This window comes from Saccoglossus kowalevskii, chromosome 12 (assembly GCF_978046115.1).
Source record: "Saccoglossus kowalevskii chromosome 12, keSacKowa6.1, whole genome shotgun sequence".
Taxonomy (NCBI): Eukaryota; Metazoa; Hemichordata; class Enteropneusta; family Harrimaniidae; genus Saccoglossus; species Saccoglossus kowalevskii.
Genome location: NC_140652.1, coordinates 19,216,122 through 19,360,300, shown reverse-complemented (window position 1 = coordinate 19,360,300; position 144,179 = coordinate 19,216,122). Strand labels below are relative to the sequence as shown.

The window sequence follows — 144,179 nt, the reverse complement described above, 5'->3', positions numbered from 1 at the left end:
ACTAGCATTGTACCTAGGCATTAGTGAAGTGATGTATTGTGGGAACAATCAGATTGTAGGTTGTATTTATTCAGACATTGAAATATTACTAGCATTGTACCTAGGCATTAGTGGAGTGATGTATTGTGGGAACAATCAGATTGTACCGTAGGTTGTATTTATTCAAACATTAAAATATTATTAGCATTGTACCTAGGCATTATTGAAGTGATGTATTGTGGGAACAATAAGATTGTAGGTTGTATGTATTCAGACATTGAAATATTACTAGCATTGTACCTAGGCATTAGTGAAGTGATGTATTGTGGGAACAATCAGATTGTAGGTTGTATGTATTCAGACATTGAAATATCACTAGCATTGTACCTAGGCATTAGTGGAGTGATGTATTGTGGGAACAATCAGATTGTACCGTAGGTTGTATTTATTCAAACATTGAAATATTATTAGCATTGTACCTAGGCATTAGTGAAGTGATGTATTGTGGGAACATTCACATTGTAGGTTGTATGTATTCAGACATTAAAATATTACTAGCATTGAAATATTACTAGCATTGTACCTAGGCATTAGTGAAGTGATGTGATGTTCAGTGAGTGAAACTCTGCATAAATACTGAGCAACTTTTAAATTATTCAGAAAAAGAAATTTTTCTGGTGCCACAGCCTAGCATCAGTGGAGTGGTGTATAGCATTTGGAATGCTCATAGACTGTAGGTTACTGTAGAATACTTTATTTTTGCTTGGAATTTATTTTTGCTGAAGGAATGATTCAGTGAAAATAAAATCCAGCCAATATACCTTTTTTCTTATGTTTTACATTAAATTTGTCAAAAATTAGTGAAAATAAATTCCACACAGTCTTTTCAGCGAAAATTAATTCCAGCTAAAATAAAGTATTTTACAGTATATGTATTTGGACATTCTTGAGAGAAAAACTAGCATTGTATCTAGGCTGAGTGTTGTAGTGTATAGTGAGTGGAACATAGCATCGATTCTATGTTTTATTGTCATAGTAACTTGCATGGATTTTTAACAAAACAAGCAGTTTCCTGTAATTTGCATATTCATCACTTTCCAATAACAATGTTTTTTTTTAGTATGCTGCTGGATTATTGCAATGCAGCAAGAAGTTTGAGTTTTAAAAATGTAACCAATGACAAAATGGCTTCTGTTTGAATCCTGACTAAATTTTAGTGTACATTGTACAAAACTTGACTGAAAATTGTAAGTGTAAATTTCTCCATTTGCAATATGTGCTGTGCACAGCTTTAAATCCATGAAAGACAAATTGTTGTTAGTCTGTAAATTTTTGCTGTGAAAATTCATAGCAGTAACAATCTTTTCTGGGGTTCTATGACAGGGTGTCAAAGACTTTTTTTCAATTTTATCTTCACAGAACGCCAACAAATTCTTTAAATCCCAAAGTGGAACATTCTAATACCAATTCTGTTTTTGTTTTTTCATTTAACCATTAGTGTATTTTAGTCTATATATTGTAAATTACATAAATGCAAAAAAAAACTATTTTTGTATTTGCTAATTTTATCCTTTTACTCTATCATTGGGTTTACCCTGAATTTTCCACTGGTTACCCACAATGCAATGTCTGAATTTCCTGCTATTATTTTGCTCATTAAAGCATGGGTTTGTACATAAGATTCATTTTCAGTTTTTCTTACTACCGGTAGATTAAAAGGACTATAGGAAACAGAAGCTAGATTAGTTGATTAAACAACAAAACAATGGTATTCCATGATCTGTTTTTGCCGAATCCAAATGTTGCACTACTGAATGTCACTGCACAATGCATTATGGGGGATAATCTCTAATTTAATATAATGGAAATGTTGCATCACCGTGGAAACTTGGTATATTGTATATTTCTTATTTTTGAAGTGATTTCAGAATGTTAGATTTCCTATCAATAATAATAAATATCTTTTTCATACAATAAAACTGAGCAAAATTTTGAGATATGAATAAATATGTATAATCTTACCGAAAAAAATCAGTGTAAAAATGACAATTTTCACCATTTTCCATGATATATTGTATCCCAAAAAAATTTCCGGGACAACAATTTTTTCTGATTTTTGGTATTCTGGTGGTTTGAACACGTAATAATGAAAACATGGCATATAATCTTCAATTTAGTTCATTCCTCCTTAACCAAAATTTTATTTGAAATTGAAGTCTTTGACACAAGTAATATTTGTTCCATGTAACACTTGCAATATTCACAAAATATTCACCTTGTCAGTAACCAAATATTTCAGTAACTTTGGTTGTACGGTCAATGTGTTAGCATCTTGGGGTGTCAAGTCATCAAATCTGTTAAGACAATCAAGTATGGATTAAATTGCAAAACCAATATTTAATGTAATCATATGTAATATGAACAAAAACATGTTTATTTCAGTATTGCTTGATGCTGTAGATCAAATCAGATTATGATTTATCATTAAGGCCAGACTTTTATTATCCCTTGTTTCGCGAACCCGTCGTATGAACAGGAGCCGAAAATAAAATAAAAATAAAATTTTATTTCAGCGTAATTTCTCACGCCCGCCGACTTGTAAGCGCAAAAAACTGCTAAAAAAATATTATTTTTATCTTCATTTTTTTTTACCGCCCGCCGCATAACAAACCCAAGTTGAATTTCATGGGAGTATCATGATCAAAGTACCGAAGTCTCGCGCAGATGAGAAACAAGGTTATACATAGAATACAATTTTATTTCATTTCTTCTCTCTGATCAATGATCTCACTTACAATTCTTTGAGAAGCACACAAATCTAATGGAAAGAAAGAATTAATATTTTTTTTTTTCGCTCTCCTCAAAAAAATTTCCTTATAAAAACTTGAGAAACAAGGAATAAAAAAAGTCTGGCCTAAATGAAAATGTAGCTTTGCAGAACACACAGTAGCTTGACATGTAGGTGTGAGTGTCATCCCCGTCGGCCGAAAGGCATCAGACCCACTAACTGTAGGGTTTGGAGCACTGCAGAGGGCGCAACTCACGCGACCTTGTCAGGCTAGACCAACAGCAGTATTCATTATGTCAAAAAACAAAACCACTAAAACTCGTGTGTAGTGATTGTTATAAGTCGTATTGGCAACTGGGGCATATGTGTGTTAGAGATTTTCATTGTTTTCATTAAGTGAATATTCAGATGTGTGCTAGAAAACGGCGTTTTCTTGTCATGATAAATCATAGTCTGGTAAATTTATAAACTTTCAATATTAAAAATGACATGTTTTTGTCCATATTGCATATTTAAGATTACTAGTAGCCTCAGATGAACAGACTCAGACTCCTGAGTTGTTTCTTGTTTAGCCATTAGGTGCCTCCCTTTTGAATTTACAGGTTGGCTTTTCATCCTTCCACTGCATCTGAGTGAAGGTCTGACATCAAACTTCATGTACATTCTAAATTGTGTTTAACACACTCCCGAAGCAGGATTCAAAGAAAAAGGCATGACTGTATTTATTGTACAGAAGACAATAACTGTCAACAAATAACGCAGTGCATCAGGTATTGATCAGTATCTGACAGGCTGAAATTCGGAAGTTCGTTGTCACCATGGAATGATTTTGCCAGGATTTTTGATGGAACAACAAAATTTGATTTGCTTTGTAGTAGATCATTATTCAGTTATTTTTTGTTTGTTTAATGATTTGTCATACATACAGAGCTATAACTCTGTTGTCTATGGATGGATTTTGTTCAATCTTGGTACAAATGTTATGTGGGGGGAATTGAGAGTAGGGTTTCACTTATCTCAACCCTAACGAGCGTAAAGTTCAAGGCGCGTAAAACAAGGGACGGTCGATCAAAAGAACAGGAAACAAATACACGATATGAAGAGACTGCTTTTATTAAGTCGTCACTAGAAAAGGTTACATGTACTCGCGCGCTAAAACAAGTATTCAGGCCTTTTATAGGCTCGGTAGGATCAGCCACCGTAACAAATTTTAGCGGGCTTGGTGCTGATTGGTTCATAGTGCTATGACCTATGATTGGCTAATAAGAGAATAGCATTTGAAATGGCGTCTGTTATCGTTATTTGTGCTAGTTCTCTTCGAGTTAAACATGTAATAAAGACGATTGAATCACAATAACAATATAAGAAAATACTGTAACACAATTGAATAATATTGAATCAATAATACAAACGAATATCACAGTAATAATTAGGGAAATAATAGTGGATTATTCTCCCTCTCATTGACATGTTATACATAGTGGAATTTTGAAGCACATAATTGTGTTTTTTAGACTGGATTCAAAATAACTGTCGTACATATCCCCATATATTTGCTTGATCAGATGCATTCAATATGGCCGAATGATGGTAATTTTTATGTTAAAATTCATCAAAATCAAGCATTTCTTCCATTCGCAACCCAGATCTTGGGGATACATGGACAGCTACTGTCCATCTTTGTACACACAATGAACATTCATTTTTTGATGATACCTTCAAATTTAAAGAAATATTTTTGTAAAAAAAAATAATGCTATTTTTGAATTCTTGAAAACAGCAAGCCGAATTGCTTCAATGTTTTATGCATAGAAATCTTAATTGGACCCTTTTGCAATTTTAAGTAAAATTAATTAATTAGTAATTGTTATTTTCAACAGTTTAGAGCAGAGCTATATCAGCCGTAAGGCTGCTGGTTAAGCGTATGAAGTTTAAGGTTGTGAAAAAAAATTGCAGTAAATTGTCACCACTTATAGATGAAAAAAAACAACATAAAATAATTTACTATAGTTACTACAGAGTATGTAAGTATAACAATTAACTTGATTAAATATGTATGAACGGTGACACTAAAATAAAACGGTAAACCTGTCAAAATTTTCCTGTGATTCTGCATAGAACATTGCATTATTATAAAAGTAAAAAATGAGATTCTTTCTGTCGTAACAGAATGATCCAGTACTGCGCAGGTTTTCTAATTAACGCAATCACCCACCTGCTTACTGTCAATACATTTGGAGGTGGTGAAAATGTAGTTTTTATTTTTCTACAGGTAAAATGAAGACAAAATCTCTAAAATTACTTGAATATTTAGTTATATATGTGTTATTAACTTATCGAAACTCAGAGAGAATACATAATAAACTACATGTTATGTGAATGTGCTCATATCAGTGGCAAAATTGTGAAAACTTCTTCTTACCTTCTTCTTACCTAAATAATAGTTGTCAAGGAGACCGCCACAATTGAAAAGTATGAATGGAATATTATGCAAATGAACGATTAATGCTCAGATTGGTATTTTGTAATTTTCCCAAATTTGCAAACATTTATTTAAATTTTTATTAAATTCATATATGTTACACACGTAGGGCTAATCTTGTTACACTGTTCAGGGGACTCTCAACAACCATCGCAAAGTACCGTTTTCTGCGAGTTTTTGATCTTTGTTTTCACCGCGAGGGTTGCCAGGCGGTAGAAAATGCCCGGATGTCCGCCCCGAGGATACCTAACACTCCGTTTTTCGAAATCTGATCCTGATGTTTATGGATTTTTTCCCGAACAAGAAGTTGACACACATATTAACTGGAATACAGCTACAACAATCACGAAGCGTACATGTCATTGTAACTAAACATAACTATCCCACAATACACTATCATTTTGAATTGCGATATGGTCTCACGAGAGTACTAATTCTCCTTCCCAGACTTCCTTGCGGCCAGAACACCGAAAGTATAGAACTCTAGCCTGGGAGATTGGAGAATACTCCCACGGTAGGACCCTAATCCTAACAACTTCTGGATAGGAATGCGCGCATGTGGAGCAATGTACTCAATCATGTACTGATGAATTACCGGTACTCATAACATTGTTCTCGTGGGAAATTTGACGATGTTTTACGTTGCAAACGTACACTTTTATCCACGAGTCTGCAAATATCCGATGACGCCTAGTGACGTCGGTATCCCATTGTTTCCAACATTCACTGTTCCAGGACCAACAGTTCCCGCCGTTATCCCGATTACGTAAACGCTTTGCAACACTATGGTAACGCGGACATAAATAACATAAATAAGGGTTCAAGTACTTGACAAAACTAGATTTCTATAGACGGCTCCCTCTGGAGACCTGGACGCAACCTCACAGCCACCTTTTTTACAGCATCGGTATACTGAGTGTATATAGTCACGGAGGCTATGCTCTCAGTGTCTACAATTCAGCGATGGTCGTCACAAATTGGCACTAATAAACCTGCATTGGGGAATGTTAATATATATAATGTTAAGTTATGTGCATCATAAGACAAACTCTCGGGATCATGATCGAATTCTGAATATTGATATTGAACTAAATCCCTAACAAGCACGTCTATTGCATTGACTGTTGCTATATGTTTAGACTGGCCGGAAACACCATAAGAAGCAATGCAGTAGTTTTGTCTGCTTTATTTGTACTTAATAAATTATACCTTAGTAAAGGTCCCGTATTCAAAGTGTACAGAAAATAATAATTTCAACAACAATATACATGGACAGAGTACCTGTACAAACGTACAAAGTCAGTTATTAGTATGCACACATAAATACTAGTACTGTACTAGCCAGTCAGAATGCCAGGAATGCAATCTACTATATTGAGATGATAGTGTAAGACAAGTCAATTCGTAGACTTTTGTTTGACAATAGGCACAATGATTTTTTTATGGATGATCTTGAATCAGAATGCTGTAATATTACGTTGCTGAAATGTACGTGACGAGTGCATTTTCCGAAGACGTGTACCACATATAACGGTTTTATACCAACTTACTAGACTGCGTGATACTAATTGCCCCCTCTACAAACACATCATATTTAAAGGTCAGTGGTCGTCACACAACGCATGCGCGAGATATGGGTTCAATATAAAAAAGATGGCGATTTTGACTGTTGCGCTCACCCAAAATGGCTTTATTTGGTCTTCGTTCAATGACGACAGGAAACTCGTTATAAGCTCAAAACAAATCAGTTTTTTTTTCTAGTTTGTTCCCCATTCGCTATCACAGTAACGTACATGTGTTATATCCACATATATTGCGCCCAATAGCCAGACAAATGTATGACTATATATTATAGCTCTGTGTTCTCGAAAAACTTGCTGTATGCATTCGCTTTTTGTGAACCTAATATTTGTAAGGTAGCTTACATTTCACAACAATTACCCACTCAGTCGTTTCATTTTAAATAACGTTGGGTTCCTGAATAAGTTTTAATATGCGATAAATGTTGGATTAACCAAATTAGACTTGCGACATTAGTTTTACAGAGCATAACGTATTTCAACATCAGACCGTGTTTGGTAACGCACATTTCAATTAACTTTAGGGCAGAGAAATTTCTATAATTTGAAAAAAAATATTTTGCAATGTCATATTAAATTGATTTGATAAATTGAAAGTTAATGTCTTCGTCATCATTTTATATCAAAATGACATATTTAGATTTCCGCTGTATTTGAAATGTATTTTAGAACAGCATTGAGTCAGTAACATACATGTCATTTTTGTTTTGTTTAAAGTTCAATTTTAGTAACTCGAATTTTCATTATCAGTTAAACGAACTTCAAATAATGGTACTTATACGTTAAATGAAACAAAAAATGATATGTTGTCCGTAACTCGAAATTCTGTTAACTGAACATCGAGTTACAATTTGAGCGTGGTTTCGCAAAAGTGGGCGTGGTTTCTGAAATAGGGGCGTGGTCATTTTTATAACTTGACCAATTCAGCATCTCATCAATGTTGGGATCATTACGTAATACATGGCTTATTTAATGGAATACGGGTTTGATGAAACTTTAGTTTTTTTTATCATAGCCAGCAACGTATACGAGAATTCCCCTCTCAAATTTAAGATGGCTGCCTGAGACACCATTTGAAACTTTGTTTTGGTGTATGTAAAAATAGTAGAATTTAATGAGCTTGATAAAGAGATTATAAATACCATAGACACATACACACAGTTCAAATTGAATGTTATTTTTTATTTGGTTGAACGAAATCGGTGTATCAAGCAATATGAATTACAGATTGCAGTGAACGGTACAGTGTTAATTACTCAACTTGTCGATCCCCGGCACCGGCCACCAGCACCGATTCCCGCGGCGGTCGACCACGAACAAAATACTTACTAAGCAACACGGCGACAAATAGTAAATGAAAAGCAATATTTTGCTTTGTTCAAATACACACAAATAGTAATGAAATACTTACAGTCCTTTAATAATAGAGTACATAGTTCCGTGGAAACATTTTTACTAATTGTTGCCCAGTTCATGTAGCTGCAAGTGACGCAAGTGTTCGTCCCTCACACATCACAGTAAATATGCGGAACGAATTCAAGCATTCGTTTTTTCTCAAAATATACAGTTGCAGAAGTAAATTACAATACTACAGGGCTAATTGGAAAAAAAAAATTATAAATAACCCAGTCCCGAGTGTATAAAGCATTCAAATGCACCAACGTACCGTTTGGTAACGACGAAACTGTTAACAGTTTGCAAGTTCGCATTATTGCGGAAAATGTATGCAAGACGTCTGTGAAGTAAAACAGGTCTAGCAACGAAACGCTGCCCTAAACAATTTTTTGATATTGAACGCAGTAAATCTCTCGATACAAACTAGCACGTTGCACGACCCACGGGGAAAGCGCGCAAAGAACTATGGTACAGTCTACAGTCTTTCACTCGTTGACGTCACCAAATCGAATTCTCACTAAAGGTCAAGGCGTACACGAAAGAATCACTAAATCGTTTTGTTTTTAAGCGACAACTGGAATACTTAAAGCGGGAGGGTCGTCACCTGCGCTTGCGCGGGAATTGAGTCCCAAGCGACGATAACAACACACGCTAAAAACGCAAAGGTAGACGCTTGTTTGTAAACAATGACGCGCTATGGACATCTGACGCATTATGCATTGCGCTGGTGACGACTGTCCCGTTTTAACCGTCACCCAGAAAAGTACCGTGACATTTCACAACAACCTGCTTGAAAAATAAATAATTATGAATAAAATTATTCATCAAGTAAATTAAAAAAACAAACATTGCAAAATAAAAATTGAAATAATTAATAAATAATATTTTTGACACTTGAATCCAGTAATTTAATACTGTAAAATAATAAAGTTGAAGGTAAAATAACGTTAATCGAGATAATTAATAAAAACGAAAAATAAATTACAAAATTACGTACAACAACATACATATTTAGCGAATTATCTAGGCACTAGTTTAATCAAAAGTGTTGAGAAACCACGTGCCTTTCAGTAGCGCCCTCGTGAGTGATATTAAAATGATGTAGTTGGGTAAAACCAATTACGTTCATATAGACAGTTTTTTTTTTTCATGTAGTCGTTTGTTACATGCTGTGGACGCGTGAATGAAAGGAACATCCCCTGTAATTACCTACATCCTCAGCAAATTTGCTAACGAATTCCCTGTGTTGATGTCTGGAGATCGTTATCAATTTGAAACAATTTGGGCAACCTCATTCTCAAAAGGAGACAGTGGTATTTACTGAGAGGGGCGCACTGTCAAGTCGTTACTTTATGCTATATTTTCGCATGTTTTCTAGTTTTGCGCAATTTTATATGTAATAAATTATAAAGTACAATTACAACGATAAAAATTAATATGGAAAATTCATATACCGATCATACCCCTCTCTAAAAATATCTTGGTCTCCTATTGAAAATGGGATGGCCTAATCTGACAACGATCTCCAGACGCCAGCACAGGCGATTCGATAGCAAGTTTGCTGACGATGGTAATTAGGCGTTCCTTTCATTCACGCACACACAGTAAAATGCAATACAGACAACCACATATCAAAACCATATCTAAGTTTACCCATACGTCGTAAACACACTCGACACCAGAGGGCGCATATAACAAATGCATCGTCATAACTGTAAAATCATGTTTCTGAATACAAGTTGCTTCGAATGTGCATACATTGCAATATCTAACCACGTTTTCAATCTAATTTTGGGTTAATCGAATCTTACTAAATACAACAATCTAAAATCTTTAAATCTGTCAAAATACCTGTCGTTAAATGTTTCGTTTTTTTTAATGTGTCACTCGACGTGATAGTCATCACAAATAGTTGAACAATTTATAGTATGAATGAACAGGACGTTGAACACGTACAATCATTCGCAAACGTCTGCGGAATGGATAAACCTGATTATCAATAAAAAAAACCAACCATACTTGAAACTACCGTGGGATATGTGAAGAATCTCAACAAAACAACTGTTCCTAAAAGTCACGCCCTCTAGCGTCAAAATGCCTCCGTGACGTAATTGACGAAAAAGACGCCATTGACGACGTGGGAAATGTTTTAATCAGTAACCCGTCAATAGAGATTAAAATGACGAACGGCAAACCAACCAAACAGATACAGTTGTTTATTTGATTGCTTTACAACCATATACGTCATTTTTACGTCACGGAAACGCTTCCTTATAGAATAAAAAAGTGTATTATATTTTTTTTTCGGTCAAGAAATGTTTTAAAAGTCCTTGTCTTCACCAAACATAATTCGGAAGGCATTGCTAAAAATCGTAATCAAAATATAACGAGAAGAATAATATATTCACGGATGAATACTGTCATAACGTAAAATCGGGATGGGGCTTTGTAAATCACTTTGATATGTAATATTGGCGTTATATTGTTCTCTTGAAGTTTAAAGGTATTTCACGGTTTTTGATTTCCTGTGACTGAATCGCAAATGGAATCTACTTTTGTGCCCTTTTCCCTCAGACGCTCGGATGCCATTATTATTTGAATTTTTCAAAATTGAAACAGAGGGCATGCTACCCCGTCTGAAGTCCCGCTGAAATTTAGACAGGTCGGGCAATTCGGATGTACTCCTTTTTCTGCGCGGGATTTGCTTAGGCGTCGATACGGAACATACGTGTCCTCTGTCATCGAGACTGAACCCAGTCTCGATCATCTCATCTTCTTCTTCGCTCTCTTCTGTCAATGTATTTCTGGACAACGGAAGAATTGGGACACTCCCTCGACGAATGTTCATACGTCGCATTCCATCCACATTGTAATTGTCATTCGCATTATCGTTTCCGTTCCCGTTCCCACTGCACGTGTCGTCATTTCCGTTTTCACTCGTGCCTTCCGAGTCGGTACTGTCACCTGGTATGCTGAATACAACTTTTCCATTGGAACCGGGAGACTTCGCCGACTCGACTGAATCCGTACGCCTCAAATTACTAGGTTTATTGTTGTTACTTTCTATTAAAAAAAAGAAAAAGATAGAATGTAATTACGTCAGAATTCATATAATCGAGTTGTTGGTCGTTCACTGAATTTTCTGTGACGTGTCGTCGGATGTCGTGCTATTGTTCTTTTACACTCTTGTTAACGGAATGCGTTAAATCTTATACTTCTATATAGGCCTGATGAATACTCTTTCCCTGAAAACCCATGTAACTATTGGTAAGACTTCCACCACGCTGATATTTGCAAGACTACGAAACTATGAAAATATACTCGATATATAGGGAAGGAATGTGTTAACTCCATATTGGATCTTGCAAAGGATTGTGGGATAGAAAATTGAAAATTGGACTAGAGAGGGCGTTGTGGGGTGGGGGAGACTCGCATCTTTTCCATAAAGCCCTAATCAAGATGGCTGACTACATAATACTGATATAAAGTTGAATATCTAGAGAATGAAAAGATATATTAAAAAAAAAACTGTAAATTGCATTTGTGGAGCTTTTTCTTTGGGGACATTATGTTGTTTGGATTGATGTTTCCTTTAAAATCAGCTTTTACCTCTCCTGTTCTGGGTGTACAAATCGGCGTAACAAAAATAAAATTCCCTTATATCGACTATCAACAAACTGACATGTTTGTATTTTCCGCCATGACAAAGCAGGAGCATTTTTGCAATCCAGTTTTGCTACTTCCGGGATACTTTCAATGGAGTTGAGGTAGCGGGACTATTATTTACATACTTGTTTTCTTCTTCTAATTGGGACCAAACGACTACAAATAGACCCAGGAAAGTATATATTTTTGGAATCGCCAGACTTCAAGCTTTTCAAAAGTGTGTTTGTCATGCCCGTATCTGCATTCTACGGTGCGTTACTTAATCAAAAGTGAAAAATTACTTTTTTTGTAAAAAAAAATAATTACGCATTTATGCTGGTGATAAGAAGTTTTGTTTTCACTTTTCCTAGTTGTTCAATAGTCTGGTAAATTGAATGTGTCTGGACAGTTTTATTCAAGTAACACGTTTTGAAAAATAGTGTCCTGAATTTTAATTTCTGTTTTAGTCGCATTGACTCCAACTCAAACCACAACACATTGGTAAATAATCCATGAAATAGTTTGTCTGGACACATTCAAGTTCCTCTCATTGTCACCTTAAAGCTGTGAAAATTTGGTGTTAATCTGACGACAATAAGTATACGTTATTTTTGTTAAAGACCTTGTATTTTGACAAACATAACCTCCTAGAAAACGTCGATGAAGTCACAGCAAAGATTTTCAAGCTTGTTTATCTGCACAAGCGATTCGTTTTCCCATCAAGGCCTGTTTTAACATGTGTAGGGGCATCCGAATGTGTAAGGCTATTGAAAACCAAAACAAAATAAAGGAATGGGATAGCTATAGTTCGATAAAATCGACAGATGAAAACACTAAAATCAATGATTTTTTTTCAGTGGCTGTGTGACCTTGTGTCTGACACATTCATATGCAAATGACTAATCTGTGAAATAAACAGGTGCGGAGACAAACCACTCAAATGTTTGGAAACACTCATTGTGTGTCAGATAGCTACTGATAACACATCCTAACATTGCTTTGTCTTAATCTTTGAAACTTATAGGCACACAAATTAAACCTGTGTTGTTGATTATAGAAAACACTACTGAAGCTGCCTTGCTTCCCTTCAGAAAATCTACATTTTAACCAACTTACATGACATTTTAGGTTACGTTGACTTTGTCAGATGAAAGTTTATCGTGCATTTCATCAATTAATAAATAAATGTGAAAATCGTAATTTTCAACACAAATAATAGTCTCGCTACCTTAACACATTTCTTCCCTTCCTTCTTTCTAGCTCGCCTATTAAATTGCGCCACCTAGTGACGAAGCGCTTAAGTGACGTACAGGGGAAATTAGTTCAGTTCGAATTGGGACACAGTTTGTATTTTCAATTAAATGAGCCGAAATGGAGTAGTGTCTAGATATATCACACACTGACTCGATGAATATTACACTAGCAATAAATATTACTGTTGACGTTCCAATTACTCTAAACGCAAGATTTCACACTAGTCGTCTCCCTCCCTGATTTTTGCTCTAAGTCGTCGACACGGAAGCCGTTCAAAGTGTTCAGCCACCAGAGGGCGCGATTTATAGGAATGGCATATATGTTTACTAAAACATGATCTTTGCTGCAAACCACCGTTCGCATTTGTTTTTTCAGATCGTTTCCTTACAATCAACACTCCATGGCACATGAAAGTACATTCCAGGCTACATGCATTACAAGTACAGGTAATGTAGCCGCTGCAGCCCCGATCGAATCTCACCTGTGAACGAGTAGCTCCATTGTAACAGAGTAGGTCTTGTCACGGTAGAAATCTTTCTGTTAACTTTCAGTCTACCGCCAATGTAGAGACCACGTGTTCCGATATAGGGATCGATTATTCTGGAAACCATCTCTTCCAATTTCAGATAGTTTTCAGACGGAGGCTTGGTGTCCTGTACGTGTTGAAGCACCAGCATCATCTGTTTGACCTCGGGGGTTATCACGACGTTTTCCTCAAGAAGAGCATCTTTAAAACAAATACAATTCATTGCCATACAAGTTATTGTGATTGAGATTTTTAAAAATTAATGATGCAAAATAAATCAATACGTAAAGTACAGTAATCAATTCGCTGCGCGGATACTCTGTTGTTCCCACTAGATTATTTACGGCTGTGTCACATGGTATTAGCCGAGTATGTCACAAGAGTATTCAATCTTGTTCGTAGCCACTTATGAAGTAATTATTGAAATAGTCTTGCAGATGTGTATTTTTACCAAATCCACTACTTTGGGAAACCATAACATTTGACTAAATGCGCAGTGCGATATTTTGTGAACTATATCTATTGGCAGGTAGAGACGAGCATGACTATAGAAAAACTGCGAACGAGCCTACAAGTGACGTAATCGATCTGAATATCACGCGCAGACTCAGTAATGAGATCAAGGATGAATCAAATATGAACAAAGGCTTGTTCTCGGCCAGATAAAAAAAAATCAATGTTTGAAAATAATATATTTAAAGAAAAATACAATAGTAATTACATTGTATACGGAAGTGATTTAAACAATGGCATCGACGGAAGTAGAAATTACCACACGCGGTTCTCGTAGAATTTACTTCCCCATATAGATAAGATCAAACAATACTGTAAAATACTTTATTTTAGCTGGAATTAATTATCGCTGAAAGGAATTTTGGGCGTTTTGTATAGAATTTATTTGCACTGATTGTTGACGATTTGTATGTAAAACATAGGAAAAAAAGGTATTTTACATGCAATTACTGAGTTTCAACGAATACATGCTGTTTATACTATATCAGGACAGACTCAGATTGCTTCGAAATAAACAATGTGTGTCACTTTTAATCTCAAATGTAATTTGGTAAGTTATAGTGAAGCCTCCCGGGAATGAGAACATCCGGGTATTTACTGCTAACTCCAGGCAAAATCGAACGCTGAGAAAAAGAAATGCAGTTGACAATACCGACCTTCGACCTTCACGTTGAGAACAACATAATCTCTGAATCCAACCAACGTCATCTGCCGTATCGTAAGATCAGTTGTCTGAAATAAGAAGATGTATGTTTTTATGACCAATATGTTTTTGTTTTGTTTTGTTTTTTTAAATTACATCCTACCATTAAAAGAGTCACAAATGAAAGAATATCTTAGTTTTTTTTTTTTCAGATCGTGCCTGCGCTTCTACTCAACTGTATTCCCATATTGTAATGTATGCAGAACATATCTCAGTGTTTATTGTGATCTCCGTTAAAACTGCCGAAAATCAAATAGAACATTGAAAGCGGGCAATCGTTGAATGTCAGAGAGTTTAATCACCAAATCTAATAATACTGTTCATTGATCACCCAAGGCCACTTTACCTCATTTTATAAAATTCGATTCCAGGGTGCCGTTGGATACGATTTCTCGTGAACTGTACACAATCCAAACCCTTAATGACAAGTGAGAGGTTTTATACAGATCATACTTAAAGGGACACTTCCAGTTAAGCCTAATCACAAAACAAATTTACTTTCTGGATTAAAATTACAATGGATAACAAAAGATAGACTAACTTTGTAAACAACATAAACAATAGTGTCCCATGATTATTTGGTGTAATCCCTGGGATTGAGCGGTTCCCCTGGGAATGTCTTGTTTTAAGTTTGTCTCTTCAGACATGGGACGATTAATCTTAATCTTGTCAGCCATGTTTACTTTACATTGACTATGCCAAATAAGGATTACGAGTGAAAATAAATACTACAGTAGTGTAGAAAATGACGACACGAAGATGTCAGTTACGGAATAAAGCATTCGTATGACGTCGTATTGTCGATTTTTGCATGATAGTACATTACTTTGGAAGACGTTGCAAATTCAGCTGCAACGACTCATACCAGTTAGCAAATCTTCACTAAGTAACTTGAGAAGATAATACTACTTTAAACATAATCGATATTTGTCTACAAAGAAATTACTCATTAAATTCCATCGCAGATTTCTGTACAACTCTACCATCACCCTTTTAAGAAGAACTTCTCTTATGTTTCCCCGCAAGACGAAAATCATTAAATACGGACGTCATCATCGGGCAAAGTTCGTTCTCCTCAAACGTCATACAACTGTGGGTCTTTTTTTTTTGATGGCACAGTGTTTTGGAATACGTATGCTTAATTCAATGTACACGCGCATGCGCGCGTCAACTGTATCGTCGAATTACTCCAATTTATGTATTGCAAATAATTTAGTCTGTGATTTTTATCAAGATGATATTTCGAACAAAGAATGGTTAAACAAACTATTCATTCATTTATTTATTCATCATTTCACCAGATATTGTCTAAAACGTTAGATTACAAATATTCCGGTCCGTGTATCGAAAACAAAATAGCTGTCAAGAGCACAAGCTTCTTTTCTTACCTGTACTGGGTTAAAAATTGCTTGCAACTGTGGTAATATCGTAGAATAGAACTCGGTCCAAAGTTGAGACAAGGCAGTAATGATTCCATTTTTCTTCTCGACTGTAATAGTTAAAAGATCCTATTGGTTAGTCTGTGTCCAGAAAACGATGCCAATGAAAGAAGGGCGCCAACACTGCAGGGGCAGTCAATGAAACTGTTCATCGAAAAAATCTGTTTCAAGGAAATTTGTTTGAGGATAGAGAACAAATGTCTGATTTGATGGATGATTTGCAAGGAAAAAAATCGCGATTTTTCAGGTGGGATGGGCATTGTATCACTTTTGCGAGTGGGAATAGATTACTCCCAAAATTTCGTTAAAAGGACACATGTTTTGGTTAGAGGGTACAGCTTTCATGAAATGCTAGCATTGGAAGGGGAAAATAGGGAACCAGCCCTCCCGAAAGATGTGGGTTGTGAGGGAAAAATCTGGAGGAGACTTGAGAAATTCTCTAGCGAGAGGTCATATTTTTCAACTTCATTTTTTTTTGTATAAAAAATCGATCCAATTTTCACGACCTGTAAAATGTATTTCGCCATGAATAGACAAAAAAAATTGTTAAGATTTACCATTGGCTTCACCCGACTTGTACTGTGTGGTGTCGCCCTACTAATGGATTTAGCGGCTAATGAAAATAGACTAATCACATGATTGTATACATTACCTGTTTTGTTAACCTCGTCTCTAAGAATAATCATTCCTTTCTTTATCAGATGCGTCTGCAAAATAAAACAGACATTAGCGAGGCACATACACACACACACACGCCATCGCGACGACCACGAGACCTTTTGAGATTTAGCATCATAACTCACCTTGTAATACTCTCCTAGGAATGTACTGATTTCTGATTTTAGCACCACTTGTATTTTCTTGTGTAGCCCAAACAGATCAGCTGGCTCTACTTTCTTGCGTGTGAATATGGCAGTGATTGCAGACAAAAGACTGTAAAATAGCATCAAATAATCATCCGTCATAAATTGAGACAGCATGCTCCGAACAAACACTTTCATTAACACACATAATTCTTTCACTCCCAAACGTTCGCCAGATGCTAGAATGATTAAAGCGGGGGAGTCGTGACCTGCGCATGCGTTAGATGGCCATAGTATGTCATTGTCTACAAACAAGCGTCTACCCATGATCCTTTGCGTTTTAGCTTGTTGTTATCGTCGCTTGGGACTCAATTCCCGCGCGTGCGCAGGTGACGACCCTCCTGCTCTAAACTCCGAAAAAATCATCGCGCTGTGCAAACAATGTCGTTGTATACGTCGTGTGGGACCCGTATAGAACACGAAAGTTATCCGGGCAAAGTAAACAATAATAATTTGAATATATTTCAATTTTAAACAAGCAGCCTGTCATCTGAGATAGCTCCGCTGTTAGCATTGCACATTTCAATTAAGAACTGAAGATATCATTAGAAAATGAACAATATGTATAGTATCAAAGCAATCAGACTTGTGGTTTTCAACAAGAAGTCGAAAATATCACTTTTCACCAAAAACGACAAAAATATTCATCAAAATTAGAGAATTAAAGATATCATCACGAAATCAAAAAAACCTGAGAGAGGTCCACATGTAGTACCTATATATGTAATATCAAAGCAATTGGACTTGCGGTTTTCAACAAGAAGTCGAAAATATCACTTTTTACCTAAAATGACAAAAATGTTCACTAAAATTAGAGAATTGAAGATATCATCATGAAATGAACAAATCTAAGAGAGGTCTACCCAAGGTGCATATGCACCAAGTATCAAAGCATTCAGGCTTGTAGTTTTCAAGTCGAAAAAGTAAAAAATTGACACGGACGATGGATATATGATAATGGTATGATAAGCTCTGCTCGACAAAGACTACAGCGGAGGTAAAGATATTCATTAAAATTAGATAATTGAAGATATCACCACGAAATGAACAAATCTGACAGAGGTCCACATGTAATACCTATATATTTAATATCAAAGCAATTGGACTTGTGGTTTTTAAAAAAAGTCGAAAATATCACTTTTTACCAAAAATATTCATCAAAATTAGAGAATTGAAGATATCACCATGAAATGAACAAATCTGAGAGAAGTCCACCTATATAGTACCTATATATGCAATATCAAAGTAATCGGACTTGCGGTTTTTCACAAGAAGTCGAAAATATCACTTTTACCAAAAATGACAAAAATATTCACCAAAAATAGAGAATTTGATATTTTGACATGAAATGAACAAATCTGAGAAAGAACCATCCAAGGTACTTGCATATCAAATTTGAAAACATTCTGACTTGCGGTTTGAAAGAAGAAGTTGAAATTGTAAAGTTGACGACGACGACGACGGACAAACAGTAATATGAACAGCCCCGCTGTGTCGATAGCGGAGCTGAAAAGTCGTCATCGAAATATCGAGACAACACTAACATTACATATATACGTTATATTGCATTTGTTTTCAGTAATATTAAATTTCTCCCTACTGAAATGTACAATCAGAAAGCAAAAGGTCACGCAAGGTTTATATGCATACGATGTGTACAATGTAGACACGGGACTCAGTTCACCGACGCTTATAGCCTCGTGATTGTGTTACGCTGCAGTTTCATACATGTCTGTTTGGCGTCACATAATTATATAATAATATAATTTGAATGCCATTGTGGCAAGAGGGCAGAAACATATCGGCAACCAGTGCTCTACAATTACTTTGCGTTGACCCACATACATATATAATTACTTATTTATATAATGTGCAATATGGTTTGCAATCCGAACGTCACACTCGCACATACAGACGTCGGCTTATATATTGAATAAATTCAATTTGTATCTGGAGCACAACTAGTCCATAAAGGTCATTGTTCGGAATGATGTCAATTTACTGGGGTCATTAGAAAATATTGCCTACTCCACACATTTATCGATCCGAGCGGCTTTTATTTAGTTTAGTTTTTATTTGTATGGATATGTTTCAAATACATAAAAAGGAAACGAGTATGCATCAACGTAAATTCATTAAGCCTCTGTCTGCGCAGAATGGTAATTAGTAATTGAATTGGTAAAGGAGGGAAGATTATATGTCATCTTCTTCATGAGTCACCGAACAAGGTTTTCGAGAATCAATCGACCAAAATGTCAAGAAAACATGGAAACGTTTTGGCACTTGTTTCTTTAGTGAAATACTTTCTTCATATCGCAATGAGATACATAAAAGTCATATTAACCTTGAAATTATTGTTAAACCATTTCAAACAAATGTATTGAACAAGAGTGAAGTAACATTTTCAGTATTAAAACATGTTAACAGGGACCAGTACCTTCCTTAATAGGTTGTTGTGGTCGGTGGCTTACACAATGCAGTGTGTTAAAAGGGCACCTTCCAGTTAAGCCTTATCTCACAACAAATTTACTTTCTGGATTAAAATAACAATGGATAACAAAAGATAGATTAACGTTGTAAACAACATAAACAATAGTGTCCCATGATTCTTCGGTGCAATCCATGGGATTGAGCGGTTCCCCTTTAACAAAACTAGTTGCAAGTTGATAAACAAAATATTTGCCGTTATGTTTTTTTTTTCTTAGTAGCGACCGCCGCACATGTTTACGTTTGTGCGCATGCGTGTACAAATGATTATTTGGAAAGAACAGGTCGTTCGCACCCGAAGATAAAATAACGGATGTTCGCAGCTGTGTGATCACAGCATATTGCGAGCTCGTGCTGATCAGTGTGCGACAATTGTTATCGGATATTCGCGCGCTGGTTGGCAGAAATATCAACTTTGCAGTATACAACTAGAACTATAAGTGGTAGACAGTTAGCAGAAAATGTCCACGCCTTCTACGTGACGATTCGAGGCGCACGACTGTGCATGCCACGAATTTACGATTCACGATTCGACAATCAACACGCGTACGTGTACTAGTTTTACACGCGTTGTATACGTCGTTAGGGGTACCATGTGGAACACAGAGAGGTGCGATGACGACCACTGCGAATAAACACTGAATAAACACTGAATAAAGTAGGATATGAACTTTGACAAACTACTGTTTAAACTACTTTAAACACACCACAGTGTTGCATAGTTTAGTAACCAGTCTAACCGACTTTACTAACAAATCTGTTCGACACATGTCAATTAATGTGGCCATTTACTCAATCCAAATAGTATAAAGGTTTTCCACATCTTATATCAAAATAAAACCAGGTATGGTAAAGGGCGTATCGCCATACAGCGGAGGACAGAATAGTGCAATTATTGTTGTTGACTGCCGGCGGAACGAACTTTATGCGCACACACCCTGGGTATGCTGTTTCATGCGTTAACTGTGGTATATGCAATGCTCTGTAATTCCTGCAAGGTGAAGGGAATTAGATAGCTCTGCCACCAAAATAAGCCATGACGGTAAATACCGAAACGCAAAGAGAGTATTACACGAGTCTCTGGACTCGAAATACACACGTTATTAAGTCCTTTGTTGTACGCTTAAGGTAGCGGGACTATTATTTGCATACTTGCTTTCATCTTCTAATTGTGACCAAATGACTACAAATAGGCCCAGGAAAGTATATATTTTTGGAATCGCCAGACTTCAAGCTTTTCAAAAATACTTTTTTTGTGAAAAAAAATAATTACACAGTTATGCTGGTGATAAGAAGTTTTTTTTTATCACTTTTCCTAGTTGTTCAATAGTCTGGTAAAGTGAATGTGTCTGGTCAGTTTTATTCAAGCAACGCTTTTTAAAAAGTGGTGTGCTGAATTTTAATTTCTGTTTTAGTCGCATTGCCCCCAACTCAAAGCACAACACATTGGTAAATAATCCATGAAATAGTTTGTCTGGACACATTCAAGTTCCCCTCACTGGCATCTTAAAGCAGTGAAAATTTGATGTTAATCTGACGACAATAAGTATACGTTATTTGTTATTAAAGACCTTGTATTTTGAAAAATATAAACTCCTAGAACATGTCCATGAAGTCACAGCAATGATTTTCAAGCTTGTTTATCTGCACAAGCAATTTGTTTCCCCATCAAGGTCTGCTTTAACATGTGTAGGGGCATCCAAATGTGTAAGGCTATTGGAAACTAAAAAAATAAAGGAATAGGATAGCTATAATTCGATAAAATCGGCAGATGAAAACACCAAAATCAGTGATTTTTTTTAGTGGCTGTGTGACCTTGTGTCTGACAGGGGTGGGGACAAACCACTCACATGTTTGGAAACACTCATTGTGTGTCAGATAGCTACTGATAACATATCCTAACATTGCTTTGTCTTGAGTCTATCTTTGAAACTTATAGGCACACAGATTAAACCTGTGTTGTTGATTTTGCAAAACACTACGGAGGCTGCCTTGCTTACCTTCAGAAAATCTACATTTTAACCAACTTACATGACATTCTATGGTATGTTGAATTTATCATATGAAAGTTTATAGTGCATTTAATCAATTAATAAATACATGTTCAAAATCGTAATTTTCAACACAAATAATAGTCTCGCTACCTTAAATTCTTATAATTGTACCCTACCACGACTAAGTAAACCAAATATGAAACCAAAAACCAAGCATTCTCTTCTGCCTTCGGTTAACTGGTCATCATGCAGCTCATTTTGTAACTCATCAACCTGCCACGAATCCTTTTAACATTTCGTGTCTTGTCATAGTATTATCAGATACCTAGATCTGAGCGCGTATCAGCATGGCTCATCGTCGTCACTCAAATACATCAGTATTACCGTGACATTTTCACTGACGCCTCAGATAATTCATTTGACGATAGATTAATTTTCAGATACAATACAATGGAATTATGTAAGGCTGGCATGAAATGTTATACAAACCACGACCTTTAAATACTGGGATGACCGTTTTCTGCTAATAAGCAATCATTTTTATATCCAGTTATGGGATTATTGCGGATACTAATGGCATGCTGTGATCGTGCACGGTGTCACATGGGCGTAATGACAGCGGGGTGGGGGTAAATACCACTAACACATTGTGTTGTGAAGATTTAGTCGCATCAACATTCCAGGTAAGATAGAAATAAAAACTGAACACAAGTTTCCATTTATTCTTTGTTTGGACTTCGTTAAATGTAAATATAACGCAATTGTCCAGTCATATTTGCACGTGACAGACGGTCATAGCGTGTCGTTGTTTACAAATCTACCGTCTACCCGTGAATCTTTGCGTTTTTAGCGTGCGCTGTTATCGTCACCTAATTCCTCCGCTCTAGCTATTATGTGTATATATGTACAAAATATGTGCAACTATTATTGCACACTTATAGTATGACATGCTGTTGATCATGTAGACTTAAATTTCCCGCACTGAACACGGCATAGTGCAAACAATTCACTAAAAATATGACGTGTAATTGCCACTGAGTATGTAGCTGCATACAATACACGCGTCGAAGAAGGACACAGGAAATTGGTCGTTTTTGATTCGGGCATGTTCGACAAACGGTCACACATTTTGTAAATTACAAGACAAAATGCCAACAAAGCCTTTTATTGCATTATATCAAACACGATTGGGTCACGCAGTTGAACCGAAATTGAATACAACCTTCGACATTACGAAAAATGGATGCGTTTGAATGATTTCGCTTCCGAGTTTATTCGCTCGACACGACTACGAGACCTCGCCTATTTCCACAAATTCACGCAAATGTCAAAGTATCAGAGATCAACTCTTGGGGAGGGGGCGAGATAATTGTATTCTCGCGCAAAAGCTTTTAAACAATTTAATGTCGCTTGAGCCGTAATTGAAAGGCGCAGACTTCGTGTTACATGATACCACAAAGTCTAGGTGTAACGAGAAGTTTAAGGTATACCATAAACTTGATTTGTAAAATCCTTACTTTGGTTACGTTGTTATAATTGAACACTGACTCGTAAAAAACAGTAATAGGTCTCTAAATTACAAAATAAATAGATATTGGATACCGAAGGGATTGCACTTGATGAAAAAGAGCTGGATTTATTATAGACACTTGGCTTAGCATGATTTAGCTCTTCCAATTTGCAATGGTACAATGGTCCTCCTAATCATCAGGTATCCACATCTGACATTACTCCTCACCCGCCATGCAGGGTGTGAAGGTTGCGGGACAATGAGAATGTTGCCACCAAGGCTTCGAGTAATTTTTGATAACGTGTTCATATCAATCCATATGTTAATTAAATGGTGGTGGTGGTCATCGCGCAGCAATACTTTATCAAATACATAAACCATATCACACGGCATAATCACTTGTTTTCGTATTTGATGAAAAAAGTGCGATTATGTAGCTATCCTCGGGGGCGGACATCCGGGCATTTTCACCGCCTGGCAACCCGCGGCGGTGAAAACAAAGGCCCAAAACTCGCAGAAAACGGTACTTTGGGATGATTGTGGAGACTCCTCTGAACAGTGCAACAAGATTAGCCCTACGTGTGTAACATATATAAATTTGGTTGTTCGGAATTACTTCAAAGTTGAGTTTGTGTTGTTTTCTCGAATTTTCACCGGCTCGACCGGCGTTTCACAGCAGCGCGCACAGACTCGGAGCCCATAGAAATGCATGGTACAGTGGTGCGCGTCTTAGCAACGTGGAACGTCTGTGACGTAGCTCCGCCCCCGAGGATAGACAGTATGTTTCCAGTAAAAAGAATATATATGCACATTTCATGTTATTTTGTTTTAATCAGTAAAAGTGCAATCATGCAATATTGGAATCGGGTCGAGACACAATGAGCTAAAAGTGAGTATTTACAAGGTAATAGCGACTGTACATGTAATTCTTGCAGAAATTGTGTTATAAAATAGTGGCAAGTTTAAGAAACAATCGAGTTCCACATTTGAATCCGTTTGGAAACTATCGTATCGATCTCCGTTCTATAAGTGAACGAACCGTTCTCCTATCAGTCTGTAGGAGAGGAATAAATTATACGCCGTGTTGTAAAAAAAGAGTTGAATGTCCGTCGCGAATAAATCTGATTAAAATCACAGGTGGGAGGGGGCATTGTATATGCTTCTCCATGCAGGCGATTGAGCGATATGGCGAGACAAGAAAGACCTACGATTTATTGACATTATATTGTGATAGGAGTGACCTTTTTTGTTCAAATGTCATCATTCAAATTGAAAAGTTTTAGTAACAAAAATAAAATCCAGTTCAATCAAAAAATTAATGAATATTTTGTAGGCGACTTATCAACAAATAAATCACACTGCCCTAAAGGGACTTGCGCGTCACAGCGATGGCGCGACACGATATTGTCGCGGGTCGGTTTAGATTTCCATCTGAATGAATATATACATGTAATTACGACAAATTACAAACATAAATTTTAAATCGTTAACACGATTCTAACTCCCGAGCACAAAAAAAGACACGCACTCCCTAGACCACACTAACAGAGCACTGCTTGAAATCACGAGCAACATCGTGAAAGGAAAGCGAATATACAACAGGCCAAAACTTTGACGTCACGTCACGTCACGTCATGTCACACGTTTTAACCATTTACGATTGCCCTCCGGTCAAATACATGTGCATGTAGCGAGCTACTCTCGAGATACACCATAGCAACCGTGCAATCAAATATTAAATGAGAAAGCGTTCCTTTGTGCCGTCGACTCGGACGGAGATCAACTTTCCTTGTCGAGGTATGTAATTAGCAGCAATCAACGGGGGGTAGTTGACCACCGTGAAAGTAAACGGCAAGAAACACTTTACTCACCAAATCCAAAAAATAAGTGTACTTGATGTACACAACTTTGAACGACCCTTTTCACCGCACTGCAGCACTCATACGCAGTAAGCTACCATATCTGAAAAAGTTGATTCGAGGCATGGTAGCGAAAAATTGTACTCTCTAGGTACTTTCCTTGTACGATTTAAAAACAAAATCTCACCAATTACTGTTGTGATACCTGCTAATCACTCATCTATTGTTTTTTGAAATGTACATGCAAACAAACGCAGGATTCAAAGTCACGATCGCGGTAATCGTTTTAGCATAGCTCACACTACCCACCGTGACCATGCCACACTCACAAAATGCCGTGTAGTGAACACCGACAACGGCAACCAGTTGGTAACGCGCAAGCAGAGTCTCAGACATCACAAACAACGCATATATCTAATGAGTTTCCAAATATTGAAGCACAACAAACACAACTTGTATAATGGAAAATTGAATGACGAATTTTCCAATGTCACAGATGATTCGCAATTCATTATTTTTTTCTTCAGAGAAGCCACTATTTTCATTATTTTCCGTCGCCACCTGGGGTCTGCAGCTAGCTCAGTTCAGATTGAATATTTAGTTACCCTAGTTCTCTCCACAAATCTTGAAAATCTTTTAATAAAAGAATAAAACGTGCGCCACAGTTTGACGGAAATGATGATGGCGTGAAATCATTTTCGTGACACATTTCTCCTGCGGTTATTGATATAACCTTAGAGCACAAATGCATTTATGTGTCCAATAAGCCATTAATAGGTCACTTGTATTCACGTCAAAGTAATACGATCATGAAAAATGAAACAAGATCTATAATTTGTCTGAAAAATTTAAGCTAAATTATATCAAATCCAATATCCAATGCGTATCGAATAGTCCTTAAGGTTTATTTTTAACATAATATTTTGGCTGAACCTTGAGGCATGTTGCCCAAAGTAGCCTCGTTTACGAACAGACTCTCATCGTTCCCACAATAATTAAGTCGATGTGATTGAAATAATCTTCAAGTTCTATTAATATCCAGACAGATCGGATTAATATACACATTGGAAAGTAGTTTTGCAATGTTGTTTTAAATTAAAAAAAAAAAATAATTGGTCTAGTCTCTGTTGGAAAATTTGATACAATTAAATGAAAACATTTCGCTAAATGTTATGAGAATACATGCCCAAAAGAACGTGAGGTCACGTAGCAACGGTACTGGTATTCCATAATAGAGCAGATGGAGGAAACCGCATGGTATACACACTAAACTGTACGAATAGTAGAATAATTTTGTATGTAATTGAAATGCAAGCAGATTTATTTAGGTCGTTATTTAGGTGAGAATCAAATGCCCGTCATAAATTATCAGTTTATTAGAGATTATAGAAAATATGAATATTATTTTGCGGGTCACAAATATGATCTTTAAAATAGGTTGCTAATTTTCACGTGACGACGTCGTGACACCGCTACGATACCTTTAAATTACCAATTCGTGACTGGGCAATTTTATTGAGAATTCAACATGGCCGCCAACTCTGATATCAGGCAATAACATTCGAAATACGGATTTTCGTAAGGGGTTACCATGGGTATTCAAGAGGACCTCCCCCAATCTAAAAGCTCGTCAAATCACAATCGCAGTGTGCATTTTATTTTTACTATATTTTTTAATTATTTTGTGCTGTTTTTAATACGTACACTATCTATGATCGCAATCGTGAGTTTTTGCGATCATTACAAAAACTTTGAAAAAAAATAGGATCTTATTCTATTCATATAGATCACTACCAATAAATGCAATGAATGTAAATGAATAAACAGTATTCATTCTTCAAAGTAATCCATAATCACGCAGATGAAACGATCCCGCCGACTGCTCGGACTAAAGAAAAAATAAATAGTAACTAGTTTAACACACCAGTGGCGGATCCAGCAAAATGTATGGGGGGTGTCCAAGCTTCGCTTAAGATATACAGAGCGTAAATCGCAGAGAAGCTATGCGTAATCCAGATCATATGAATCGTCATAAAATTAGTTGTTTTTCTTTCTGTTATGTCATTTTTAACATTTTTTGAAACCAAAGATTATACCACGATTGAGACATGTCACATTTTAATGGCGCGACATTTTGAGATATGACGAAATATCGAGGTACAAAACAGTCGCTGACTAATTTCTAAATTTACTTGATTACAAGCAATGTCATTCAATGTCAATGTCATTTATTCTCGTTAACGATCTTGTATTTAATTTGGGTCTATTAATCATGGGGGGGGGGCAGATAATGTATCCACACGTTATACGTCAGAAAACGCATATATTACTCTTGAATGTATCGACATCAATAATATTAAATATCCATGGGAAACATGAAAACATCTTTAATTGGAAGAATCGTTTCCATAGAAACGCCACGGAGCATGTGATACGGATTCACTTCTAATGCAATCATTATTGTAAAGAAGGAAATCGATATATCTTTGTGATTGCATATATATATAGTTCCTATGAAGTCGACGCGGAAATAAATCCTTTCAACAAACTACTCAAGCGCGTTATCGACTGTGCAATGTCACTCGAATGTCACATATCTGATGCTGGTTTCCAGTCACACTTGGGTGGGGGAATAATTACCGTTCAAATTAACAAATTGTTTATATATCCTGATCACGTGGTTTGTACACGAATGCATAGTGTTTACATTGCTGGATAGTAGTGTTCAGCGGCCTACCACACGACGCGGCGTGATTATAGACAATCGACCAATTTTTTTTGTTTTTTGTTTTTTTAACTTTTATATAGAAACTCATCTTTAAACATAAGGCACATCAAGGAAATTGGCATCGACATTACGCAATCGCATTACGGCATTTTTTTGAATCATAGAGTTAAAAATAAATAAAGCCAGTGGAACTGTCGATAGTCTACGCGATTATAGTAAAAGGGGGACATGCCAATGGCATTAATTGCATATACATTTCATTCCGAGGACACTAAAACGTAATGCTTTGAATATGTGTTCTGGCAAACAAATCAACCTAAGAAAAACTGGGCCATGATCCACAGTACATTGATCGATTTAATCGTTATGTATTCATTTTGTGAAGCCATGCAATGCCAGCTGCTGATCACAAAACGATTTGAGAAATACATGTGCATGCACATGGCTGGAATGAACATATTTTACCCAATGACGTCATTCTGTAGACATTTCTATATATTAAACTGTTCAGTGTTACGCAGCACGTTCGAATTTAGCGAAAACAATGCATTTTACATCGCGTTGGTTAGTCTTCGATTTATATTCAAGTCAATGCGATTAGAGTGTTTCCATCCAATCATTTTCAATACAAAATATTGCAAGTGTATTCTGATAATTGCGATTGATGCGGGTAAAAAGAGTAAAATTATGCAAATTTAATCAAAATTGGAATTGAATGTGTATAATTGATTAAAAAAAATTCCTGGGATAATCGTGTTGATGTAGCGATAGTGGGGAATAGTTTTAATTTACAATATTGCATGAAGATTCATATTTAGGTTTTATCTCATTCTATATACAACAATATTCCCTGTCGTAGAGAATGGTTCGCAAAAGAGATTGGTCGGTTCAAAAGCGGAAAGAAGAGCCGAGAAGCCTTATACACAGTTATATATAGGGTGTCACCATCGGCTGGACCTTCCTTTCGGATCGTGGACTTGATTTCAGAGATCGTATTGTAATATTCATTACATGCAAATTATTTTTATAATTAATCATTGCCATGGAGATAAGTTGTTTGCAAATCGGACTGAACAAACGCATTTCATAATTCATACTTTTACCAAGGGTGTGAGAGTGTATATATAGCGGCATTTCCATCCACACTATACACATGCTTCATCGCAGTTTCCTTATTCTTTTGAAATTGCCAGTCGGCCATTTTTGTTCGAATCTCAAAAACAAATTGACGAGCACCTGTAACGCAATATGTATGACCATGATACAAAGTTTGAATGAAATCGACCTACCCATTTCCGAGAACCAGTTCCGGACAGGTTTACAGACTGTGATTTAACCGTGGCGATTTTAGACAAAATGGCCGTAAATTTGATTGAAGCTCAAAATAACAAAATTAACAGTACTATCTGTGAGGATAGTACTTGTGTGCAAACATTAATCTGAATCAGCGATATATTAGTCTGGAATCAGCACAGACATGAATAAAAGCAAAATGGCTGCCAGTCGGTCATTTGTGTTCGAATCTCAAAAACAAATTAACGAGCACCTGTAACCCAATATGCATGTTCATAATACAAAGTTTAAATGAAATCGACCTATCTATCTTAGAGAAACACTACCGGAGACGTTGAAATATCGGAATTTAGCAAATGTTAGGAGGTTCAAAATGGCCACTAGCCGGCCATATTTTATCAAATTGTCATAAAAATTGATATGGATATGTAAATCATCATACATTATCTGTATAAGTTAAGTTTGAACGTGTTTGGTCACAGCATGACTGAGAAATAGCTCCGGAAGTGCGGATGGACACAAAATTAATAGTCCCCGATTTAGGACCTCGTCCGTAATGGGGACTAATGAAAAAGTACAATAAGGACAGAAATATATGGCCAATTGAGAATTTCCTTATCCACGCATTATCTACATGGCGCTACTTGCGTCCACGTAACTTCAAGAGTTTCCATTTGTTCTATTAGCACATCTACTTACTGGAGACAAACGAATACATGAGATTGATAGCACGGGTATGTGACCAATGCATGCATGGGAATTGCATCACATGTCAGCTGATAACGCTGCGACAAGATAAGTACTTGAAAGATAGCACCCTAAAGGCCATCGCGATAAGTAGCATCAATGACACCGAGAGATGGTAGCCACACGGAAAGTATGTGCGATGCTGAGGGAATAAAGGACAACGCGCTGCCCGTAATTACGTGCTCACAGGGCAAGGACGGGGATGTGTGCAATGCTGGGCGAGATCTTTAAGCGAACATCTCTGTCAGAGACCAATTAACACGAACTATTTGGCAGTACGGAGAGACATTTATTTCACCCATAATACCATAATACCATAACAAAGTGAATATACGTGCAATGCTAGAATGAGAATGGCGTGGTCAATATAACAGCAACTTCCTTCGAAACATGACGATATACATTCAAGGCATCACGCCACTACGGCAGTGTAAACTTTTCAAATCAGACACATCAATATTTTAACAATTTAAACAAAGTGGTATCTCTAGTTTCTGTAATCGAGTAGTAAATAGTATCATGACAGTACTCAAGTGTCCCCAAATCGAGGCTGAATTGGCTCGCACAATTTTTTGAATCGGCTTTCGATGTTTTATTAAAACACAATGTTAAAATGTTAAATGTTAAAACACAATGTAGTTTGACTCTTACAGTCACGGTCGCGACCCTTTCTTTGCTAAAATCTTGTAATATAATCCTTGCACCATTTTTATAAAAAAATATCTCAGTAACAGAAACAATTATATTTTTAGTCTAAAACAGTCAATTTGTGTAAAACAAATTAACGTGATCCCCCATCCACATATAAATACGACAGCGTTACTTTTTAGTTGCCTTGAGGGATCGCTTAAGACTTGATTGCAAGAGGTTTACTACTTCGCATGCCTGTACGTGAGTAACTGTTTATTGTTCAGGATATATACACCGCCCCCTACGATTTGGGTCAAAAATCTTATCTTCACGTGATCATTAGCGCTATTATCTAGTAAACATGTTTAGTTTAACAGCACCACAAATTCTTGTTGTTAGGCTAAGACAAATTTTCCATCAAATAAATTACAAAAAACAAAATAAAATGTCGAGGTGCACGAACAGGTACCATGAAACAAGCAGCCTGTCGGCTGAGATAGCTCCGCTGTTAGCAATGCACATTGCAAATGAAGAACTGAAGCTATCATCAGTAAATGAACAATATGTATAGTATGAAAGCAATCGGACTTGCTGTTTTCAACAAGAATTTGAAAATATCACTTTTCACCAAACATGACAAAAATATTCATAAAAATTAAATAATTGAAGATATCATCACGAAATGAACAAATCTGAAAGAGGTCCACATGTAGTACCTATATATGTAATATCAAAGCAATTGGACTTGCGGTTTTTAACAAGAAGTCGAAAATATCACTTTTTACCAAAAATATTCACCAAAATTAGAGAATTGAAGATATCGGACGTCGACGGACAATCACTCATATGATAAGCTCCGCGTGACAAAGTCGACAACGGAGCTAAAAACTGACTTTGTAATTTCCCCCATGGCTGTCATTTTAATGCCATTATTCAATACCAGTATATCACATTTTCTGAAGATCCTATATTAGCCATGGTGTCAGTTTGTATGGCAAATAATGCTGTTGACCTGGATAGAGGGTGGGATGATGAAACATGTTTTTGTTTCAACTCACCGCTCATGGTAAACATCGCCGTGAAGGAGGCATCATCGTACTTTGCTCAGCACAGTTAACAATTGTGTTACTGCGTCATTTACGGTATGCGTGATTCCAACATGATTTATCACTGTAATATTAATCTAATAGCCCGAGTAACGTGTTCTCACTAGAAAAACTTACATCGACGTAAGTTGCGCCCGGCTGACCATATATTTCTGTCTTTTGTGTATTTGTATTTGTTTTCATTCGATCAGTAATAGGTCTATGTGAAATGTCATAATATATATACATTATATATAAACTGGTTAGAACATGGAGATAGTCTCGTTTTAGCTCTAATGTTGGAACCAGTCGGCATATTTCTAGTTTTACATCGTCAATATAACAACCTAAACTGACACACATTGCGAGTCTGTCTACTTTAAAATACGATACACTTGAATATAATTGACCGAGCATTGAAATTCAGTATGGGGGAAACACTATTCGGGGAATGGCCTATTCCCCGAGACAAATGCCCATAGGAAAACAAACCTAACCCTGAAAACGTGATATTTCGAAGATGATAGCACACAACTGATATACGTATAGAACCGTGTGTATTGTATGAACGCATAAGTATGCGGCGAAATTTAAAATTTGACAGATGTATAGACCATTTGGGATACCTTTCTAACCAGTCACACCTATACTACGAGCTAACTCCTCCAGATGGTGATACCACACCAATGTTCACTATGCACTGCAAGTTACACAGCACAATTAGAAAATGGACGAAAGGTCGGGTAAAGAATCATTGCCGGAGAATGTCACAAGCACTTGCGTTATTATTAAACAATACCAGAATAAACGGCATGACTGGGAACGTGAGTGTTATGTAGTACATTTTATTTACACCGTTTTTGCTGTTGCAATGTGTGGGCACAATATTCAATGTTGTGCTTATGTCGTAGTCTATTTTCAATGCGCGTGCGCATTATGTTGCTGTCTACTTTCAATGCGCATGCGCATTGACATTATGTACATCAAAGCAAACAGAATTAAACAGAATGAGCCCTATATTTTCTTGTACTTAATTAAAAACAAGTATAAAAAACAATTATTGTTATTCCGTGTGATCGTCAAAACACTTCTATGTGTTGTTTTTTTTCAAGTTCCTTGAACAATGGTAATGGATAGTGTTCACACGCATTAATCAATTATATTATGAGAATGACTTCATCAATCACGTGCTAATACCATAGTGACAAACAACTGAACAAGTTTACGAGTGTTGAGAAGACGAAATGTGTTCATTGTTTTTCCCTAAAATGTCCCGTCTACAATGCCAATACGTTATTTGAACACGATTATCGATTTTACAATTAAATGTGCAAGATTGTTTTCCTAGGATGTTCTGCTATATACTTGTCCCAGCAGGACTTGTATAGCGCGTTCGATACACATTGTTTTCATAGATAAATTGTTTATTCCAGAAGCCAATAGTTCTAATAACAGGTAATAGGTGATAGCAATAGGTACATACACGAACTATATACACCGATTTATTTGCCCCGATGCACTCCCTGTAGCATCGGAAGCACATTTATTTATTATTTTCGCGCATGCGCAGGTGAGGAAACCTCGGCTTTAAAACAAGGGTAGAAATAAATGTGTTTTGATGTTGCAATAAAGCAAAGAGGGACTGCGAAAATATCTCTAAGGATCATGAAAGAAAATACGAGAGAAAAGCAAAGAACTCATGCACCACAGCCGACACCAGTGCGTGGAAAAATCAATATCAAATCAAAATCAATAATAGCTCTTCTTTTATAAAGTGATGTCACCGGAAACTGCAGTAGATGCCATCGTACCACAACAGATTGAAAGATAAATGTGCTTAATAACACATATCTAATATAACTGTTTCAAGGCAGTCAGCGAGGTATTGATAACTCGCATTTCTCACAGGTAAACAATATTCAAAAGCGGGGGGGGGGGGGTCGTCACCTGCGCATGCGTCGGATGGCCAGAGCGTGTCATTGTTTACAAACAAGCGTCTACTCATGAGCCTTTGCGTTTTAGCGTGTGTTGTTTCGTCGCTTGGGACTCAATTCCCGCGCGTGCTTAGGTGACAAAGACATTGTTGATAATATGAATTTTAAAATTCATAATATAAAATGTTAGCTACAGCGTGTTATTAATAAGACCTTTTTTTACAAATGGCCGCTGAGATCTCGTTGATAGCGAGACTCACATGACCTTAGTATTCTAGTTCCCAAATAGTTTAACATTTTATACCCTCATCTCGACCACGTCAAAACAACATGGTCACGTATATCCGTTGGACACTTTGGTGCTGCCGCTGGTTGGAGGAGGGGGGGGGGGCAAGTCGCGTGATTCTCTCGATCTCGGCGACTATTTGCTATCAGTATGTGGAATTCACGCGAATGCAAATATATTGATATGGATCACGTAATAGAAATAGTGGTATTACAACTCAAAGAATACACGATCATCATAGACAACAGGGTCTACAGCACACTAACAGATAGTTCACTGACGTCATAGTCAAACTATTTGGGAGAAAGATACATGAAACATATTCTTGTATTATAATTAGATTATAATTATATTCAAAGCGGATGGGTCGTCACCTGCGCATGCGCGGGAATTGAGTCTCAAGCGACGATAACAACGTACGCTAAAAACGCAAAGGCTCATGGGTAGGCGTTTGTTTGTAAACAATGACACGCTCTAGCGTTTGCCGCATGCGCAGGTGACGAATCCCCCGCTTTAAACAAGATTATGATTTATTTTTTTTCAGAATCCGTTTCACTAGATTTTTTTGCCGCGTCGAGTGTATAAGGTAAATGCGCTAATTATTTTCTGGGTTTTAGTCATAATGTTATCTTCGCTGACAAGTGAAATCCACTAAAATTTTAGAATTGCAATCGTTTCACTATTAGGCTAAAAATTATTGAAATTAATGGTTTTACAGTATCACAGTCGACGTTGTGAGAATTTTGATGTAATGAAAACCAAGAACGCATTGAAATCCAATAGCATCATATGATTCCGACATGTACGTGCCTCGTGTCAGGATCCTTGTCTCCTCGGGCATTTTGCAAAAAGTACTCCGTACGTTTCATTACAGCATTTGGCATGCAAAGATGCATATTCCGTTTGCGAAACGCGATTCTAAAACTGAACTGTAAACCGATGATGGTGGACAGCGTGTCAATAATGACCTATATTATGGGCGGAGATGGATGGGGGGTGGGGTATTTTCACCATATTATGAATTCTTCTCCTAGGATGTATCAATGAATGAATGGATGTTTAAGTCAGGAAAGTTCATCCTCCAATTGTCTTGTTTTACTTCACTAAGGTTAAAGGAGATCCATTATTCTGACCGGGCCTTGGGTGTTGTCACGTTTTCAAATGACAAACAATATCAGGCATTCATAAACACACAAATAAGTGCAACAACATTCAGGCACCCCTTGATGCTCAATGATTCACCCCTACCTCCCCCTAGATTCATAATGGTTTACTCCTACACCCCTGTGATGACCAAATTGTCAGCCCCTTAACTAGTGTCCTTCAGGCGACTCAGTGAGGCGAATCTGATTTAAGTTTAAAATAGATTTAAAAAAAAACGATATATAATGTTAATATCATTCGATAAAGTGAATGAACCGAGATACAATGCGACACACAACCACATGTTTAGGGTACTCGATACCAACGGAGATCTCAGTGGTATAGTTTTCGACGGCAGCTGCAGGGCACTCAAACAATTCGACACAGAATAATAACACTGATGCGTGCAACAGAACAAAACATTTATACGGCCATGCGATTCTAACCGGGAACGATTATGGCACTACTAGAAATGGCGAGGTCGCCAGCAGTGTACCTGAGGCCACAGACTTCGGCTGATTGAACGCAACTGTTATGGGGCAGTTGACTTCTGGAGAAGGTCGAACACAAGCCAAGCTACCCATAAGTCCATACAGCACTGGGTCAAACGTCAGCATTATTAGCGTAACTGTCGATAATAAATGTTTTATCTGTTTCGGAAACTCGTTCAGGAGGCTGTTAAAATGTTAAAATATTGGGTGGGTGCCTAATAACGAACTGTGCTACGTGCAGGTGTCTTTATCTCGAGGTCTCCGCCGAGCGAATGTGTGTTGGCGGAACACTGCTATGGCAATAACAATCGGATTGAAACCGGATTCACAAATATAAGATTTAGGAACTGTTGATGAAATATTACTGCTGGCAAATCGATCATCTAAGGATGATAGACACATTTATAAGCACGCGAACTGATAGATTGAGAAGATGGCTTCTATGACATGTCATATTATACAAAATCAGAAAATGGAATGAATATGGCAGTTTATCGTTAATTATTCATGCCTGAAAAGAGCATTTTTAGTTTTAAAAATAGCATGAACACTTTTAAGCCGATTTTGTTCAAACATGAATATAATATTTTGATGCTTCCCACAAATTACACTATTATATACAAATACGGACACTGTTTTAATGACGAACACGCGCTATTACAAATAGAATTTCTTGTTGATGCGCAGATATTTGCTAATTTGCATAATCATCTTATTTGTGCCAGAATTGTCATTCTATGTTCAAACGGCCCCTATGGAATTTACTTTTCAATGTCAAGTAAAGCATACGTAACGTAGACAGTATTCCTCGCGTAGATTATATAAGAATATGTAAAAGTAAACAAAAATCAATAAAAAAAGTATTTTCGACCATTGTTTATATGTGCTCACATTAAGAGCTCATATTTTACTGCATAACATGTGTATTCTTCAAAACGTAAATAAAAATGAATCTTAATCGAAGGGTGTCTAAAAGATGCATCTCGACTTTAATCATATTATATTTCTGCAACGCGAGTCAAAATAAGTAACCCGAGCCAAATACGTATATGCAATTATCTAATTAGGCGGAGAACATACACAAGGAGAAAGATAACACGGGTTGTGATGAGACGTGAACACGGAGCTAAAACACAATGCATAGCGTAAAGGTTATTTTTAAAACAAACATCGGGTAACAATATTTTGATTGTCGACTACTCACCTGTGCCATTCATCGTCGCTCAGACCGTGTATTCGAACGGATTTCTGGCTGTGTGAAGAAAACAATGACACACCGCTCTCAAGGCCGGGAATCCACGACCTTCGACGGCCTGGGTCAAAATTATGGGGAAGGGTGGTTGAATGTCCGTGTCTGGAGCGTCTTGCTGGCCTCGGTGAGTCGAAGTCAGACGTGGAGTCCAGCACGTTGTTCTGCCGATGATGTCCCTGTTGCAACATACTGTCAAGTTCTCATCAAACGGAGTCGTGGTGCGTGGTGGAATTCTCAGCGATCAGTTTCAGCGATGTCACGACAACGTACCGAACCAAAATAATAATGCTATCAACGTGGACTCGGACATTTTTGTCGCACTGAACTCTATACAACTGTACTATACCCGCCCCATTTCCGTCTGATGACCAACTACTACACACAGGGTGACAGTCAGTCGATCAACCACCGTGACTGTTTTACAATGTACCTGGTCAGTGACTGGAGGTTTACTGGACTGAACCATTTCGAGCACAGGGTTGTCTATGTCCTCGTGATGATGGGAATCTTATATACCAATGGGGCTCGGGTTTATATTGAACATGCCAAGTTTCATTTATATGAAAATGTAGACAAATTAATGATTTTTGAAATGTTGGCCCTATTTTTTAAATTAATGCTGAATGTTGATCACGGATTTACTTTGGCTAAATATATAATATATACATACCAGAATATATATTACCTGGAAATATGTCCCGTTGTTATTTCGAGGTCTTTGACCTACGCTCCGCGTCGCAGTTGTGATCCTTTGTTGAAATTAGACTCAAAGCGCGGTGGTCGTCGCGCAGCGCGTGTTCGAATTTCATGTAAATAAACAATGTATTTTACACGTCGCCATTTAAATCTACATCTTCGTGTGTCTGCTTTGTTGGGTGAGAGGGGTGGGGATGTCATATCTCGACAAACAATATCCATATAACTCCCGGTAAGTTGTATAATAAATTACTTTGTACTTTATGGTTTAACATGCATCCTCGATTTAGCTTGACCTTTGCTCCTTTACGATGCTCCCGCAGGCCTATTATGCCTCACGATAAACTGTCCATGACCCGTTCATACACATTGAATTGGGGACAAATGTACAAGGCTATGCCGTGGCCTTTAACGGTCAATGCTAACTCCCCCGAGACAAAATAATGACACCGGCGTCTTTTAGACGTGAGAACGTAACTATTGGCTTATTTCCAATCTAGTTAATTTATTTGTGTGTGTGTGTGTGTGTGTGTGTGTGTACAATCACAACATCGGCTGGCGAGTTGGACATTGCCTGTAGAGCATTGTTCTCAATAGTTTGTTGGACACCTATATCAATATTTGCACACTTTATTGCGATAAATACCTTGTGTTATCGGTTGTTGGTTGCACACTATTGTGACGAAATGAATTACACCTGTGACATTTAAATGTTCAAAATTCGCCGTTTGTATCATACTACCATTCTTTTGTATATTTTTTCAACACAGGATGTACATTTGTGGTCAGCGCCACTGTGTGCATGGAATAAAATGATAGGAATTCAAGGCCAAACCGGAAGTGAAATTAATGAGCTACAACCGTAAACAGAATACCGTGTTCGTTTCTCGTGCGTGCTGGCTTTGGGGGCGCCTGATATGTTCGCGTCAATGATACTACACTTGCTACTTTCACGCACAGTCCCCTTCCACACCCGGTTGGGAAACGCTAATACCTTTTTATCTCAATGCATGTTTCGCGTTCGTCAAATTTGTTATTCGTTAATCACGTGAACGCAAGCCTACTTTGCTCTTAACATAGAATTAGCATATGGTATGACACTACGCATGCGTATACACTTTGTTTTGATTTTTGCTACAACGCAACTGAAATGTGGAAAAACGAATTTTGTAGATTTCGACGACAGAGATATCGATTGGAATTAATTTTAGTAAAATAATAGTTCAAGTCGGAAAGTGTGTTTTAGGGGGGGCGTTAAGATCAGATACTCTCGCTATAACATCGACTATGGTCGTTCGAATCGCCATCTTGATATAACAAGAAGACATTTTGTATTCTCTAAATTCACAGTGATTTTCTGACGTGAATATCGGAATCCAACCACACCAAAATGATTCAGTTATTTCTAAGATATAAATCAACGGTTCTTCATGATTGGAGTCGTCAATATTAACGAACGATACTCGACGACCATGTTGTCTCGTCTTGCATACAAATATTTATGGGGGCAAAACTAACAATAAAATGAAATGAACACTTTAGTTCTGCTTCTACATTTTGGCACTATTATAATGCTTTTACCATAGGCTCCTATGGCAGAGATATTGTGCAATATCTTAAAATCTCATAACCTGGTGACAAAGGAAAACGATACACATATGATGATAATAATAATTGCTATATTGAAATTATATCCATTTGTTGTTATAGTATTTATTACAAGTCATTGTGCACCTGAACGGCAAAGAAGATAAAAAAAAAAACAATTATTTTTTCACCTCGATGTAAGCACATAAATATGCGTCGACGACAACGTTCTGCATTTATTTAATTATTTACTACATCGCCCGACCATATATAGCTGCACTTCCCCATCGTCATTTCACACTCGTATGAATCAGTATATGTTCTCTTAAATTCACCACCGAGGGCGTGATTTCGGCTCGTGCCGAGCGTTCAGGCAGTAAATCTCGGCACATGCTGATGAGTTTCGGTCTCGATCATCTATCGGGACCGAGATCGATTTTTTTTTTCGTCGCGTGCCGAGATCTCTAACGTGAACGCCACTACCTTTTATCGACGCCGCGTTCCCATGCTCTCCGCTGTATTTAGAAGTCTGCCTCCTTTGAAACCGGTAGTGTGACCAATCAAATTGCGTACATTCATTTGCTAGAAAAAAATATTTTTATGAAGAAAATTTCTTTTTTTACTCAAGCTCCGCCGACTCAATATTTGTATCAACACGTTTGACAAAACAATCGTTTTGATTATATTGCAAACCAAGATGAAGACAACCCCAACAACGTCTGCCACGCAGCAAAAAATATTAGAATTAAAAACGAGATATAAATGATCAAAATCAGTGTTGTGTTGGTATCAATTCCGATTTGAACACAAAATAGGGTCTTCCGAATCAAATGAAAATCCGAACACGGAACTTAGTCTTCCAACTCGATATAAATAAAACAGAATGTGAAACTCTATACTATACAAGTAACCTGTAGAATGCTGTGTGGGTAATATTTTTATATTGATTTTTGTTGCATTTGCAGCAAATAGTTACCAAACAATGAGAAATCTATAGGATTGGATATACCTCTCAGCTGGCTTCACATGCATAGTTCAAGACTGCCTAACCGGTGCTTATACCAGGATTTAGTTGCAGCACTGTGGTCTGTGGTTACAGCTTCATTTTCCTAGTAATCACAAGAAATTGACATTACAATAGAAAATAAAAGACTGGCACTCCCATACAATTAATAGCAAGTGAAATTCCTGGAATTGGAACATAGATTTTGAAGTCACTGGTGTAGGCATTGAATAACTTCAAGTTGGCATAAAGACGAGGTAGTTTATTTAATCAGTGCTGAACTAGAGGTTGAAATTATAATTAAGTTCGTTGTCATGTAATTTGTTTATTTAAATTTCTCCTGAATTCAAATAGAATACACTGGTGAAAGGATGTTTTTGAGGTGTGGTTACATTGTGTATGGAGTGGTAGGGTTGGGTGTCATATATTTTTTTCATTTTCAACTCTCATGAAATCACACAGAATTTCACTTAATTTATTTTCGATGAAAAGTTTTCAAGCATACGGTGTGAATCAAATTTTCACTGTGATGTGTCAAGTATCAATAGAGTGTGAGGGAAATGGCATTTTCACTGGAATTTATTTTAGCGGAAAAATGTTCACAGTGAAAGGAAGTATTCCACATTATTACATATATACTACAGTTTATTTTGATTCGTCCCTGAAATCAAAATCGGTACTTCCACACCCCATATGCAAATGAGGTCTGAGAGCGAATAAAGTAGTCCGTTCAAGAGTAGCGTTTTTCGAAACATAGCAGAAATAAACAATATTTAGAAGTACGATACTTTACGTTTGGGTACATGAATATATTTGCCGAGTGAAATGAAATTTGAACAACAGTAATGGTACTTCTAAGCAGTAACTTTTTTTGACTAAAACTAATTTGCATATCACCCATGCAATGATGTTTTTGGTATTTTCACGGTCAATATGCAAATGAACATGGTATTGGCGATTCGCTCCACTTGGATTGCCCTTAAAATCACTTTAATTTTGTGTATCTGTGTGTGTGTGATTTCTAGTGTTTTCACGTATTAATTCTGCTGTGATTTGTTTGGCTTGGCCGATTTCGCTCAAACTTAGCAGGTAGGTCACACCTTCACGCTAGTATGAAATGTATCTCCTACAAATGTTGGATACAACACCTCAGACATAGCTCATTTTGCTCAGCTTGAGTGTGGGCACAAAGTTACTATTGGTAAAATCTGAAAACAAATTCTGACCACCATTTCCATGGAAACAGCCAACAACTGAATTTTTTAATACCTTCACGCCAAATGTATCACACCCTACATTTCTACGAATAAAAAGCATGGACGTAGCTCATTCTAATCCGCTTGAGTGTGGGCAACAATTTACTGAGATTTTTTTTGGCTTGGCTAATTTTGTTTATAATTGACAGGCAGGTCGTACCGTCACTAATTGGCAAAACAATCCTGGTCCACAGCTACCATGGCAACAGCCAAAAACTGTTTTTTGAATACTTTGGACCCCAAATTTATTACCTCCCACTAGTCTTGTATTCATTCCTTTTATTTTGGCTACGTTGCACACCGGTAAGAGATCACCGACGCCGACATTGTTACACTGTATCAACGTAATCCCGACGCAACTTTGAACTTTGAATGAACTGTAAATGCTGCCTGCAATCCAGAAAATACTATGGTTGGAAATAATAAATTTAAGGGATTGTTCAGTTACTCTGGCCTGGGGGGGGGGGGGGTCGGCAGATTCCATTTTGTCAGCTGTAAATCTCAGTTGACCCACCCCTATCAACAACAAAAAGTGGGCGACCCCCTAACATTATATTTTAAAACATGCTGACCCCCCCGAAAAAACAAAGAAACATTAACAGTTTTGGCTCTGACATGATTACAAAATGTATGATGTGCATTTAAAATATCGTGGTTTGCCGTAATTTTTAGTGTTTGCATTTAATAGACCAGTCACCTTAGGAGGGGAGGGGAAGCATACAGCCAAAAAACGACTACAGAAAAGGCTGCAGTAGGGAAATCTATGCTGCTAAAGATAGTAAATAAAAACAAAGCTGTGGAGTACTCACTTGATAAACGCCCTTATAAGATAGGAAAAGAGGATTTGAATCTAGGCGGTTTGAAAACTAATTTGGATTTAACATATCTTTCATATCTTATAGACCAGGAAAGCTTTACACCTGAAGCACAGTCTGTGCTTATGAAAACAAAGGACACTTTGATTTTTGTATAAATTTGTGTTGGATTTTGGTATTTTACAGAGCAAAATATGCATATTTAAAAGTTAAAAAAACAAAAAAACTATTTATTTATATACATGAATCCATTTAACTTTTTTGATTTGCTGAACAAAAACTGTCACTGCTCTTTGTACTAATTGCTGGGTTTTTCCGTCTCCAGCTACAATTGGATAAATCCAGTAAATATCTTATACAATGGTGACTTCAGACTTTAAATAAAATAATCTGATATCACATGGACTTGGGATGTGTTCAAAACTTAACTGTATAATTGCATGGGGCTCTGCCGCATTGCATAATCTGTTAGTTATTTGTCAACTTCAACCCCAAAATATTTAGCCTATAACATTTTTTGCATCAACAAATTTATAGGCAATATGGTAATAGTTATTATTAAGAACACATTTGTACGATTAACTTTTTAATCTATTGTTCTGAAATAAAATTTAAAAAAATATATGCATAAGCGCGTGTGTGAATTGTGGAAAACAGGGTGACCCCCCTCCCCCATTCGCAAAATCAAAAACAGGGTACCCCCCCCCCCTACTGATCCACCCCCAGGCCGAAGTAACTGACCAATCCCTAACAACAGCATACGTCCTAGCAATAAAATAAAATGACTTCTAAGGACTGAATGTTTTTTTGCGAACTTTGTATACGGTGCCCGGTTTTAGTTATAAACCGACGTTAGCTTCACGTTCATGTCCTACCATGGCAACAGCCGAAAACATATTGCTAGTTTTTTTTTTAGTGGAGTGGATCGCCAACCGGCTTGTTTTCATTGGCAAAATCGTTCAGCAACATGTTTGGCATATTAGGTGTACATCACATGGACTACTACGATTGAGAGAACTTGATGTATGTTGAATGAGTTTTATAAACCCCGAAGGGCTCTTGGAAGATCCACCCGCAGTAAAATTAGCGATTGCCATGGAGGCGCAACCATCAACATCAAAATCCCAGGAGGTTTCTGCTGGCGACGTTACCCAGTTCCAAATAAAGATCACCAACGCCAAATAAGCAACATTTTAACCGGTAATCAAGATTAATTCAATCCACGGCAAACAAGCAGCATCACAAGTGAAGTTGTAGCGTGAAGCTACGCGACTACTGCTGACAACGTAAGTCATGCTTGCGTGCCTTCACCATTGTATTCAAACGAATCACGTGGTGTGCCATTCTCTTTCAAACCCAGGATTCGATCAATAGGGGAGTTTCAGTAAAAAAAAAACACATTGCAAATCATGCAAATTCAACATTTTCAAACCAGTATACTAAAACAGAAATTCTCAGCGATGCAAAAGAAGGATAGATGTTACTTTTCATTATACACATTTCTGTTGATACAATCCCTCACATATTCTATTCCCAGTTATACCTGCGTAAATGGACTAGCCTCTTTTGATGTTGACATACAGACTAAAATCACGTGACAGGCTGTTAAAATTGGCTGTTGCATACACTTTCGCCGGTCTGGAAAATGTGTTTAGTTAGCTCTCATTCAAGTAACAATGCAGATTTCCCAGTGGGAGTGAAACTATTCGACTCTGCCATTACAAAATAGGGGTGTTTTGAGCAAAAAAACGAATAACCCTGGAGTGCACACAACACACTGAATTTTGGAACAAATCTTGCATATTTACAGCAGCAGAATACCACAGAAATATCAGACGAAACATGGAAACACTATATATATGTATTTCGGCCTGAACCCTCTCTATTGCAATTCCAGGAATTACCCCCCATATGTGCAACCATTTTCCACCTTGGTACCACCCAAGCCTGAAAACAAAATCTTAATACCACGCTGAAGCGTTTGGTAATGATGACGTCAAAGCTGGTTGTCATCTCAGATCATAATAAAACCATAAAGTCTCCTGGTATAACATGACAGATTGTAAAGTGAGAAACTTACGCTTTACCATAAATCCTATAAATATTTAAACCGGATATGTTTCATCTCGTATTACAGTGGAACACGTACTAGGCTATGCTGCGTATCTATTTCAAGGGAAGTTCTCGGTAGGTATTGGGAGGGTAAACTTTACCTTGTAATGTATTGTTTTACCAAAGAATGTATTAGTTATTTAATATTTTATTGTGGTCTCGGCCAGTAAACACAATTACAACGGTCAGCAGGTTGTGTTTAAATTGAAACTGAGTAATAACATCCGGTAATAACTTTATATATGCACTAATCTCCTTGAACATTTGGAGTATTTAGAATAGAGCGCCACCCATGGCAAATGTTGTTGAACCATTTGTTTTTATCTGACTAACACAGGACATATAATGAGCTGTGTACACAGACCAAGTTTCGTAACAATGCTACAGCCACTGAGTTGTTGTGAACATTGGTGACTATTTCCTAGTTTACCCATGATATTTCAATGCGACAGACTCTCGTTGGGCAATGAGTTCTTTGTATGCTAAGTTGGTCAATGAATTTGAATTTGGTCTGCCACTGCAAAACACCATGATGGCCAAGCCAGGGACATAAGCTAAACATGAACCATGCTATATTTTACTGAACATCGGGCTAGTGTTAACTTATCAGTCGTGCTGTTTTCTGCTCTGAAAGACTGTAAAAATCAAGGATATGGATTCGAGACAGGTGATCGGCGCATGAGATTTTAGTTTTAGAATGAGCACATTCACTTTGACAAACACTGCCCCGCTCACTTTCATAGACACTGTCTCGCTCACTTTCACAAACACTGTCCCGCTCACTTTCACAAACACTGTCCCACTTACTTTCACAAACACTGTCCCACCCACTCACAGACACTGTCCCACTCATTTTCACAAACACTCCCCCGCTCATTTTCACAAACACTGTCTCACTCACTTTCACAAACACTGTCCCGCTATTTTTCACAAACACTGTCTCACTCACTTTCACAAACACTGTCCCACCCACTCACAGACACTGTCCCGCTCACTTTCACAAACACTGTCCCGCTATTTTTCACAAACACTGTCTCACTCACTTTCACAAACACTGTCCCACCCACTCACAGACAATGTCTCACTCACTTTCACAAACACTGTCTCACTCACTTTCACAAACACTGTCTCACTCACTCTCACAGACACTGTCTCACTCACTTTCACAAACACTGTCTCACTCACTTTCACAAACACTGTCTCACCCACTCACAGACACTGTCTCACTCACTTTCACAGACACTGTCTCACTCACTTTCACAAACACTGTCTCACTCACTTTCACAAACACTGTCTCACCCACTCACAGACACTGTCTCACTCACTCTCACAGACACTGTCTCACTCACTTTCACAAACACTGTCTCACTCACTTTCACAAACACTGTCTCACCCACTCACAGACACTGTCTCACTCACTCTCACAGACACTGTCTCACTCACTTTCACAAACACTGTCTCACTCACTTTCACAAACACTGTCTCACTCACTCTCACAGACACTGTCTCACTCACTTTCACAAACACTGTCTCACTCACTTTCACAAACACTGTCCCACCCACTCACAGACACTGTCTCACTCACTTTCACAAACACTGTCTCACTCACTTTCACAAACACTGTCTCACTCACTCTCACAAACACTGTCTCACTCACTTTCACAAACACTGTCTCACTCACTTTCACAAACACTGTCTCACTCACTCTCACAAACACTGTCTCACTCACTTTCACAAACACTGTCTCACTCACTTTCACAAACACTGTCTCACTCACTCTCACAAACACTGTCTCACTCACTCTCACAAACACTGTCTCACTCACTTTCACAAACACTGTCTCACTCACTCTCACAAACACTGTCTCACTCACTTTCACAAACACTGTCTCACTCACTTTCACAAACACTGTCTCGCTCACTTTCACAAACACTGTCTCACTCACTCTCACAAACACTGTCTCACTCACTTTCACAAACACTGTCTCACTCACTTTCACAAACACTGTCTCACTCACTTTCACAAACACTGTCTCACTCACTTTCACAAACACTGTCTCACTCACTTTCACAAACACTGTCTCACTCACTTTCACAAACACTGTCAAAAATCGAAACTCAATTTATTTCTCTGGTGTAACATTTTATTCACCGCCATGTAATAATTTATGAATGTACAAAATAGAACATTTCAATTTGATAGACAAATATTTACACAATGTGACGTCATTTTTCTCAGTACAATATAAAACACTCCTACTGTAAATAAAACATGTTGTCCGCATGAGGGCGACATTAATTTAGAAATTTCAAGTAAAACAAATTCCAATAATTTCAGACAAACTCCAAAGATGTCGTAATATAAATAAATAAATAAATACATAAATAAATATATAAAGTATTGATGTTTACTATTTTAGAAGTAAGTCCCAGCTAAAAATATTGTAAATAACATTTGATATTGAATACATGATAGACATGTTATTAAAATGTGCCTGATGTCACGGTCTGGAATGGTGATGAGAGAATTGGTGCCATGCTGTGAGAGTTGTCATAGAAACCCCGGGAGCATAGTACACTACGTAAACGCTGTTTAGATGTACTTTTACCGACACATTGTTGTCTGCAGAAATCACCAACAGTCGGCTGGGAATCACGTCATAGGATCATGTTTCTGCTTTCATACATGATCATGTTCTCTAACCACCCTCCCATCGAAACACCGGACACGCCAGAAAATAAATCAATACAAGCAAAATTCGAAATGTAAATACTTGTACGTAGTCATAGCAGAGACTGAAAATCGCTGGATCTAAAAACACAACAAAATAACAATTTCTTAAAATAAACATGAACATAACAATGGCCGTCCATTATAAAAATAACATCCAGCAGATGACCTTTTAGCTGGGCAACTTTGTAAAACGTGAAATATAATGCGTTCAGGTTGTGAATTGTTCAACAATTTTACGTTTATCATAAATTGCATCAGTTTGAGTAGTAACTGAATATACGAAGCCAGACTTCAAATTATCAGGCCGTTATCAAGTACTAGTACGTTTGCGGTACCAGGCTCGAAATCAAGATGGCGGAGTCATGTGGTGTTTGTTTGTTCTTTTGTATGTTAACTCCAACTCCATAGGCAGAACCACCTTTATGGTCCATGATGGTAACGTTTGTCACGTGCAGCTTTCTAACCTCCTTTCATCCGTGCACCAAACCAAATTTCTTGAATAAACAAGTAGGTCTGAAGAGATCACGACGTAAAGGTCAATACTGTCGGACGGTGTTCCACTTCTCAGCCTCCGAGAATAGCGTTCTGCTGTCGTAGCGGTTGCCACGTCTGATGGAAAGTTCAAGCGACTTGCGTCCCCTGATGTTGGATTCGTCGTTGTTTTTTATGTTCCATAACTCTCTTCTTCAGTTGCTCGTAGAAGATGAACATGAAGACGTTCCATGATCCAAGTCGCATGAATGAAGGAATGAACCTGGAATGAAATCGAGAAGAACAATGAAAACTGCGTATTTCCAAGTATTTAACACTTAATTTGAGCTTTTCCATGCCTGAATATCGTTTCTCTTGTATGTGTATTTGAGGTTGGACAAGAAATACTTACCCTTTATAAAATGACTTTATCCCGCCTTCTTTGAACATCTTAGCAGCACAGTCAATAGCTCCAGAGTACAGGCCTGGGTTTGAATTCATGAACCTGGTCTTGACGACGTCTATTGGTGAGGCGACACATGTGGCTACAAACCCAGCAAAGATGGCAGAGGCGAAATGACAGGGCAAACTATCTGGTAGGATTCGACGTTTAATAATAGTTTCTTTAGTGAGGTCGTATACCACCAACTCAGCAGAGTTGATCACTGCATTTCGAGCGATGTTAGGAAGGGTACCTAAAACAATCGATACATAGAAGATAGGTTAATCTACTGAAAAAAGTTTCTCTAAATCGACTGGCAAAAGAATGTTCAATCTGAAGAGTGCATTCAGAGTTTCTAATCGACTCACCTCGCCACAATCCTCTAACACCATCCGCTTTTACAATCTTCTTGTAGGCATCGAACGCTCCAGAATATCTTTTTGCTCCGCCAGCTTTGTTCTGAGCTTGGAGACGAACTTTAACAACGTCGGTCGGCTGGGCAAACAAGATGGCGGTAGCCCCAGTTGTCATGCCAGCAAGAATACGGGTCACCACATTAAACGCTGGAAGATCTGTAACCATGATAATGATAAAATGTTTAAGTGGATAATTTCTTGTATAGAAAACTATGGAATGTTTTCCCAACAAATATTCGGTTTAAAAAATGTATTAACTACTTGAATTAGTATTCAAATTTGGAGCAGATTTCTGCCTTGCTATTGAATTCAACCGAAGAACTAGTAGTGGCAACACTCACCTGAGGAAATGGTGTTTTGATAGAACCCTCTGACGGAGTCGTAAAGGCCAAGACGAATAGAGGCAAAGCACATTTGACGTTGCAGACCAGCACTGACGCCATTGTACAGAGCACGTGGTCCCTCAACACGGGCGATGGTAGAGATGGTACCAAACACACCCTTGTAACGCACTTCGGTTACTGGCTTACTAAGACTTTTGGTGATGACAGATGCGGATTTTTTCTTATTCCCTTCACCTTGAATCTGAGAAAGAGGAAATAGAAATTAAAAAATCAGATCCACAAATCGAACGGGTTAATGATGCAAAATTATTCAAACAAAATGAACCAATGAGCGTCTCGCGTTTTGTACTCACCTGCAATCGAACTTTAGCAGTGTCCAACGGGAACGTGATCATGTCAGCCATACAGGCAGCAGTTCCGGCACAGACAAACTTTACCGCAATCGTTGGTTGTTGAATTTCGGTAGGCATGTTGAACGTTGAAGAAAGGTAGCTTGCAAAAAGTAAATACGTAGACTGGATATGAGAAAACTGAAAGAAATAAACGGGAAATGGGAAACATTCTTTCGCCGCAACACTTTTTGAAAAGCAAAGTACAAAGAAGGAAATAACCTAAGAACACACGATGTTTCTTCAAATGTTTTCTCAACAAGTTTCAACATCGTATCAATGATATCATATCAGCTCGAGATAAGAATCAGCAATTAAACCGACCAAAAGTTAAAATTTAACTTGTTATTTTCACCGCACAAACAACTCAGGAGTCAAGAGGTCGAATAAAATGCATTGATCACCGATAGCGTGATCGTTTGATTGGCAGGGATTTAAATGTCAGGCAGGTCAACCAACTAATGATCGAGATATGTGCGTCGATATTGCAAAATAATAAGCACCACTGCCACTCCTCGCATCGTGTTGTTAGTCATCATATAATAAGGAGGCAGTGGGTGGATAACAAAAGGAAGGTGGGTCGAAATAAGACGTTCTGTTCCGTGCTCTAACGTGTGGTTATTTTCAGACAATTTCTGTAACGTCGGCGAACAATTCAAGTTTACAACAAGTTTACAGATGAATACACGAATGTTTTAACCACACTTTATCCCATGAATCTAACGGCTTTATCGACAGTTTTCTGATACCGCGTGTTGCCCATTATTAATGTATTTTACTATAAATTCTTTCTCAATTTTGGATCGAGACATTGGCTCCAGACGTTAATCATATTTTGACCAACAACTGGGTAAGGGTGAGAAAAGTTACCTCGGCAACCGACTTATGTTCTTCACAGAAACACAACGTTTGACGCTGAAAACGAAATTTAAAAACGGGCCGAAATTATGCTTATAAATTTGAGATTATGTTACTGAAAATTTATGAGACTAAAAACTTACTGTGCGGTGCACGTTCTTTCTAGTGTCAAGCGGTCATGTCAACGGTTCTCGTTAGTCATCTCGGAGTCATCACAAATTCATAAGACCTCGTGAAATTCAAACATAAAAGTAGTCGCATGTAAAAAGACTTACCTTGCACGAATTCTGCCAGTCAAAAAGAAAGAGCCACTGGAAAATCTTTCGTATAGAAGATTTCAGAGAGCTCAGTACATATATCTGCAACAAGTGAGAATTAAAACACTGAAGCCCGGTGGCTAAGTTATATAAAATCCCTTCTGGACGAGCCTCTGACACACCTCCAGAATCCTCCAATCATAGGAAGAATCACTATCTGTTTACGCCAGCTACCAATCATGTTCCGCCATATATGGGCTTGTCTTTCTTCGTAATGACGGGTGACGTAGAGCAACCATGCTGTTTGTTTGCGCAAACGGTCATTTGCAGGTCATCGCGGTGGAACTCTTCGCGTCGGTCGGCCGGCAAACACGATCTGGTTCTGGCTAGAATTGTTCCGTGCTACTTTTCCGGAAAGTTCAGACCTCAATTGAAGAACTTACGAAGTCTGATATACATTCAAATGAAACTTAAAACGTTCTAGTTAAAATAATACATTTTCTCCGTTTTTTTCCAAATCCAAGAAAGCACGCAGCATTATCTATGAAAAGGTTCATTGTCAGCGGCATATTATATACTGTTCCACACGGAATCTATTTTGCCGATCAAATGACCAAATTGACCTCTTATTCCGACGAATAGTATTATATTTTAACTAATTCTATGTTAAAAATTAGTAATTTCGGCCGATTTCAATCTCCAGACAAAGCCGGTGCTGTAAGCGGCAAAGGTCACCGAGTATTTTTTTTTTCAAGGTCCCTGGGCACCATTCTACATTCAATAGGGGTCAGGATTTTTCGTATAATCAGTGTTATAATATCTTTTTTAATTGAGCTTGTCAAATATCACTTATCTTCAAGAATGTGAACAGACTGGAAGTTCAAGCGACAATACATTCATTGAAAAGCACATCTGCATGATTAAAGGCTCCTTTCGAGTGTTCAACAGTTTGTTTCTTCTTTTTCGGTGATACATTTATTAAATGACACATTAATGTAGTTCAAATATAGCATATATTCAATTCTACAAAAGAGTAATCGAACACGCGTAGGTAATTATCCACCATGTGATCGTAAATATTTGTTTCGGACCGTGTGATACGACGCACAGCGTGAGTTTAAAAAACATGTACACGTCAGTGTAACATTGGAATGTAATAAAGTGCAGACACTGCATAGTCGCATGACATTAATACACGTATTTTAAATATAGCTAGGAGCCTGCTTCTGTATCACGTACGCACAGTAGCGACATCTAGCGGCAGCATGGCCCTTTCACCACTTGGTTCACGTATTCTATCATTCGGTGACGTAATGCTATACCGTCTGACGTTGTTAGCAATTTTTGCCAGACTGTGGTCGAATTCCCCATTCGTTTAAATTGGTTAATGTATAAAAAAAAAATATGAAAACTTAATATATATTGAAATTGTCACTAGAATATCGCTAGTAGAATATTTCTCATGTGCGCAAACGTACCGGATTATTAATTCAAAACCTAATGTATGCATAGTCTCTACACTCTGAACTGATCGAGGCTCCCGTGTAAGCTTTGCCTGCCCAACACATGTGACATGCATTGATAAGATCGACAGATTTATCCCCTGAGAAATGAAGGATCCCACAAACCTAATACCGAATTTCTTTGGTTTATGAACATTTTTATGCGATGGACATATCAGATATTTTGCATGATCATCCTCCCTACTTCTCCCTCATAAAATACATTACTAGAAATCTTCGTCCTTCCCATCATATGAATAAGGTCACGCCAAGAATTCGTACTGTACAATCCATGATATGAATATATATGGTCTGACCTCATGGTATGACCTTATGATCTTATGCATAGTATGGGTTTTGTCTTATAACTTTGTGTGACCTTATTAGTCCCCGTTCGGACGTAGTCCGAAAACGGGGACTTATGTTTTGCCCTGTGTGCGTCCGTCCGTGCGTCCGTGATCACCTGTATCTCGAACATGCATGGACCGATTAAGTTCAAACTTCACTCATACATCACACATTATATGGGACATATGCACATGCATTTTTTTCATGATCCGATTAACGATAGCCGAATAGCGGCTATTTTAAGGCCGAAAATGCATCAAAATCGCACATTTTCACCATCCGGACCCGGATCTCAGTTATGCATGGACGGATTTTGTTCAAATTTGGTACATACATTAAACATAATAGGACCTTGATGCACGTCATTTTTTTTTGTGGATCGGGTTTGAAATGGCCGACTGGCGGCCATTTTATTTTAAAGAATTCAGTTCTGGATCCGTATCTGAGACATGCTTGGATTGATCGAGTTCAAACTTCACACACACAAGGTACATCGTGTCACAAATATGTATGTGCATTTTTTTTCATGATCTCATTAACGATAGCCAAATGGCGGCCGCTTTAAGGCAGAAAATGCATTGAAATCGCACATTTTCACCATTCCGGACCCGGATCTCAGTTATGCATGGACGGATTTCGTTCAAATTTGGTACATACATTAAACATAATAGGACCTTGATGCACGTCTTTTTTTTCCAGATCAACTTCGAAATGGCCGACTGGCGGCCATTTTGTTTTAAAGAATTCAGTTCTGGATCCGTATCCAAGGCATGTCTGGATTGATCGAGTTCAAACTTCACACACACAAGGTACATCATGTCACAAATATGTATGTGCATTTTTTTTCATGATCTCATTAACGATAGCCAAATGGCGGCCGCTTTAAGGCAGAAAATGCATTGAAATCGCACATTTTCACCATTCCGGACCCGGATCTCAGTTATGCATGGACGGATTTCGTTCAAATTTGGTACATACATTAAACATAATAGGACCTTGATGCACGTCTTTTTTTTTTAATCAAGTTCGAAATGGCCGACTGGCGGCCATTTTGTTTTAAAGAATTCAGTTCTGGATCCGTATCCAAGGCATGTCTGGATTGATCGAGTTCAAACTTCACACACACAAGGTACATCATGTCACAAATATGTATGTGCATTTTTTTCATGATCTCATTAACGATAGCCAAATGGGGGCCGCTTTAAGGCCGAAAATGCATTGAAATCGCACATTTTCACTATTCCGGACCCGGATCTCAGTTATGCATGGACGGATTTCGTTCAAATTTGCTACATACATTAAACATAATAGGACCTTGATGCACGTCATTTTTTTTTCGGATCAAGTTCGAAATGGCTGAATGGCGGCCATTTTGTTAAAGAATTCAGTTCTGGATCCGTATCCGAGACATGTCTGGATTGATCAAGTTCAAACTTCACACACACATGGTACATTATGTCACAAATAGATATGTGCATTTGTTTCATGATCCGCTTAACAATAGCTGAATGATGGCCATTTTAAGGCCGAAAAGGCATCAAAATCACGTATTTTCACAATTCCGGAACCGGATCTCAGTCATGCATGGATAGATTTTGTTCAGATTTAGTACAATGTGTTGTACATATGCAGGTGCATTTCGGTCATGTTCTGCTTTGAATGTATATGTCACTCAAATATGAACGGAACGGGGACGTGTCATTGACAATGACTTGTTCATAATATGGGACTGTGACCATAACCTCGTGTGACTTACTTTATTTATATAATATATTTCAGGGTATGACTTCCTGATTAGGAGTATGAGTCCTACGTATGACCTTATTTATATGATCTTTGTCAGAATATGAATTTGTGTGACCTTACTCATATGATGGGTTTCGGGGTATGACTTCTGTGTTTGACCTTATTCATATACTGGGATTCGGGATATGAGCCCTACGTGTGACCCTATTCATATGATAGGTTTCGGGGTATGACTTCCTGGTTTGGCCTTATTCAGTTGGATTCGGGGTATGAGCCCTACGTGTGACCCTATTCATATGATAGGTTTCAGGGTATGACTTCCTGGTTTGACCTTATTCAGTGGGATTCGGGATATGAGCCCTATGTGTGACCCTATTCATTTGATAAGTTTTGGGGTATGACATCCTGGTTTAACCTTATTCAGTGGGATTCTGGGTATGAGCCCTATGTGTGACCTTATTCATATGATGGGTTTCGGGGTATGACTTCCTGGTTTAACCTTATTCAGTGGGATTCTGGGTATTAGCCCTATGTGTGACCCTATTCATATGATGTGTTTCGGGATATGAGCCCTACATGTGACCCTATTCATATGATAGGTTTCGGGGTATGACTTCCTGGTTTGACTTTATTCAGTGGGATTCTGGGTATGAGCCCTACGTGTGACCGTATTCATATGATAGGTTTCGGGGTATGACTTCCTGGTTTGACTTTATTCAGTGGGATTCGGGATATGAGCCCTACGTGTGACCGTATTCATATGATAGGTTTCGGGGTATGACTTCCTGGTTTGGCCTTATTCATTGGGATTCGGGATATGAGCCCTACGTGTGACCGTATTCATATGATAGGTGTCGGGGTATGACATCCTGGTTTAACCTTATTCAGTGGGATTCTGGGTATGAGCCCTATGTGTGACCTTATTCATATGATGGGTTTCGGGGTATGACTTCCTGGTTTAACCTTATTCAGTGGGATTCTGGGTATTAGCCCTATGTGTGACCCTATTCATATGATGTGTTTCGGGATATGAGCCCTACGTGTGACCCTATTCATATGATAGGTTTCGGGGTATGACTTCCTGGTTTGACTTTATTCAGTGGGATTCTGGGTATGAGCCCTATGTGTGACCCTATTCATTTGATAAGTTTTGGGGTATGACATCCTGGTTTAACCTTATTCAGTGGGATTCTGGGTATGAGCCCTATGTGTGACCTTATTCATATGATGGGTTTCGGGGTATGACTTCCTGGTTTAACCTTATTCAGTGGGATTCTGGGTATTAGCCCTATGTGTGACCCTATTCATATGATGTGTTTCGGGATATGAGCCCTACATGTGACCCTATTCATATGATAGGTTTCGGGGTATGACTTCCTGGTTTGACTTTATTCAGTGGGATTCTGGGTATGAGCCCTATGTGTGACCTTATTCATATGATAGGTTTCGAGGTATGAGTCCTATGTGTGACCCTATTCATATGATAGGTTTCGAGGTATGACTTCCTGGTTTAACCTTATTCAGTGGGATTCTGGGTATAAGCCCTATGTGTGACCATATTCATATGATAGGTGTCGGGGTATGACTTCCTGGTTTGACCTTATTCAGTGGGATTCGGGGTATGAGCCCTATGTGTGACCATATTCATATGATAGGTTTCGGGGTATGACTTCCTGGTTTAACCTTATTCAGTGGGATTCTGGGTATAAGCCCTATGTGTGACCTTATTCATATGATCTTTGTCAGTATATGACTTTGTGTGACCTTATTCATATGATGCGTTTCGGGATATGAGCCCTACATGTGACCCTATTCATATGATAGGTGTCGGGGTATGACTTCCTGGTTTGACCTTATTCAGTGGGATTCGGGATATGAGCCCTACGTGTGACCGTATTCATATGATAGGTGTCAGGGTATGACTTCCTGGTTTGACCTTATTCAGTGGGATTCGGGGTATGAGCCCTACGTGTGACCTTATTCATATGATAGGTTTGGAGGTATGACTTCCTGGTTTAACCTTATTCAGTGGGATTCTGGGTATGAGCCCTATGTGTGACCTTATTCATATGATAGGTTTCGGAGTATGAGACCTATGTGTAACCTTATTCATATGATCTTTGTCAGTATATGACTTTGTGTGACCTTATTCATATGATGTGTTTCGGGATATGAGCCTATGTGTTACTTTATTCATATGATAGGTGTCGGGGTATGACTTCCTGGTTTGACCTTATTCAGTGGGATTCGGGGTATGAGCCCTATGTGTGACCATATTCATATGATAGGTTTCGGGGTATGACTTCCTGGTTTAACCTTATTCAGTGGGATTCTGGGTATAAGCCCTATGTGTGACCTTATTCATATGATCTTTGTCAGTATATGACTTTGTGTGACCTTATTCATATGATGCGTTTCGGGATATGAGCCCTACATGTGACCCTATTCATATGATAGGTGTCGGGGTATGACATCCTGGTTTAACCTTATTCAGTGGGATTCTGGGTATGAGCCCTATGTGTGACCTTATTCATATGATGGGTTTCGGGGTATGACTTCCTGGTTTAACCTTATTCAGTGGGATTCTGGGTATTAGCCCTATGTGTGACCCTATTCATATGATGTGTTTCGGGATATGAGCCCTACGTGTGACCCTATTCATATGATAGGTTTCGGGGTATGACTTCCTGGTTTGACTTTATTCAGTGGGATTCTGGGTATGAGCCCTATGTGTGACCCTATTCATTTGATAAGTTTTGGGGTATGACATCCTGGTTTAACCTTATTCAGTGGGATTCTGGGTATGAGCCCTATGTGTGACCTTATTCATATGATGGGTTTCGGGGTATGACTTCCTGGTTTAACCTTATTCAGTGGGATTCTGGGTATTAGCCCTATGTGTGACCCTATTCATATGATGTGTTTCGGGATATGAGCCCTACATGTGACCCTATTCATATGATAGGTTTCGGGGTATGACTTCCTGGTTTGACTTTATTCAGTGGGATTCTGGGTATGAGCCCTATGTGTGACCTTATTCATATGATAGGTTTCGAGGTATGAGTCCTATGTGTGACCCTATTCATATGATAGGTTTCGAGGTATGACTTCCTGGTTTAACCTTATTCAGTGGGATTCTGGGTATAAGCCCTATGTGTGACCATATTCATATGATAGGTGTCGGGGTATGACTTCCTGGTTCGACCTTATTCAGTGGGATTCGGGGTATGAGCCCTATGTGTGACCATATTCATATGATAGGTTTCGGGGTATGACTTCCTGGTTTAACCTTATTCAGTGGGATTCTGGGTATAAGCCCTATGTGTGACCTTATTCATATGATCTTTGTCAGTATATGACTTTGTGTGACCTTATTCATATGATGCGTTTCGGGATATGAGCCCTACATGTGACCCTATTCATATGATAGGTGTCGGGGTATGACTTCCTGGTTTGACCTTATTCAGTGGGATTCGGGATATGAGCCCTACGTGTGACCGTATTCATATGATAGGTGTCAGGGTATGACTTCCTGGTTTGACCTTATTCAGTGGGATTCGGGGTATGAGCCCTACGTGTGACCTTATTCATATGATAGGTTTGGAGGTATGACTTCCTGGTTTAACCTTATTCAGTGGGATTCTGGGTATGAGCCCTATGTGTGACCTTATTCATATGATAGGTTTCGGAGTATGAGACCTATGTGTAACCTTATTCATATGATCTTTGTCAGTATATGACTTTGTGTGACCTTATTCATATGATGTGTTTCGGGATATGAGCCTATGTGTTACTTTATTCATATGATAGGTGTCGGGGTATGACTTCCTGGTTTGACCTTATTCAGTGGGATTCGGGGTATGAGCCCTATGTGTGACCATATTCATATGATAGGTTTCGGGGTATGACTTCCTGGTTTAACCTTATTCAGTGGGATTCTGGGTATAAGCCCTATGTGTGACCTTATTCATATGATCTTTGTCAGTATATGACTTTGTGTGACCTTATTCATATGATGCGTTTCGGGATATGAGCCCTACATGTGACCCTATTCATATGATAGGTGTCGGGGTATGACTTCCTGGTTTGACCTTATTCAGTGGGATTCGGGATATGAGCCCTACGTGTGACCGTATTCATATGATAGGTGTCAGGGTATGACTTCCTGGTTTGACCTTATTCAGTGGGATTCGGGGTATGAGCCCTACGTGTGACCTTATTCATATGATAGGTTTGGAGGTATGACTTCCTGGTTTAACCTTATTCAGTGGGATTCTGGGTATGAGCCCTATGTGTGACCTTATTCATATGATAGGTTTCGGAGTATGAGACCTATGTGTAACCTTATTCATATGATCTTTGTCAGTATATGACTTTGTGTGACCTTATTCATATGATGTGTTTCGGGATATGAGCCTATGTGTTACTTTATTCATATGATAGGTGTCGGGGTATGACTTCCTGGTTTAACCTTATTTAGTGGGATTCTGGGTATGAGCCCTGTGTGTGACCTTATTCATATGATGTGTGTCAGGATATGATTTTGTGTGACCTAATTCATATTATTGGATTCAGGGTATGAGCCCTATGTGTGACCCTATTCATATGATGGATTCTGGGTAAGAGCCCTATGTGTAACCTTATTCATATGATCTTTGTCAGGATATGAATTTGCGTAAACCTATTCATATGATGGGATTCGGGGTATGAGCCGTTGGGGTGACCTTATTCATATGATCCGTGTCAGGATATGACTTTGTGTGACATTATTCGTATGAATGGATTCAGGGTATAAACCCTAGATGTGACCTCATTCATATGATTGGCTTCGGGGTATGACTTTGTTCGTGACTTCTCGGTGTGATCTTATTCATATGACAGGATTGGATCAGGCTTGGATCATCCTGAGGTCAAAACCTCTGATACTCTGATCAAACAGAAACTATTTGATTACGACTGAGAAAGATATATGGCGGGTGACACATGTGGAGCAGATAGTGGCAACTCTTCCAGAAACACCTGACTTCAGTTTCACGAATATCACAGGGTCCATATATCTTTTCCCTGTGATTTGACTGTGCAGCACAGTGTAGTGAAACCGTCAGTTGTTTTGTTCTTGTGGATTGTGGTAGCACAGGACACATTGTCGGTCACACTCAATTTACATAATTTCCATTTTATTTTCATTTCCATATAATAAATTATAAATTGACTAATTTACAAAATAGAACATTTCAAACATGTAAATGTTTATTTACACGACTTTCTGTAGCGTTTTAGGTAAAAAATATTGAGCTTCTATGTTACAAAAACAATTATTTACACTTAGCACAAGTTCAAAAAAAGCCAGAGCTAAATCGTATTCCATGTGGTATAGATCTTAAAAAAGATTGCCATTTGTATTACCCTCCTGGTTTACGTAACCGGTTTGGTAATCTAAGACTCACATGACACATCGTGTAATATTGTGAACGCTTGGATAATGCCAACGTTTTATAGAGGCCAGGCAGTTGTGGGCTTGTACATCAAAGCAAACAACTCTGCGACAGAAGCAAATTCAGTCTGAGTACTGATGTTTATATTGCAGGGTGGTAAACATTCCCATTATGCATTCCGAGCAGAAATAAAATCTAAACAATGAATTGTAATCCCCCTTCCCCATCAAGAAACTGAAAAATCATAATACATTCATTGCGCATGCGCTGTTTGGTCCTAGATTATACATTAACATCTACGCATACATGTAATATAACGTTTCCGTTTCTGGTTTACTCTCATTTTCATTCTTTTTAGAAACCATGATTACTAAATATGGGGATATAATTGATCCAAAATAATTAGTTGAAAATATCCTAAAACACGACTGAAAATGTGGTATGTCCTTTAAGGAGGAAACGAAAAATATCTAAGAGAACTTTTTAGAAAAAATACAAACACAGCAGAACTCATTTCAATGTTTGTCAAGTACCGTTTGCAAGGTACATTGTTACACAGTAGGTCAGTTTTGTTTTATAAAATGCCAAGACAACATTGGTCAGTGGATTTGTCCGTATGTAAGTATCAATGTTAGACATTATGAAGCAGGTTGGTCGTATCGAGAGGAGAATCCGAAAAAAAAGTTTACGATAGAGACACAATCTCTCTTACAGTGCACATTGAAGATTTGTATCCGGGCGTAGCATTGATTCTAGGTCGACCTCATATCAAAGTCGCCCAACTGATCACTTCCAAGGTCCTAGACAATCTGACGATTTCCTCCTCAAACATAAGTTCAGTGTTCCCACAAATTCTTTGAGTGTTACAAACTGTTACAGTCGGTGTCAGGTCTGTTGGACTGTTAGGCAAATTGAGTCCTCTGATGTTGAATTCGTTGTTGTTTTTTATGTTCCATTACTCTCTTCTTCAGTTGCTCGTAGAAGATGAACATGAAGACGTTCCATGATCCAAGTCGCATGAAAGAAGGAATGAACCTGGAATGAAATCGAGAAGAAAATGAAATTTCCAAGTATTTAACACTTAATTTGAGTCTTTCCATGCCTGAATATTTTTTCTCTTGTATGAGTATTTGAAGTGCTTGGACAAGAAATACTTACCCTTTATAAAATGACTTTATTCCACCTTCTTTGAACATCTTAGCAGCACAGTCAATAGCTCCAGAGTACAGGCCTGGGTTTGAGTTCATGAACCTGGTCTTGACGACGTCTATTGGTGAGGCGACACATGTGGCTACAAATCCAGCAAAGATGGCAGAGGCGAAATGACAGGGCAAACTATCTGGTAGGATTCGACGTTTAATAATAGTTTCTTTAGTGAGGTCATATACCACCAACTCAGCAGAGTTAATCACTGCATTTCGAGCGATGTTAGGGAGGGTACCTAAACAAATGAGACATCGATGATAGGTTAATATCCTGAATAAAGTTTCTCTAAATCGACTGGCAAAAGAATGTTCAATCGAAAGAGTGCATTCAGAGTTTCTAATCGACTCACCTCGCCACAATCCTCTAACACCATCCGCTTTTACAATCTTCTTGTATGCATCGAACGCTCCAGAATATCTCTTTGCTCCACCAGCTTTGTTCTGAGCTTGGAGACGAACTTTAACCACGTCGGTCGGCTGGGCAAACAAGATGGCGGTGGCCCCAGTTGTCATGCCAGCAAGAATTCGCGTCACCACATTAAACCCTGGGAGATCTGTAACCAAGATAATGAGCAAATGTTTAGACGATGTTTTAAAGCCTGTGATTCTTTGAATAAACCAGTTTATAAATTGTATTCAGAAAGTGCATTGTAATTTTGCAATAATAAAAAGACATTTCATGGCTCCTCTGGAACCTACCACTGGCAACACTCACCTGAGGAAATGGTGGTTTGATAGAACCCTCTAACAGAGTCGTAAAGGCCGAGACGAATAGAGGCAAAGCACATTTGACGTTGCAGACCAGCACTGACGCCATTGTACAGAGCACGTGGTCCCTCAACACGGGCGATGGTAGAGATGGTACCAAACACACCCTTGTAACGCACTTCGGTTACTGGCTTATTAATACTTTTAGAGATAGACCCCGTGATTTTCTTGTTCCCTTCACCTTGAATCTGAAAAATGAAAACAAAGTAAGATTGGTCATTTGGAAACTCGGTTCCAGGAAACATGCATCGATTTGGTGTACTTCCAGGCAATGTTTAATAAATGCTATGTTAGTATGCAAATTTATTCTAACGATTTGTCCGTACAGCAATGAGCGGCTCGCGTTTCGTACTCACCTGTAATCGAACCTTGGCAGTGTCCAATGGGAAAGTGATCATATCAGCCATGCAGGCAGCAGTTCCGGCACAGACAAACTTCACTCCAATGGTTGGCTGTTCAGCAGGCATTTTGAACGTTGAGTTAAAAACTTGACTTGTAAATAAGATAAATTGCAAACGGCAAGAACTTTTGAAATAATATAAACTGAAAAAAAAAACACTGGAAAAACGAAACAAAAACATAACGTTAGTACAGTAGAAATAGACTTATCCTGTCAACGTACATTGCATTCAGGAATGTTGACAGACTGATTAAAATAAATAATTGAAAGACATAACACATTCCATGTACTAAAACAAATAAGGAATGCAAACAATGTGACTCAGATCATTGACAACACGTGATTGTATTTGTCGCCATGGATGCCTACCTTAATAAAAACGGTCTCTCTCAATTGCCATGGACACTCAAAACTCTAGGGATAACGTAATACCGCAACTTTCCCTAAAGTCGTCCTCAGAGTAGTAGTTTCTATGGTAACGTAACAAACTGAGTTGTTGAATGTCGTTAGAGAACGAGTGTTGTAATGGATGAACCCTGATCAAGATGCGGGTGTGCACTTTAGCCATGAAATATTCTGTAAGATACAAACATTATAATACATATCACACATGTTCCATAGGTTCAGAACTGATAAGTGGACAGTGATTTCTCATATAAATTGTCTTTTTCATGTCTGAGTTCAGTAAGTTTTTTTCGCTTTCTTTTGTGTGTACAGGCTACTACTGTACATTATCTTAGAGGCCAGCACATCGTCCTCAGTCGATATATTACTTAACAACTCGCAGAATTTGACAATATTAGGGGTTAGGTCACGTGACCACTACTTTTGCAGTCAAGCAACATTATACCACCTAATAAGTTTGTTCCGTCGCGTTCAAATATTTTCGAAAAAAACACACCATATTTTATCGCGAGGCCATAATTTTTCCCCCACTTATACTTATTTTATCATTGTTTTAATTGTATTTTTATTTTATTTTTGTCGTTATTTCTTAATTTAATTTTAAGCAAAATATGTTAATAGGATGGCCTCGCGCATATTTTATTTTCAGTTTAATGTTTCTTTATATTTTCATAAATGTAATTTTGTCAAATAACAGCTGTGACAGATACATTATATGACTTTGATTGTGCGTCGTGTGATTTATTCGGTCCTGATTAACGACCTATGACACAAAGAGGGAAGCGTTACACTGATTCACGGCGAGGCAAGGTCAGATGACGCAATACTGCGTGGTTGTATGATGACTCACTGCTATTGCACAATACACATCAATTTAGGGAAGTTAGAGTACTGCTAATATCAGACATTGACTTATTCGCTCGTCTGTTCCTTTGAGTGGTCTGGTTGTTTTTTAATCCAGTCATTTTTTTCAACTACCCGTCGCTATACGGGTTAGATATTCGCATCACAATCAACAACATTCACTGGTCGCGCATGCGCACTTCTCGTTTGAAACGAACGTAAACACGTTTGAGTGGCAGGTTATTTTCAACGGCTGATGCTCACGCATCAGCAAAATAGCCAATCATACGAGCAGAATTGACCACACCCACTATATGATAGGAAATTACCTTGGTCTACGTCACGATTTCTCGGTCGTCGACCGATGTGGAAAAAACCCAAATTTTGTCTCTGTACGTGTAGATTTGAAGTTTTTTTCTTTTTTCATCGACGGAGAAAAATATGAATTGAAAATAATCCAAAAATTGTCGCGATTTCGGCGTTTTTCAAGTTGTCAATTGATATTATCATTTCTCGTCAATACCACAGGGGTTAGTTGGTGCAAGTGGACAAGGTGAGAGCACCATGGCACTACTTTGAAATCGATGCGGGTGCGGTGTTCAGGAAATAGGGCGTCAGCAGAGGACACAAATATTAATGAGTCAATCCATGCCGTGATGACAGGAGTCACCCTAAGACAATATTCCTCCCGAGTCAGATGTCTTTGTGAGAAAAAATACGATAATTTCGACTCAAATTGATTACGACATATTTATAGCATAATTCTAAATTTTAATCGGAGTTTGTACTTGTTAATGTGCCACGGTACTGAAGTGGGGAACTCGACGTGCCGCGTCCTAAATGATAGCGTTTCACTCCAAATGCAGAAAAAAATGAAAGTGACGAAATTGTTGCCGAACTCGTCAAATGTGTTTGTTCGAAAATGAAAGAAGAAAAACGGTGTCTTCTGCGAGTGGAAATTACAAGAACACAAAGCGATAATAAGACAGAAAGCGTATTAAAATAAAATAAAATAAAATAAACATTTATTGCGTGTCGAGTCTAAAAAAAACACAAAAAACGAACGGTGTCTTCTGCGAGTGGAAATAAGCTCCAGTGGCTGTGATAAGCGGGAGGCGACACTGAGTCAGAAAGCGTAGTAAAATAAAACAAAAATTACCTTGCGTGAAACTGTCGGGGAGATATTTCAAATATGGAAAAAACAACCCGAAGTATAGGTAGCGTAGAATAATTCCCAAAGATATGATGTCCTGGCGGCAGCCTGAGAGAAATGAATCGCTAAGCTACGTGACGCCGATAAAAGGGACAGCCTATAACCAAGCCTATGACACACCTCCTGAATCAACCAATCAGTGGATGAGTAGATAACCACCTGACGTTAAAAACCAATCAGGCGTCGCCATATATGGGCTCGCCTCTGACGAATGAATATTAAGTGACTACGCACTAGGTTACATACGGGTCAGAGTACTGCAGCTGATCAAAACACCGGTAAACATATTCTGGTTTGAGCTGGATTTTTTGCTAGTTTATTTCTGTTCCTACTGTCTGCCGTCAATATTTTTTTTTGTATTTCAGAATTTTATTTTAAATGATATAACAAAATCATGCAGCTAAATACTAGTATCATGATCGTGCGTTACTCGGAAATACGAAACATCGACATTAAGATCAACTTTGAGGAATATTCATTCAAAAACATATTTTGAAATATTATGAGTTCAAGTTGGTTTAGTAATTGACCTATATTATTAAACACATGATGTGTTTACATTTATAACGATGCTGACTGTTTACATTTAACGAATCAGCTGATCTGGCGATTCATGAAATGAAACGGTTCGAGCTGGTAGTTAAGATTTATATATATCTTGTAAGCTACAGTTATATTAGATCGGTATGCTGTATTCGATCACCGCTAACTATAAACCTCAATGAGGTGTGCCGTTACGTACGAGGGGAGGCGATATACTTAATAACCTACAATTACGTGACTTGAGGTATGCGGCTGGATGAACCCTCTCGTGCGTTAGAAATCATTGCCTATTATTTTCCGAATTGTAACCAATATTTATAGACTCACCAATAAGCTACCATATCACCATAACATTTGATGCCAATGAACACGTGAGTTTATATCTATGACGTGCGACGAAACTCGAGTCACGACAAAGAAGCAGCGGAGATACAGTATAACCGGTAAATTTAATAGGTCACATTGCCCACGTTAACCGGGACACAAATCATAATATCAAATAATGTACTTTCCATGATTCATTTGATAAGGGCTAAATCAACCTTGAACTCATTTGAACTTAAGGTCACCCATTCAGTCAGCGCAAATCGTCGTTGTCTTGAGAACTGCACGTAGGCTGTACTTGTTTATATGATACCACTTTCAGCGCATGCGCACTCCCTGACATTGCTATTGTGAATCATGATGACATTTACAAGTATACAGAAGCCCAGACAGTGACGTCACCTTTTACTCGGTTCTTGATTCAACCTCGAATAACAATATTGTTATCTGAGATTAAACTGAATGAGCAAACCCATCAGAGAGAGATTTACGTAATGCCGGTTGTTGTTATGTGCAAATATTTTCTTTAAACTCGCTAATGAAATAGTGCGTTTCAAATTATGAAAACACACCCGACTCCTATGTTGTTGTTATATCATGTCAAATTTAGCATGCAATATTCTTTTAATTGTGGGACATTCACCAGTGGCGGATCCAGCAAATTGTATTGGGGGGTCCAAGCTTCGCTTAAGATATACGGAGCGGAAATCGCAGAGAAGCTATGCGTGATCCAGATGATATAAATCGTCATGCGTTTGGGAGGGGCCATGGCCCCCCTGCCCCCCTCTGGATCCGCCACTGACATTCAGGAGACTAAACTAGTCTGTTGTTTATTTTTCGGTGTTTTTTCGATAAAATAAAATATTATAGGAGTGTAAATGAAACGATAACCCGGTTTTCGCCATTTATGAACTCCCCTAATATTTCATGTTTTTCAAAACAAAATGTCAAAAAAATAAAACGCTCACTGAATTGGCTGTCTGTTAAGGTACCAAGGTGACCAGAGTCGCATCGGTTACTAAACGAATCTGGTCTCTCCGTCATGAGTATGAGGCACACTCGACCGGGTTGCCGGGAGTTGACTCCTGCTGTGGTCACGGTGTTCAACCCCCGGCGGGATTTAAGTCAAGTCAAGGCTGAGATCATGTATTCGATGCAACCACTAGACTAATAGTGATTGATTTCTTCTCCATACAAGTTGTTCCTCTTTAATTATATTCAATCACTCACTAACGTAACGTGTATGAATTTGAGCATTGGACTTCGTATTGTGTTGTAGTGTTGCATATGTGACAATACAAGTTAACTCCGGTATTTCATTGTATGCAAATTAGTTGGAAGCACAATAAGCGACGTACCTTGAGTGCTCCGTGTAAATAACGAATGAAATCCATAACAGATCTAATATTATATTATATTCTTTTGGATGTATTTAGACTAAGTGAACTGAATGCAGCGCAAGGAAGCAACGTACGTTTGTGAGAAATCTGTGCGTTTTGGTTGACGCTGTCGTATCGCATTATGACACCGTTGAGGTCTCGAGTCTAGTTACTGATGGGAAAGCAAATACCCCTCCAGCACTGAAATAATGCATACCCAGGGAAAATAAATACCTCTATGTTACATGGTGTGGGGCACATACCACATCAGAACCGAAATACACAACTCCAATACTGAAATAATGCGTATACGTGGAAAACAAATACTTCTATCTTATATGAGGGGGGGGGGGGGTACGTACCACACCAGAACCGAAATACACAACTCCAATATTAAAATAATGCATTACACGTACTAAGTAGAAAACAAATAATTCTATCTTACATGGGGGGGGGGTACGTTTCACACCAGAACCGAAATATACAACTCAAATACTGAAATAATGCATACATGTGGAAACCAACTACCTCTATGTTACATGGGGGCACATACAACACCGTACCAGAAATATACCATTACAATACTGAAATAATGTGTAATGGAAAACTAGCATTTTACTACCGTTATGTTAATAATGTTGTATTACGGGACAAGTCACAGATGCGCGCCGATTTTGTTAGCTGAATGATTGAGTTTTTAATGTTTAAATTATTTATGATATCATATTATATTGATAAATTATTATACCGAAAAAACGTGAAAACAATAGTCTTGTTTCCCACGAGGCGATAAACTGTAGCTCAGTTATTTACGGCATGAGATATTGTCAAGAGGGAAGCAAAGGTACAGATTACAGGGAATAAAAACGGCAGTTTACGTTTTTACAGGAAATAAAAAAAGCTACATTTACAAATAGCGGTTTACACTATACAGTTAAAGCAAATTCCTAATTACATTTCACATTTTTATAATATTTTTGATAATTTTGAGTTTAAGAGTCAAAATTGGAAATAGCGTACGAATTACGACATTTAATTTGGAAAATGCTTTATACGCTGAAAAAAATAATATCTTTGTTCAAATTACGGACGAATAAAATAGCGGATTACATTTTACGCCTTGCCCTAGTCTTGAATTTACGTTTCTTTTATTTATTTAAAACTTGAATACATGATTTTTTCGAAAATAAAAACAATTGATTACAGCTTACGAATATGCCCCTTGCCGACCCTCTGTCAAGTTCGAAGCTTTGTTGACAAATACTGGACCGGCACTGATAAAAAAATGTTACATAAATTTCAAATTATTGATATAACATGAATGTAACAACGGTGTCACGTGACATCAATATAACCCTAAGACTACAGAATACGGACATACACGCTAGTGTAACACAATTGACAGACAGAGTACTTCGAGTCTCCGTGCCATTTATTTTTTTCCCCATCGACATTGTCAGCCATGTTACAACTTCCTTCAAGGCTACTATCCGAATTAGCTTTATCGTGGAAGTAATAGAATTGTGACCTCCAAGCACATGAACTCTCGTGAGTTCTAATATTTTCCATGTTAGGATGTCATTAATTCCTTCTATACGGATAGCATTTCAATATACGGACAGCTGTTCCCTTATTATCATACAGACTAGCAATATATGACATTTTCCAGATGTAATCGGTATAAGCCGTAACTGATAATACATTTAAATATATCCACAATACGGTGAACTTAGTAGGCATCGGTGAACGAATGTTCCCGAAGGTACACCTGGTTTTCAAACCCTTTATACTACGGGTCGGCATTTTGCGACTACTTCCCACGGTCGACAGACGAAGCTAATGAAAGCAATTCCAGTAGAAACCAGATCGAAGCAGATACAACAGGATTGTGCCTACGTCAGCGTATCGCTTATAATAGGCTACAGCTTGTAGCTTATAATACAATTCACAACAATCACATTGTGGTTCCCTGGTGATATGCGGTGACCTGCGGGTCAATGACGTTGTAATCGACAAACAGGGTATCCGACGGTAATTTGCCGACATATTTTACTTCTGGAATTACGTAATAGTTGTCTGCGACACTATACCGTTAAGTTGTGACATGGTTTCACTCGCAAGAAAGGTCAACTGAGCACCATGATATTTGTTAGTGTTTTTGCAGAGGCATTGGACATAATATCTTTGAGAAATCAAGCAATGCATGCACCAGATCAGATATTTTATGTGGCTATGGTGTAATCCCAGGCACTCGCAGCTACCCCTTTAAGTACTATGATGTGTAATAACCGCCATTTTTGTGTGTGTTGGGGTTCCTTTAATTTAAATTAATACACTCAGTAAACGTCGAACCATAGAAGATAAATACTGGCAGAGACTATATTACACAAACTACTCCCTACTCCCTAAATTTGTGTTTACTCCCTCTGATTACGCTCAACATTGACACCCCAGAATACGACGATGTTTTCCTACTAAATTCAAATATTTCCATTACAAAGAACCGTGACCCGGAAACCGTGACCAAATGCTTGGCGAGTTTGTGACTCAGCGGGTTAATTTGAGTTTCAAATTCAAGTTTGTTTCAGCCGATCGTCATTGAAAATACTCACATTTCCACAAATTGAGTAATATTCACACTCATCTGTAAAGTTATTTACCTCCTCGTTTCATGCTGGGCTTGTTTACCAGAGTGACATCGTCAAGTTCAAAGCTTTGTTGACAAGTTTTGAACCGGCATTGATCAATAATATTCCATGGATTTCAAGTTATTAAAATGACCCAGTTGTAAAACATGTGGCACATGAAGTCATCATAATCCTAAACGGACCATGGAATACGGACATGCCCGCCAGTGTAACACAGTTTACTGACTCAGTACTTCGAGTCTGCGTACCATTTTAATATTTATTTCTCCACGGACACTGTCAGTCATGTTACAACTTTCTTCAAGGCAAGTATATCCCAAATAGATCATCGTGGAAATACTAAGATTGTAACCTCCTTAAGTTCCAATATTGTCCATGCTAGAGCGCAATTCCCACTATACGGAAAGCACTTTAAGAACGTCGTCCACATGATTTAAAATAAGGAGGTGTCCATTACTAAAATACCGACCAGCATGGTATGATATTTCGCGCGTATAACAACATATAGTGGGGATTGATCCTAAATCCATGCATATCTAATTGTGTATCCACAATAGTTCCCGGAGGTACACCTGGTTCTAAGCCCATGATTGTTTCCGTGATACGGATTGACATTCGGAGATAACTTCCCACGGTCGAAAACGACGAAGACCGTGTAAGAAATACCAGTAAGAACCTGATCAAAGCAGATACAACAGGCTTGTGCCTACGTCAGCGCGCCGACCCCTGGGTCAATGACGTAAGTAATTGGCAGACAGGTCAGTCGACGTAATACATTCCATGTATTAGGTCAGTTGCCGGTAATTTGCCGGCATATTCTACTTCTTTAATTACGTAATAGTTGTCTACGAAACTATACCGCTAATTTTTGACATGGTTTCACTCATACGAAAGGTCAGTCAAGACACCGTGCTGAAGTTATGCCCTGAAGCAGTGTTAAATCCACGGAACGGAGAAATCACCTTTGTCGTTGTTTGTGTTTCACCGCGGGCTACAAGTTTTTATGAGCGACAGTTGGTTAAAATATGACTGATTCCCGTAGTTCGTTATGCTATAAACATAGTTCGGGTGAATTGGAGAAGTTTTTTTTAAGAAATCAAGCTTGGGTCAATTCGAGCCCAGGTCTGTTTTTTTAATGTTTGCTATTTTTACGCGAAATGACAAACAATTTGAAAACTATGTTTGTGATCTGCTCCGGTAAGAATTCCTTGGCGACTATGGCTTTTAATTTGAACTAATAATATAGTGACCTCGGCCTATTCTATGAATCAGTTCGGGGGTTCACTGCTACTAAAATGGCCACACGTAAATACTATAGATTGTTGGTGAATACTAGTAATTGAGTAATTTTGTCTACCAATGTTCTAGTGCCATATTATCTGGACTAGGAAATTTTTGGCCGACATCAGTGGCGGATCCAGAGGGGGGCCATGGGGTCCATGGCCCCTCCCAAACGCATGACGATTCGTATTATCTGGATTACGCATAGCTTCTCTGCGATTTACGCTCCGTATATCTTAAGCGTAGCTTGGACCCCCCCCCCCAATACATTTTGCTGGATCCGCCACTGGCCGACATTAAGACAGATAACTTACAGTGAATTTAACCCAGTACCCGGTTACTTATAGCAAGAATGCACTTACTTGGTGGTCACGGTCAGTGGCTGCGAACACGCAAAATCAACGTTATCTGCTTGAGTACTGGAGGTAATAAAATACACTACGCCACCCTGATTTAATTAACACCAAATTATTCCTTTCACTGTCAATTTGACCTATTGTTATTCAGTCCTCGAAACGATCACACATTGTGACAAGAAATCATTGACACTGACCATAGTTCCATGCACTGACCTTCACAATGATGTTTTGTGAAAGTTATTTACAGCATTGTAAAATCACGGCATTCGAGCCTACACGTATTTAAATATTGTAAAACATGTCTTTTTAGCTAGCATGTTATTTTAGCTAATTTAGCTAATCTGTAATTTCGCTGGATGTCACAAATTTAAAATAAAGTATATTCTTACAATGAGATTGCTGACACTTTAGTTAAGTTAAGATTCAGTTAATTCATGCATAGAGTCAAATTCGCTAAAATTGCATGTATCTATTTAAACATGTTTTACAGTATACTATGAAGATACTGAACACGGCTTGACTGTGCCGTACAATGCACAATGACTTTGAATGACACTATTCAGTATACAGTATGCAAAAGTTCTTTTGTCAGGTGATCCTGTATTTACGGCGTGTCTGGTCGATAGTTATGACATTCTGTCAACATATCAGGAACAATCTTTTATTGCTTGAATTATTGTTGGTAAGGTTCATTTCAGACTTTTTTCTAGACACCTCCGTGAGAGGTACCCCAGAAGCGGTTCTTCAAGTTGAAGTTGAAGCACTTGTGCATGATAAAACCACATGCAAATACATATTTCCTTTAAAAACGCACCTACAAACTAAATCTGATACATATGTATACAGTCAGCAAAAGTACAAGTGATAATCAACTAAATACTAGCATTTCACTGATATTTACTATAGGAACAAACCTAGAATAGAACTTGAAATTAAAGAAAACACTGCGATAAAGACTTTCCGTTTTCGACATTATAATTTTTTTTTATTCAGAAAAACTTGAATAGTGTTTTTACCAAGTAAAATCATATTCACTAAAGTTATTGTTCATACAAGAGTTTTTGGACACACTGCATAGGTTGCAATTTTGTTCGGTTTCTTTCATAATTCAGAACTAATAAAAAGCAAAAAAATGAGATTATAGCAATTTTTTTTAATATTCTTGTGTAATCGGTAATTATGAAACTTATTCATGTGTACATAGGGAATACAATTTTTAATATAATTCTGAATTACCTTGTCAAAATCAGTGTTTTCATGGTTTATTTCTCCCCCCAAAAAAGAATTTCACAATGTCGAAAATGAAAAGTCTGTATCGTAGTGATAGGAAGAGACTATTTAGTTCCAAGCCGTATTCAAAATGGCTGCCGCATACTATAGAAAATATCTATCGGTAGATTAATCGCATTTATGTACGCAAACTGACTGTGCATATCATGTAGCACTATCTTCCTATTCGTCAGATCATATACGGTGTTTATCAAATATATGTCCCAGAACATTACTTCCGGTTTTCGTTGCTCCACAAAAGTTTGAGCATGCTCTAGAAATGACTTGAATCTGTATCAGGTCATGCTATTTTCATCTGTTGGTTAATAAAAATAAAAATAATGTTTGAAGGTTGCTGGTATATGTAATCTGACATTCTTTCGGTTTGTTGCCGACTCTTTTATAACATCTTTAATAACGTTTCAGGACATTAGTAGTTAGTTTTGTTTGATTTTTGCCATATATCTGTATTTAACGTTGTTCAAGTTGATCCAGATAAATAGGTTTAGTCACCGAGCTTTTTTTTCGAACAGAAAAAGTGTATGTTTATTTTTTGTCTTATATCATAGTTCGAATTCCCACAAACGACCTTAAGCTAAGATGCAAATGTTCTTCGCTAATGCTCGACATTTGAGAGTGTGAACCTTCACACACAACCACAATTGTGTTTGTGAAACGCGAAATAAAAGATGGCCGCCGTCAAATTGTTGAAGGCGGATAGTGCTTGTCACGTCAAAAACATCAGTGACTTTCAACCCGTGATATGTTATTGCTCTAAATACATCTAAAAAATAAAACTAATTCAGTCTGGTTAATAAAAACAAAACAAAAAATCTCCGAGTCTTATTCAGTTTCCAAGAATTGTTTCTGAGTATAACGAAAACCGTTAATGCTCACTTGAGCCGCAACCATTTGCCGGGTACACACTTATTTGATCATTTACTTGTATGTTCAGCATAATTCGTTATTAAAATCGGTGCAAATTATGAAAAATAACAGTGAACAGATTAGCGCATAGTGACACTCTGTGAGGGGGCGTTGACGGTAAAATAGGAACGCGCATGCGCACGCGATCTCTATAGCGATCCGCAGCTGCTGAGTGTCATGAGACCGGAAAACGTAACATCTGGTTGTGGGAGATTATATTTTTCAAAATAAAAACAGATTGAAATCACGGGACTAGCTGACCTTGTAAAATATAAATAAATACTATCAGTTAACATTTGTCAACATGCACTGACTATGGCAAGATGATGTACATATTATGTAAATGTTACTAAGTTTAATTTCAGATTAATGAGAGTAGCCATATCACACGCTAAAACAAAAGAACTAATGGCATGTCTTCGTGGCATAGCTTGTGTCGAAACCATGGCAGGAATCCGGAATTATGATGTTCATATCACGGTTTAATCGTGATTCTTGGCGATCGTTATCATGCGCAGTATTCAATATGGATTTATTGTTTACTCACACAAAATGTATTCACGTTTACACATGAAACGGCATTTACTTATTTTTAATAAAAGACTGTAACGGTATTGCACACACATGTGACATCACTGAATCGTGGCGTTCCGAATTCATCCTTCTGATATTCATTTAAAATGGTTCGGTTGCTCAAATTGATAACAAAAATGAGGAATATTAGACTTACCTTCGGCAGAGCTGTGTTATCACTGTGGTAGTTGGTCTGTTGTTGTCATATATCAAAGCTCAAACCAAAAAATGTTAAAAAACAACAACAGCGATTGAATGTATTAAACACCAGTGGCGGGTTCCACCAATCAGTACACACGTATCGTGGGCGTTGTCCTAGCCAACCAATAGCGGCCCGCACACCAGACGAGCCTCCGTCGGAACATTGCCAAGCCTTCAGCACGTGACTTATTAAACCAATCCGAAGCCATAATTCGTGGGCGTTGTTTCTACCCAAGCTTAGGTGATAACGCGACCCTCCCGAATGCTCCAAAACCCGGGAAAACCCAGCGAAGAGCGCCTTTATCATCTTACTAGAATATCGGTGATCGTACTCAGTGGTATCTTATCTAGTTACCTCGAGACCAAGCTCTTAGAGAAACGCCGGTCATTGTGTTCTTGTTTGAACATTGCCACCGCTGTCCGATGATCGAGATCTGACTGATTTTCCGAAACTGGGTCGAAATATTGCGCAGTATGTATTAGCGAGAAACGAGTAGATTGAAACTTGAAAATGTGCGAACAATCGTGACGTCAATAAATTTAAATAGAACATGTGGCGGTGGTAAATTATTATGTAAGTGATTATTACGATGCCCTTGATGCTAAAACTCATTTTTATTTCCATCGTTTTTTTTTCTTTAATTTATGACGTATAACATATAATCGACATTTTAGAGAGTATGTAAGTTATGTTTAAATAGTTGTCTTTTTCATATTGTGAGGTACCAGGAATCAGTGGCATAGGCAAGGGCTTCATCGATGCGTGGGCCACAGAACAGAATCGCGACTGAATACAAGCTAGTTAATTATACCGTATATCTTGGGGTGCACATTTATTTAATACTCATCTCTTTTCTATAATGCAACTGTTAAACTAATCTTAGGTTAGAACAAATCCTTTTTTATGTTATTTAATTTATTTAATAGGTCGAATGTCAGCGAGCGACCATAGCTATGGTTGTTCAATTTCGCAAGAATGAATAAGGCGCAAACGCACGTCTAAAAATATGCTATCACTGTTTAAACACATTGATTGATTGCAACTATCTGAACAGGCCTATCATTCTGGTTATTGTCATTGTAAGCCAATTGTGGGCCGCACACGAGACGCGCCTCCGCTGAACCATTGCCAACCCTTCAACGTTGCATATCTAACCAATCAGGGCCTTTTTTTCAGTAGGCGCTGCCTCACGTCACAAATCTAATCCCGGGCCTGCCCCAATCGTAATTGATACCGTGACTGAGCGGAACGATACAACATCACGATTTTAACTGGTTCAATTTAAAAATCGCACTGTCAGCATAATTTACACATATTGGGTCAACTTATCGTTTGCGCTTTTGGGGATACACTGGTGACTCACATTTTCAATAATCATGCATTGCGTATTACGTCACTGTTTATCAAGAGTATAATGAAATTGTACATTTGCATATAAGTGTTTTCAATTATTATGTTTTAAATAATTAATATACTTTTCAATTAGAGTAGCTATATCACACACAGCTCGTTTTACAACATGCACAATAACAGGTATATTAAAACAAAAGAACTAATGGCATGTCTTCGTGGCATAGCTTGTGTCGAAACCATGGCAGGAATCCAGATTTATGATAATCATGTCACGGTTTAATTTGTAGTCATCGTTACCCTGTGGCATGTTGAGAATATGGATTTATTGTTTATTCACATATCATACAGGCGTTATCGGCGATCACCGTGACTGCCCTGTCGATTCACTAGTTATCACGTAAAGAAAGTCGGGCACGAGAGCCACGTTTCCATATAGCAGTTCCTCGTACTAACATTTGTAGTAATGCGGTATTATTTACAATAAAAGAATCCGTAACGGTATTACAAACACATCACATTCTAGTACAGACATATTGTGGGCGTTGTCCCACTCGGCCAATAGCGACCCGCACTCGAGACGAGCCCCCGTCGGAACATTGCCAAGCCTTCGGCATGTGACAAATTAAACCAATCAGAAGCCATAATCCGTGGGCGTTGTTTCTACCCACACACACAAAAAAAAAACCGTTGATGAGAGCCCTTATCATTCTGTCAAAATAACGGTGATCGTATTCAGTTGTTTCTTATCTAGTTACCCCGAGACTGGCCTTTTAGATAAACGCCGGTTACTGTATTCTTGATTAAACATTGCCACCGCCGTCTAATGATCACGATCGGACTGATTTTCTGAAACTGGGTCGAAATATTGCGCAGCATGTATTAGCGAGAAACCGTTCGGTTGAAACTTGAAAAATGTGTGAAAAATCGTGATGTCAATAAATTTTAAATAGAACTGGTGGCTGTGTTAGATTATTACGTAAAGTCAACAATATGCAATAATTGTAAATCAAACCATGTATTAATACATACTCCCCGGAGGGAATGGCAATGATTACATATAATAGTAAAAGTATACAGTACAAAAACGAATAATGATAATATATATATATATATATACACGTATGACATACAATCGGCTAATATGTAAATATGTAAATTATATTCAAAATAGCTGTCTATTTCACGAGGTTCCAGGAGTCAGTGACATAGGCGAGGCCTTTATCGTTTGGCCGATGTGTGAGTCACTGAACAGAATCACGACTATTAGTTCACATCTGATTCGTCCCTTGTCTATCTGACTTTCTCTGAGTAGAATTGTTCTTATAACGTGAAAATTTGTTTGTTTTAAGTTATTTAATAGTATTAATGTCCGCGCACGACCTTGTTATTCAATTTCACGAGAACAACTATGGCGTAGACGCACTTCTAAAAGATATGTTATCACTGTTTAAACACGTTGATTGATTGGCCTATTGTACGCGTTGTTGTCCCAATATTAAGCCAATGGCTGGCCGAATACGAGACGCGCCTCCGTCTAAACACTGTCAAGCCTTCCGCGTGACTAATCTAACCAATCAGGGGCCTTATTCCGTGGGCGCTGTCCAAATCACGAATCTATACCCGACCCTGACCTATCGCAACTGATACCGTGACCTAGGTGCATAATACAATGACCGGTCAAAACACCATCACGATTTTAACTGGGCCAACTTAAAAATCGCACTGTCATCATAATTTACACATATTGGGCCATCTTCAAGTTATCGTGTGCGTCTTTGAGCACACACCGGTCATTCACATTTTCTGACGACCTTTAAAAATGCGTGGCGTCTAACCACATCCAATATTTCGGCAGGACAGGTCAATAGAACTTAAGCGCAAAATGCCGTCCAGATCTTGTTGAGAGGCACCGAACGCCGTGGTTACATAGAGAACGGAACAATTTTCGAGGGTCTGAAACAATTCTCGTGGCGCTCTCCCTCGCAGCGAGATCTCGACGGCGATTCGCGTGTGAGTTAAATTTTCCTCTCCCGTACACATATGTGAATGTTGACACCTCGTGAATATTCCGCACATTGTTACCATGTGGGTATGTCTATGAGGCAGTAACTGTAAGTTTTTTTTTCTTTACATGCATACAGACTCGTCAGGTCTGGAATTCGCGAAATTACCCCTAAATAATAAGTACAAATTTATTACACATTTGTAACTCAATTTTTTTGGGCAGAATATTGTCTAGGATTACCGTAGCAACATTAAATACTGAATAATTCAAAAATAAAATCGGTGTTCTGTTACTGCTTCCGTGGCGTCACAAGTTCCAATCTTCTTTCACCCATTTACAACATTCTGACGTAAGAACAGCGCTTCGTCGCCGGAGGGCGTTACTTAGCCGGAACGTATATTAAAGGAAAAGTCAGAGCAAACAACACAATGCTTCCAGATAAAAAAAAAAACTCCCAAAACCGTGTAGGAGAAATCAATTTACATTTTCTTATATCACTTTTTATTTTCTAGTTATTCAACTTTACCTATTACGTAGTCTACCACCTTGATTCTCCAGCAAAGAATTATGGGTAAAGTATGACTTCATGGCCACTATTGTGAACAATTTAAAAATGATTTCAACTATGAATTCAAAATGGTAACACTTCACTTTGGTTGTAAATTTATACATGTACCGGTACCAACGGAACATAAAAAATGGTTGTCATGGTAACAGAACTTTTCATTTTTCCACCAAATACTCAATTCTTCGTATATTTCATACAATTTATCGATATGAGTAGCTTATACAGGTTGTATATATGCTGCTTGCCGCAAAGGGGGACAAAAAAGTGTTATTCTATTTTCAAAAACCAAAGTAACGATTTTTATTTATTTTATCTTTTTGGAAATACCTTTACTTTTGTATTTACAATATTTGAATTTCCATTATTAGAATTAACCCTGTAAGAGACTACATATGGATAGCTTTCGAGTATATTAACTTCGTTATTGTTCTAATTTACATATACACAATTAAATATGCTCTAATGTAATGTAGATACTCTTTCAATTGATGGTACGTACCATCAATTTCAGAGTGCATGTGCACTATCACCATGGCATATTCTAAAAAAAATCTATGTTTCATTTTTCAACAAATCATAACCAGGCGTTTATGAACACAATCGAACAACAAACAATGAAATTACTCAAAGTAACCAGTATATTGCCCTTGAAAGACTGCTTTGCATACTAATTAATCATTTAACTTCTTATTTTAGCTCACCGCATTATTCTCATCTATGGTGACTTTATTGTAGATACATGTCTAACCATGGAATACATATTTTAACTAAAGACCAAGAGTAATAGAAACCAACAATTAATGTAATGAAGTGCATTATGTGGCTTGATTGGAGTGCGTTGGCATGGTTACCCGTGTTGCATAAATCACCCTCACAGCACTGCATACAGTCACGTGTTCCTGTGAAGAGAGCATAGTCGTCATGAGAGAAATTCAAAAATATACATAAAGCAATATAGTACATTACTGTCCTGGGTACGGCGTTAAAACTGCATCCGGTTGTGGAGTTTTTGTACTTGGGAGAATGAGGTTACTCTTTGCCACAACTACTTCCAGGTCACCTTTGGACAAGGTGTAGCACCTGTCAGCCTTGGGTGCCAACTTCCCACATAATAAGTTTGGTTGACGTCAGTAAGGGCATACGGTCATAAAAACCTTGCACCAACTCAGCCTCAAATGTGAGGTATTACCTGATAAAGGCAACATTTACGTTTTTTTAAATATGTATATATTTGTCCTGGGTAATATTTTAAACTACATCCGGTTGTGGAGTCTATGAACTTGGGAGAATGAGGTTACCCTTTTTCACAACTATCTCCAGGTCACCCTTGAGCAAGGTGGAGTACCTGTCAGCCTTCGGGTGCCAACTTCCCACGTAATAAGTTTGGTTTACGTCAGTAAGAGCGTACGGTCGTAAAATTCCTGCACAAACAGATCCGCATATATATATATATATATTTCAGTTTTCCTTAGTATTTGGCAGGGGGGATCGTAACCTCTTGTAGTGAGAACCAGTGTGACTGGCCTGCCCACGGGATGTTAAGGTTTTCATAGTAAAAGTTATCAGTCACATCCATTAATGTAATTTCGTTTTATTTATCCGTAAATCAAAAATCAAATTACTGTAATCTACAAATCACGTCTCTCTTGTTGACTGATTTACTCAAACGGTAACATGACAATGTGTTCCCAGAGCTGAACTCATAACCAGTAGGAGCTTACGCCATCTCGCGATAGTCACACTGACAAGGGTATATATGACTATAGAGGGCGCACGGCCAACATACTCCAAGGCTCTTCCCTTTAATTAATGTTGTATATTCGCTAATTAGTTTTATTGTGAAAATAATCTGAAAAATTATATTACAACGAGTGTCTCGACTATCTGATTGATTAAAATCCGATATATGTAAAGGCTCCGTCGTCATCTGCGCACGCACGGGAAATGAGTCCCAAGCGACGATAACAACGCATGCTAAAATTGCAAAGGCTTATTAGTAAGCGCTTGTTCGTGCATAACGCTAAGACCGTCGGATGCATGCGCAGGTGACGACTCCCCTACTTTAAAATACAACCGTAAAAGGGGTGTACATTGCCTGGACGTGTGTCGCAATCACATACGACATGTATGAGCGCGGCAGCAACAAATTAAAACACCCGTTACATACCGCTCTCAAGGTCGACGTAGCCTGTTTTTAATAAGACGCGCTCTAATTGATTGACCAATCCCGTCGGGAAAAGCTGGACGCGATTTCCATAGGTAGTTGAGGCAAGTACATTGACTGTCATACACCAGCGGTCGTATATTAAATGCAACCACAGCCTCTACCTACTACTTATTTTACGTAACGTGAGACAAGTGATACAGGCTACAACCATCATTCTGTGAGACTTGCATGAACTGCTCTGCGATCTCCTGCTTTCAGCGGCACCCTCCAGAATAACAACGTTCCTCTGCAAGCAAGACTCCTGTATTTCTTCGTTGTTGTGTTGTATTTTTCTGTGCTTAGTTTCTTGAAAATACTTTGAGAGATATTAAGGCAAGGAGCTTTAACTCGATATTTTGGTGTATGTGTAATTCATTTCCAGTACTATTGTCTTGTCTACCCCATTCTAGCAGTGAAAGAACCCCCTGTCCAGTGTGAGTTCTGTGAGTGGTCTCAATCATTTGCGGGCCAACACTGTAACACACAGGTCTAACTAAACTAACTCGATTAAAGCTCAGTACCATTTCCCCTTTAATAAAGTACGCACATTTTTGTCTGGTTCAAAGACAAATTCTCTATTATTGTTTTAAAATTATTTATTTTAATAAAATATAAATCTGTACAAAATGTATAATTGAACACTGAAACACAATCGTCTATATTTCCTAACAAAAAATCATGCACTGCGCATTACGTCACTGTTTATCAAGAAACGAACTATAAACGCATGTATATGTTTTCAATTACATGTAGTACTGTAATATACTTATTTACGCTTGGAATATATTTTTGTTTCAGTGAAAATAAATAAATTCCATATAAAACACCAAAGAAGAATTATTCCAAGCTAAAATAAAGTATTGTACAGTACAAGGAAAAAACTACACATTGTCAGGAAAACACAAACAAATCTACATCAAAATCAGTATTGCTAATCATATACACAGAAATAAATCGGCGTTTCCTACACGGTTGTCTTGGTCCATTGAATGGAGATGTACCATTAGCCAGTTTATTCAAGGAGCGCCGCCGTGACAAACTAACAATAACTAAGAAATCAAGTCCAACAAACATGCTTAACGCTTTAAGGCCACACAACGCGAGATCGTTAGTGGTTAGTCTGATCATCAAGTTCATCAACGGTCCAGTGTATTAAACTTATATTCATCCATATGATATGTAGCGTCATTTTAAGTCCAGTGGCGTGCTCCGAGTCGGTATTGTTTCGTCCTTCTACACAACGTCACGTAGTGTTCAGTAGCATCTTTGGCGCTCAGCTCCGGCATTTTCGTCACCGTGTTCTTCTGCTTGACACTCGTAACAATCACAGTTGCCGTCGTCGTCTGAATCGTCCCACTCAACAAACAACATCCAATCGCCCCGCGGATGGGTCATCATTCCCTGAGGGTATTCGCGCCACCAACGTCGCCTGCGTCGCGTCTCAAATACGTTGGATAACGGACGGCAATCGTCGGAAAGAAAGCAAAACGGGAAAGGTTTATCGTGACTGCAACAGCAGCGGAAGCCATCTCGGCGTCGGCGATGATGACACTCGCGTTCCCTTCCACCACCGGGTCCAATAGCACAGAGTCGGCGTTTCCGAGACCGGACCGGTCTCCACTCAACTTTATCACGGAGCATCCACCAGAGGAACAGCAACGCTGGCAAAGAGATTTTTAAGGCGAACCCTGGCATCGCATCGACTGGTACGTTCACTCCTAAAAATATTATTTTCTCAAAACCAATGGCAATCGTTAAGTGAGAGTACTCCACTGCCACGAATGACTTCCACCACTCGTAGTTGTCGTATGTACCGCAACATACTGTGACGCTTTACAAATCGCTGTTATATACAGGTAGTCCAGCAAGTGCTGATGAAAGGCTAAGCCGAAGTTTCCCATTCAACAGTGAGTCACGCTTATGTGAGTCACTGTTCTAAATCGGACTTGATAAGTGCGCCCTCATCGGCCAAATGTTTAGCCACAGCTAGACGGGTACTTCTCGAGTCCCGTGCCTTTGCCTTACCAACGGATCGAACAATAATATAACGACAGTATGTGCTCAGGGCCTTTTCGAGTGATTATGGATTGTCCAGTGTGCTTTTCAAACGTGTGTATCGTAGTTTTAGATATGTACCCACAGTACCATGACGAAATACTGTGACCGATTAGATGATACGATTTCATCCAGGAAATGACGTCAATAAATCGAAATAAAATGATCGCCAAGTATTGTTTAGTTCCCCCTTCGCAATGCGTGCACATTTCTCACGACCTCAATAAAACCGAGAATGCGACTTCAAAATTAATATTAATCAATGAAATTTTAGATACTTTGTGAAGTAGTAACTAGTAGTAACTAGATTACCCATTGTCATTCATAATTCAAGGTCATGCGCAAAAAACGGGATCTACGACATTTTAGATAAACGTGTTATTATTTTACCCTAACAGTTAAGAATGGAAGCTATTAACTAGAAAAAATGGGAAAATGATAAAGGCACTACATTTTTTTATATTTCGCTGATTGAAACAAATAAATAAAATGATAAATGCCAAAGGGTTTCCCGTATCCCATAGTGTTTGTGAACTCAACTTTCGCGTCCATTTTGGATTGAAAAATTGGCCGAATCTTTATCTTCAATCATTTTGTTAATCATTAACTGATCAAAGTTTCAAGAAAGTCTTGTTAAAATGTGTGTTATCCACGACTATAGTGGAATCAAATGTCAGTGAAAATAAATCGTTTTACAATTACACGGTAAAGTGCTCCAATAAACGATGTGTACAGACTGGTATGTTCCGCGCCTTCTCCCGAATGCATACTTCTCAAAAGACTATGCTTCATTTTTGGTCCGCCGTATTTCTTTTGTAATAATGACACGATAATTTCAATTTTCATCGAAATTTAAAGGATTTGTTTCTTTATTAGCTGCATAACCTGAATGTGTACCCAATCGAGACTAACGACTGAAAAGTATGCACATTTTATGATGCTGTGGCCTAAATGACAAAACCCGTTGAGAAAAAAACACACCTATGCTCGTCTCATGCCGTGTACACACCTTTGTTACTTAGAGTCGAACAATTTGAGTTCACTTGTTTAACTTCATTCTACACCTATTAATGAGCCAGCTAACCTCCTTCAATGTAACTCACCTGAAGAATCTGTCTGACATGTGCCCGAACAAAATGACTCATCTGTGCATCCACGTGTAAATTCTATTACTTCGCCCTCAGCGTTTTCTTTTCTGTTAACCTAGAAGATCATTAGGAAACAGTACATAAGACGTGTTGCTTCTCTGTAATGACATGCTTCTTTTATTTCACGATGGAACAAAGTATATTCTGAATATGAATTATTAATCTGGCTGTAGTGCATTTTTACAAAATATTGTCACGAAATTCAAATAATACTCGAATTAATTTCAGCTACCGTTAAAAACATACTAAAATACTCGAAATCCAGCATGAGGGGTTACTGTAATGTTCAAAATTCACATGTATGATCATAATTGTTTTCATAAAACCACCTTGAAAATTGACCAACAATGCGTGTTTTGAGTAGTTTACAACTGGTATTGCAGAAACGTTCCATCATATCCCAAAACTTTGTTCGGTGACCTGTGCTAAAAATGATAAGTACTACCCATGGTTGTCAAGAAATATTGTGAAATATTGGATATTATTAGTATACTATATCCATGGAATAATATGCTTATTATAATAAATGGATTGCTATGGAAATAATGCCGCTTTTGGGATTATTTTGCGTATGTTTTCTTGAAAACATATTCTTTCCCCGCATGCCAGTGTATGATTCATAGATGCCAGTAAAGTGTTTACGGGGAAAGAATATATTAGATAAGTTTCTTTGGTAAATTCTCGCTATGTTTTAATGGTAGCGAACTACCTTGATGATTTTATATCTCTTTTTTTTTTACATTGATTTATATACAAGTCAGTAATTGAACAATAACAGCGCCCTCATCGATCGTATACGGCGTAGGCGAGGACGCTGCCAGTTCTCCGGCCCGGGGATTGAGCGAGAAATTCTCCATTTATATCTATCAGCCGAGAGCGTAGGGGAACTCATTTTTGACGCCATTGTGTGTGTGGAACTGGATTTTAATCTTAAATGTGAACGTGTCTCAATTATCTATTATATTCGGTCGGCTCCTCATTGAACACGCCTGACTTGAAAGTAATGTCCATGCTCAATGCTTCAATGCTTTGCTAGTGAAACGTACAGTACATTTCAAAAGCTAAGGTTTAGAAAGCCATGTCTACCATGCTAAGAAATTAACATAGTTAACTTAATATTATTTTTAAATATATGCACAAAAGACGCAATTCTGTGCAATATACACTTAGGCACTGGCTAAATCTTTTCTCATTCGTTATTCGTAACATAATGCAAATGCGTTGGGGAATATTTGCATATAATGTTGGCCTGCACAAGATAGACTCACGGGGCTGCGTTTTACCAACTTTCGTAACTGTGCAATTACTGCACGTATATACGCGGCATATAAATCGGCATGTAGTAGCACAACAGTTTGAATTTAGTAACTTATACCCACAAGATTGTTTCAAACTTAAACCAAACTAGTGCCATTAAAGACGATTTTTGAAATAAATTTCTTCATTTTGCTGGACAGGAAACTCGCAATAAACTCAAAACAAGTCAATTTCTTTTAGTATGTCCCAGTTCGCTACCACGGTAACGTACATTTCAGTAAGCGCACATTTTTTTCATCCACAGAATATTGCACCCATTAGCCAACAAAATGTATGCCGATATTGTTCTTTAAATTTCAAGTTTTGTGTCGCGTTCGCCATTTATAAATCGAATAACACGTGGTATGCATTTGTAAACATTATATATTTGTAGGTTTACTTACATCATCGCAAAAAAACGTCGCACCCAATCGGATTTTTATAACACACATTTAGCATATGTGATAGAATGGTGGATAACCAAATTATGACTTGGGACATTAGTCATATTCATAGAGAATAACGTATTTCAACAGCAGATCGGTTTAAGTGTGTGGTAACGAAGTTAATTACCCATGAGCACCTGGTGCAATCTATGGGATTAAGCGGTTCCCCTTTAACGTTAGGACTGCGACATTTCTATTAATAAAAAAATGCAATCGTCGATTCGATAAAATAAATGTAAATGTATAATTCGTGATTATATCATTTGTTTTTGAAATACTTTTTTTTAGAACAAAGCTTTAACTTATTCCAGCACTGGGACAGTAACGTACATGTTAGGGCTATTACGCAACATATGACTAAATAAATGGAATATGAGATTTATGAAACAGTTTTAACGTAGTGTATACACTTTTATAGGATGCAGCATATATGGAAATTCCCTTCTCAAAGTCAAGACAACTGCCTGGGACAACCCTGATTGTACTTAGGTGTATACTTATTATCAGTTCGATCACGCATATGTTTTCAAAATATCTATGTGTCAAGACATTTATAATTTCTCTGTTTTGAACCACATTCACCTCAAATCAAGGAACGGGTCCTGTTGCACGTACCTCGATTTTGTCCCTCTGAGTACCCTCTCTTCGTGAGCTGTCTTCATGGCATGATTGGGGCAAAGTGCAATTCACGACCTCATTACATTAGTTTACCCCTGGGCCAATTTGCAAACGCTGATAATTCGCCTTCTTTCCTCTCTACGGGAATTTGCAAGTGTTTTATCTAAATTTAACCAGGAAACAAATTGCCCGAACAGATCCATACTGACAAAAGTGACATAGACTTTTTAGCTCTCGCTCATTGGTCTGCTATGTACAGCATACCCAAATGGCTATTACTGTTACGTATGTTGTTTATTTAAGTTTAGAATTTATAAATGGTTAATTGTTGAAGCAGTGATCACGATTAAATTGGTACAACTGGTATATATGTCATATAAACTTTATGTACAATGAAAATAGTCTCCCGTCATTGTAACAAGCTGTGACTATTGTAGCATAAACACTATGTTATAATTGAAGTGCTGGTATCAATAATATTGAAACACAGCTCATGTAATAAAGCTGGATAACAGTTACTGGCAATATCCAGCGGCGTATTGAACTATACAATGCGTATACATTTTTTTTATTAAAAAAAACTTATATATTGTTAACACAAAAACGCCGGTGTGCAGATTTGCTGGTTAGAACGTTCATTAAAAGCGAAATGTACACGAAACGCGCCGTTTAGACAAAACTCAATCAGATGCGCCTTTGGAGTGTAGATACATTGTTAATGTTTTGGCCACATGTTTTGCAGGGGAGTTGGGAGACACAACTTTCATGACGACAGGGATTGGAGATGCGTAACTACTGGGAGTAGTTTTAATGTTGCTCTATAGTATATTCAAGGTTGCATTCGGTGGGTTCGAAGTAAACGCGCAGGAGTGTTCGTGTGTGAACACGTTATATTGCCTATGTGTTAGCATAAGGCAAATTACTAAAACTCACGTATCTATAGAAATAAACCCATTTTTTATTTTTGTTCAAAATGTTGTCCCATACACTGTTTCTATGCCTCGAGTTTAAACAAATGACACTGATTATGTTTCACTCATTTTCCCCATATTAACTCCGTAATCCACAAATACAGCAATATCACGTTTACCCCCCCAAAAAATAGGTAACTACTCCAATTTGTTTTCAACTTGTTACTCCAACTTGTATATCAATGTGCAATCTATTCGCAAAATCTAAACAAAAAGACTTTCGTGAAACTGCCAGTGTATTTAGACAGCTTAAGGTAGAAGCCTACTCATAATTTTTATGAAATTGGTCATAAATCGCACGACAATTTTTATTGGTTAATTATGTAAAATCATGAAGCCAATGTCCCATAGTACAATGAAATAGCGGCATTATATTGTGTGTTACAGTTAAGCTAAAATTTGAGATATTGCATAATATCTCTGCCATAGGAACCTATGGTAAAAGCGTTATAATGGTGCCAAAATGGCCACAATCCATCAATTTGAAAATACAACCACCATTCTCTCGAAAATAAGACTGGTGATCCCCAACATTTTTTAAAGTTAATATTCTTATATTTCCCCGGAGTACAATTTATTGCAAAATAAATAATTTTCTTAGTATTTTTATTTATGAGTAAGCTATAAATGTTTTTGTATACTATGCTGACGCGTATATGTTATTATATGCGTAAATTGACTACTATTTGTAGTTTAAACGATGAACGATTATAATGCCAAAACGTTCTCGTGTGAAGGGGGAGACAGTGATTAATAAAGTTTCTGTTCGATGACTTTGCGGAAACATCCAACAGGTAACAAATGTGTTGACCGTATCGGACTATGGGTGTGTCAAAAGACGCAATTTAAAGCGGGAGAGTCGTCACCTGCGCATGCGCCAGATGGCCATAGCGTGTCATTGTTTACAAACAAGCGTCTACCCATGAGCCTTTGCGTTTTTAGCTGTTGTTATCGTCGCGTGCGCAGATGACGACTCTCCCGTTTTAAAATAAATCGCAGTTTGGACGTTCATCAAGTTTATGTCGCTTGATGCACCCCAAACATTTGAGTATCTATTTTAGGTTTTGTGCATTGTTTTTTAAACCCACAACAGCAAAAAATTGATAAATTAAATTTTTCCATAACACATTTTTCCGACCATATTTATTCCACTGGAAAGATTTTAAACTAAGTAAAATCTACACAAAGAATAAATGCACAAAACCCAAATCAAGTGATCTAACAAACATTTCTCTATAATTTATGCGTATCAATCCACGTGTCTATCTGGAATACGTCGTATGGGGCGCATGTTAATGAAATACTAGTAGTATTACAACATTGAAACTTACGTAACATTTTGGATTCGGAAAAGAAATTATTAATACGCTGTCACATGTCCGTTTGTTTTTCGGATCGTCCTTGAACTGCAACTGACAATCACCATTATCAATATTATCTATGCAAATGAAACACGTGAGGTTGATGGAGTCCACAATTGGTGCTGAAAAAAAAACAAAAAACAAAAAAAACGTCTAAATATTCTCAAATAGCACAATGCATCCCGCACGTCCATGAAACTAAGACGCAAATGGGCGCTGGAATCTCATTGAAGCGTTAGCGCCACCATATTTGTTTTTACCCCTCAGATAATATTCAATTTACTTCCGTAATCTCGTCCAATCTTGTTATTTGGGACATTGGACTTGATTAAAACATTGAGAATTTCCTCATTGTTGTCACATTGTGAGATTGTTGTTATATAATCTAATAGCAATAATAAAAAAATGGCCGTAACCAACTTTTTTTTTTGAGAAAACCGTATGTTAATACGCAGTTAATAAACCGGGAGGAAAAATAGCAAATTTACCCTTTTTCAAAAAAACAAAAAAATAAACAAGCAATTTGTAATTTTGTTTGGAACGCGAGATAATGATGTGATTTTTAGAGAACAACATAATATACAAATAAAAAGTGTGGGTCAACGACATTTGTAACTTCTATTCGAGTTCCCATATTTTACGGCTCACTCCCAAAACATGTCAAATCGCTTCGCATTCACTTCAAAGAGTTCGTGACGTAAGAACAGGAAAGACCAAACAAATAAACACTACAGGGGAAGACAAAAATAGGTTCAGTGGCTTCAATTTTCGCTCTAAACGAGGTCTTGGTGGTCATTTGATTATAAGGCCATTTCACCACGCTTGATCTATTAATAATAGCTTGTAAATTGCTTGAGAATACCACAAACTATCACCGATTTACCGAATCCTGAGATCGTAGGTTGAAAATGATAAAACCACTTAGCAATGCATAATATTTACAGTTGTCAATCAGTGGTCGTATGAATCAGATTTGAAGAACAATAAAGTCGATTTGAAACCAGCGTTAGTCACACAATTAAAACATATACCGTAGGTAATCATAGGGGGCGTGAATACTCGAAACATTTAGCACGAAAAATACGTCGGGTAAGAGTTTGTTTTACGGCTATTCAATAAACCCATATCAATCGGTCTCGTAAATAACCAGAACATCACACAAAAATATGCAATCTATTTCTCATTGGCCGCGGTGTTCTGTCGCACTGCCTATTTACTATCGTTTCCACTACGGAGTTCAAGAACCTAATGCCAATGATACCATGAAAAAAAACCCCACTGGTTCCGCTCTAAATGCGCCCCATTTCCGAATCTCTCTATTAAAATCACTCACTATGTTCACATTTCCTATAATCGACCTATAAAATCCTTCCTATTCCCATATAATCTGTCTACTTTTTAACAAAAAATGTCTATCAACGAACTTTGTATTTCCGCTCTCTCATATTTTCCCCCTTTAAATACTTTCCTTGTTGAGGTCATATTTTTGGTCCCTTTGCATCTTTCCCCAACACTGCATATACAAATAAATGCGTTGTTTTAGTTATTGTTCAAAGTAATTAGAGACAATATGGCGGATTCGTTGACGTACTCGGACGGAGAAAAACATTACGCGAAACTAAAATTGCATATAGACTGTGTTTAAACGTTGCTTCTCATTAGCCAAATGTCACTGTACTTTCGGTTGTGGTACATTTCCATTCCAATATATCAACCACAACGAATTCGTCTTGGTGCGCATAATCGATGACAACACCTGTAGGGCTTCACACAGTTCCCTGCACACATCTGGCAAAGTCAATCTCCTTCTTTCATGCCGAATTTAGCTCAACAATATCAAAAATCGCCCGCGGAAATCGTCAATGCAGTTGATCGATATACTGATACAGAAATGATGTCGGCATATTTAATGCAGGAGAAACACTTTCTAACTATTGCATTACGACAACTCAATAAATACCTCAATTAGATTTTGGTGTGAAGGGAATTTAACATCGAAGTTTGGAACATCTGAAATTGGCTTCTTGCGTTTATTTATACATGTCACGAAATCGATTGACGATTCCAGTTACAACTGAAGTGTACTCCCAGCGAGACCTGTCTATCATGAAGTAGCTATTGTAAGACTGTACGTAGTAACGTGATTATAGTACCCGAACATTGCGACCGTAGGCCGTGAATTGAGTATGCATGCGATGGTTAAGCCGAGTGTGTTAGTGCGTTTCCCCGGCTTTAGGATCGTGCGTGCGTCAAGTTTGCAGTTGTCCGAGTAAAATGATCGGATAATGCACATTTTATTTTCAAGATTGTATGCATCTTATTAACTATGTGAATTTCTGATGCGATGCCTCGAATCGTGAACTTGCTGTTTTTGTATTAGGATTTAGGTATTTCGTATATATTGATGACGTAACAGCAGATTGAATAATTGTACTGAATGTGAAGAATCATCGAAAGCAATTTACAACTGTTGAATGACGTCACTACTTGGTTTTACAAATCACAATTTCTAATAGCATTTACATTTGATGGCCGGAACCATCTTCTATCGGGTCTATTCTTGGATACACTGTTTTGTTGGGATGGTGCCAACGTCTGGATATAGACGACACGTTCATAGTTGAGTTTAATTACTCTAGACATAAGAAGGAAGGCTTAATTCACACAATTCGCTGAGAAATCCTTTCGTGTCAGTATTGCAAGAGCAGATGAAGCCTCCAAATTTGAAATTGAACTATTTACCCTTGACGCTGCTTAAATTCATACTGTCAGTTTGAAATATCTTCCAATTGTCAAATTTTATTGTCAGTTATTTGTTTTGTTTTCAAATAGTTTGATAAGGACCTGTAGGTAAGGACAAATTAAGTCCCTTTGATTAAAATCATAAATAAATTATAGAAAAATAAATAAAAGTTTGCAAAATATAGCGCACAAAGGTAAAGTGACAATATTCATCACACATTACACAATATACTTACCCAACAACGCCGATAACACCACTAGCATTAACATGATAATAGTCATCTCCGATAGATTTCCAATCCCGCAGTGAGCCTTAAACACGAGAAAAAAAATAAAACCGCACATTTAGTCGAATTGAATAAATAAAGAGAAACCGAGATTAAAAAAAAAAGACTGTTCCCATCGAGTTTCTCAATCAATTACCGGTACACGTTTCGAAAAAAAATGTTCGTCGATTGAATACAGGGTGTGTTTCTCAAATGACGTCACGGTATAGGGTTTTCCGGAGTGCTTACGATTCAGTAAATTCCGGAGGTTGAATGCAACATGGCATAGGAATAGTGGAATGCAGGGTCGAACAACTGGTTCGCGTAAGGTGAATATACCAGTAGCAAGCAATAATACACTTGTTTCACGTATTCAACCTCGATCGCGACAGTTACGCATCATGAGCGACACCACCACAAACAGCAAGATGCCTGTAATTAGTACCGAAAGCAATAAACCCGGGAATTTAAATCCTCGTTTTTACCGCCAGATTTGTTCTATATCTAACGAACTAGGAAAGGTGTATTGAACGACACATGCATACGAGTGATTCATTTCGTAATGTTGAATATCTAGAAAAAATAAATCGCACCATGCACGGGTAACGTTTGCTGCTAGAACAGCCTAACCGATTGCCCAAATGAACATCGTATCGAATCTCAATATGTTTGTCATATCTTTCGACCTGCACATGAGTATAATTCACGGAGACAGTGACACGTTAACGTTGCTAACAAGTATTCCGAGAATCTCAAGACCGCGATGACATGACTCTTGGGAGCCATCGGCGCCCGCTTTATCAACATGATGCGAATTTAAAACATAGGGGATTTATTTCACAGCGAACGTTATCTGTGTTTGAATCGTTCTTCTCGTTAACATCGGAATTCAATTAAGACAGAAGTAAAGTTCTGTCATGCGATTGTTGATTTCAGTATATATAAATAATTTTGTTTTTTTAATATAGAAATATTAGGTTTCACAACAAAAATGTAAGAGGTTGGTAGAGAAATACTGATCATCAGTATTTCAAAATTATTTCTAAATTATTCGAGTGAAAATGATTGAACCAACTGTCCATTTAATCTATTAGTGCAAATTCAGTCACGAGTGTGTCGAGTATAAAACTCTTACACAATACACATAACTCGAAATACTCTAAGTCTTTGTTTCTACAAACCGTTGATCGAACAGATTTCATAGTCCCAAACAAATACTAAACAAAACGGTATTTTTATTCTAAAAACTGATGATATTTATATAGTGAAAACAGATATTATATACTAGAAACCGATATTCATACACCAGTAACCGACATTTATATACAAAAGTCTGATATCTATATATTATAAATACGATTTTGAACGAGGGAAATTTACCTTATTGATTACCCACAATGCATCCCGACCCTCGCAATGAGTAGACGCAGAAGTTCAGACATGGCGGCAACGAAAATTCATTAACGTACCTGTTTTAACCTTTACCCTACTCCATTTTAATATCAAGTTTACTTCCATCAACGGTGTTGACGATAACATCCGTTTAATCGAAACCAAGAATCAGTGTAACATCACAATCGCTCACTTATATAAATCAAATATAAAAGTGAAAATATTGAGTTGCCTGTCCTTCTCCTATCCGTCGTATTTAAATAAAATTATTAAATAAAGGAAATATGTATAAATAAATAAACGTACTGCGCATGCGTCAACACTTCTTCGCCAGAGGCGGAGATGATTATTTGGAAATGACCACGGGAGACGATATATGGTCATATTAATATGCCATCATACTCACCATGATTACAGCATTTAGTTAGATAATAAAACAACGACGTCGACAACCCCAAACTCTTGGTAGTTTTTTTTTTTACTAAATCCACACACGTGAGAATTTAACAGACTTAGGAATTAACTATTTATTAGTTTCACACACACATGGCTGAGAGTTTGTAAGTTTGTAATGGATTATACATAGAATCAATGCAATCTGTTTCCATGACAACAGACAGTACATTGCTTTATATGCATGCAGATTATGTGATTTTATTATCCCTAATCGCATCATGAAATCGTTGTGTCTTTGTCCATAGACAGTTACACTATAAGTTGCTCATTTACGTATTCATAATAACCGGATTGAAACTGCAATGTTCGATTAAACAAGCGGCCATACCCACACGCAGTGACCGCACACGAAATATGACCTGATTCGTTGAAATCAATGTATATAATTAATTTAATTCTAAAAATCACAACTGCGATGATCAAACTATATCATACTAATTCCATAGTTATAATTACAATGACTTAATGGCATTTTTTAATTATAGAATTTAATTTTTCGTTATCATTAGATCAAGCGTTATGTACTCTTATGTTAATTTAGAATTTGATATTTTTTTTCAGAATTATTGAAAAAAATACACTACTAAATAATAATGGATAGTTTGTATATTTAGTAATGTTACGATATATAGGGTAACTCCGAAATAAGTTATTCACATATTCATAAAATATTTTTTTGTAAAGGCGGCCATATTAAAAACAAAACATAAACATGATTTCCACGGCTATGACGTATATATGAACGATAGGAAAAAAACAACTTTGCGAGAAAACATGACAGACCAAAAAGTACCCTAGTGTTTGCCTGGCTTTACAACAGCTCACACATTTACGTCACTGTACGTCTCTCAGAGCCCGAAAGACAAAATATGGGACAGCTCATTTTAGAACAGCCTTACTCGCTCCTTGTGTTGAATGTATAACCAGCAAATGTAGTCTTGTATAGAAACAACAGTAAATGGTTGCAACCCGATCGTCTGACTCAAAATAAAGGCAGCCATACTGTCACGTGCCAATGCGAACTTAAAATAATACTGTAAGTATCCCACCCAAAAAAACACATACACATAAAAACGTGAAATTATATGAGATTGCATTCAGAATCAATATTATTCACGACATATACAATTAAAAATAATTGTTCAAATTGAAGGCAAATGATTGGTTCATTCACGGCCGAATTTAAAATTCTTTTCATTTAATGATCTGGGGTCAAGTGTCTTTAAATTTATTAAGATTATGCCAGCTGTGAATGATCTGCAAGTTACGCAATTTACGACAATCGCGTAAATTTTTGTTATTGAGACTTTCACATTCTTGCGTTGATAATAAAATAGTATAACGACAATAAACCGGGGTTTCAGCTGTAAATGTACTCTGTCTTCCAGAAGAGACCTGAGAACTATTTTCGCCGTACGTCATTTCCTGTTACAAACAAAAATGTATCAATTCGCCTGATTTTAGCTCGTAAGTTTTAATTAGCTAAACGGTGGATAAAAGGTGACCATGATACAAAAAACTTTAAATAATTGTTTCAGTCGATATGGGGCCTTCCTGTTAAACCAACAGGGTTAGATGAATACCAAAGTTCAAAGCGTCAACAACAACTTGAAGGGAAAGTAACTGAAGTAGTGTAGTACATGTCGTGAATGACGTCATTAGCGCTTACACTGCAGGTGAACTTAACCACGAATCACTCGAGACGATATTATGTACACCGCGTATGAATTGATACACGAATCCCTCAAGACTATATCATGTTATCTCTCTTGGCATCATGCACGGAAGCTTGTACTACTTCGATCACCGAATACTAAAACGACGCATGTACAATCCGAATATTCCATGTATTTCTCACCAATATCATTAGACGACTTTAATGGTTATATATTGCACCGTCAACCCAATTTTGGCGTTCTGATTATTCTGCATCACGTATATTAAGTACATCCTACGTTTGTTCGGTAAATGCTATAGGTTTTACACCACATTTTGAAAGCAGGAAAGAAAAAAACAAACCACTTACAAAATGTAGTAACAAAAACATGTTTTGTCTGTTTAGGACATTTTACCATAATTGTTTTCTATGACAAAAACATACATCAATATCTCATTTTTTCTCGGGGACTTGCTGATGTCTAAAAGTATTAAACGATTCACGATTTTGTTGTGACGTTGTAATGACGAAATGTTTTTACATTGTGGAATCGGCTTTCAAAGATGCAATATGGGCGAGAACATGTGATATTTTTGTTAATACTTTATGTATATGAATACATTGTAATGTGATTTATCCTCACATGAAAACGTTTTTCTTGTAGAACATATACAAGTATTCGTTCGATGAAACAATAGCATTCTTTAAAACACGTCACGACGGGTGAACAATTTGTATGGTACGTACAATAACAATGAATGCGCATGCGCATCAATGTTTCAAATTTTTCAGCCAATGAATACTGTTGTCTGTCCAGCAAACACACCACTTTTAGTTAATGATGAATCATAATCCAATTAGGTCTACAGTATGGAGTTTCACAAAGCACTATTAAAAAACACATGTTTTCGTCCATATGGCAGCTTTAAAATGCACTGAATTGTGTGAAATAGAATAAAACAGAATGACATGAACAAGTAAACATGCTGTTGGATATTACTGAAAAAAAATGAAATATGCACAAATGTTGTCATATTTCAATAAGACATGAATGGGATTCTACTTTAATGGATTGCTGCAGTAATAATTGTTTGGTCGTTCACCGTCTCCGCTAACCGACACATAGCTCTACTTGTAAACTTGAGATGAGTAGTTTTAAGTTGCCACATTAATATCGTTATCATTTACGGGGTCTGTGACTGTGGTGTGAGATCAGTACAGCACACAAAAATACAGTGTGAATCGATGCTAGCAACGATCTGGCTTGGAACCGGCACATGTGCACGCATGTACATGCACTGATCAAATATGCTGACAATATATATCCGCTGGTCGGCGCTCAGGTTTGACGCTTGCCAACACACGCTGCTGACTGGAGCAGCATGGTTCAATGAAAGCGAAATAACATACCGGAATACAGCACGACTATATGGACTATGATGCCGACGGCTCATAACTCTCCTGTCTACACATGTAACACGTCACAGGAAATGAAACCTAGAAACCAAGACCCGTTCTCTTAGTCTTTCTACGGGAAGTCCGTTAAAACTATTCAGATTTTAAATAAAAGTGTCACCATCCGAAAAAAAAGACATATTTTAAGCATGGCCCATATACAACTAAACAAATTCTTACCTTACCATGAGAGCTATTTACTACAGTGATTACCGATCTTCTAAGTCGATCAACCTGCGCTATGTGAACAATCCGCGAACAACGAGACGACAACCGCTGCTGGTAAAACCGTGCACTGAATTGAACTGTCATGTGTAGTTCATACGGTTAGGTCAAAGTTCGCTGAAATTGTATACGCGTTTTGTGTCTTACTAATTTGTCATATTTACGAGGAAACACATAGTTGTGTTTGTTGTTATGCAGTCCATCTGATTAATGTTCTTTTATTGTCGTCGACATTATTACTTTGCGATGCTGGAACACAAATGGTCAGTCGTTAACGCGCCACAAGCAAAGTATAGAGCGCGTTCGAATATGTTACACGCGTTGAATACGTCGCGTGGGACTCGTATCGACCTCGACAAGACTGTCTCTGATATCACAACTAATAGCGATCTTCAGCGGCAGCCTTTAAATGGACCCGTTTCCATAATTGGGACAACCCTAAAATAGATATTTATATGGTTGAATACAGTAAACTGATTGCAAAGCAAATTTTGCGCACGGCATCAGATAGAGAATCCGTGTCAATTTGTGTCCACTTCGCAGATGAAGGGTTGACCATTAGAGATGAAATGGAGGGGCGAACGTTGACATCTTTTCACATACATACGTACCTAGAAATTGTCGATTACTCTTACTTTAATAATACTCAATGTGTACTTATATGTCTTTCCAGGTTCAGGTCAAGTTTAGTGTCAAAGCAATAATGCAATATAGGCGAACAATTGAAAAACTTTACTGTGCCATTGACTATATCGTGACACTGACATCGACATTATCGTGGCATTAACAGTATTTCTGAGAGTGTCATTGATATCGAAAATATTGTAATAATTACGTCAATATCGTGACATCGACCATTTCGCCACTGAATTAGTTGTGTTTATTTAATTGTCGATTATATTACCGCCAACAAATATGGTTGCCATGCAACAAGCATCGTTGGTTGGTTGGCATGTAGGTGATTAACGAAAGGTGACAAATGCGATACGCATGAGCGACACCTTTCTTCCGGTCAGAAAGGAACTGCTTTATGCTTGGCTCCCGATAATTAGTATGAAATGTACTCAACTGACAGTAACTATTAATCAACTGATAGAAACATCCCATGTCAGTTTGGCCCTATTTTGGTGCGTGTAACTTTAGGGCAAGCAAAATAATCCGTTCTCACCGAGCGAGCGTGATTTCGTACGAACAAATCTGGGCAAAAGAAATATTACACAATCACTACGGTTATGATAAGTAATTGCAGACGCAGTGGTTACAATTGAAAATGTTATCAAGCGGCGTCATATGACATAGTTAGCCGACTGAGTGAAAATGATGATAAATATACGTTTTTACTGTTAGTCATGCATCGCCGATTTATAATAAATATTTTTTTTTGAATCATTCACTCTAAATGGCGTGAAAAATAAAACTGATGGATGCGTAATGAGGCAAATCAAATTAAACTTTCACAAATCACAAACAATCGTTTATTCCCATATTAAATCCGTCAATGCTTGTAAATTGGTTATTTAATTAACCTGTAGTGGGTTTCACAAAATTAAAAAAAAAAAAGCCTAGAAAGAACTTCCATGTGGTGAGAATATTAATTATAAAAGATTAGCCTTTCAAACAAAAATCTTGGCGACTAATATGGGTTTGCTATATGAGATGCATGACAGGAAAACAACAAACAACACAATATTGAGGTTTATATTACTCAAAGATAAATCTGATTGTACATCTGTAGTTTGTAGTCTTTATTCCAGAGCCTCTCTACCACAAGTTCAATTTAAATCTGATTTTGTGAGATATCAGTAAATGGATCATAAAAATTGAATAATCAATATGCATGGTTTTCAACATTAAACTGATCACGTCTGTGGATTAATTATCCCAGAGCATCTTTTTACCAAATTTCATTGAAATGTGATTATTATGTATGTTATGCGTAATAGTTAATTAGTATACTCGAATTTCAATTCAAAATGAATCTAGTCTTTAGCAATATTGGCAAGCACTTATTGGTTTTTGGGATATCGGTGGAAAATTGTTTAATAATTACACAAATTAGGTTATTAATATGCACGGTTACAACCAGAATCTAATTACGCGTGTGCATTGTCCCCGGGCACCTATGTGCCAAGTGGTGAGTAGTTCTAAAAAAAAATAGGTGGAAAAACCCGAAAATTAAATTATTATGCAAGTCAGGGAATTATTATCCTATTCAAATTAATCTGGTTGTTGCATTGTCTTAGAGCATTATTTTAGTACCAAGAGTCATTGAAATAAGTACTTGAGGCATCGATGGAAAAGCAATTTAGGTAATAAATATGCGGAAATTTTTCTGTAAAACTAATCAGGTATGCGCAATATCACACAGCACCTATACACCAATTTTCGGTGAAATTTGATTAATGTGATTGGTGGAAAAGCCGGAAAATTAACTAATTATTATGCAAATTAGGTAATTAATATGCAAGAATATTTACCAAAAAGCGTCTATGTACCAAATTTCATCAAAATCTGACCAGTGGTTCTTGGGAAATCCGTGAAACAGACATACATACATACTCACATATTGAGTAACTGCAAGAACACCAATTGTGCGCTTTGCACATATAAGTCCAAAATTATAGTATAAAAGTTTTCAGTTCTCGTCTCATTCATAGTTAGCATGTGTATTCCAAACGTGTACATAGCGTTATACACTAATTGAGTTACCATGGAATCAGAGGCATACGTTAGTTACCCTGGAGATACAATCCGATAGACTAATTCCCAATGCCACGGCAAATAATAAAACTAATATAATGAAGAACGTTAACACTGTCTGTGCGTATTTACTGAAATTGAAGCCTATTAGCATAATGCCAATTTGATTGCAAGATGTCTCGAACATGAATATTTTGCGTGGGAAATACATTTAATATACAGCTTAAACTAATTGGTACTTAAAAAAGGTCTGGAGAGACAACATTGGCGTCTAATCTAGATTGCTCTAATTCGGCATTATAGTAAAAGTTACGTAAGCACAAAACATACGCATACATACAAATATACGCACAATACTGTAATACATTTCATCTACGTGATATTTTTGAATAATTGGATCACGCAACGCAACACAAACTAGGCTTTCTGTCAAAATAAACAAATCTTGCTTTAGTGGAATTACAACGAAGCAAAATTCATCTAAATATACAATACTTTAATTGCACGATTATCGCGTATACAGCGATCATAGGTTCCCATAGTTCACAGCGTTCGTAGAAGGCGAAATAACAGTGTTTTTAAAACGGTACTATTTAAAAAAAAAATCATCTCTTCTAAATTTGCCAATGATCAACGATAATGTGGACGAAAAACAAAACAGAAATAATGTCTCGAAGTTTAGAAATCATTGAATGTTTACAATATTAACAATTTTTTCGAGCAAATGTGCTTATAATATCATGATTTCAAAGTAGCGCCAATACTCGACGTGAACAGTGGATAAGAACGTTTCTAAAGTTAAAATAGCTTATGCAAAGACGTAATGTCGTTTTAAAAAAATATATTACGAATGAATGAGCGTTTTGTTATGAAAATATAATCTACACAATCTACATAATATATCCATACAGCCCTGTCTGCACTGAAAACAGACTTGTTTTTTCGATCGTATATGGTTTTAATACTTTTATCGACGTATAAATATCATACTACGCATGCTCATAGTTGCAATTCTCATTGAAAAAAACACGTGGTGTGTGGATCAATAAATTACGTCAGCACAGTAATCTATTGCACTTACAGACAGTAGTTAAGTCTTACATATAGATTGTCAATGTCAATTATGCAGTGGCGTGTACATTTCATCAATTCAACTCATGCTTACAAATTGCGAGCAATTGAATCGACGACGTATCCCTGGAGTATATTGAGATTTAGAACATTGCTGCAGCGTCCCAGTATCACGTTGTAGAAAAGAAAGCTTTATAAGCAGACATGCCAGACTGGCGGAAATTGAGTGGATCGGAGTATTAATATACTTAGTGAGCACGGAAGGCAAAACAACGACCTGCTGTATCAAGTTGCATACGTGTTTTGAGCCTCCGCGGTGCGTAACATTGGCGACAGCCTTCTTGTGTAACATTACTGTGCATTGTATACGCAACCGGGACGGCATTTGAAAGTTAGATACAATAATATTAGCTAGTAGTTGTTAAAGCTACATCAAACGTGATCACTGCCTGTCACGATCTTCCCATTAATCTAATTAGTATTGATAATAAACATATAAATACACTGGCGGCAAAAAACCGGCACACATGTGCCTATATTTTCTTGTTTACGATCGCGTCTGCGCTTTCCCATAAACTTGTCTCACAAGGATCTGAGTATGTTTTTATCACACGCCATTAATCGATGAGATATTTTTTTCTTCTCGAAAAAATTAGATAATTTCGCTCGAACTCGATTTGTGGCCAATTAATTTGTTAGGCAATCTATATGTAACTATCAGACGATTTTAAAGCAGGAGGGTATTCACTTGTTTGTAAACAATGACACGCTTTGACCATCTGACGCATGCGCAGGTGACGACCCCCGCTTTGAATAAATCATAATGCCTACACATTGACATATACATTATTGAACACAAAGTTTAAATTTAAGAAAGCTGTTTTTTAAAGCCATATTGCCTCGCTAACGTAATCTATCTTATACCTCACGTATTTATTTGTTTACAAATACAGTCCCGACTCAATCTGATTAAAATCTGATGTAGTGTACAGGCTTTAACTATTTTGGCTATAAACTTACTTATTCTATTTTTTTATTACCTTTGTTATTAATGCATTTTTATTTTATTATTTTACTTTGATTTTGATATTTTTTTGATTTCCGCCCTACATACATCTGATCCGACGCCTATGTAAGTCCCGTTCAAATCTCGCGTAAGTAACAGCCAATCACAGCCCCCCTTTTATACAGGCTGTCGGTTGTTTACTTTTCAGTGTAGCGATACTCTACGGGCAATCTTTCTGTACATTATATTTTGCCCACTTGAATAAACCATTAATAGAAAATTGCTAGTATATTTTTATTTACAAAAGAAATTCCACAACATTTTACAATTTTTGTCATTACATTGAATATTTTTTCACTTCCAACAAATGTGTACACTTCCTGATACATTTTCGCCAGCCAAGGTTCGTTTATTCAGTCATCGCTTCAATTTTACACCAAACACTGAGCATAATTATATAGAATGGAAGCAAAAAATAAGTAAATCGTAATGATTAGAACATCGTAAACAGCTATAGTAAACAATGCAAACTGATTTTAAATTGTATAACGGTCACCGGCCCACGGCATCGACGTAGAAAATTGAAGCAAACAAATATTTCCTGATCAATTGCGATGTGTTCCAAATAAAAAATAATTTATTCCAGTCCAAATCAGCTCAATTACTTTAATAAAGTGTTATTGTATAATGTACAAAATGTTGACACATTTTGATGAATATTTACAGCTACGGCTTCAATACTGTAGACGATTTTGGCCCGATCGCCAACAAAACATCACCCGTCTCCAGGGCAAGCGACTGGAAAAAGACACCGGTGTTCGGTCGAACCGGTGGGAACAAAATCGTTACTCCCAGAATAACTACGCAAAATAACGATCTAAACTTGAACCATTCGAGCTACAACATAAACACAAAAAAAAAGACTTTCGTTGCATTTGACAATGATAAACTTACCGAAAAGCCGTGTTTTTCTCGGTCGCTAACGTCGGTATAATCCGCCATTTTATTTGAGTGTGTTTGCCACCTGACTATGCCAGGTGACGTCATCATGTGCGCTATAGAAGGAGGTCTGTGATTCGTTGACTAAAATCGTCGATAGTGGGTCTCGTTGAAATCTCGTTACATAGGCATCAAGTCAGATGTATGTAGGGCGGAATTAAAAAAAAATCACAAAATCAAAATCAAAATAAAATAATAAAATGAAAAGGCATTAATAACAAAAGTAATAAAAAATAGAATAAGTTTATAGCCAAAATAATTTGCGCGGATAAACGTCACAGTGCCATTAATCTGTGTTATTTGCATGCATTATAAACTCTTACATTATCTTGCAGTACACATATGGTTCAAATAAAAAGTTATCCAATCTCATATTTCAAATGTTTTGAGATCCCGTATACGCGAATGACCGTCAAGATCTCGTGGAGAGCGAGAGCTGCACGTGACTTTGTCCCTCATACTACTATTCCGTTTTCTCCGTTATCGCATCCACTGTTGCTTTGACCTATGTAACCTTGTTATTAACAATAGTTGACGCGATAATGGGAGAGATTGAAAGCAAAAACACGTCGCGAGGTGCTCTCGCTCTCGGCGTCTAAATTTCATTCCCTAAAAAACCTAAATTCAAGTGCAGGGACCACATAGATTAATAGATATGTATTAACTGTGTTAGCCCCCCCCCCCAGCACCGGTTTCACTTGTTTCGAACTTACAGGCACACGGACAAAATTGATAACCTGTTATTCACGACCGTTTGCCACGATAAGCTTTATCAGTTAGACATAACTAACGAGATTGAAAGCTAATAAATACAACTCTGTGAGAAAACTTAGGATTAAAATTCCATAATATTTAATTACTACATGTGTTCAAGAGGAAACGAGGGAGCTACGAGCGTTTTTTTATCACATCCCCGAAGCAAGTAGTAAGAGCAGAGATGCATAACAAAATTGCAGACTTTATTGTTTCGAATTAATCGAAGCTGGTCGGAATCAGAAATGTTTCTTAAAGCGTTTTACCAATAACCATATCAGAATAAAGTCAACCCCTATTTACATTTGGAAAGATTACAAGTGGCGAATCGGCGGCGTAAGCTAAGAAATAATCGAATACTACAACTTCAACGGCGTTTTCAACTTTCACGTTTACTTTGTCAAAACAAAAATGTAATTATATTCAAACGTTCTCCATATTACATTGCTTATACACACTAAATGTCAGCAGAGTTTAATTTAACGCTAATTGTAGATTTGTTAGCAGCATTACATATACTTGACGTAACAACTTTGTTGACGAATATACCGCAAATACAACATATATCGAGTACTATCGTCTCTTCTCCACTTGCTTAACAATAGTTTGATGTTGTTTATGTCTACTGTTCCATATAGTGACAATCGTCGCTATGTAGGCCACATTAGCAACTTCGATAGGTAAGAAAGTTCTGCGCCGACTCAGCAACGCCCGCATATGTGAATGCAAATGTGTGGTTTACATTGTCCATATGGATGCAAGTATGTGGTTTATAATGTCGATCCTATTACAAGTGTGTGGTTTATAATGAACATATGAATACGAGTATGTGGTTTATAATGTCGATCCTAATACAAGTGGGTGGTTTATAATGACCATATGAATACGAGTATGTAGTTTATAATGTCGATTCTAATACAAGTAAGGGGTTTGTAATGATCATATGAATACGAGTATGTAGTTTATAATGTCGATCCTAATGCAATATGGGGTTTATAATTACCATATGAATACGAGTATGTGGTTTATAATGTCGATCCTAATACAAGTGTGTGGTTTGTAATGACCATATGAATACGAGTATGTAGTTTATAATGTCGATCCTAATGCATTATGGGGTTTATAATTACCATATGAATACGAGTATGTGGTTTATAATGTCGATCCTAATACAAGTGTGTGGTTTGTAATGACCATATGAATACGAGTATGTAGTTTATAATGTCGATCCTAATGCAATATGGGGTTTATAATTATCATATGAATACGAGTATGTGGTTTATAATGTCGATCCAAATACAAGTGTGTGGTTTGTAATGACCATATGAATACGAGTATGTAGTTTATAATGTCGATTTTAATACAAGTGTGTGGTTTGTAATGACCATATGAATACGAGTATGTTGTTTATAATGTCGATCCTAATACAAGTGTGTGGTTTGTAATGACCATATGAATACGAGTATGTAGTTTATAATGTCGATTCTAATACAAGTATGGGGTTTGTAATGACCATATGAATACGAGTATGTTGTATATAATGTCGATCCTAATACAATATGGGGTTTATAATGACCATATGAATACGACTATGTAGTTTATAATGTCGATCTTAATACAAGTGTGTGGTTTGTAATGACCATATGAATACGAGTATGTAGTTTATAATGTCGATTCTAATACAAGTATGGGTTTGTAATGACCATATGAATACGAGTATGTAGTTTATAATGTCGATTCTAATACAAGTATGGGGTTTGTAATGACCATATTAATACGAGTATGTAGTTTATAATGTCGATTCTAATACAAGTGTGTGGTTTGTAATGACCATATGAATACGAGTATGTAGTTTATAATGTCGATTCTAATACAAGTATGGGGTTTGTAATGACCATATGAATACGAGTATGTAGTTTATAATGTCGATTCTAATACAAGTATGGGGTTTGTAATGACCATATGAATACGAGTATGTAGTTTATAATGTCGATTCTAATACAAGTATGGGGTTTGTAATGACCATATGAATACGAGTATGTAGTTTATAATGTCGATCCTAATACAAGTGTGTGGTTTGTAATGACCATATGAATACGAGTATGTAGTTTATAATGTCGATTCTAATACAAGTGTGTGGTTTGTAATGACCATATGAATACGAGTATGTAGTTTATAATGTCGATTCTAATACAAGTATGGGGTTTGTAATGACCATATGAATACAAGTATGTAGTTTATAATGTCGATCCTAATACAAGTGTGTGGTTTGTAATGACCATATGAATACGAGTAAGTAGTTTATAATGTCGATTCTAATACAAGTATGGGGTTTATAATGACCATATGAATACGAGTATGTGGTTTATAATGTCGATCCTAATACAAGTGTTTGGTTTATAATGACCATATGAATACGAGTATATGGTTTATAATGTTGATCCTATTACAAGTATGGGGTTTGTAATGGCCATATGAATACGAGTATGTGGTTTATAATGTCGATCCTAATACAATATGTGGTTTATAATGACCATATGAATACGAGTATGTGGTTTATAATGTCGATCCTAATACAAGTATGGGGTTTGTAATATCGATCCTAAGACAAGTGGGTGATTTGTAATGACCATATGAATACGAGTATGTAGTTTATAATGTCGATCCTATTACAAGTATGGGGTTTGTAATGACCATATTAATACGAGTATGTAGTTTATAATGTCGATCCTAAGACAAGTATGGGGTTTGTAATGACCATATTAATACGAGTATGTGGTTTATAATGTCAATCCTAAGACAAGTATGGGGTTTGTAATGACCATATTAATACGAGTATGTGGTTTATAATGTCGATCCTAATACAAGTGTGTGGTTTGTAATGACCATATTAATACGAGTATGTGGTTTATAATGTCGATCCAAATACAAGTATGGGGTTTGTAATGACCATATTAATACGAGTATGTGGTTTATAATGTCGATCCTAATACAAGTGTGTGGTTTGTAATGACCATATTAATACGAGTATGTAGTTTATAATGTCGATCCTAAGACAAGTCTGGGGTTTGTAATGACCATGTTAATACGAGTATGTGGTTTATAATGTCAATCCTAAGACAAGTATGGGGTTTGTAATGACCATATTAATACGAGTATGTGGTTTATAATGTCGATCCTAATACAATATGGGGTTTGTAATGACCATATTAATACGAGTATGTGGTTTATAATGTCAATCCTAAGACAAGTATGGTGTTTGTAATGACCATATTAATACGAGTATGTGGTTTATAATGTCGATCCTAATACAATATGGGGTTTGTAATGACCATATTAATACGAGTAAGTGGTTTATAATGTCAATCCTAAGACAAGTATGGGGTTTGTAATGACCATATTAATACGAGTATGTGGTTTATAATGTCGATCCTAAGACAAGTATGGGGTTTGTAATGACCATATGAATAGGAGTATGTGGTTTATAATGTCGATCCTAATACAATATGGGGTTTGTAATGACCATATTAATACGAGTATGTGGTTTATAATGTCAATCCTAAGACAAGTATGGGGTTTGTAATGACCATATTAATACGAGTATGTGGTTTATAATGTCGATCCTAATACAATATGGGGTTTGTAATGACCATATTAATACGAGTATGTGGTTTATAATGTCAATCCTAAGACAAGTATGGTGTTTGTAATGACCATATTAATACGAGTATGTGGTTTATAATGTCGATCCTAATACAATATGGGGTTTGTAATGACCATATTAATACGAGTAAGTGGTTTATAATGTCAATCCTAATACAAGTGTATGGTTTGTAATGACCATATTAATACGAGTATGTGGTTTATAATGTCGATCCTAATACAATATGGGGTTTGTAATGACCATATTTATACGAGTATGTGGTTTATAATGTCAATCCTAAGACAAGTATGGGGTTTGTAATGACCATATTAATACGAGTATGTGGTTTATAATGTCGATGCTAATACAAGTATGTGGTTTGTAATGACCATATTAATACGAGTATGTGGTTTATAATGTCGATTCTAAGACAAGTGGGTGGTTTGTAATGACCATATGAATACGAGTATGTAGTTTATAATGTCGATCCTAAGACAAGTATGGGGTTTGTAATGACCATATTAATACGAGTATGTAGTTTATAATGTCGATCCTAAGACAAGTATGGGGTTTGTAATGACCATATTAATACGAGTATGTGGTTTATAATGTCAATCCTAAGACAAGTATGGGGTTTGTAATGACCATATTAATACGAGTATGTGGTTTATAATGTCGATCCTAATACAAGTGTGTGGTTTGTAATGACCATATTAATACGAGTATGTGGTTTATAATGTCGATCCAAATACAAGTATGGGGTTTGTAATGACCATATTAATACGAGTATGTGGTTTATAATGTCGATCCTAATACAAGTGTGTGGTTTGTAATGACCATATTAATACGAGTATGTAGTTTATAATGTCGATCCTAAGACAAGTCTGGGGTTTGTAATGACCATATGAATACGAGTATGTAGTTTATAATGTCGATTCTAATACAAGTATGGGGTTTGTAATGACCATATTAATACGAGTATGTAGTTTATAATGTCGATTCTAATACAAGTATGGGGTTTGTAATGACCATATGAATACGAGTATGTAGTTTATAATGTCGATCCTAATACAAGTGTGTGGTTTGTAATGACCATATGAATACGAGTATGTAGTTTATAATGTCGATTCTAATACAAGTGTGTGGTTTGTAATGACCATATGAATACGAGTATGTAGTTTATAATGTCGATTCTAATACAAGTATGGGGTTTGTAATGACCATATGAATACGAGTATGTAGTTTATAATGTCGATCCTAATACAAGTGTGTGGTTTGTAATGACCATATGAATACGAGTAAGTAGTTTATAATGTCGATTCTAATACAAGTATGGGGTTTATAATGACCATATGAATACGAGTATGTGGTTTATAATGTCGATCCTAATACAAGTGTTTGGTTTATAATGACCATATGAATACGAGTATATGGTTTATAATGTTGATCCTATTACAAGTATGGGGTTTGTAATGGCCATATGAATACGAGTATGTGGTTTATAATGTCGATCCTAATACAATATGTGGTTTATAATGACCATATGAATACGAGTATGTGGTTTATAATGTCGATCCTAATACAAGTATGGGGTTTGTAATATCGATCCTAAGACAAGTGGGTGATTTGTAATGACCATATGAATACGAGTATGTAGTTTGTAATGTCGATCCTATTACAAGTATGGGGTTTGTAATGACCATATTAATACGAGTATGTGGTTTATAATGTCCATTCTAAGACAAGTATGGGGTTTGTAATGACCATATTAATACGAGTATGTGGTTTATAATGTCGATCCTAAGACAAGTATGGGGTTTATAATGATCACATGGATAAGAATATGTGGTTTATAATGTCGATTCGAATACAAGTATGGGCTTTGTAATGACCATATTAATACGAGTATGTGGTTTATAATGTCGATCCTAATACAAGTATGTGGCTTATAATGACCATATTAATACGAGTATGTGGTTTATAATGTCAATCCTAAGACAAGTATGGGGTTTGTAATGACCATATTAATACGAGTATGTGGTTTATAATGTCGATCCTAATACAAGTATGTGGTTTGTAATGACCATATTAATACGAGTATGTGGTTTATAATGTCGATTCTAAGACAAGTGGGTGGTTTGTAATGACCATATGAATACGAGTATGTAGTTTATAATGTCGATCCTAAGACAAGTATGGGGTTTGTAATGACCATATTAATACGAGTATGTAGTTTATAATGTCGATCCTAAGACAAGTATGGGGTTTGTAATGACCATATTAATACGAGTATGTGGTTTATAATGTCAATCCTAAGACAAGTATGGGGTTTGTAATGACCATATTAATACGAGTATGTGGTTTATAATGTCGATCCTAATACAAGTGTGTGGTTTGTAATGACCATATTAATACGAGTATGTGGTTTATAATGTCGATCCAAATACAAGTATGGGGTTTGTAATGACCATATTAATACGAGTATGTGGTTTATAATGTCGATCCTAATACAAGTGTGTGGTTTGTAATGACCATATTAATACGAGTATGTAGTTTATAATGTCGATCCTAAGACAAGTCTGGGGTTTGTAATGACCATATTAATACGAGTATGTGGTTTATAATGTCAATCCTAAGACAAGTATGGGGTTTGTAATGACCATATTAATACGAGTATGTGGTTTATAATGTCGATCCTAATACAATATGGGGTTTGTAATGACCATATTAATACGAGTATGTGGTTTATAATGTCAATCCTAAGACAAGTATGGTGTTTGTAATGACCATATTAATACGAGTATGTGGTTTATAATGTCGATCCTAATACAATATGGGGTTTGTAATGACCATATTAATACGAGTAAGTGGTTTATAATGTCAATCCTAAGACAAGTATGGGGTTTGTAATGACCATATTAATACGAGTATGTGGTTTATAATGTCGATCCTAAGACAAGTATGGGGTTTGTAATGACCATATGAATAGGAGTATGTGGTTTATAATGTCGATCCTAATACAATATGGGGTTTGTAATGACCATATTAATACGAGTATGTGGTTTATAATGTCAATCCTAAGACAAGTATGGGGTTTGTAATGACCATATTAATACGAGTATGTGGTTTATAATGTCAATCCTAATACAAGTGTATGGTTTGTAATGACCATATTAATACGAGTATGTGGTTTATAATGTCGATCCTAATACAATATGGGGTTTGTAATGACCATATTTATACGAGTATGTGGTTTATAATGTCAATCCTAAGACAAGTATGGGGTTTGTAATGACCATATTAATACGAGTATGTGGTTTATAATGTCGATGCTAATACAAGTATGTGGTTTGTAATGACCATATTAATACGAGTATGTGGTTTATAATGTCGATTCTAAGACAAGTGGGTGGTTTGTAATGACCATATGAATACGAGTATGTAGTTTATAATGTCGATCCTAAGACAAGTATGGGGTTTGTAATGACCATATTAATACGAGTATGTAGTTTATAATGTCGATCCTAAGACAAGTATGGGGTTTGTAATGACCATATTAATACGAGTATGTGGTTTATAATGTCAATCCTAAGACAAGTATGGGGTTTGTAATGACCATATTAATACGAGTATGTGGTTTATAATGTCGATCCTAATACAAGTGTGTGGTTTGTAATGACCATATTAATACGAGTATGTGGTTTATAATGTCGATCCAAATACAAGTATGGGGTTTGTAATGACCATATTAATACGAGTATGTGGTTTATAATGTCGATCCTAATACAAGTGTGTGGTTTGTAATGACCATATTAATACGAGTATGTAGTTTATAATGTCGATCCTAAGACAAGTCTGGGGTTTGTAATGACCATATGAATACGAGTATGTAGTTTATAATGTCGATTCTAATACAAGTATGGGGTTTGTAATGACCATATGAATACGAGTATGTAGTTTATAATGTCGATTCTAATACAAGTATGGGGTTTGTAATGACCATATGAATACGAGTATGTAGTTTATAATGTCGATCCTAATACAAGTGTGTGGTTTGTAATGACCATATGAATACGAGTATGTGGTTTATAATGTCGATCCTAATACAAGTGTTTGGTTTATAATGACCATATGAATACGAGTATATGGTTTATAATGTTGATCCTATTACAAGTATGGGGTTTGTAATGTCCATATGAATACGAGTATGTGGTTTATAATGTCGATCCTAATACAATATGTGGTTTATAATGACCATATGAATACGAGTATGTGGTTTATAATGTCGATCCTAATACAAGTATGGGGTTTGTAATATCGATCCTAAGACAAGAGGGTGATTTGTAATGACCATATGAATACGAGTATGTAGTTTATAATGTCGATCCTATTACAAGTATGGGGTTTGTAATGACCATATTAATACGAGTATGTGGTTTATAATGTCGATTCTAAGACAAGTATGGGGTTTGTAATGACCATATTAATACGAGTATGTGGTTTATAATGTCGATCCTAAGACAAGTATGGGGTTTATAATGATCACATGAATAAGAATATGTGGTTTATAATGTCGATTCGAATACAAGTATGGGCTTTGTAATGACCATATTAATACGAGTATGTGGTTTATAATGTCGATCCTAATACAAGTATGTGGCTTATAATGACCATATTAATACGAGTATGTGGTTTATAATGTCAATCCTAAGACAAGTATGGGGTTTGTAATGACCATATTAATACGAGTATGTGGTTTATAATGTCGATCCTAATACAAGTATGTGGTTTGTAATGACCATATGAATACGAGTATGTAGTTTATAATGTCGATCCTAAGACAAGTATGGGGTTTGTAATGACCATATTAATACGAGTATGTAGTTTATAATGTCGATCCTAAGACAAGTATGGGGTTTGTAATGACCATATTAATACGAGTATGTGGTTTATAATGTCAATCCTAAGACAAGTATGGGGTTTGTAATGACCATATTAATACGAGTATGTGGTTTATAATGTCGATCCTAATACAAGTGTGTGGTTTGTAATGACCATATTAATACGAGTATGTGGTTTATAATGTCGATCCAAATACAAGTATGGGGTTTGTAATGACCATATTAATACGAGTATGTGGTTTATAATGTCGATCCTAATACAAGTGTGTGGTTTGTAATGACCATATTAATACGAGTATGTAGTTTATAATGTCGATCCTAAGACAAGTCTGGGGTTTGTAATGACCATATTAATACGAGTATGTGGTTTATAATGTCAATCCTAAGACAAGTATGGGGTTTGTAATGACCATATTAATACGAGTATGTGGTTTATTATGTCGATCCTAATACAATATGGGGTTTGTAATGACCATATTAATACGAGTATGTGGTTTATAATGTCAATCCTAAGACAAGTATGGGGTTTGTAATGACCATATTAATACGAGTATGTGGTTTATAATGTCGATCCTAATACAATATGGGGTTTGTAATGACCATATTAATACGAGTAAGTGGTTTATAATGTCAATCCTAAGACAAGTATGGGGTTTGTAATGACCATATTAATACGAGTATGTGGTTTATAATGTCGATCCTAAGACAAGTATGGGGTTTGTAATGACCATATTAATAGGAGTATGTGGTTTATAATGTCGATCCTAATACAATATGGGGTTTGTAATGACCATATTAATACGAGTATGTGGTTTATAATGTCAATCCTAAGACAAGTATGGGGTTTGTAATGACCATATTAATACGAGTATGTGGTTTATAATGTCAATCCTAATACAAGTGTGTGGTTTGTAATGACCATATTAATACGAGTATGTGGTTTATAATGTCGATCCTAATACAATATGGGGTTTGTAATGACCATATTTATACGAGTATGTGGTTTATAATGTCAATCCTAAGACAAGTATGGGGTTTGTAATGACCATATTAATACGAGTATGTGGTTTATAATGTCAATCCTAAGACAAGTATGGGGTTTGTAATGACCATATTAATACGAGTATGTGGTTTATAATGTCGATCCTAATACAAGTATGTGGTTTGTAATGACCATATTAATACGAGTATGTGGTTTATAATGTCGATTCTAAGACAAGTGGGTGGTTTGTAATGACCATATGAATACGAGTATGTAGTTTATAATGTCGATCCTAAGACAAGTATGGGGTTTGTAATGACCATATTAATACGAGTATGTAGTTTATAATGTCGATCCTAAGACAAGTATGGGGTTTGTAATGACCATATTAATACGAGTATGTGGTTTATAATGTCCATCCTAAGACAAGTATGGGGTTTGTAATGACCATATTAATACGAGTATGTGGTTTATAATGTCGATCCTAATACAAGTGTGTGGTTTGTAATGACCATATTAATACGAGTATGTGGTTTATAATGTCGATCCAAATACAAGTATGGGGTTTGTAATGACCATATTAATACGAGTATGTGGTTTATAATGTCGATCCTAATACAAGTGTGTGGTTTGTAATGACCATATTAATACGAGTATGTAGTTTATAATGTCGATCCTAAGACAAGTCTGGGGTTTGTAATGACCATATTAATACGAGTATGTGGTTTATAATGTCAATCCTAAGACAAGTATGGGGTTTGTAATGACCATATTAATACGAGTATGTGGTTTATTATGTCGATCCTAATACAATATGGGGTTTGTAATGACCATATTAATACGAGTATGTGGTTTATAATGTCAATCCTAAGACAAGTATGGGGTTTGTAATGACCATATTAATACGAGTATGTGGTTTATAATGTCGATCCTAATACAATATGGGGTTTGTAATGACCATATTAATACGAGTAAGTGGTTTATAATGTCAATCCTAAGACAAGTATGGGGTTTGTAATGACCATATTAATACGAGTATGTGGTTTATAATGTCGATCCTAAGACAAGTATGGGGTTTGTAATGACCATATTAATAGGAGTATGTGGATTATAATGTCGATCCTAATACAATATGGGGTTTGTAATGACCATATTAATACGAGTATGTGGTTTATAATGTCAATCCTAAGACAAGTATGGGGTTTGTAATGACCATATTAATACGAGTATGTGGTTTATAATGTCAATCCTAATACAAGTGTGTGGTTTGTAATGACCATATTAATACGAGTATGTGGTTTATAATGTCGATCCTAATACAATATGGGGTTTGTAATGACCATATTTATACGAGTATGTGGTTTATAATGTCAATCCTAAGACAAGTATGGGGTTTGTAATGACCATATTAATACGAGTATGTGGTTTATAATGTCGATGCTAATACAAGTATGTGGTTTGTAATGACCATATTAATACGAGTATGTGGTTTATAATGTCGATTCTAAGACAAGTGGGTGGTTTGTAATGACCATATGAATACGAGTATGTAGTTTATAATGTCGATCCTAAGACAAGTATGGGGTTTGTAATGACCATATTAATACGAGTATGTGGTTTATAATGTCGATCCTAAGACAAGTATGGGGTTTGTAATGACCATATTAATACGAGTATGTGGTTTATAATGTCAATTCTAAGACAAGTGGGTGGTTTGTAATGACCATATGAATACGAGTATGTAGTTTATAATGTCGATTCTAAGACAAGTGGGTGGTTTGTAATGACCATATGAATACGAGTATGTAGTTTATAATGTCGATCCTAAGACAAGTATGGGGTTTGTAATGACCATATTAATACGAGTATGTAGTTTATAATGTCGATCCTAAGACAAGTATGGGGTTTGTAATGACCATATTAATACGAGTATGTAGTTTATAATGTCGATCCTAAGACAAGTCTGGGGTTTGTAATGACCATATTAATACGAGTATGTGGTTTATAATGTCAATCCTAAGACAAGTATGGGGTTTGTAATGACCATATTAATACGAGTATGTGGTTTATTATGTCGATCCTAATACAATATGGGGTTTGTAATGACCATATTAATACGAGTATGTGGTTTATAATGTCAATCCTAAGACAAGTATGGGGTTTGTAATGACCATATTAATACGAGTATGTGGTTTATAATGTCGATCCTAATACAATATGGGGTTTGTAATGACCATATTAATACGAGTAAGTGGTTTATAATGTCAATCCTAAGACAAGTATGGGGTTTGTAATGACCATATTAATACGAGTATGTGGTTTATAATGTCGATCCTAAGACAAGTATGGGGTTTGTAATGACCATATTAATAGGAGTATGTGGTTTATAATGTCGATCCTAATACAATATGGGGTTTGTAATGACCATATTAATACGAGTATGTGGTTTATAATGTCAATCCTAAGACAAGTATGGGGTTTGTAATGACCATATTAATACGAGTATGTGGTTTATAATGTCAATCCTAATACAAGTGTGTGGTTTGTAATGACCATATTAATACGAGTATGTGGTTTATAATGTCGACCCTAATACAATATGGGGTTTGTAATGACCATATTTATACGAGTATGTGGTTTATAATGTCAATCCTAAGACAAGTATGGGGTTTGTAATGACCATATTAATACGAGTATGTGGTTTATAATGTCAATCCTAAGACAAGTATGGGGTTTGTAATGACCATATTAATACGAGTATGTGGTTTATAATGTCGATCCTAATACAAGTATGTGGTTTGTAATGACCATATTAATACGAGTATGTGGTTTATAATGTCGATTCTAAGACAAGTGGGTGGTTTGTAATGACCATATGAATACGAGTATGTAGTTTATAATGTCGATCCTAAGACAAGTATGGGGTTTGTAATGACCATATTAATACGAGTATGTAGTTTATAATGTCGATCCTAAGACAAGTATGGGGTTTGTAATGACCATATTAATACGAGTATGTGGTTTATAATGTCCATCCTAAGACAAGTATGGGGTTTGTAATGACCATATTAATACGAGTATGTGGTTTATAATGTCGATCCTAATACAAGTGTGTGGTTTGTAATGACCATATTAATACGAGTATGTGGTTTATAATGTCGATCCAAATACAAGTATGGGGTTTGTAATGACCATATTAATACGAGTATGTGGTTTATAATGTCGATCCTAATACAAGTGTGTGGTTTGTAATGACCATATTAATACGAGTATGTAGTTTATAATGTCGATCCTAAGACAAGTCTGGGGTTTGTAATGACCATATTAATACGAGTATGTGGTTTATAATGTCAATCCTAAGACAAGTATGGGGTTTGTAATGACCATATTAATACGAGTATGTGGTTTATTATGTCGATCCTAATACAATATGGGGTTTGTAATGACCATATTAATACGAGTATGTGGTTTATAATGTCAATCCTAAGACAAGTATGGGGTTTGTAATGACCATATTAATACGAGTATGTGGTTTATAATGTCGATCCTAATACAATATGGGGTTTGTAATGACCATATTAATACGAGTAAGTGGTTTATAATGTCAATCCTAAGACAAGTATGGGGTTTGTAATGACCATATTAATACGAGTATGTGGTTTATAATGTCGATCCTAAGACAAGTATGGGGTTTGTAATGACCATATTAATAGGAGTATGTGGTTTATAATGTCGATCCTAATACAATATGGGGTTTGTAATGACCATATTAATACGAGTATGTGGTTTATAATGTCAATCCTAAGACAAGTATGGGGTTTGTAATGACCATATTAATACGAGTATGTGGTTTATAATGTCAATCCTAATACAAGTGTGTGGTTTGTAATGACCATATTAATACGAGTATGTGGTTTATAATGTCGATCCTAATACAATATGGGGTTTGTAATGACCATATTTATACGAGTATGTGGTTTATAATGTCAATCCTAAGACAAGTATGGGGTTTGTAATGACCATATTAATACGAGTATGTGGTTTATAATGTCGATGCTAATACAAGTATGTGGTTTGTAATGACCATATTAATACGAGTATGTGGTTTATAATGTCGATTCTAAGACAAGTGGGTGGTTTGTAATGACCATATGAATACGAGTATGTAGTTTATAATGTCGATCCTAAGACAAGTATGGGGTTTGTAATGACCATATTAATACGAGTATGTGGTTTATAATGTCGATCCTAAGACAAGTATGGGGTTTGTAATGACCATATTAATACGAGTATGTGGTTTATAATGTCAATTCTAAGACAAGTGGGTGGTTTGTAATGACCATATGAATACGAGTATGTAGTTTATAATGTCGATTCTAAGACAAGTGGGTGGTTTGTAATGACCATATGAATACGAGTATGTAGTTTATAATGTCGATCCTAAGACAAGTATGGGGTTTGTAATGACCATATTAATACGAGTATGTAGTTTATAATGTCGATCCTAAGACAAGTATGGGGTTTGTAATGACCATATTAATACGAGTATGTGGTTTATAATGTCAATCCTAAGACAAGTATGGGGTTTGTAATGACCATATTAATACGAGTATGTGGTTTATAATGTCGATCCTAATACAAGTGTGTGGTTTGTAATGACCATATTAATACGAGTATGTGGTTTATAATGTCGATCCAAATACAAGTATGGGGTTTGTAATGACCATATTAATACGAGTATGTGGTTTATAATGTCGATCCTAATACAAGTGTGTGGTTTGTAATGACCATATTAATACGAGTATGTAGTTTATAATGTCGATCCTAAGACAAGTCTGGGGTTTGTAATGACCATATTAATACGAGTATGTGGTTTATAATGTCAATCCTAAGACAAGTATGGGGTTTGTAATGACCATATTAATACGAGTATGTGGTTTATTATGTCGATCCTAATACAATATGGGGTTTGTAATGACCATATTAATACGAGTATGTGGTTTATAATGTCAATCCTAAGACAAGTATGGGGTTTGTAATGACCATATTAATACGAGTATGTGGTTTATAATGTCGATCCTAATACAATATGGGGTTTGTAATGACCATATTAATACGAGTAAGTGGTTTATAATGTCAATCCTAAGACAAGTATGGGGTTTGTAATGACCATATTAATACGAGTATGTGGTTTATAATGTCGATCCTAAGACAAGTATGGGGTTTGTAATGACCATATTAATAGGAGTATGTGGTTTATAATGTCGATCCTAATACAATATGGGGTTTGTAATGACCATATTAATACGAGTATGTGGTTTATAATGTCAATCCTAAGACAAGTATGGGGTTTGTAATGACCATATTAATACGAGTATGTGGTTTATAATGTCAATCCTAATACAAGTGTGTGGTTTGTAATGACCATATTAATACGAGTATGTGGTTTATAATGTCGATCCTAATACAATATGGGGTTTGTAATGACCATATTTATACGAGTATGTGGTTTATAATGTCAATCCTAAGACAAGTATGGGGTTTGTAATGACCATATTAATACGAGTATGTGGTTTATAATGTCGATGCTAATACAAGTATGTGGTTTGTAATGACCATATTAATACGAGTATGTGGTTTATAATGTCGATTCTAAGACAAGTGGGTGGTTTGTAATGACCATATGAATACGAGTATGTAGTTTATAATGTCGATCCTAAGACAAGTATGGGGTTTGTAATGACCATATTAATACGAGTATGTAGTTTATAATGTCGATCCTAAGACAAGTATGGGGTTTGTAATGACCATATTAATACGAGTATGTGGTTTATAATGTCAATCCTAAGACAAGTATGGGGTTTGTAATGACCATATTAATACGAGTATGTGGTTTATAATGTCGATCCTAATACAAGTGTGTGGTTTGTAATGACCATATTAATACGAGTATGTGGTTTATAATGTCGATCCAAATACAAGTATGGGGTTTGTAATGACCATATTAATACGAGTATGTGGTTTATAATGTCGATCCTAATACAAGTGTGTGGTTTGTAATGACCATATTAATACGAGTATGTAGTTTATAATGTCGATCCTAAGACAAGTCTGGGGTTTGTAATGACCATATTAATACGAGTATGTGGTTTATAATGTCAATCCTAAGACAAGTATGGGGTTTGTAATGACCATATTAATACAAGTATGTGGTTTATAATGTCGATCCTAATACAAGTGTGTGGTTTGTAATGACCATATTAATACGAGTATGTGGTTTATAATGTCGATCCTAATACAAGTGTGTGGTTTGTAATGACCATATTAATACGAGTATGTGGTTTATAATGTCGATCCAAATACAATATGGGGTTTGTAATGACCATATTAATACGAGTATGTGGTTTCTAATGTCGATCCTAATACAAGTGTGTGGTTTGTAATGACCATATTAATACGAGTATGTGGTTTATCATGTCGATCCTAATACAAGTATGTGGTTTGTAATGACCATATGAATACGAGTATGTGGTTTATAACGTCGATCCTAATACAATATGGGGTTTGTAATGACCATATTAATACGAGTATGTGGTTTATAATGTCAATCCTAAGACAAGTATGGGGTTTGTAATGACCATATTAATACGAGTATGTGGTTTATAATGTCGATCCTAATACAATATGGGGTTTGTAATGACCATATTAATACGAGTAAGTGGTTTATAATGTCAATCCTAAGACAAGTATGGGGTTTGTAATGACCATATTAATACGAGTATGTGGTTTATAATGTCGATCCTAAGACAAGTATGGGGTTTGTAATGATCATATTAATACGAGTATGTGGTTTATAATGTCGATCCTAATACAATATGGGGTTTGTAATGACCATATTAATACGAGTATGTGGTTTATAATGTCAATCCTAAGACAAGTATGGGGTTTGTAATGACCATATTATAACGAGTATGTGGTTTATAATGTCGATCCTAAGACAAGTATGGGGTTTGTAATGACCATATTAATACGAGTATGTGGTTTATAATGTCAATCCTAAGACAAGTATGGGGTTTGTAATGACCATATTAATACGAGTATGTGGTTTATAATGTAAATCCTAATACAAGTGTGTGGTTTGTAATGACCATATTAATACGAGTATGTGGTTTATAATGTCGATCCAAATACAATATGGGGTTTGTAATGACCATATTAATACGAGTATGTGGTTTATAATGTCGATCCTAAGACAAGTATGGGGTTTGTAATGACCATATTATTACGAGTATGTGGTTTATAATGTCGATCCTAAGACAAGTATGGGGTTTGTAATGACCATATTAATACGAGTATGTGGTTTATAATGTCAATCCTAAGACAAGTATGGGGTTTGTAATGACCATATTAATACGAGTATGTGGTTTATAATGTCAATCCTAATACAAGTGTGTGGTTTGTAATGACCATATTAATACGAGTATGTGGTTTATAATGTCAATCCTAATACAAGTGTGTGGTTTGTAATGACCATATTAATACGAGTATGTGGTTTATAATGTCGATCCTAATACAAGTGTGTGGTTTGTAATGACCATATTAATACGAGTATGTGGTTTATCATGTCGATCCTAATACAAGTATGTGGTTTGTAATGACCATATGAATACGAGTATGTGGTTTATAACGTCGATCCTAATACAATATGGGGTTTGTAATGACCATATTAATACGAGTATGTGGTTTATAATGTCAATCCTAAGACAAGTATGGGGTTTGTAATGACCATATTAATACGAGTATGTGGTTTATAATGTCGATCCTAATACAAGTATGTGGCTTATAATGACCATATTAATACGAGTATGTGGTTTATAATGTCAATCCTAAGACAAGTATGGGGTTTGTAATGACCATATTAATACGAGTAGGTGGTTTATAATGTCGATCCTAATACAAGTATGTGGTTTGTAATGACCATATTAATACGAGTATGTGGTTTATAATGTCGATTCTAAGACAAGTGGGTGGTTTGTAATGACCATATGAATACGAGTATGTAGTTTATAATGTCGATCCTAAGACAAGTATGGGGTTTGTAATGACCATATTAATACGAGTATGTAGTTTATAATGTCGATCCTAAGACAAGTATGGGGTTTGTAATGACCATATTAATACGAGTATGTGGTTTATAATGTCAATCCTAAGACAAGTATGGGGTTTGTAATGACCATATTAATACGAGTATGTGGTTTATAATGTCGATCCTAATACAAGTGTGTGGTTTGTAATGACCATATTAATACGAGTATGTGGTTTATAATGTCGATCCAAATACAAGTATGGGGTTTGTAATGACCATATTAATACGAGTATGTGGTTTATAATGTCGATTCTAATACAAGTGTGTGGTTTGTAATGACCATGTTAATACGAGTATGTAGTTTATAATGTCGATCCTAAGACAAGTCTGGGGTTTGTAATGACCATATTAATACGAGTATGTGGTTTATAATGTCAATCCTAAGACAAGTATGGGGTTTGTAATGACCATATTAATACGAGTATGTGGTTTATAATGTCGATCCTAATACAATATGGGGTTTGTAATGACCATATTAATACGAGTATGTGGTTTATAATGTCAATCCTAAGACAAGTATGGGGTTTGTAATGACCATATTAATACGAGTATGTGGTTTATAATGTCAATCCTAATACAATATGGGGTTTGTAATGACCATATTAATACGAGTAAGTGGTTTATAATGTCAATCCTAAGACAAGTATGGGGTTTGTAATGACCATATTAATACGAGTATGTGGTTTATAATGTCGATCCTAAGACAAGTATGGGGTTTGTAATGACCATATTAATAGGAGTATGTGGTTTATAATGTCGATCCTAATACAATATGGGGTTTGTAATGACCATATTAATACGAGTATGTGGTTTATAATGTCAATCCTAAGACAAGTATGGGGTTTGTAATGACCATATTAATACGAGTATGTGGTTTATAATGTCAATCCTAATACAAGTGTGTGGTTTGTAATGACCATATTAATACGAGTATGTGGTTTATAATGTCGATCCTAATACAATATGGGGTTTGTAATGACCATATTTATACGAGTATGTGGTTTATAATGTCAATCCTAAGACAAGTATGGGGTTTGTAATGACCATATTAATACGAGTATGTGGTTTATAATGTCGATGCTAATACAAGTATGTGGTTTGTAATGACCATATTAATACGAGTATGTGGTTTATAATGTCGATTCTAAGACAAGTGGGTGGTTTGTAATGACCATATGAATACGAGTATGTAGTTTATAATGTCGATCCTAAGACAAGTATGGGGTTTGTAATGACCATATTAATACGAGTATGTAGTTTATAATGTCGATCCTAAGACAAGTATGGGGTTTGTAATGACCATATTAATACAGTATGTGGTTTATAATGTCAATCCTAAGACAAGTATGGGGTTTGTAATGACCATATTAATACGAGTATGTGGTTTATAATGTCGATCCTAATACAAGTGTGTGGTTTGTAATGACCATATTAATATGAGTATGTGGTTTATAATGTCGATCCAAATACAAGTATGGGGTTTGTAATGACCATATTAATACGAGTATGTGGTTTATAATGTCGATCCTAATACAAGTGTGTGGTTTGTAATGACCATATTAATACGAGTATGTAGTTTATAATGTCGATCCTAAGACAAGTCTGGGGTTTGTAATGACCATATTAATACGAGTATGTGGTTTATAATGTCAATCCTAAGACAAGTATGGGGTTTGTAATGACCATATTAATACAAGTATGTGGTTTATAATGTCGATCCTAATACAAGTGTGTGGTTTGTAATGACCATATTAATACGAGTATGTGGTTTATAATGTCGATCCTAAGACAAGTATGGGGTTTGTAATGACCATATTAATAGGAGTATGTGGTTTATAATGTCGATCCTAATACAATATGGGGTTTGTAATGACCATATTAATACGAGTATGTGGTTTATAATGTCAATCCTAAGACAAGTATGGGGTTTGTAATGACCATATTAATACGAGTATGTGGTTTATAATGTCAATCCTAATACAAGTGTGTGGTTTGTAATGACCATATTAATACGAGTATGTGGTTTATAATGTCGATCCTAATACAATATGGGGTTTGTAATGACCATATTTATACGAGTATGTGGTTTATAATGTCAATCCTAAGACAAGTATGGGGTTTGTAATGACCATATTAATACGAGTATGTGGTTTATAATGTCGATGCTAATACAAGTATGTGGTTTGTAATGACCATATTAATACGAGTAAGTGGTTTATAATGTCAATCCTAAGACAAGTATGGGGTTTGTAATGACCATATTAATACGAGTATGTGGTTTATAATGTCGATCCTAAGACAAGTATGGGGTTTGTAATGATCATATTAATACGAGTATGTGGTTTATAATGTCGATCCTAATACAATATGGGGTTTGTAATGACCATATTAATACGAGTATGTGGTTTATAATGTCAATCCTAAGACAAGTATGGGGTTTGTAATGACCATATTATTACGAGTATGTGGTTTATAATGTCGATCCTAAGACAAGTATGGGGTTTGTAATGACCATATTAATACGAGTATGTGGTTTATAATGTCAATCCTAAGACAAGTATGGGGTTTGTAATGACCATATTAATACGAGTATGTGGTTTATAATGTCAATCCTAATACAAGTGTGTGGTTTGTAATGACCATATTAATACGAGTATGTGGTTTATAATGTCGATCCAAATACAATATGGGGTTTGTAATGACCATATTAATACGAGTATGTGGTTTATAATGTCGATCCTAAGACAAGTATGGGGTTTGTAATGACCATATTATTACGAGTATGTGGTTTATAATGTCGATCCTAAGACAAGTATGGGGTTTGTAATGACCATATTAATACGAGTATGTGGTTTATAATGTCAATCCTAAGACAAGTATGGGGTTTGTAATGACCATATTAATACGAGTATGTGGTTTATAATGTCAATCCTAATACAAGTGTGTGGTTTGTAATGACCATATTAATACGAGTATGTGGTTTATAATGTCAATCCTAATACAAGTATGGGGTTTGTAATGACCATATTAATACGAGTATGTGGTTTATAATGTCAATCCTAATACAAGTATGGGGTTTGTAATGACCATATTAATACGAGTATGTGGTTTATAATGTCGATCCTAATACAATATGGGGTTTGTAATACGCACATGAGCAATAGAAACACCACAGTGCGTAACCACACGTTGGGTACCCGCACATGTCTAGAAATCCACACTATCGAGTATTTCGTTATACCATAAACATGCATGAAAAAACAAATAAATAAAAAGATTGACAATTGCCATAACTACTTATAAAATCACGCGGAGTATGCGTTATTAAAAAGGTATGTCTTCAAATTGATCTTAAAATCATCTGATATTATAATCGATTCTCGTCTTAAGTATAATGGTAAGCTGTTCCAGAACATGAGACCTGCCACAGATACTGTCATAACAAGTCATGAAATTACTGTAAGGCAGTACAAGTAACTATGTGTCAGATGATTGTAGGTGTGATTGTATGGAATAAACAGCGCATGTACGTATAGTATAGTCACGAAATGTAGTGATATATATATATACATATATATATATTAAATACAGTAATTTAAAATCTACTCGACAGCAATGCAAATTTCTAAGATGTGTAGTATTTGGTCAAATTTCTGGCTATCAAAGATCAGTCTCGCTGCAGAATTTTGAACGCATTGCAATTCAGTTTAGTTATTTGTGCTTTGGTTATGCTAATGAGCAAACCGTTACAGTAATCAAGTCTTGAGGGAATAAATGTGTGTACCTTGGTTTATTCTATGGAAAGAATTGGCAAAATCGATGTAAATGATGAAAACAAGATCTTGCTAATTAACTTCACGTAACTATTCATTGATACCTGATTATCAAAAGTGATACCAATATTTGTCATATTAATCCAGACCTGAACATTTATAACCGCCACATCTAAAGTGTAACACATGTTACTGAAGTGGTCTGCATAGTACAGTATTCTCCGTTTTATCTGTGTTTAATTTATCATATTCAGATGGATCCACACTTAAAACCATTGATGCAATTAACAATTGTGTGATTGACAACATCATTAGAATAGTTTTTGTGGTTTAACAGATATTAAGTGTAATTCAGCGTCATCGGCATATAGGTGATAATTTGTAGCATCGGAATTAGTGAATGACTAAATTATCATGAGAATGAATACTAATTCAGACGAGTCGAAGCATTATATACACGAAAAAAATTGATAGGTTGAAAAAAAAACCTGTCGACAAACAAGCTGTTCTCTGATTGGTCTGACTAGTAGGTATGATAAGCCAATCAATTGCATTGTTGCTTCCCATTTGCTCTAATAATTTCAATGTGAATAGGGAATCTCGTGGAACAACACGAACGCCGGCGGTTTTTATAAATGAAGCTATAGAAAAAGACGGCATACATGAGAGTAACATTTCACCTTCATGCCAGTATCAAATGAACTAAACGTTTAGTTATTTCGCTTTTTTGAGTGAGCTGAGAAGACAAGATGGTACGAAGTATCTTGTACACGGTGTGAGAGATTTATATTGCAATATACAACAAATATACAATTCTAAACGCCGAGATTTTTGTTTTAATTATTAAGATTTTCATAATGTGATTCATTCGTGGTTATTAATGTCCATATAACGGTGTGCTTTCACAACATTCATAGTGATGACAAATATTGACTGACATGTGCAAGGCGTCGATGGTCAACACACCAAATCGTACCCTGTAGAAGAAGAAAATATTTTGTGGGAAAAAGTTCTCTCTTAAAATACCTCTTAGTTATGCTGTGTATTCGTACTTGTCAAAAGTGTTTGCTTTGGGAGCAGGTGACGAACATAGTAATTTAATGATTGTTTTTTACTTAGTCAGAGAAGGTAAGAGGAATACATATATTTCTATTATAGTCCAGGCAAGAATAATCAAGTAGAATTACATCAATTTCACAAGCTACATACAGTACAAATATGTTCCACAGTATGCAGATGTATCGAATCTTCTCTGTTTTGTAAAGCTGTTGAAACGTTATCTAAAATGCATATCTGGCAATGAACCGTTTTAAAGGCGCCCTTATGCGGAATCCGATGCAAATGTCACGTTTTTCGAAACAGAAGTTTGGAATAAATACTATAAGACATTACGATAAAGACATGTTATGCTACTCGTACCGTGTCTCATTTAATATTTTAAACTGCATTAAAGTTGATTACATGAAATAAGTAATTGCTTTTTGTCTTTGTTCAGGTCATCACAGCAACAGCATTACTGTGTCGGAATGGCTTTGACGAGCAGCTCACAAAAAAGCGAACTTAATCAGATAATGTGGTACAAGTGTACAACCACACCGATAGTAGTCCACGGAAAGCTGTGTCTGGTGCCATTTCGCCAACAAATCCAGACAAATCTGCAAAAAGCCTCACCGGAACTTATCACTAAGACCAAAACCGGCACTATCTGTAGTTGAAGTTATCATCAGAGATGCATTCAACAAGTCCATCAATATTGAAATTGTGCATGGCACTGACAAGTGCGCATCGAGTTGTGGAATTCTGTTTGTTTTTTGCCAGTGTATATTTGATTTTTTCACATACATTGTCCATATCAAAATTTTAAATCAGCCAAACTTTACAAATATAATAACGTCCTATTCATAACAGTGTGACTGAATTGCTAGTTAACAAATCCAGTTTCCAACATGGCTAAGTGTTCCCAAAGACTGAGTATGCTACTCTAGCGTATGTGGCCTTAAGACAAGACTGTGTCGCTTAGATAGGTCTTCCCCCATGAATTCAGATTTTTTCAACATTTACCAAATGATGATTTGTAATTCATGATTTTTTTATTTCTACTACCTTTTTTTAATTTAAATAATTGAAATTAAATAACATTCCTAAATTTAATTGCAATTATAAGTTAATACCGCACATCGTTAATTGTAAATCAAAAATCGTCAATCGCGATTTAGTGTTGGCCAGCAAAAGTGACAGTTACGCAAAAAAGACAAAATCAGGGTCTACATGCATTTTGTTAGAGACTCAAATTAAGACAAATGGTTAGGCTTGTGTTCTGATTTTAGACGATAATCACAGACTTGGAACACGCTCTACAACTACGAATGGGTTCTATCACGAGTCGCCGGGACACCGAAACCATGCATCGATCTAATTGCTACATAGCTGAACACGAGAAAATTGTTGTGTTACACACTCCCTTTAGGAAACTCACTGTCGACCAACACTATGATGACACTGTCACTGTTATTAGACAATCAACTACCCCACGGCCCGGAGCTGTTCATATATGCAGTAACTGTTCATCTTCATGCTCAGGTATGCTTTTCAGAATGAGTCACGAAAACGCTGTTTCTATCACTCCCCAAAGCTATACAAAAGCCACTAGGGGGAATACCAAATTTGGTGTTTACATATATCTACATTAATATATCTCATCCCTAGTAAATTGTATCTACTAAGTGACTAATATGGGTGGGAAAACCTCGTTTCTTGTAGCTAATATCAAATCATTAACATTAACACAATACTCATGCTTGGTCTAGACAAACACAATGCTGGGAATAACATGGTTAATGGCTTCACTTAGTGTTAGCTAGGATGAGAGTGTTAATTTCGAATGAAAAATGCCTGATGAATTTTAATCACCGAATTAAGTACAAACAAAAACATACGAATAGAATGTACATAGTAGAATACTATAATGAATGTTAACTATGGATTTGAAAGTAAGTCACCTCGAACAAGGTTTATGGATGGTGTACTAGTGTTGGATAATTATGATTTGTATATTGGAAAATGCAAAATGCAAACATAATAATTACCTTAACATGACAGTAGTTTAAAACTCAACAAAACGCAGGTGATTTGTCAAGGGTGCATGGCCTGGCCGTTCCACACTGAATCATGGGCCGTTCATATATAGTACCTGCCACGATTACGAGTTCGTACTTAAAATCGAACTGACGTAAACACATAACATTATTCAGTGCGTGAAACATCTAATGTAGACAATGTGCATTATTTTTAATCTCAACACCGTTACGTTGTTATGGTTAATTTAATGTTCTCTGCATGAAAAAGCATGCGCAGACTTTTTTTTTACACCACATCAGTCATTCATTCAGCTGTCGCTACTCTAGTTTTCTTATTTACTTGTTTGTCCAAATCTATTGTCACCATAAATAATTACACAATGCTTAGTGTCGTCATTAGTAAACTAGGCTAACTATGATATAGTGACATTGTTCAGCTGCATTTAGGTCAATGATCCTGGGTCATACCTCTCGGATAAATCAAGGACACGTCGTTTGTAAAGTATGCCACCGATTGTAGCAAAATACATCCTTGACAAAAGTAGTATTTCGGAACATTAAGACATGCGATACATGTGACGTCATGCATCCGCAGACTGTCCAATTTCAGGGGTATTAGCAGACTTTGACTGAATTGAATCACTCGAAATGAGTAAATGCCTATAAGTAATTCAATGCGTTGACATGGTAACAGCTTCAATTCTCTTGAATATTACAACTGTACATACCACTGTCGGGCTTTGGCGATATAAATCACATGTGACGTCATGCATCCGCAGACTGTCCAATTTCAGGGGTATTAGCAGACTTTGACTGAATTGAATCACTCGAAATGAGTAAATGCCTATAAGTAATTCAATGCGTTGACATGGTAACAGCTTCAATTCTCTTGAATATTACAACTGTACATACCACTGTCGGGCTTTGGCGATATAAATCTGCCTAAAATATATTCACTGTGAATTTGCTCGTAAAGCAGGCATGACTACGTGTACTGAATGATACACACAGGATGAGTTACGATACATGTTTACGTGGAGACGCATGCACCGGAAACATGTCTTACTAATCCCAAGGTAAGCCGATACTAGCCAAAATCGAAAAAAACAAAAAACTAATTCAGGTCAGGTCTCGCTTGTCTTTTTCGAAACATTAAACATTTCGATAATTGCAGGACGAATATTCTTCAAGAAATTGATCCTTCCGCACAGTGCAATAGACCATTTTCCGTACACTGCGAGAATCACGCGTTATGCGTGAAATCGAACGTAAAAACAGGACAAACAAAGGTCATAGCGTTGTAGTCGCGTCAAACATCGCGTGGTATTCGACAAACGCGAAAGTATTTCGGGGACATTTCCATGCTTAATAATGTGCTGTCCACATTTGATGATAGGCAATTTCGATTAAGTGAGGGTATTCGGAAGCAATATTCCTCTGTCGAAGATCGGCCGGTCAATGTAAGCTGCGAAATAAAGAAATTCAAGTTCAAAATCAAATCGTTCGATTTTTGCGGCAGACGTTCGTCTTTCATGCATCTCGCGAGATCTCGCAATTGTTCGGAAAATCACCTATTGTATATTGTGACATCCCCACGATGACTACCCGGCGCAATATTTAATTTGAGTGCCCAATTGTAACCAGTTAGCGCATGGACAATAATGAAACATGTAGTTTCCATAATTCTACATCTCAATAAAGTTCTTGGATTTCAGATGTAAGTCATGCATACTACAAAAGCAAACTAGTCTATGAAAATGTCAATATTTTTACAGTAATCAGCTGTAACCAATCTCCAATAATTCAGGTTTCGGACAAAAATAAACACTATTATAACATTTGTAAAGTTGGTTAATAATTGCATCCATTCTATGAAATATGAAAGCATGGCGCACAATCAAAACACGCATTGGAGGATGTGCGATGTATTTGGTGACTTCGATATAGTAATAATGTCCCAAGAGATGTGATACATAGCGAGGAATAATTTATCGGAGGTTTGGAAATTGTTTATTTGAACAAATGTAATCATCCTAAAAAAATGTATGTATTTATGAGGTACATACAAAACACAGTCAACTCGAGACAAGAAATGCAACGACACTGAATCATCAACAAAGAACAAACCACTAAACATACACGTTACAAACACACTAGTATAAACATGCAACATGAGATTTCAAACTCCAAAACACGGCAAATTACGTCCGCTACTGTAAACAGACGCGCGCGTCGCAGCGTGCAATCACCGTATGAACAGTGACTAGACGTATTGTGTGTGTGTGTGGGGGGGGGGGGGGCAAGAGAAGGCAAGTTCAATAACACGAGTTGAAATTTATAAATGAAATATTCAGAAATATGTCAAGGTATTTACATGGAACACATCGTCATGTGTGTGTGTGCAAACCATGAGTTCAAAATAAGGCCATAGAATACATGCCCCGGGATAATATGAAAGATATGACTATTTGTACAAGAAACACTGTGTGGCAAGGTGATAAGATTGCTGATGTGATAAAATAAAGTGATAAGCTATGTAAATATAAGATAACGAGAATAAAATTGAAACTTCTAATGTCATATAATTTTAAGTGCGTATATGTGAAATAAAAAGTGAATGAGATCATCTATTTCCGTGAGCAGAGTAAACATATAATGTGAATACGTTGTGAACGAAAGGGTCGTAGGGCAAATACCAACCACGTAGATGCGTTCTATTTATAGAATCTGTCGGTAAATGAATAAACCGTCACATTAAAGGCTCAAATTACAAAACATTACTAACACTACGAATTGAGATCAGAGGTCAGAGATAAGAATAAATGAACTGGTTATCATTTATTCTATAATCAGTACAATTTGAACCAATTATTGAGCGGAGCTTCCATTGAAATGCCACCTAGGAACCACCAACATTTTGTATTGTCATACATGCAACTGGGTTACATATTTATTAATTTGTATTGGTATAAAAATGAAAATATCACGCGTCACGGCAGTGTTCCAAATAAGAATGTCAGTCACGTGATTGGATGTTATTTCATATTTCATTTCACAGCAGGACAGTGTAAATAAACGTTATCTATTCAAAATGATTGCATTTAGTTTCAACGCATTTTAGTAGAAAACATATTATAATATAAATCATGTGCAAATATTCTAGGTTTTGTTTCCGTAAAAAAATGTGTCGAAGTCGTCTACCTCTGGAAAACGTCTCCTTCGTCGATCTGCCTGCCGACGATAGCAGTGGAAGCCGAGGAAGGTCGCGGTTCTTTGATTCCGCTGAAAACCATGAAAACCTCAGGCGTTCACGCACGAGCAACAATCTACCCCCGAGACATCCAGTGTTCTTCACATGCCATCGGCAGTACTGTTAATTTCATTAAAATCCATCGCTGTTTTCTTGGTTCACAATTAACATCAAGACATTTTACGTCGACACCTCTAGCAATTCCAAACCGAACGAGAGAGATAATGTGTACGACCTTATCTTATGCTAATTATAAAATCGATTCCGATCATAAATACAGACAAATTGCGTTTGTGTTCGATGGTCTAAATTTAAAAATAAATTCCTTAACAATCGATTGCTTATATTCACAGAATACACTAAATTATTACACACATACCGTTAATAAAAGTTAGGGTTTGAATGTTTTCTTTCCGTCAAAGCATTATTTTCTCCGCGCAGTGCAGCAAAAACGCCACACGACTTAAAAACGTACAACCTGACTTAAGATTATGTCTCGTTTTGGCCTTAGATAGTGCATCAATAATGAATATTTAAATACTCAATTAAATATGCATAAACAACATTTAATATCTTTAATGCGCCTGTCCCGAAACAACCTGTTTGCCACATAAATCTGGAATGCTATATTTCAATTCCAAGACCTGTTTACAGTGTCAACGGCCATATCACGATTGCGTTATATATCAATCCGCGCGTCACAACATTCACGCCGAGAGTCATTTGCGGTTGGCCGTCCGCTTTATTTTCAAAAGAGCCGTACATTGACATACACAGGGCGTGGAAAATTCATTGTATGTTTAATGGAATTCGAACACGCGCTGTTGGAAGACAACCGCACTTCAATAAAGAAAGTCTATTCACCGTCAAGAAGAAATATCGCGTTATATAACACGATTTAATGTCCGGTATATCGCTGCTACTCATGACATACCGCGTTATTTCATGATTGTGGAGATTACTGGTACTATGCATGGGAGATATAGTTACGGGTTTATATTGTCTAAAAATGATTTACTAGTCTGAGACTACATCGTCGCAGAATAGCACATAACAAACTCAAACTGTCGTATTTACCGAAAAGCCAGTAATGATTTTTGTCCTGTCGTGTAACTTCCTTTCCAAATCTGAAAGAAGGTATTCCTTTCATAATCACAAAGACACGAAAGATTATACAATAACATAAAATCTCCAAAACAAATGTACGGTAAATACTCAATGTCAGCCGATATTCTACAAAATAAGCCTACCGCCAACTACGTAACTACATTTGAAGATCATATACGGGACCCATTAGGAAGGATAGTGAGGAAGAGATTAAACGAACAAGCATTCGTTAAAACATTCTCCATGGGCTAACGTGAAGTTCATGTTAATGCTACATGGGCACCGAAAATGTATAAAGACCCAAAACGTCTAAAGAAATGACTATTAAAATTATAGTAATTCACATACAGCAAGGAACATAAATATCGCAAATGAGTAAAGGGTGGCAGATGAACAATTTAGATTAAGGATTTAGTAGATTATGTTTTGGCTCATATTAATCGAAATTAACTTTTAACAATATTTTGCAGAACATGTTTAAAAAAGATGTCAAAATAAATAAAAAAACATGCATTGTTGTGATGACTAAATTTGTACATTTTCATGTATGTTAAATAATTACAAAATCATATATAAACAAGTTTTAACACAAACATCATTAGTCACAAAAGAGTACATGACTATTTTAAAAAAAAAAAATCAATGCTGACGTAAAGGAACAAGAATCCTTGAAAAATGTGTACGTAGCCGATCCCTATCCTCGGGGCGGACATCCGGTCATTTTCACGCCTGGCCACCCGCGGCGGTGAAAACAAAGGCCCAAAACTCGCAGAAAACGGTACTTTGGGATGATTGTTGAGACTCCTCTGACCAGTGCAACAAGATTAGCCCTACGTGTGAAACATATATAAATTTGGTTGTTCGGAATTACTTCAAAGTTGAGTTTGTGTTGTGTTCTCGAATTTTCACCGAAAAATATCCATACTGAATACACCAACGCTTTAAGGAAATCTAAGTAATTCCAAAAAAAAAAGCCGAGTCAGATACAGCAAAAGTCGACAATCTTGATCGTTTTTTATGTTCAGCAACAAGCGTATAAAATTTGATAACAAAGACCTCAAACATCTTCAATATGCTCTACAACGCAAAACTGGAAAACAACTACATTTTGCATTAGATGCAAAATAATAAATTATAAGTAAAGACAATTTAAGGGTACAAAGTACCTATTTGAGAATTATGATGATGATGATGATGAAAATAAAGATGATGATGATGATATGTTGTGTAATGAGTAATTAATAGATATAGTTAGGTTAGTTAGTACGCATGGTGGGGTAACAATGGTAGAGAAAGAAAACATTTTTACAGACATGCTGTGAATCTCATCGATATTTATAAGGACCCGGACCTACCATATGTGTCAGTGGCGACTTATCCGCTATAAAGCCTTACAGCAAATATATGAAGATTAGAGCAACATCAAATATTATACACAGTTTTCAAATGTTTGCCAAAAGAATCTGCGTGGAGATGCTAGCGATTGAAAAACAGCATAACATTATTGCACATGCGCTATGTAATTTCTATTCATATCCAAGTAAGCTGTTTTCAATGGCCTCAAATACAGGTAATACTATTATATGTAATTTGCTGATGGACTCCCTGAATCCCATTACCGGTGGTCAGATTACAAACCTTACATGTTATCCAATTGAAATTTTTTTTTCAATCCGATCTCAATGTATCCAACTCCAAAGAATACAAGAACCGTTTGACGGCACTCGATTTTCCCAGTTACGTGCAACAAATCCCAAACGTCTCGGAGATTATTTAACCCGTTTCTGCGCGTATTGATGGTCCCAAACAAGGGTAATATATTTGCTGATTGATTCGCTGATTCAAATTTCCGGCGATCAGATTACAAGCCTTACATGTTATCCGATTGGGTTTATTTTCCTAATCCAAAGTTCAATGTTTCAAACTTAAGATACGCACGAATTTTTCAACGTCATCTCTTGATGCGCCCGGGTTCATGCAACAAGCCTCAACGCCAACCGTATCACACTTTTGCTTGTAAATTATGTAACCCGTTTAATATGTATTTAATATGTATTTAATATTTAAAATAGGCTAGTTTAGGTACTTTTGTTCATGTACATTTGTGTATATTTTATTTCTTGTTCGCAAAAAGACGTATAAGGATATCGTATCGTTATTATTTGATGTCGATTTCAAGCCGTTCTATGAACCATTTTTGCATAATACTAGTTTATGTGTTGGGTGAACATGTGTTTTGAAGTTCATTCATCAAAAAATCATTATTTTCTTGAATTATGTACATGCTTGATGCATATTGTCTTGGATAGAATATTCTAATGAAATCCCTCACGTAGAACATTTGAAGTTGCATTCGAATACCAAGAGACGGTTTCTGGTGACTTTAATTGAACTAAATACACCAGAGAACACTGGGACACGTAACTACGGTCTCTGCTTTGATGTAGCGTCTTTCGGGATTCGAACGTTATTTCGACCCTTCGAAATTACAGAGTAAATCTGATAAACTTGTTGCACGAACCTAGAAGCTTACGCAATAGAATGTGACGCATATCATATTGTCGCGCAGAACACATATATTAAGGTCGGTAGTCGTCCCGCCGCGCATGTGCGACATTTGTATCGATAAACATTGATTTTCCCACTATCCAACGCGCTCGTCTAATGGAAATTACAAGTATGAGGTTTGCCCTTGGGCGCGACTTGCAATAATTACCGCCGATGACTCTTTCGATACCTTCCAATCAACTAAAAAATACCTATTAAGCTTGCTAATGTCTCAGTTTGTACTCGTTGATCTGCGCAACAGCCAAAGTCGCCATCTTTGTTTATATCAGACCCATATAACTCGCGCATGTGTGGCGCGACGACCAGTACCAGTACCCAGTACACTCTAACGCATGTTATCAAACATATAATACTCCACATGATAGTCGCATCATATTCAACGACATATTAAATGTTCCACAGCGTATTAATTGCCCTAGCCTTATCCACATCATTTGTATTGCTTAAACTGTTGTCGAACAAGACAGTCTAGTATAATACTCAACATTAATGCAGGGGCTGAGCATTCCATTTAAGTCTGTATTAAGCTCGTTATTACTCTGCAATCAATTTACATTTTCACTTTAAATATTTTCAAAGAATGCGTGATTTTTAATCAATGTTTTACAGTCTGTGTTGCATTTACTCCTCAAGTTATATTTTTTTTTACTTCAAATCACGATACTCTGAACTGTTCTATGTAATCTGCAAGTTTTATTGTATTATAGTTGGTGTTCATCACTGATATTAGGTTATTTAATGCCCAGTGACACTGCGTTTGCTGACAACTACTACTTTAAGTTAATTTATAATATTGAAAAAAATAATCAATGTGATAAACCAATATATCAAGTGTATTATTATAACATACCAAGATGCATTAAAACATACTCTCCCCACCGGAAGGGAGTACTTGAAACAGTCAGGTTGATGTTATTGGGTATTGATGTTTGGAGGGATATTTTAGACGATTGGTAGAACGAGACAGCACTATCATTGAGATGTAACTTCAGAATTGTAACAATTTATTTGCCTATTTTATTAAAGGTTAACAAAATAACATTTCTTGAAATCAAAGTTGAGATAAAATGAGTGAAATATTTGAGCTACTAAATTATAGAAATAACTATTAGCGTAATTTTACCAATAAAGATCTATTTTTATAGTGAATTGGAAATCATATGTTTTAGTCACTTCCTTGATTGTGAAGTTAATGTTTCGGCAAAAATGTAAAAACATGTCATGTAAATGACATCAAAAATTGATTTATAACAAATCTGGAATGCATATTTGAGACAATAAATGTATTGGAATGTTGCATACTTTCCTTAAAGTTCATATTGCGGTCATCCGCCAACGATTTTAAGTTTGAAGGAACATAGTAATACCCAAAAGTAAACGGCAGTGTTTGACAGCTTTAAAAATAATTACTATGAATAGCTACATTATTGATATGCGAACAAGATAAATTCACTGGAAATACACCCGGTGAAATACAAAACCAAATTTCACGCACATTATCTTAAGATTAAGACACACTTCATAGATAGAAGACTTCAAATTTGTTTGTAAATATAATATCTAGGAAATGCTACTTGGTAATCTTACTCCTTAGCTCGGGGAAAATGTCTCTTCATAATTACCCCTAAATATCTTGATATATTGAATAATTACTAAGGAATGCGATTACAAACTACCTCCAACTTTATATTATTTTCATCGGTCACGGCAGTTCTAACCATTTTCTGTTTTGAGATGTTATTTTGTACTAACTGTATAGTTCAACAAAAAAGCAGCGAAAAACAGCACAGTGTTTAAAAAATATTGAGAAATCAAACTATTCCCCAAGACAAATAAATATGCCATAACGTGAAAGACACGATTAGAAATGAATACATCGCACAACGCCAGACAGAGACTGTCATCGAAAAAAATCAATATACCAGTATTACGACATGTGACGGTTCGGCCGTGCTTTGAAAAGTGGATTCGAAGTGTTGTTAGTTTACCTGAAAACTAGTTACCTTACGTCTCATTCCATGTCTTGTCGAAGTGTTAACTGTAATAACGTCGTGATTGCATTAATTTTAATACTGCGAGAGATGGCTCAGTGAGATTTCATAAATACAATCGCACTGGGTGAAAAATCGAGAAAAAATTGGGATCGATAAATATATGTACCATAACACGGTTTTGTATGCATAAAAACAGCATTAGAAGACTCATTGATAGAGTTGGCGTCTCCTTTGTGCGATGCGGCACATGAATGCGAGTACGTGCACACGTCAATACAATCTCCGCAAAGACGCCGTGGAAATATACAATATGATTTGCTCATTGCGTCAGTGATCATTGTTCAGTATAGATAATCGAAATTGAAACGCGACATGGTGCCCCGAAAACGATGCAAAATTCAATACATCATGCTCAGAAAGACGTGAACCAGCCAATATGTGTAAACCAGCACAACATCAAAGGATCGTGCTTGGAAAGCTCATTTTTCACCTCTGCTAAACACGTTTTAAATACCTGCTGATCGATTCATTTACACATTAAATATGAGTGAAACGTCTCTTTCATATACGTTTGAGTTTTACTTACAAAATCTAACTGTTTACAGTTACAAAATCTATATACCCCATGCATATAATCGATGCCATCTATCTTCTATGAAAGTATTTTTATTTGTTTTTGTTTTTACACGCATCATTAATCTCTAAGATTGGATGTTTATAAAAGTTATATTCAATGTCTGTGCGGCATGAAATACATACGATTGTATATTCACCAAAATATAAACCGTTTTTTTTTTGCTCTTTGTTGTCAGATTGACACATGCTAAATTTTGCAACAAATACACAAACTTACCAACATGCAGCTAAAAAAACAACTGGACCACGATATTTACGTTTGAGGACACTCGCAAAGACGTCAATTCGCTTGCAGCCAGGCAGCGTAATTTCTTCCAGAAATGAATGATGGATGACTCCATGCATTGTGTTGGTATTTTCCTTGCCAAGTGACTGACTAATTTGGTGTAACAATACAACATGCACGTGTACAATAACGATAAGGTTATTACAAAAATACCTCAAAGTATGCATGAAGACAGTCCTGCTGGAGTATCGACCGACGCGCAGCGGAGGTCGATGCACTGTGCACTGTCTGAGTGCATACTTTGAGGTATACTCGTAATAACCTTATTATTATACATCTTTTCCTTCCAAGGATACACCATGGGAATGTCGAAATTCAAAATTCAAAACAGAATCAACAAACTTGGTGTGCAGTCCGGTCCTAACTCTGGTGGCAGCCATGTTTTTTTAAAAAAAAATTTATTAGGGGACGCTTACGCGCGTAATCATTCAATATTGGCAATTCGCTTTCCCTAATATGGTAGAATGAAAATACCCCGTAAAATAAATACCGCAAAATTACGGCACGCTGTAACTTATGGCGTTACGGTGACAAATGTATAATAATTCGTATCATAATCCCCCACAAAATGTGACAGACTAATGTTACTAGAAACATGTATAGCATAAAGTATTTTCAAATGTTTATGTTTTGCTTCTAGCACAGCTCCGAAATTGTAACAGTGTATATCCTAAACAGTCGCCGCCTATGTACATATAAAGGTGTGTATCCACAAGCCTGTATCTATACTTTAAAAGATCACATGTTTGAGTGCTGGTATGTGCTTTGGTGACCTGCTTATCCGCCGCGTTACGAAATATCCAGACATGATCGCCGCCGTATCTATAAACATACGCAAAACACTACATTTGAAATGAAGATTATCAAAGATGAAGGATTTGGAACCGATGCTTGTTGACAAATAAGAAGAATTTAACAACACCCCAAAGATTATCTCAATACGAACATTATACTGACAATTTCTTTAAAACGAAATATTTTAGTTAATCTTCTTCAAAACTGCAGCAAGTTTGGGAAACCGTACATACATTGCTTAAAAAAGAGGGGTGGAATAAATGAGAAGAAACAGAAGGCTTTCGGGACTATTTCATTTGTATCAACTTAATAAGAAGTGTGTTTTCATGTACATGATTCGCTCTAAGCCTATAACACGCGTCTATCTACCCACGGCAATAATATCATTATGAGATTATATGGTTACCACATTTTAGGCGTTTCAATTTACAACATTCAGACTAACACATATAAGTTTAGGGTATACACAAATGCTTAATAAGAAATCAAACCGCGATCAGACACTTTTCTCAGCGTCGCGTTTTGGTTTTACCGCAAACGAAGACGCGCACGTGACGTTGTGTGTGCATTCAAATATCAATCCGCACTGTGACCCGATTTAAAATAGAAAGGACATGAAGAGAGTAATATTTGAAAAAAAAACTAATACACTGTAGCTTGAAACAATTGCATTTATGTCTATAACGTGTACATACGTTTTTTTAATTAAATTTGGATACAACTTTTGTTGCGTTCGACATATTCATAATGCACCATCGCTAGGACGGACGCTCCCGCCGTACGACTTCGGGTTGCAAAGGTTCGGTTCAGTTACTTTATTCGAAGCTGTGTGTTTTGTATACAGTAACATATACTGTCACACTATATTTACACTTCAATAAGATTTGCAATGTGAATACAAAATTTCTCCTTTTTTACTTGTAAACCAATAACGCGCATCGCTTCACTGCATATAGCAATCTGCATGACACCATGATAAAAGCTTGATGGCTGCGTCCCATGTGGTGTTATCTTTACTGCGCATCCCTGCTCGTGAGTGATTTTTCTCTCGCTACGCTCCAATAATCTAAACCCTCGAGTACCCATAGCTATAACGCGTATATGAATTGGCAAGGCTTTTGACTGAATCTCCATAGGCGCGCGGCGTTTCAAAAGATTTTTTTTTAAATATTCACTCTAAACTCATCAATGGTTGCTGCTTTTATGATTACACTCGTGCTGCTAATGCTTCGTTCATTTCCGAAATGGACTTAAGTATTAAGATAACTCATTTAAATATTGTTAAAAACAGCAGGTACAATGAGTATGTGTACGTTTGATAATATCATGACATACCTTAAAGCACGTACGAATATATACCACGCCGAGTGCGAGTGATGACGGGAATTCGGCTTACCCGGTCTCTATTCCATTCTGACAGCGGACGGCCTTCTGTGAAATTAAGCAAAACGATGTTGACAGCAACTTACGAGACTGCCCTAATCAACTATACGCTGACAACACAACGGACTTGCCAACTTCATACGTCGGACTCGTAATGGCAAGCAGAGTCTATCACAAAACCGCCGTAAGTTCTTGTAATCTTATAGATATTCGACAAAACCCCTTGCTGTGCTTGCAGCTGAATAAACACACTCTGCGAGCGAGACAGTGGTGATTATACGTCATTTAACGTAAAATCGATGGCAAACACTTGAAAATAAAAAAATACCCCAGTTCATCAAAATGGAATCTTCCTGTAGTTAATAAAACATTCACACGCTCGTTTAGATAGGTATTGCAGCTAATTAGAAAGCAAGCCTTTTCATAATTGATCTCGTTAAAATAGCTTATAACACCAGCATCACAGTATGTATTATAGATGACCTGTGAAAGGCCACACATCCTGGTACATTCTGGGTGCACAAATTCACAATTTATGTGAATATCTCAACCATTTCTCTTCAAAAACGGTAAATTGTCATTGAATTTGAAAACATTATAAAAAAATGACGTACACAATCAAAAATATATTCCTGTTTCTAGAGTACTACAATACTCCCACGAGGTACGAGGATGTGTGACTACTATGGGGTTATTCATAGGAACAATATATAATCAATATTCCGAAAACTAAATACATATGGTAGATTGATCCGCTCTGAGCGTGGTTAATAATACCAGCGTTACGGCATAATAATGACAATATAGTGATGGTCATTGGCACAGACCTATACTAAAACTACACGAATGTATGTTGATAGTTGCATCGAATCGGCAATTTTGTGTACAAGACATTGACCCGTATAATATTAGTTGCACACTTGCATCAAATAATTAGTCGTGGTAAACTTTAGTAAGTGAACCGAGATTCTATTGAAAATAGAATATATTTCTCAGAAGATTGCCCACCAACATATTGATGGATATTCATTTGTAGTTAGATCTTTTGAAAGAGAAAAATGGGAACATGTATTGCTCCACGTTTTTTAAGAAAAAAACGTTGGATGGTATATTGCAGTGATGTCCGCTGTTAATAGGCATGTAAATAAGTCAAGTGGTATCACGATTATCTTTATTTCCAAGTATTTGTTACATTGTGTAATAAATGCGTTTTCCTTCCTTCACCGTCGGAGGCGTGCATCATATTTATTTCTCTGTATTATTTTACTACATACTACAATTTCTCCAGTTCCCCTGAATTACTGTATATCAGAACACAATCCAAATCAATCAGTCCGTTAGTCAGTTAGTCAGTCATTCTATCACGTGACCAGTAATTGGCGAAAACTCAAGGTGAATCGTTAACGAGATCTAATTTATAGTACCGGAAAAGTGTCCCCAATGTGTTAATTTAAGTGGAATGTGCGTACCCCTGAATGAAAAAAAATCATTGAGGGCATAATGATCTCGCGATTCACCGTCACCTTGACTCTCAGCACAAAATTCTCGCGAATACATGGTACGATACATGTTTCTAATTTATGTGGTTCGAAATTTATTTTGAATTAAAAAGATCGATCTAAAAATACAAAATGCTGATGAATATGATCTTTATGTGACTTATTTACATGAAAGTAAACACCGCACATTTTTACAATGTGACAAATATATTGTTAAGTAAGGAGAGTTAATTGAATCGTGATATCACGTGACTTATTTACATGCACGTAAACACCACGCTTCACTACAATGTGGCAACATATTTTGCTATGTAAATAGAGATTGTGAATCGTGTCATCACGTGACTGGGCCATCTGTACATACATGATGATACTGTTTATTATCTAATTTAAAAAAAAAAATCAGTCAGACCACTCAGTTGGCTCAGTCTTTGTATAAAATATTTATACTTTGCCAGCTGACTCTCATAATGGGAATTTAAGTCTAGGAAACACCACGTGACAGAAAGGTGTTGTGAGAGCCTAGCCAGAAATAAATTCCCGATGTATTGTCGTGTTAGCTACTTATAAATACTTTAATTTAATTTAATTTTAATTTAAAGTACTCGACAAGGCAATTATATTTTCTTCATCAACCTACCATTCTCTAATTTCTACCATCCGTTGACAATGGCCACTCAGAACCACGACTCCACTGCTTAAAATAACTCCACCCTCTCACAGATGCTCTGTGATGTGTTTTAGAGATAGGGTTGTACCCTTTGCGTTTGTCTTGACATATCGCCACGTTGGAAAACATGATCAAGTGTTCAGTCACCTTGAATAGACTTCATCAGAAGGTGGTTAAGTGAATACCTGGTCCGAGATCACATTATCAGCTATATCAAAATGGGAAATTGAATTGCCGCAATCACATATGTATGTTTTTTATTTTTTGCCAAAGTAACATGGCACAGAGTTCAGCATGGAATAATGCGTAATAGTTGTTTCTGTACAGGGACTGTTAAATTGACAGTGTTCAATGTATTTTATTCAATTCATTATGCTGTGTTAGTGCATATCTGACAGCATGTTCGTCACAAAATTGTGGGACAGCTGTCATATAGAATTCATTTATAGAGATTACATCCAAACTCATGATTTTTAATATTTCAATTTTGAGATAAGTAAGCGAAAACAAAAACTAGCACCAGAGCACCTCTAATGAGGGAGGGGGAAAACCACTGCGCAAGAGAAAGTGGCGAATTCTCTAAGGCAGAATTAATCGTCTTAAGGGAAGCTACAATGCTGGAAAGAGAAATCGTGATGCTTACTGAAATGTAAACACTAATTACACAATAAGAGCAAAACACACACCTGATTATTTTTTGGTTGAAATATTGAATATCTAATTTGCAAAATAATTTGTCAGTTTCCAGTTATCCATTGATATCTCAACAAAACATTTTATTCGAATTTATTCCACATTCGGTACATATGTGTTCTTTAGTAATCCACAGACAACTTAATTAAATGTTGCAACACCATTGTGTATTACTCATAGAACATCCCCACTTAATATTGCAATCACCAATACATAAAAATAAACTTGGTTTACCAATTTCGAATCACGAAATCAAACATTATTTGATTATATATTCATTTTAGTAGTTTCTCGTCCGACCTGAGGAATATGGTTGCCATCATAGTTGGGTATGGTCTAGCTATGGTCAATCCCAATAACTGAAATACATCTAACGTCAATACAAAGTACCAGGAATTACCAAAATATACCCATAGATCACAAAAACCTGCAGTAGAACTAGAGACCTACAGCTACAAGTTTGCAAGTAGGTAACATTACGACAATGCGCGAGGGTGGGGGGGGGGCGTGTTCAGGAAATGCACTCACTGTCTATGCTTATACGATCTCTGATATCAACATTTTCCTATCTGTAATATTAGACCTATACCGAGTGATATCGTTTGATCCCGATGCTGATCCCATATTCTATTTACTGATATTTTTGCCACTGCTAAATACATTTCAACATCATAATAAACACAGTTATGTTGCCGTAATGAGCCAATGGTGGGGTTTCCCATAAATCGTTGCTATGGCTAAGTGCGGGATTCCCCCATTATTCTCTGCTTCATACGATAATTAAGGAAGTAAGTCATCGTGCTGTTCACATACTGATCAAAACCAGCTGATACAATCACTGGAGCTAATTATCAAGTGGATATCTAAATATATATAATTTTTTCCTTTATCGCCTTCCCAGTGAAGCTTATTCGCAAAAAGCCGCCTGGATCTGTTGAGAGTGAGATTGAGAGAGCCACGCGACATATTTTTCCCTTCAACTAATGATTCAACTAGTGATTCCATTGTCAACTAGATACAAGAGGTTCGAAAATGAAATGAAATTATATGTTGAGTACGTCTGTCCTCATAGAGATTTCCAATTTCAAGATATAGTTTAGATTAATACAACGACTCAACATCCCAGAATATTGCACCCGAAGATGACACATTATAAAGTCAAATATACTAAACCACTTCTTGACAGTAGTTCATGAATGCAACTTTCTGACTTTTAATCGAACCTCAATATACACTGGTGTAGGAAATCGATTGTAGTAAATTTCAATCGTTCATTATCAACTCACAATGTGGCATACAAAACTGTAACTTTCAGATATCCAATATGTATTCGTTTCTGCAGTTTATTATAGACAGACCATTTGCTAGAAAAATTAGGCCTTTTTTCCTGTCAAAGTTTTCTCTTCGGATTTTATGCCAGGAAGCATGTTAGAATATATTAAAAAAATATAAAAAAAGCATGTTGAAAAATGTCCAAAAATTCAAGATGGCGGACCTGTTTCAAAATGGCGGACTTTTTAATATATTTTCGCGATACTGTGGAAATATTATCACTATAATTATAATATTTTTTTTTCTATCAAAGTTTTCTCTTCGGATTTTATGCCAGGAAGCATGTTAGAATATATTAAAACTTGGGGCATGTTGAAAATTGTCCAAAAATTCAAGATGGCGGACCTGTTTCAAAATGGCGGACATTTTAATATATTTTCGCTATACTGTGAAGATATTATCACTATAATTATAATATTTTTTTTCTATCAAAGTTTTTTCTTCGGATTTCATGCCAGGAAGCATGTTAGAATATATTAAGACATGAGGCATGTTGAAAATTGTTCAAAAAATTCAAGATGGCGGACCAGTTTCAAAATGGCGGACTTTTTAATATATTTTCGCGATACTGTGGAGATATTATCACTATAATTATACTATTTTTTTTCTACCAAAGTTTTCTCTTCGGATTTTATGCCAGGAAGCATGTTAGAATATATTAAGACTTGAGGCATGTTGAAAATTGTTCAAAAAATTCAAGATGGCGGACCAGTTTCAAAATGGCGGACTTTTTAATATATTTTCGCTATAACTGTGGAGATAATATCATTTGAATTATACTATTTTTTTTCTATCAAAGTTTACTCTTCAGATTTTATACCAGGAAGCTTGGGGCATGTTGAAAATTTCCCGAAAATTCAAGATGGCGGCCCAGTTTTTAAAATGGCGGGCTTTTTAAATACATAATTGCTATAGTGTTGAGATATTGACATTATAATTGTGCTATTTGTGGGGGCTATCATATTTTTCATTTCAGATTTTATGCAAGGAAGCATGTTAGAATATATTAGGATTTGGGACATGTTGAAATATTAAAATGATGCAAATGACAATATCTGAAAACGTAATGCATGCACCTGAAATCCTATTCACAACAATGTACCCTCTGAAACATTGTTAACACCTTTTATTGTTATACTGAAATTTCATCGTTTATATGACCATAAATAGAATCTATTCTGTTTTACTGATGTAATGACATGTGGATCAGAGCTTCAGGGTTTTCTTGTACTTTGTGAATTTGGTTTATTGAATCTCACTACACTGCTGTTTTGATTAGTGCATGGGCAGACGTTAAGCTTACTGGTCTAACAGAAATTTTAGCCAAACTGGAACGATTG

The 144,179-nt window shown here is 36.6% G+C and overlaps 4 protein-coding genes across 9 annotated transcripts; all 4 read right to left on the bottom strand.

The window, feature by feature from the left end:
• Positions 1-7,990: 7,990 nt before the first annotated feature.
• LOC102801266 (uncharacterized) lies at positions 7,991-37,047 on the bottom strand. The gene is made up of 7 exons (XM_006823642.3): positions 36,559-37,047; positions 17,108-17,237; positions 16,957-17,011; positions 16,254-16,354; positions 14,819-14,894; positions 13,605-13,850; positions 7,991-11,287 (listed from the first exon to the last, which is right to left on the bottom strand). Exons 1-7 carry the CDS (start codon positions 36,792-36,794, stop codon positions 10,722-10,724), a joined length of 1,410 nt encoding a protein of 469 aa, XP_006823705.1. The 5' UTR covers positions 36,795-37,047; the 3' UTR covers positions 7,991-10,721.
• A 9,149-nt stretch (positions 37,048-46,196) lies between these two features.
• LOC100375786 (dicarboxylate carrier UCP2-like) lies at positions 46,197-50,100 on the bottom strand. Of its 2 annotated transcripts, none has more exons than XM_002740374.4 (6): positions 50,004-50,100; positions 48,835-49,011; positions 48,479-48,722; positions 48,090-48,293; positions 47,692-47,974; positions 46,197-47,562 (listed from the first exon to the last, which is right to left on the bottom strand). In XM_002740374.4, exons 2-6 carry the CDS (start codon positions 48,949-48,951, stop codon positions 47,430-47,432), a joined length of 981 nt encoding a protein of 326 aa, XP_002740420.1. In that variant the 5' UTR covers positions 48,952-49,011; positions 50,004-50,100; the 3' UTR covers positions 46,197-47,429. The 2 variants fall into 2 exon arrangements, with proteins under 2 accessions (XP_002740420.1, XP_085362600.1); XM_085506474.1 differs by having other exon boundaries at positions 48,835-48,973.
• A 9,283-nt stretch (positions 50,101-59,383) lies between these two features.
• Positions 59,384-73,368, bottom strand: LOC100374999 (dicarboxylate carrier UCP2-like). Of its 2 annotated transcripts, none has more exons than XM_085506473.1 (7): positions 73,311-73,368; positions 61,759-61,965; positions 61,346-61,547; positions 60,937-61,177; positions 60,572-60,775; positions 60,175-60,457; positions 59,384-60,051 (listed from the first exon to the last, which is right to left on the bottom strand). In XM_085506473.1, exons 3-7 carry the CDS (start codon positions 61,454-61,456, stop codon positions 59,919-59,921), a joined length of 972 nt encoding a protein of 323 aa, XP_085362599.1. In that variant the 5' UTR covers positions 61,457-61,547; positions 61,759-61,965; positions 73,311-73,368; the 3' UTR covers positions 59,384-59,918. The 2 variants fall into 2 exon arrangements, with proteins under 2 accessions (XP_085362599.1, XP_002740414.1); XM_002740368.4 differs by lacking the exon at positions 73,311-73,368 and adding an exon at positions 63,797-63,934.
• Positions 73,369-76,884: 3,516 nt separating this feature from the next.
• LOC144363521 (ly6/PLAUR domain-containing protein 6-like) lies at positions 76,885-138,809 on the bottom strand. Of its 4 annotated transcripts, none has more exons than XM_085506167.1 (5): positions 138,598-138,809; positions 90,361-90,436; positions 87,353-87,504; positions 82,646-82,745; positions 76,885-78,180 (listed from the first exon to the last, which is right to left on the bottom strand). In XM_085506167.1, exons 2-5 carry the CDS (start codon positions 90,404-90,406, stop codon positions 78,008-78,010), a joined length of 471 nt encoding a protein of 156 aa, XP_085362293.1. In that variant the 5' UTR covers positions 90,407-90,436; positions 138,598-138,809; the 3' UTR covers positions 76,885-78,007. The 4 variants fall into 4 exon arrangements, with proteins under 4 accessions (XP_085362293.1, XP_085362294.1, XP_085362291.1 ...); XM_085506168.1 differs by lacking the exon at positions 138,598-138,809 and adding an exon at positions 126,636-126,727; XM_085506165.1 differs by lacking the exon at positions 138,598-138,809 and adding an exon at positions 101,307-101,480.
• Positions 138,810-144,179: the final 5,370 nt, after the last annotated feature.

Bases quoted from the DNA above. Each gene is read 5' to 3' on its own strand.
- LOC102801266 (XM_006823642.3), bottom strand. From the start codon at position 36,794: ATGTTGCAACAGGGACATCATCGGCAGAACAACGTGCTGGACTCCACG. The intron at 17,238-36,558 runs GTGAGTAGTCGA...GCTATTTTACAG, and splicing joins AGCGACGATGAATGGCACAG to TCTTTTGTCTGCAATCACTG. The intron at 11,288-13,604 runs GTGAGATTCGAT...TTTTTTTAATAG, and splicing joins ATGGAGCTACTCGTTCACAG to AAAGTAACAACAATAAACCT.
- LOC144363521 (XM_085506165.1), bottom strand. From the start codon at position 101,402: ATGATGACGTCACCTGGCATAGTCAGGTGGCAAACACACTCAAATAAA. The intron at 87,505-90,360 runs GTAAGTATATTG...TTTTTTTTTCAG, and splicing joins GGTGTTATCGGCGTTGTTGG to CACCAATTGTGGACTCCATC. The intron at 78,181-82,645 runs GTGAGTTACATT...CTCTCTTCACAG, and splicing joins ATGTCAGACAGATTCTTCAG to GAACACGTGACTGTATGCAG.
- LOC100374999 (XM_085506473.1), bottom strand. From the start codon at position 61,456: ATGCCTGCTGAACAGCCAACCATTGGAGTGAAGTTTGTCTGTGCCGGA. The intron at 61,178-61,345 runs GTGAGTACGAAA...TTCATTTTTCAG, and splicing joins CTGCCAAGGTTCGATTACAG to ATTCAAGGTGAAGGGAACAA. The intron at 60,052-60,174 runs GTAAGTATTTCT...ATTTCATTCCAG, and splicing joins ATAAAGTCATTTTATAAAGG to GTTCATTCCTTCTTTCATGC.
- LOC100375786 (XM_002740374.4), bottom strand. From the start codon at position 48,951: ATGCCTACCGAAATTCAACAACCAACGATTGCGGTAAAGTTTGTCTGT. The intron at 48,294-48,478 runs GTGAGTGTTGCC...TCATGGTTACAG, and splicing joins TCAAAACACCATTTCCTCAG to ATCTTCCAGCGTTTAATGTG. The intron at 47,975-48,089 runs GTGAGTCGATTA...CGATTGTTTTAG, and splicing joins TGTTAGAGGATTGTGGCGAG to GTACCCTTCCTAACATCGCT.